Consider the following 144,179-nt stretch of genomic DNA (forward strand, 5'->3'; position numbering starts at 1 on the left):
TCCCTCCCCCCTATTTCCAATTCCTTTTCTTTGCTTTATTTTTTGTTCCTTTGTACTTCACCATGCATATCATCAATATCTACATGTTGTATTTACTTATTTTATTTATTGTCCATCTCTCTCCTTCCCTCCACTACCACCACTAGGAAGTACACTTCATGAAGTCAGGGACCTTGTCTGTTCTGTGGACTGTCATAGCTCCTGCATCTAGATTAACGCTCTGCACATAGCATTTGTATTAGTCTGCTTTCATGCTGCTGATCAAGACATACCTAAGACTGGGTAATTTACAAAGGAAAGAGGTTTACTGAGGTTTAATGGACTCACAGTTCTACATGGCTGGGGAGCCATCACAATCATGATGGAAGATAAAGGAAGAGCAAAGGCACATCTTACATGGCAGTTGGAAAAGAGAGAATGAGAGCCAAGCAAAAAGGGCTTCTCTTTATAAAACCATCAGATCTCATGAGACTTATTCACTACCATGAGAACAGTATGGGGGAAACCATCCCCATAATTCAATTATCTCCCACTGGGTCCCTCCCACAACACATGGGAATTATGGGAGCTACAATTCAAGACGAGATTTGGGTGGGGACACAGTCAAACTTTAACAGCATCCCAGTGAGTGTAGGAGTCCCCTGAGCCAAAGTCAGGCTGAGTCAGGCCAGGACAAGGCTTGCTTAGTGTTGTCATTTTAGCCTTCCTCCGGGTGAGTATACAAGCATGAAGGCATCATTATTCAACACACCAGGCACTATTCAACATCATTAGTAAATAAGATATGACTTCTACAGTATAGGGTAGAATCAAGGAAGGAACACATCACAGCAGTTAAAACCCAACCCTGAGGGAGTACACTGGGAGAAGTACCAAGGATGCCCTACCCCAACCCCTTAAAGCAAGTTCATCCACCCCACAGCCTGCAGGCTGCATGCAGCCCAGGGCAGCTTTGAATGTAGCCCAACACAAATTCGTAAACTTTCTTAAAACATAATGAGATTTTTTTTGGTAATTTTTTTTAGCTCATCGGCTATCATTAGTGTTAGTGTATTTTGTATGTGGCCCAAGACAGTTCTTCCAGTGTAGCCCAGGCTAGCCAAAAGATTGGACATCCCTGCCTTAAAGGAAATCTGTGCTGTTGGGATTATGTCAGTGACATCAGGCGGATCTCAGGACAGGCTGGCCCAGCATACACAGGTGGCATCCAAGGGAAGCCAGGGAAACCTGTCAATAGGGCAGGGATGGGGTGGGATGAGTCGTTAATGTACCATCTGTCTTGAAATCCAAAGAACTCATAACCAGCAAAACAGCTAACTGGTCCTGGATCCAGATTCTGCCCTGGTATTCACTCCTGAGAAGCTGGCCAGAAGGGAAAATCTATTTACTTATTATTTTGTGTTAAGAGGCTGTGACATAGAAGAGAAGGAGATCTTAAAATGAAAACCTGGGACCAAGAGAATTTGAGGTCCTTCCATTCTGAGCCCCTCCTCCGTGGCAGGCATTAGCTGAGGATGTGTCTGGCCTCTGCAACACCTCTGAAAGGAGGCTATTTATATCACCTTTTTACACACGGGACCTCAGTGAGGTCAAGTGGCTTCTCCAAGGCCAGAGAGATAATAAAGGACAGAGCTGGAATGAAGGCCAGGTCTATCTGGCTTCTGGAGAGTGTGCAATACTCCTGCAGGAGCGGTGCTTTTAGCTTGAAACAAAGGAAGACCTTTTGAAAAATAAGCGCTCCCTGGAGATGCTGGGGCTGCTGACTTTCGGAAGTGGAGGCCCATTTGCTTATGTGTCCATCCCCCACCTCCGACGGCCTCAGCAGGGCCCAAGAAGACAGCCCGCTTCTGGGCAGCATCAAGGCCCCTCTTCAAGGCCCTTCCCGAGGTGGTATTCTCACCTTAGGCTTCCAGACTTGCCTTACATCTTTAATTTAAATAATCTCCTCTTTAAACTGGCTTCAGAGGTTGTGGTTACTGGCAAGCAGAAGGCGCCTAACTCAACATAAAAGTCACACGAGTGCCAGCATGCTTCAAAGAGAACTTAGACAAATGTCAAAGTCAGTGAAGTTCCTTTCCACACTTACAAAGACAAAGTCACCAAAATCTACTATTTCCCCTCAAATCAAATTTATAACTATCTTTCTAAATTAAAAAGCATCATAATACCATCAAAAATAACAGAAAATTTTAAGAATGGGTTTTAAGAATGAACTTTAGGCCAGGCGCGGTGGCTCACGCCTGTAATCCCAGCACTTTGGGAGGCCGAGGCGAGCGGATCACGAGGTCAGGAGATCGAGATCACCCTGGCTAACACGGTGAAACCCTGTCTCTACTAAAAATACAAAAAATTAGCCGGGCGCGGTGGCGGGTGCCTGTAGTCCCAGCTACTTGGGGGGCTGAGGCAGGAGGATGGCGTGAACCTGGGAGGCGGAGCTTGCAGTGAGCCGAGATTGCGCCACTGCACTCTGGCCTGGGCGAAAGAGCAAGACTCCGTCTCAAAAAAAAAAAAAAAAAAAAAAAAGAATGAACTTTGAGTAGGGAAAAAAGTTCCTATTGCTAAAATAAACAAAACAATAATAATAAAATAGCATAACATTTTTATTCATTTTATAGGTGGTAACAAAATAGAGCCTTCCGAATGAATTATTTAAGGGGTTTATTCATTGAAGCAATCTTTGGAACTGTTCATTCGTTGTGAAAGCAAACACTCAGAAAGTCAGCAATTTGCCCTCCACCTTAAATGAATTTTTTAAATGTCTATAATTTCTCAGAATGTGCCGAAATGCCTTTGATTTATTTAATAAACACTTGGCAAGTGACTACTGAACACAGCATCCTTTAATTTCCAGAATAAAACAGGATGCAACTAAAAGTATCTACAGTAAAACTTTCCCACCTGGCAAATGAATAGGCTCATTTATCCACGCATAGGCACGTTTGCATAACTGGGCTGCAATTGATGTAAGAGACAGGTGCTAAGAACAAAAATAACCAAACATGGCTTTCTGAGCGTCTTTTATATTGGGTAATTGCAATGGCTAACATGAAGGAAATGTACGGAGAGGAAATGATTGGGAGGTGGTAGGATATATTAATTAAAATGTGTGTCCTTCCTCCATTTGAAAAAAAAAAGAATCACTGAGATTTTTTTTTTTACCTATTTTGGTTCCTTCCCCTTCTGAAAAGCTGGATCAAATCAGCTTCTTTGAGCCAATGAAAAAGGAAGGCTCTCTACTTAGAAGCCGAAGGGGGAAGCAGAGATGGATCTTACGTCCTGTTGCCACAGCTGGTAAAGAGGCCCGGCTAACAATTTCCAAAGAACTAGTGAGGAATTTGTACACGTTTTATGGCAGCACAGCATCTTAAGATATTACCCCTAGATAAAGTTGATTTCACCCTTGGAGATGTCTGCAATTGTGTTGAAAGAGCATGTTTTATTTCATTTCTGCCTGTGCTGTTGATAGCTTATAGATTCGATTTTTCTCTTCCTTGGAAGAGGCTATTGTTTATTTTTATTTTATTTATTTATTTTTGAGACGGAGTCTCGCTCTGTCACCCAGGCTGGAGTGCACTGGCTCGATCTCGGCTCACTGCAACCTCTACCTCCCAGGTTCAAGTGATTCCCCTGTCTCAGCCTCCCGAGTAGCTGGGACTACAGGCATGTGCCACCATGCCCAGCTAATTTTTGTATTTTTACTAGAGATGGGGTTTCGCCATGTTGGCCAGGCTGGTCTCAAACTCCTGACCTCAGGTGATCCACCTGCCTCGGCCTCCCAAAGTGCTGGGATTACAGGCATGAGCCATCACACCGGGCTCTCTGCTTATTTTCTTGTGCGAAGGTCATCTATCTCTTTGAGCCTCAGTTCTAAGAATCTGCAGGAATAATGCCAGTTTGTTAAGATGATGTGAGCTAGTTTACATGTACACCCATTAACGATTTAAGAGCTGCACAGAAGAGACTAGTATTATTATTGTCGGAGTCATACAGACAAGTAATTGATCTGGTTGGAGAACTAAGAAAAGTCACCCTCTTCACTCAGCTTCCTGGGGGAGTGCCGATGGGGAAGGAGAGGAGACAGGTGGGGATCCACAGATGTGGAGGGAAATGTTTGGTGTGGTCTGTATCTGAGTAATGACCAGCTGCATTCTGGAGTCAGTTCCAGGTAACTGTCCTTACCACTCGCCTGAGGTTGTTCCTGCTTGCTCCTGTCTTAACACATCAGGGAGCCAGCTGTGAGGGTTTGCTCTGCTTGCATTTTGGCTTTCTGTTTTGTTGGTGCTTTCCTTCCCCTTGAACACTTTGTCCAACAGGCCCACTTTGCATGCTGTAAGCGGCTTATGGTAAGCCAGCAATGAAAGAGCATACTGTCCTAAGGATGAAAACACGGACCCACCCAGCAACAGGTTGACTGGGTGTTGTTTTTCCAAAACCAGTGCCTCATCCTTTTGTTACCCTTTTCACAATGCCTGGCCGAGTTTACCGAGAGTTTTCAGCTCTGCAGTGTCATCCATTCTGCTGCATTTCATCCAACGTCTTGTGGTCTTTTAAAATACTAGCCTTACTGAAATATAATTTGCATGTCATGAAATTCATCCTTTAAGGTACAATTCAGTGATTTTTAGTATACTCAAAAAGTTGTGCAAACATCACCACAATTGACTTTGGAACATTTTCCTCACTCCCAAAAGAAACCTTGTACCCTTTATCAGTCATTCCCCATTTTCCCCTTTCACAAACACTGGCACCCACTAAACTATCTTCTGTCTCTGTGGATTTGCCTATTCTGAACATTTCATATAAATGGAATAACATGTGGCCTTTTGTGACTGCCTTCTTCCACTTAGCATAATGTTGTTTTCAAGATCCCTCCATGTTGTGGCATGTTATCAGCATTTCATTCCTTTTTATGGCTGGAAAATATTCCATTGTATGGATATACTCCTGGTTTGTCCATTCTTCAGTTGGTGAACATTTGGGCTGTTTCCACTTTTTGGCTATTCTGAATAATGATGCTATGAACTTTTGTGTACAGATTATTGTGTAGGCATATGTCTTTCTTTTCTTCTTTCTTTCTTTCTTTCTTTCTTTCTTTCTTTCTTTCTTTCTTTCTTTCTTTCTTTCTTTCTTTCTTTCTTTCTTTCTTTCTTTCTTTCTTTGACAGAGTTTTTGCTTTTGTTGCCCAAGCTGGAGTGCAGTGGCGCGATCTCACCTCATTGCAACCTCTGCCTCGCGGGTTCAAAAGATTCTCCTGCCTCAGCCTCCCAAGTAGCTGGGATTACAGGCATGTGCCACCACGCCCAGTTAATTTTGTATTTTTAGTAGAGACAGGGTTTCTCCATGTTGGTCAGGCTGGTCTGGAACTCCCAACCTCAGGTGATCTGCCTGCCTCGGCCTCCCAAAGTGTTGGGATTACAGGTGTGAGCCACGGCTCCCGGCCGTTTTCATTTAAGTATATACCTAGCAGAGGAATTGCTGGGTCATATGGTCACTCTATATAGAACTTTTTGAGGAATTGCCAAATTGTTTTCCAAAGTGGCTGTGCCATTTTACATGCCCATCAGCAATATATTGTGAACCTTGAAAATTTGAGACAGGCCTCAATTAATTTAGAAAGTTTATTTTGCCAAGGTTGAGGGCACGCCCATGACAGGCCTCAGGAAGTCCTGAGGATATGTACCCAAGGTGATCAAGGCACAGCTTGGTTTTATACATGTTAGGGAGACATGAGGCATCAATCAATATATGTAAGCAGTACATTGGTTTGGTCTGGAGAGGCGGGACAACTTGAAGTAAAGGCAGGAAGGCTACTGCAAAGGCAGGAGGCAGGAGGGAGCTTCCAGGTCACAGATAGGTGATAGATAGATAAACGGTTACATTCTTTGAGTTTCTGATTAGTCTTTCTAAAGGAGGCAAATCTGTCTCAGTGAAATGCATCTGTCTCGGTGAGCAGAGGGGTGACTTTGAATGGAATGGGAGGCAGGTTGGCCCTAAGTAACTTCCAGCTTTAGTTTTCCTTAGTGATTTTGGGGGCCCAATATTTCCCTTTCACGGTATGATGGTTCCAATTTCTTCACATCCTCACATCATATTCTATTTTATGAGTTATCTCTGCATGGGTATTATTACTCCTCTTGGGTTTAGCTCCTTGAGGACACAAACTGCCCTAAGACTATGATAATAGTAATCATAGAACCGTGCACATGGCAAGTTCTGAATAAATCTCAGCTGTTAGATATACTTTTTGTTATAATTACTAACACTTCCTAACTAGAGAGTAAGCCTACTCTAAGAAAAAATATAACTCTAATTTCACAACCTCCAAAAAACCCAGGGCATAAACAGCTACCATTTGTTAAGCACTTACTGAATTCTTAGTAATATTTCCTCATTTTTTCAGATGAGGAAACTGAGATTCAGCTTATTTGTCCAAGTAGTTAAAAAGCAAAGCTGAAATTCAGAGCCAAGTTCTCACTGTATCATACTGTCCAAAAAAAGAATTCTATTTTTCAGGAAGAGACACGTCTGCTCACTTGAGGTCCTCTATTTTTCCGCTATTCCCCAAAGGGATGATCTCTTAATTCTTTCGTTATGTCCTATTGTACATAGCATATAGTGGTAATTCAGAAAATTTACTTCTAATTACATAAATTTTCACAATGGTAGAGTGACTAATACGCTGAAATAGAAAAGTAAGGCATTGTTATCATGGTCTAGTTCAGTCTTTATTGCGACTATATGTGATAATATACGGTAAGCATCTAATCACTTGCCAGTGGCCACAGAGCCACAGGGAGACTATGTCTTGCTTAAATTCCCAAAAGTGGGCCCCGTGCTTCAAAACGTCCCCGCATGGGAACCACAAAAACGTTGCTTCCCCAGTTATCACCCCAAGGGCCCAAGAGACGAGGACTCTGCCCGGCGCCCTTCAGCTGGCACCAGCTGTCAGAAAAGCGGAACTGGCGACGAGGACTTTGCCCCTAACCAACATGGCCGCTCTGAGGCTTCGGGCTTCGGGCGGCAGAAGGAGGGTCACGTGAAGAGAATTCCGTTCCTTTATTGGCCCCGTCTCCTGGAAGGGCGGGGTACAATAACCCAACCGGCGCCGGCCTTAAAGGGGCCACCGTTGGATCGGCCGGTGGCCGGCCCTAGGCGCTGGGCGGGCGGGCGCCACGCCGGGTTTCTGCCCCTCCTGCGCGGAACGGTGACGGGCGGGGCCGGCGCTGGGAGCCCGTGTCGCTGGGAGCCTGGTGACAGCCCGCCGCCTGCCGCCGCGCGATCCCGAGAGGGTTAACCGCGGAGCCGCCGGCCGGGAGCGGACGGGAGCGCGTGAGGCTCCGGCGCGCAAGCCCGGCGCAGCCCTCTGGGGCGCACAGGGGCGCGCGGGCGCGGGGATGGAGGACGGCGTGGCCGGGCCCCGGCTCGGGGCGGCAGCGGAGGCGGCCGAGGCGCGAGCGCGGCCCGGGGTGACGCTGCGGCCCTTCGCGCCCCTCTCGGGGGCGGCCGAGGCGGACGAGGGCGGCGGCGACTGGAGCTTCATTGACTGCGAGATGGAGGAGGTGGACCTGCAGGACCTGCCCAGCGCCACCATCGCCTGCCACCTGGACCCGCGCGTGTTCGTGGACGGCCTGTGCCGGGTGAGGGCCGCGCCGGGCGGGCCGTCGGGGCGGAGGGCGGACACTTGTTGCCCGAGGAGGCGGCGCGGGTCGCAGCGCCCAGTCCCGGCCGCGCGCGGGGCGGGGAGGCAGCGACGCTCCCCGGGCCGCCCGGCCGCGGACCCCTCAGGGCCGGGGCGTGGGGGCGGCGCCCCGAGGGTCCCGGTCCCCTAGCACCCCCGGGTCGCGCGGAGCTCACCGCAGGGTCACACAGTCTCGCCCCGGCCTCGGTGTGCGCCCAGGCTGGTGCGACCAGGGGGGTGAATTCGCTCCCCAAGGCGGACCAGCGCCGCCGCCCCCTGAGCTCTCGCCATCGCTCCGCATTTACTCGCTGGAGGAGGGGGTCACCTCATTCCTAGGGAGGAGGAAACAGACGTTGAGCGGCGACGTGACTCAGTGTTCATAAATAGGACGACGTCCCTGCATTCCCAATCTGCACTGTTGGAAGAAAAGCCAATGTTTGGGTGAGGATCCGTGGTTGCTCATTAGCCCGCGGCTGGCCAGTTTTGGTGGAATTGTGTTGGGGGAAAGGGGACCGTCTTTCAGACCTTTAGGATATTTAGTCAAGAACCTTGCCCCCTTGTGTGAAGGTGTGGCTTGCCGCCATCAGGGACACCCAGTACATGGAGAGTCGACTCCCTCCCCCGCCTCCCCCCCCCCCCCGCAAAATCTACACAATTTAGACACTTTGGAGGGTGAGGGGCAGGTATGAGTAATCAATAATGGTGGCGGGGAGGAGGAATTTATTTCAAATCTGCAGTTATTGTGCAGAATAAAATGTGGACAACGTGGGCGTCGCAGAATGAAACTGGTCTTTGAGAGATGCCCCATTAGGAGAGCAGCTGTCAAAAAAAGCAGTGCTTTCAGCGCTTGGCTGTGGGTCCACAAATGCTGTCAATGAACTATAGTTGAAGGCTGCTGCCAATACAACACCACTGTGAAACAGAATGGTGTGCGTAAGTGTCGTTTATTTATAATTTATATGTTCACTTACTTTCTGAAAGGAATTACAATGGCCGTGCGCTTAGGTTAGCTTCCAGGCATGCTTTCTAGAGCAGCAATCGTCAGGAACTCAGGGTCTTACCGATTGATCTTCCTCTGAAACCTTTTCCTCTCCATATAAACTAAGCGCTAGCCAGCATTTCAGACCTTTTCCTTAGGAGTTCTAGGCTGTGTTTCTGCTAGAACAAGGTCAAGTCATGTAAGACGGCACTTACTTGCAGTGTTGGAGACAATTTTTTCCAGTGTTGGATACAATCCTGAAATCGTGTTATATGAAAGTTTGCCCACTTCGCTAGCTATTCGTTTTAACAAATATTTATTGAGACTTTGCTACGGGATAGGTACTGTCCTAGGCTCTGAGGCTACATCAGTAAATAAAATAGCATTTCTGCCTCCAGGGCTGACATTTTTTGGAAGGGAAACAAGCAATAAAGAAATATCAAATGTATCAGAAAGTAATGATGCTATAGGAAAAAGTAAGACTTGGAGGGCAGGAGGAGGGAGTGGAGATCTGGGAGAGGAGGGGAGATTGCTGTTTTCCATAAGATGATCAGGGAAGGTCTTACTGATACGGTGATATTTTGAGCAGAGACAATGTAGCATTGGTTCATTCAGGCTTTGCTGTCTATTGAGTGCTTACTGTGTTCCAGCCACTGGTTTAGGCCCAGAGGATAAAGCGGGGAACATTTCAAGCTCCCTGCTTTCATGGAGCTTAGGATCCAGTGGTTGAGGGGGAGATAGACAATAGCAAAAAGGCAAGTGAACAAGATAATTTCGGATAGTGATAAATGCAATGAAGAGACTGAAACAGGTGGATAGAGAGCAAGGGGAGGGGGCTTGGTTAGAGTGATCAGGTCCTAATGCTGTGGGGGTTCAGAAGGTTTTGTTGAAGAGCTGGTGAATTGGGGCAGGCCTGAGGGAACTAACAAGGGATGTCCAGGCCTGCAGCCATGAGCAACAGCTGGAAGCTGGAGCTGGGGGAGAAGTCACGTGGCTGGAAACCTAGGGGAGGACCTGCCTGCCAGGAGCTGTAGACTTGAAGGTGTGGAGTTAAGATGCTAAGGCAGGGTGCAGGCAGCGAAGAAATTGTCAGGCTTCTGATTTCATTGGCAGAACTCAAAGGACAGCCAGGAGGCAAGGGAGCCCCAGCAGTGGAGTCCATAGGTTGGGTCATCCTTTCAGGGCCCACAGAAGGGTAGATAATGGCTCTGGGGACAGTGTGGATAAAGGGGACTTACACAGAGGAGTTAGTAGGGAGCCACTTTAGATGGAGTGGCCCAGGGAGGCCTCTGCACAGCCTGGACCAGGCTGACAGGAAGAAGCTTGCTGGGGAGGTGTTTGTGTGGCCGGCATCCCGGCAGAGGGACTAGCAGATGCAGAAGCTCCAGTGCAGGGTGAACTCCTTGTATTTAAAGGACATGAAGGGTTGCATGAGAGACATAGAGGCGAGTGGTGGCTGAGGTTGGATAAGCAGCCAGAAAACATCCCCCTGGGGCCATGGTAAGGATTCAGGTGTGATTCTAACTGCACATCTTGGTGGAGAATGGCTTTCAGGAGGGAAACTGGGTGGGCTAGAGAGGAAGCAAGGAGACCTGCTAGGAGGCTGTTGCCATCATCCAGGGGAGGTAGGAAGGGAATGGGACTAGCATGGTGGTATTGGAGATGGAGGAAGGGGCAGAGCCTCCATCTGAGCCTCTTCTCTCCATTTGGAGAATCTGGAGCTTCAGAATGGGGATGAGGGAGGGTTGTGCACTAGTGTCCAATTCTAGGGTCCTGTAAGATGTACAGTAATCAGTGAAAACCCAAAAACCAGCTGGGCTAAGGGAGTCCCAGTCTCCAAAGGCAAATAGCTCTATGCAGTGGGCAACCCAAGAGCTAAAGTCACAGCGGGTCCTTGGTAAGCCTTCCAGCAAGTGGACCATTTCTCATTTAGCCGAAACCATCCTTCTGGGTGGGAATATGTAGTTTCTGAGGTTTCAGTGCAGCAGCCTTACTGTTAAGACTGGGGTGTCACCTTTGGACGATGTAATGTAAATGTAAATCTACTTTAGGTTGGTGGTATCTCCCTTTGTGTAAACAGATCATTAACTGCAATACTGACAAAAGTCCCTGGGGGTCTGGCCGTCCCCTCCTTAGCCAGTCTGTTGGATCTGGAGAGTGATGGTGTGAGGAAAAAAGACTGGATCAAACTTCTTTACATATAGTCACATGATTCTCTAAGCTTAGTCTTAAAAGAAAGAAAACAAATTAACCTGAACTGCAATTCATTTGAAAATTTATGTCAGAAGCTGTTTTGTAACTATAATTGCTTGGCCTAATATGTAAGATTTGTTTTCGTTGGCTGGCTCAGTATCAATATTGTAAATACTATATAATGAGTTTGTTAATTAAATGTATTAGAGAGATCCACACTGTTACAGATGAATGAAAACTTTTATTAAAATATGATTGTTTTCTGTTTGTACAAATATTTGATGAACATATTCCATTCTAGTACTCTTTTTTGAGTCTTTTTTTCTTTTCTATTTAGAAAAGCAAAGCAATTCAAAATGCTTTGAACCAGTAATTACATGTGCTTTGAATTGCTGAAAATGGTTAGTTGGTTCCCTGGAAAAAGAGTTTGTTCAGTTGTCATCAAGCTGACCAGGAATTTAAGAGTTCTCAGATAATATTCTGTTCACTTCCAAGCAGTGAATATAGTTCCGTATACTAATGGAAACAAATACCCTTTTTTCAGTTGTCCGAAATATGAATGTATATTTGATTCATAGAGCTTTGCCTGAAGGCTAAGTCAGAAAAGCATAGAAAAATTTACTCTTTTCTCTTGAGTAAACTTACCTAAAAAAAAAAAAAACAAAAAAAAAACTCACCTAAGATTTGTGATAGATGTAGTGCTGTCATGACTTTCTTTTAATAACAAAATATTCAGATCAGCATGAAAGGAGTAGAAGTGACATCCTTCCATTCTTCATGTGAATAGAGACCTTTGAGCAGTGCTCCCAACCTTAGCTGCACGTCAGAATCTCTAGGGAGCTTTGAAAAATTCCCTTTTCCAGGCCACTCCAAACCCATTCCAATCTCAGGGGCTGGGAATGGCCTGGAAAGCTCCCCAGGTGATTCTAATTGTTAGTTGAGGTTGCGAACCATTGTCTGAAGTCCGGGTTTGGCCTGACCAGAGGCATCGTTATATCTTGAAAAGATCACTGAAAATTTGATGAAGCTCCACTTCTAGCTAGTTGACTTACCCTTTCTGTACCTTGATTTCCTGAACTGGGAGCCAGGCCCTTGGTCTGCAGGCTTCCTTCTCTGAGTGTTGTTTGACCCTGTGGCCTGCAGGCAGGGTTACTGGCGCCCGCAGACCAGGAGATGGGGCATTTGGTTTAACCTTAGGTTACCTCCCTTCGCCTTAATGGGTGCTGCTCACTCTCCACCCAAACGGCAGATCACGCACTTGGCCTCCAAAAACTTGTTTTCTGGTCGCAGGACATCACTCGAAAGCGATTTGATGATTGCAGTGTTTTGAGGACCTAAGGTGGCCCTGCTGATGTACATAGTTTCCACTCCTGAGGCTGTATATACTTGGCTGCGTTTCTGCCTGTTCCTCTTCCAAGGCAGTCTGTTGTAGCATATTGTAAAATGTGACATCCTAGCAGGAGAGTAACAGTTGGGTTCTATTGCACTGGAAAATCCAGGCAGTTTTAGGCCATTTTCACTTTTCACCCTAGTGTGAGGGTGAGGCATGCGGTTTCTCAGATTTAAATTATGAATAAAATTTCCCCTTAAATGATCTTATCTCCAATATGGTATGGAGTTTAATTTATTTGGGAAGGTTCAGAATGTTTTACATTTTTGAAAGCTACATGTTACATATGTGCGAAGTTTATTTTCAGTTATCCACTATTTCTCTAATTTTAGGATTTCTGACTCTAAAATCAGATGTTTTTCACATCCAGAGCTGCTTTAAATCCTCCTCACCACTCCACCCCCTAACAAGTGCTTGGTTCCCCTGTCAGCTCAATCTGCTGTCACCTTCATTACTTACAGCATTTTTTCTTCTGTAGCAATAGCTTTAAATGTTACTGCCTGCAACTTCAGGCTTTTCCAGCCTCAGGACAATTACATAAAGGAACAAAAAATAGGCTTTGTGCTAGAGCAGAATAGCTAAGGCAGGGGCTGTTGGTTCTAATGTTTATATTTCAGGCTATATTCTTTGTCTCTTTGTTTCTCTCCTTTTAAAAAAAATGTGATCCACTCATTTTCATACATATCACCGAGGGGCCTGTTTGCACAGGTCTGAGAACGCATCACTCCTGGTACAGTAATAGTGACTGTGCACACATCAGCATGTGTGGGATGGGTAGACCCTGGGTGTACATTGTCTACGCAGAATCATTAGGACTCATCTCAAGGATGCTGAGGAAGTGCCAGTCATTTCACATACAGTTCAGCTGTGAGGGACAATTTTTTCCTTTGTAAATACTAGTCACCATCAAAGCATGAGAATGCTGATGAGACGCAGCCGATCACTCTGCCATGATCTCTGAGCATTAGGAGGTTATACCATGGCAGTAGAAAGTAAAAATGTCTCTTCTTGGGAAAAACAGAAACATTTTCAAAGTGTAACATCAGGAGAATATTAATCACCTTAACTCAAACTTTGACGTTGAGGAAAGGGTTGGCTTCATGTTGTGTAAATTTCAGTCATCGTAGAAATTCTTTACTATATTTGATATAGTTGGGGTAGGGTTGTTTTATTTATTTTCACCTCTGAAGATTTAATTGGGTTTAATATGCTCACATTCCCCAGTGAAGTCCACATGAGAAGGCTGGGAAGCATACTGGTTAAGGCTATGGGTCTTAAGCATGCCTTTCCCACTTATGCAGTGTGACTCTGGGAAGCTATTTATCCTACCAATGCCTTAGTTTCCCTGCCTGTAAATAGGGCTGTTGATAGTGCTTACATTTTATGATTCACATAAAATGCCTGTCAGAGTGATTGGGTCTCTGTATATAGAATATAGGTTTGTGTATTAGTTACCTACTGCCGTGTAACAAACGAACTCAATACTTAGTGGCTTAAATAGTAAATGTTAATTATGTCACAGTGTCTGTGGGTCAGAAATTCAGGGATGGCTTAGCCTGGTGCCCCTGCCTCAGAGTCTCTCCCAAGGCTGCAATAAAATATCAGCTGTGGTTTCATCCGAAGGCTGAACTGAAAGAGTGGTATCTACTGCCAGGCTCACTTGTGTGGGGGCTGCTGCACCCTCTCCATAGGGTATCTTGCAGCATGGCAGCAGGCTTCCCTCAGAGCAAGCCAGATGGAATGGGATCCACCATCTTTTTGTAGCCTAATCTCAGTGATATCCCATCACTTTCGCTGTATTCTATTCCTGAGAAGCAAGTCAGTAAGTGCAAATCTCACTCAGGGAGAGGGAATTACAAAAGGGTGTGAATACCAGGACGTGGGGATACCTGGGGGCCATCCTGTAGGCCAGTGGTGCCCAACATTTTTGGCACCAGGGACCAGTTTCATGGAAGACAGTTTTTCTACAGACCGGGGGCAGGGAGCTAGTTTCAGGATAATTCAAGTGCATTACCTTTACTGTGTACTTTAGTTCTATTATTATATAATAAAATAATTATACAACTCACCATAATGTAGAATTAGTAGAAGCCCTAAGCTTGTTTTCCTGCAATTAGATGGTCCCATCTGGGGGTGATGGGAGACAGTGACAGATCATCAGGCATTAGATTCTCATAAGGAGTGGGCAACCCAGATCCCTCCCATGCACAGTTCACAATAGGGTTCATGCTCCTATGGGACTCTGCTGCCGCTAGAGCTCAGGCAGTAATGTGCGTGATGAGCAGTGGCTGTAAATACAGATGAAGCTTTGCTGGCTCACCCACTGCTCACTCCTGCTGTGCGGCCTGCTTCCTAACAGGCCATGGACTGGCACTGGTCTGTGGTCCGCAGGTTGTCGACCCCTGCTATAGGCTGCCTACCACAGATAGATATTCATTAGCACACTTTTTTCTTTGTAAACTTTTTTGACTTCTGTGGAGCAATCCGTGTTTAGAAATGCATATTAAGATTTCATCACTTGAACCCTGGAGGCAGAGTTTGCAGTGAGCTGAGATCACGCCACTGCACTCCAGCCTGGGATACAGAGCAAGACTCTGTCTCAAAAAAAAAAAAAAGGTGGGGGAGCAAATCCAAACGGATCCCTGACATTATTAAAAAGACGTATTTGGAGGAAAAAAAGAGGATTTTTTTCTAATCTGATTTTTTTCTTTTTAGCTTCAGCTCCATAAAGAATACAGTTTTAGCTGCTACAGTTTAACATGGAACAATTCATTGAGAGGACTATAGGTAGGTTACTAAGATTCTAAGTATCAAGAGCAGTCATCCACCATATTTCTGAACAAAGAACTCGGGAAGCTGAACCTTTTATAACTTGGAAAGGTCTAGTACTTTTCCTTTTGTTACTAATTTCAGCAGGTGCCGCATGAAACTCCCATGTGCAATCATAATTAATGCCAAAGAAAGAAGTATTTGAGGTCGGCCTGAATTCACGATTAAGAGACAAAAATGTTATTTAATTCAGAAAGTTCCTCAACATAACAACAGCATGTCTTATTTTATCACTGTATTATTAATCTTCTCAGGCTGCCATAACAAAAAACACAGACTAGGAGGCTTGAGCAACAGAAATGTATTTCCCACAGTTCTGGAGGCTGCAAGTCTGAGGTTGAGGTCCCAGCATGGTCCGTTTCTGGTGAGGCCGCTCCTCTGGGCTACAGATGGCCCCCTTCTCCCTGTGCCACTACGTGGTCTTTCCTCAGCGTGTGGAGAGAGGAGCAAGCTCTCTGGTGTCTCTTCTTATAAGAGCACTAATCCTATTATATTAGGGCCCCACCCTTCTGACCTCCTTTAGCCTAATTACTTCCTTAGAGGCCTTATCTCCAAATAAAGCCACACTGGGGATTAGGGCTTCCGCATCTGGACTTGGGGGATGCAAGCATTTAGTCCGTAATAATCACCTTTAATTTTTGTTAATCTTTGTGCTTTATTTTAAAGATAATAAAATAGTTTCTATTCATTAATATGAAGTGCTTTATTTTATATATTAAGTACCCTATTTATGTAATACATGTCACGGGTGCACCTAGCTGGGGCCAGTGTCACAGGCAGTAAAGGAATTTACCAAGACAGTTGCAGGTAAAGAAAGCCAGATTTATTAGAGAAAGTATAAAAATATGTTGCAAGGGTGTAACAGGCAGCACAGCAGAGAAGGGGCTGTCTGCCGAGCGGCAGAGGCTGGAAGGAAGTTTTATAGGGTTGTGCTGGAGGGGGCTATGTGCTGAAAAAGGTCACTGTGCCCGGGGGGTTGTTTGTGATTAGCCATTTCTCAGAATTACTGTTCATTGTTCTCTCCCATATGGGGCCCCTTTCTCATTGTTGTTTACTTATCAGGACTCCACAATACATATCATTTTATCTTTACAAGAACCCTATGGCATAGGTACTGTTATCATCCCCATTCTACAGAAGAGGAATCTGAGGCCAAGTAGCCTGTCTGAGGTCACATAGGTAAGGAACTGTTGATCCCTAGACTCAAACCCAGTTTCAGCTAACTCTAAAGCCTGTGCTGCTCATCATCTTTTTTTAAATTTTTTTTTGAGACCGAGTCTTGCTCTGTTGCCCAGGCTGGAGTACAATGGCACGATCTCGGCTCACTGCAACCTCTGCCTTCTGGGTTCAAGTGATTGTCCTGCCTTGGCCTCCTGAGTAGCTGGGATTACAGGCACCTGCCACCATGCCTGGCTAATTTTTGTATTTTTAGTAGAGACGGGGTTTCACCATGTTGGCCAGGTTGGTCTCGAACTCCTGACCTTGTGATCTACCTGCGTCAGCCTCCCAAAGTGCTGGGATTACAGGTGTGAGCCACTCCACCCGGCTGCTGCTCATCATCTTAAAGCATGGCATTAATGCGAGTGAATTTTTCATATATCTTTCACATCTCATTTCAATCCTAGGACAGCTCTGTGAAGAGAGTATTTTTACCTATGGGAAACGGAGATTCACATGAGTTATGACTCTTCATTCTTTCAATCATGTATTTATATTATATTAGGGTTCTCTAGAGGGACAGAACTAATAGGATAGATCGATATATATAAAGGGGAGTTAAAAGGGAGTTTATTAAGGAGTATTGACTCACACAATCCCAAGGTGAGGTCCGACAATAGGCTGTCTACAAGCTGAGGAGCAAGGAAGCCAGTCTGAGTCCCAAAGCTGAAGAACCAGGAGTCTAATGTTTGAGAGCAGGAAGCATCCACCACAGGAGAAAGATGTAGGCTGAGAGGCTAAGCCAGTCTAGTCTTTTCACATTCTTCTGCCTGCTTTTATTCTGGCAGCTGATTAGATGGTGCCCACACAGATAGAGGGTGGGTCTGCCTTTCCCAGTCCACTGACTCAAATGTTAATCTCCTTTGGCAACACCCTCACAGACACATTCAGGAACAATACTTTGCATCCTTCAATTCAATCAAGTTGACAATATTAACTATCACATATATGTATTGGATGTTTATGCATGCCGATGGCGTGCCAGGCAGGTGGCACCCTGGTGCTCAGGTGGAAGGCAGTGCCTGGACACTGGCACCAGGCAGACCCAGAGTTGAATCCTGGCTCCATCATTGCATTCATTCATTCATTTATTCAGCAAATACCTTTTGGGTGCCATCTATGTTCTGAGCACTGTGCTGGTTGCAAAACCAGCTGTGGGGCCCCAGGCTGGCAGCCCACTTCCCCACTGTAAGGAGGGCACAGCCCTAGACCGATCTTGGCGAATGACGAACACCACCTCTCCCTTCATGGAACTCACAGCCCACTTGCCTCTCATTCCCCGCACCCTTATAAGGTAAATCACACTTTTGCAAGTAGGAATCTGCTCCAAAAGAGCATTTCCTCAGTGTGACTCTAGTTCTCTTCCAACAGCTTCTCTGGCTTCCACCCGTACCCTGTTTTGTCCAGCATGTGGCTAGAGAGGAGGTACATTTCAGTCACTTAAACTTTGTGTCTTTAATTGGTCTTGGAAACATATACCGTACTGATCTGAGATGACCCCTGTGTCAGGGATGATTTAAATGACCCCAAGATGGCCGGATGCTGTGGCTTATCCCTGTAATTCCAGCACTTCGGGAGGCTGAGGCAGGCAGATCACCTGAGGTCAGGAGTTCAAGACCAGCCTGGCCAACATGGCAAAACCCCGTCTCTGTTAAAAAAATACAAAAATTAGCTGGGCGTAGTGGTGGGCGCCTATAATCCTAGGTACTCGGGAGGCTGAGGCAGGAGAATCGCTTGAACCCGGGAGGCGGAGATTGCAGTGAGCCAAGGTTGTGCCACTGCACTTCAGTCTGGACAACAGAGTGAGCTGTGTCTCAAAAAGAAAAAAAAAAGTGACCCCAAGACAGATTCTGTCCAGTTACTGCTTGAAGATTTGCCAAAAGTAGCCTCACAATGACAGATCACTTGAGTAAAATGTTTCTCAAAACATCTGTCAACATTAAAGACTTTTCCAAATGTCATGATAGCAATTATTGATAAGGTGACATGTCTCATCCCACTTTGTCCATCCTTGCTTATGCCTGTCATCCAAGTAAAATCATTAGTCGCACCCTCTCCCACTCTGAAGCTTAAGTGATAAATTATAATTATGGGTCCCCTATTCACTTAGCACTTACAATCAATTATACTTACAATCAATTATAGGTCCCCTATTTACTTAGCACTTACCACTTGTGCCAGATATTTTAGGTACATCATCTCTTTGAATCCTTCTTACAACCTTCTAAGATATATACTATTATTTACCCATTTCATAGATGAAGGAGACTTCTTCACCCTTAATAAAAATAATAAGCACTGTGGAATCCCGGGGTAACTGGATATCCGACTCTGGGGTTCTCGAAGTCCTGGGACCGGAAGGTTCTTCCAAGGCTGTGCCTTTCATCTCTTCAGTGAGAAATTCGTGCTGAGAAGGGTGACAAAATGTCCTCAAGGGTGCTCAATAGATATTGGCAAAACTCAAAAGCAGGTCTTTTTTTCTTGCAGCCTGTTGGTTTTACTCTGCCCACTTAATTCTCCAATGAATAATGTTCTCCCGTTTCCCAGCGCCATCCAAAAGAACCCGGAGCATACAAACCGGGAGGACTTCGGGATTCCAGGCCAGCTGGAACGGGGTACCCGGTAACATTGCCAGGGAAGGCTGTCCCCAGGTCCCAGGTAGGGGGCTGCCAGAGAGCAGTCTCCAGCTTGTGGAGGGGCGGGAGAGCTTTGCACACCGAGGGCTAGTCCAATGCTGTTCAAAGACCAGCGGTCGCCGCTGGGGGGCAGTAACTTCATGTGTGTTCTGCAGTGGAGCTTGCTGGTTGACTTACACATTATTGCAGGCATCAAAGGCAAAGTGCACTTTCGGAAGGGAGAAGTCATGCCTTGTGCTGCAGAGAAGCTATTATTATAAAGATAAGTGTGTAATTGAACCTTTCAAGTGGAGAGACACCCCTCTCCCTCCAGCAGAAACCGTGCAGGTGAGAAAGCCGCTTCCTGAGTGGACCTATTCCCTGCTGCTGGGAGATGCTGCCCCCTTTGTTTAGAATGCAAATAGGGGAACGTGCTCACTTGAAGGGGAGACTTTTGAAAGGAATGACCCTCCTCCTGAAGATGACTGAAATTATCAGCATTATTATGAAAAGAATATGAAATATGAAAATATCAGCATAAAGAAATACAGAGAGAGAACTCAGATGAAAACATTTTATTTCAGAGATAATGGGAATTTTCTGAGCGGGCTTCAGATATTAGGTTACTCAGTAGATTAAGAAGGAAAAGCTTTTGCTGGTAGGCAGGTCACCCGGATGATTCCAGAATTACCACCACTCTGGTCAAGTAGTGACAGTGTTCTGGGCTGGAGTCACGATTCTGGGGAATTTGTACAGCTTCCCTCACATGCATCCCAACCTGTGGATCTCAGGTGGTCTGGTCCGCAATCAGTGAAACTGCTGTGCAGCCCCTCAAAACAGACCACCCTTCAGAAAAATTCACTGTGTTACAGTTCATGAACTGCCTGGAAACACCTGCAGGTGTTTGGAAAGTGATTCAGGGTTCATTTTTATTGGTATCTCTAGAATAGCTAAATTCAAGATGTATCTTTCAAACTAGACACAGGGTGAAATGGGGTGGGGGTAGAGAGCTTGTTGGTTGTGGGGTGACTTCCTGCATTTAGTGAAAGGGGTGGTTATGCAGAGGCAGCATAGAGCATTCTGTGTTGCATTTGTGGCTTGGAATGAAGTGGACCTAGCTGGCTACCTTCAGGGCTGTGCCTGAGATTCTGAGCATCTTCAGCTTTGTGTCTGTAAATAGGTCTAGATGGTGGCTTACTAGGATGCTGTGAGAATTGCATGTAGCATGGTAACGTTTGTGATCGTATCGAGGACAGGAGATACTCAGAAAATATTTATTCAGTCTTTATGAAGGATCTTGTTTTAATGTCAACGAATATGTTGTTACTGGTTTTATATTAGGTCACTGTTTAATTTTTGCTTATTTTTCTGTGCATTTATTTTCTTTTCTTTAGGTGCAGGTTTTGTTGCTGCTTATTAATCTTAGTAATTTTCATGGCTCAGCTGAGAGTGCAGTGAGTGTGAAGGTGTCTATACCTACACATGTGATCACTGTTATCTCTGAATGCTGAATGTGGACAGCATTCACCTTCATTTTTTTTTTTTAAGAGACGGAGTCTCACTCTGTTGCCCAGGCTGGGGTGCAGTGGTGCGATCTCGGCTCACTGCAAGCTCTGCCGCCCGGGTTCACACCATTCTCCTGCCTCAGCCTCCAAAGCAGCTGGGACTACAGGCGCCTGCCACCACACCCGGCTAATTTTTTGTATTTTTAGTAGAGATGGGGTTTCACCGTGTTAGCCAAGATGATCTCGATCTCCTGACCTCGTCATCCGCCCACCTTGGCCTCCCAAAGTGCTGGGATTACAGGTGTGAGCCACCGTGCCCAGCCTAGCATTCACCTTCTTTATGGATGGACACCCACCTCAGTTTAGAGTTGCTCTTGTTAAACTACATCAGTGTACAGCAGTAAGGAGGGTTGGTCTGGATTCAAATCCCAGTTCTGCCAGCAACCAGCTATGTGACCTTGGGCAAGTAACTTAACCTCTCTGCACTTAGGTCTTAGGTCTCCTGGTTTATCAAGTGGGATTATAAAAGCCCCTACCTCCTGGGGTTGTGTTGTGAGGATGAAAGGACATAATACAAATAGAGGGCTTACAATAATATCAGGCTCATAGTAAATATTTAGTATGAGTTAGCAATTTTATTAAAATGCAGAAATTACAGTGTCTACATTGCTTGCAGCTGCTTAACCTGTTCCTGGGACAGTGCCTGCCACATAGTAGGCAATAAATATTTGTGTATCAGTGGAAGTAAAACACTATCATGAACATGAAAATATTGTTAAGTCCATAAAATAGTAAGCTTTATTTTCACATGAGTAACTTAGGCACTTTCAGAAGCTGTGTGCATTTTTTCAGGCCAGGGGGTCCTGCAGCTTAAAAATTTTGCAGTGGTGTGCTCCTGCATGCATGTGTGTTTGTGAACACATGTGCATGTGTGTATGAAATGAACGGATTTAGATACTGAATATTCAGAATACCGCAGCACCATATATGCTATGCCAGCAGACTAGCATGGCTTATTAACATTTATAAATGCGTAGAAAAACCTGTATTAATATCACTATAGTATGTTGAGACTTTGCTAAAAGGATGTTTTAATGTGAAATGAGCTTTGCTACAAAGTTGCAAACAACTTAAGACTCAACACTTTTTTGAAAATAAATCTCAACATAATGAATATGAAAGCCTCATGAACTATAAAGCATAAAAATCATTATTATTGAAGAAAGAAATCCTAGGCTTCTTAGCACAATTTAAAATAAAAATATTGTAATTGAGAAATAAATGCTAATGCTTGGTGATGAGGTTTTTCTCTTGTCTCCTCGCTTCCTTTCCTTTCTCTCCCTCTCTCCTGATCTTCCCCTTCCCCTCCTTTCTCCCTTCTCTCTCCTGGTTCCTAGAATGCCTTTTAGAGGAAAAACAGACCTTTTCAGAAATACATTGTCATCTGCTAAATCTCCACCTACTGCACCAGCCAGCCTCAGCACCCTGCTAGGTGGTGGCTGGTCATTCTTTGCTGTATCTTACCTTAAGAGGGCAAAATCAACTTGTGATGGTTCCTATCTCCGAATGCTGCCCTGGTTTCCATTAGAATATGCTGGGGAAGATGACCTTTCTTAGTGAAAGTAAGCAGCACCCTGCTGTGCTTTTAATTAAATGAACTAACCTTTAAAAACGCGTGCGATTCTCAGCCCTGCAGCAGCATGCCACCCAGCAGTCTGTCCCCAGTGATGGTTCTGTGAGCCACCTGTGTCATAGGGAGGTACCAGGGGACTGAAGATTGGAGTGAGGGGCTTTAGCATAGAGTGATCTGGACTCGTGGTTGTTGGGGCCAGTTGTCGTGCTTTAGGTTCAGGGTAACTTACCCCTTATCTACCCTTCTAGCCAGAGAACACAACACAGCCATTACAAGCTGACTTAAGCAAAAAGTTACCCACCAGTTGCAATAGGTCTACACCTATTGCTCATACTGCCTATGAGGCTATTTAATGGCATTGAGGAGAAACGCATGAAGAGCACGACTCATAGTAAATACCATATGCTGATAGTAAGCACCAACTATAGATTGTCACATTCGTTAGATGATTTTTTTATGACCAACTATCACTTCGTTAATTACACCTCAAATCACAGAGGTGTAATTAACTATCAAAGTAATAGTTGATATCCCATCTTCTCTCAACCCTTCTTTAGGGATAACCTCTGTTGAGTGTATGTGTACCCTTTCACACACATGTATAAACATACGTGGTGTGTTTAGAAAGATAAATACACTTAAATAGGTACCATCTGCATGTTTACATTACATAGTATTAGATTGCATACTATATTTTGCTACTTGGCTTTTTTACATGTTGTGGGTATCTTGTCAGTAGACTCAATGTATTTCTTTTTTCTGAAACAGTCTCACTCTGTCACCCAGGCTGGAGTGCAGTGGCGTGATCTCGGCTCACTGCAACCTCCACCTCCAGGGTTCAAACGATTCTCCTGCCTCAGCCTCCTGAGCAACTGCGATTACAGCCACCTGCCACCACACCCAGCTAATTTAATGCACTTCTTTTGATGACTACCTGATGATTCATGATTAGAACATAACACAACTCAACCAGCTATTCCTATTGATTGTCATTGAGGTTGTTTCCAGGTTTTTTCCCTATTATAAATAATGTTGCAAACAGCATTCTTTGTTTCCTTATGTAAATGTATTTGTAAGATACATTGCTAGAAGTGGAATTTCTGAGCCAGAAGGTATGGTTATTTTACGTTTTAGTAGATACTGTCAGTTTGCTCTGCGAACTGTTTATACTGATGTGTTACCCCCAGCATCTCATGAGTTCCTTTCTGCCCACATTCTCGCCAGTACTGGGAACTAGAAATCATTTTGAATCATTGCCAGGATCTCTGATAGATGTAAAACAGTATCTTCTTGTTTGAATTTGCTTTTCCTTAATTAGGAACAAAGCTGACCCTCCGATATACTTATTAGTCAGTTGTTGCTTTTTTTCCTCTGTAAACTGATTGTGTATATCTTGCCCTACTTTTCTGATGAGTTTATCGTCTGTAGTTAATATGTAAGTTATTTGCTTACTAAGGAAATTAGTACCTTACTGCATATATTACAGATATCTTCTCCAGTTTGCCATTTGATTTTATAGTGTTTTTACTCCATAGAAATTTGTATCATTTTTATTTGTAGTTCAGATGTAGAAATTTTGCCTTCCTTTCTCCTGAGGTTGTTTCATACCTAGGCCAAGATGTGTAGGAGCAGGTTTTCTTCTAGAACTTGTACATTTTTGTTGTTGATGTTTGCTTTTAATTCACTGGACACTCTGGTATGAGGAGTGAGTTCGATTTCTGGTTTTCTCGTTTGCATGTTACCCGTGGGGTGTTCCAATATTGTTTACTAAGCAGTGCTCTTTCTTTGAAGATTTGAAATACCACCTAAATGATCAAATATGCTCTTCTATCAGGATTCTTCTCTTGATCTTTTTGTTCATTTCTAAGCCCGTTTCATACTGTTTTCATGACTGTGATCTTACATTTTAGCCTGATTTCACAATTAATACAGTGAATTCTCCTATTCTTTTTTTTTTTCAGTGTTTGTTTTCCTGGCTAGTATCATTTGCTGTTGCTTCTTTGGGAACTCTAGAAGTATACTGTTACTTTCAAACTGTCCTCTACTCCCTTACAAGAATGAAAACGAAAATGGAACATCCAAACCCGTTGATATTTTGAGTGAGATTGCTTTGGGTTTATAGTTACTTAGGGAGAGTTGACATCTTTACATCTTAGGTTCCTGTGGTGTTATTCTACTTATGTAAGCCATCTTTTCTCTACTCAGTACAGGGTGGAAGTTGTGTTTATATAGACCCTATCTATTTCTTTAGTTTGTATTTATGTTTTAGATTCTTCAATATGAACATTTTTATGTAAATTTAAGAAATTATTTAAAAATGGGATTTTTAAATTACATTTATTTTTACCTCTGTATAGAGAAGATTATTGTTTCCGTGTATTAATTTTGTAACCAACCACCTGTACTAAAGCCTTTGACTATTTCTAATAGTTGATTCTTCTGCATTTTCTAGGTATAAAATCGTATCACCTGCAAATAACGATGATTTTTCCATCTTGTTTATAATACTTCAAACTGTATTTCAACATTAAATTATAGAGGCAGCAGATGGGTATTCTCATCTTACAGAAAAACGCTAGTCTTTCACCACTGACCATAGCTTGGGTGTGGCAATCTTGTGTTTTACCTCACCTTCAGGTATCTCGATGACTTTCCCTGTTACAGACCTACTTACCCCAACAGACACATCTAACTTTCTTTCATTACTTTTACATAGGCTCCAAGCTGACACACAATTCTTCTTTAAAGAAGCAGCTTCCCGAACGTTCTGTGAGCCACATCTCCATCTGCACAGTCTCGATGCTGCCCCGTGGAGAACTCCCTAGGGTGGTGGGAATGTCCTGTATCCGCACTGTCCACTGCAGTAACCACTGGCCACTTGTGGCCACTGAGTGCTTGAAATGTGGTGGATATGACTGAGGAACTGACCTTTTAATTTTTTTCATTTTAATTAATTTTCATTTAAATTGTCACGTTATTGAGCACTTAAAATGTAGCTAGTACTACCGAGGAGTGTTTACTTTTGCTAATTTTCATTGAAATAGCCCCACGTGGCTGGTAGCTGCAGAACTGGGCTGCACGGGTTCCTCGCTCATTCATGGAAGGGTAAGATATGAATGCTAGAAAGGCCCTGGTGGCCACTCACTGTGCCCAGAGATGCTGAGATTGGGCCCACATCACACAGCAAGTTCATGACGAAACTGAAACTGGGAGCCCAGGATTCTTACTCTCTGTCTCAAGCTGGTGTCACTGTCCAACCCCTACTTTACTCCACCCCTCCCATTTCCCTTCTGTAAGTTATCGCCGAAGTCCCAGTGTGTGCAGACCAACACACAGCACAGCAAGCAGTCCCGAGCCTCGCAGACACCTTCCCTAGTGTGGGTCCAGCCAAGGGCTGTGCAGTTGTTGAGTTTTCAGCCGAGCTCCTTCACTCCACAGTGCAAAGGTTCTCGCAAGATAAAGGCAGGGAGGCAAAGTCCTCGGCCCTTTGTCGAGGTGGAAAGCACCCCGAGGCACTGTGTTGGTGTTCCAGCATCATCGGGAAATGCCCGTCCTGGTTCGAATGTATTTTCCAGTCCTTCTAACAGAAGACTTTCTGCATCTTCTGCGTGGCAGCGGGGGTTGCGTCTGTCCCTGAGACTGCTCTAAACCTTACGAGAACCCAGCCTGCTGTGGTCAGGGAGTGGAGAGAATACAGAAAGCAGAGCCTTCAAGAAGGCCCTCAGCCGAGGCTCCAGCGGGCAAGGAGGCTCTCTCGGTCATGGAGGAGCCACAGCCTTGCTTGCACTTTTGAGTTTTTTCTACTTTAGCCAACTCTTTCTTTCCCCAGTGAAGGGGTTCCCTGCATCAGTCCCTGGGCCCCTGTGGGTCTCCTCAGCCCTCCCTCCCAGTCGTTCATTCAAAAGAAGCAGGAGGGAACCGCACTACAGAGACTCTCGGCTTTTTCTGGAGGGCAGGAAGGCCTCCGCTCATGCTGGAGGTCACCTGTTGGAGCTTAGAGGTTAAGAAGGCCAGGCACTTGAGCTTCTTCCCGGCACTGCTGCTCCCTGGTAGCATGGCCATGGGTGCCTCAGTTTGCCCACTTATAGGATGGGGCTCGTAATAGCCACCTCACAGGGCTCCGGCGATGGGGACATGAGTCCACAGACAGAAAGTGCTCAGAGTCCACCCTCCACAGATGTCAGCACTGATCCACACTAAGATGTCTTCTCTACCTGCTCCAAGGGCAGGTGACCTCCAGGCAGGGCCCCCCTCTGCTCCTCGGGGAGAATCCTTGAGGCAGCCTTATCTGGGGAGCATGGCCTGCATCTGCATAGATGGACTGTGTGGGGGACCCCCAGACTCCCCTTTTCACAGCTGGACCCTACGTATGTCCCGCCCCTGCCAGGGGTGGTCAGCTCATCTGACACCACATGTCCCCAGCTCCTTGAGGCAGCCTGTCCAGCCTGCCCGGTGGCCCCCATCAGAGCCGTCCAGGCAGCGTGTGAGTGGGTGTTGGGAGCAGTGCCCTTCCAGTGGCCGGCGAAGGCAGTGTGCATGCCTGAATCTGCTGCCAGTTAAGAAGTCAGCTCCTCAGGTGGGACAAGGACCCTGGCCCTCCTGGGAACCCGAGCAGATTGCGCAGTTTCCATTTCTCAGCACGGCTCCTGCGCTGGCTTACGTAACAGCAACAACCTGCAGAGCCTGGGCTCCGGGGCTCATTCCCAGACAGTGAAGTCTATGATGAATAGATGGGTCTGTACACTCTTAGCAGAGAGCCAGTAATTTGCTCAAAGGTCAAACTCAGCTTGATTCCGAACACAAAATTACTAGGATTCTGTTCTTTCTGCGGGTGTTGCTCCTGCATTTTTCATGGTCAAGGAAAAGCTGTGAAGCACTTTCTTAGGGCTTAAGAGCTAAGGGATTTTTCCTCCTTTTTTGATGACCCTCTTTTCCAGCATCTCAGCACACCCCCAGATGGGAAAGGGCTATGATGAATTTCTCCCACCATTTATGCCACACCCTCTCTGTGCCAGTCACTAGAGTAAGTGGTTTCCGGGTGTGTGTGTGAGGAAATGCTCTTAGTGCATTTGTTCTGTGTCAGGCACTGTTTTCCATAGTGTTTGTCCTGTGTCAGGCACTGCTGTAAGTACGGCACTGCCTAGAAGTGTGAATGCATTTCATCCTCACATAAACCCTGTGAAGCAGATACTATGACTGTCCCCATTTTATGGATGGAGTCACTGAGGCATCTGGAAGTGAAGTAACTTGCCCATGTTGCACAGCTAAGTTGGAGGAGGGGGCGAGGTTTGAACCCAGGCCGTCTTATTCCAGAGTTAGCATTCTTAACCACTACTCACGCTGCCTGTCCACCCTGGTCCCCCATTTCGTTTGCCACCCAGGATCCCTGTGAGGTATGCACGTGTTACGATTCCATTTTACAGTGAAGACAGGGAGGCCTGGCGAGTTTGTATGGGGGCCAGTGCCTGCTTGGGATTCCGATGCAACACCTGCAGGTCTGACTCCTAACACTGATCTCTGCTGTGCACCTGGCCCATTGGTCATTGTCATTTCTGAGTACCTGGACTGTGCCTTATTCAGTGCTCCTCACATTATGCCTGTCAAATGCAAGTAACTGACAGGGGCCTGCGGCTCCCCTAAAGGGGTACCCTGCCACCCTTCATTGTGTTGTTGTTGTTGTTGTTTTGAGATGGAGTCTCCCTCTGTTGCCAGGCTGGAGTGCAGTGGCGCGATCTTGGCTCACTGCAACCTCTGCTTCCTGGGTTCAAGCGATTGTCCTGTCTCAACCTCTGGAGTAACTGGGACTACAGGCACGTGCTACCGCTCCCAGCTAATGCTTGTATTTTTAGTAGAGACGGGGTTTCACCATGTTGGCCAGGATGGTCTCACTCTCTTGACCTCGTAATCCACCCACCTTGGCCTCCCAAAGTGCTGGGATTACAGGCATGAGCCACTGCGCCCGGCCCACCCTTCTATTATGAAACATTCTCATTTTTTTCAGCTATATCCCTGACTACAGATTATTACATCTTTCCATGTGCTTGTTTACTGGTTCTGTTTCCTCCTGTGAATTGACTGTTCATATCCTTTGCCCATTGAGCTCTCAGACTGTTTATTTTATGCAGATCGGCTTTCTAACTCAAGGGTCACTACAGGAACTCCTCTAATATAATCCATCATCATGTAACATTTTTGTCCCTTTTCTGTTTTGCAACAACTCTGGAAATAATTACTTGCCTATACTGCTAAATAAGAGGGTAAGAATCCATGCCCCACGCCTCCAGCCCCAGAATAAAAAACAAGTGGAAACTAACGATTTTTTTCTTACACATATTATAGAATTTCTAAGTCTGTCTGGAGCAGTGGGCACCCAGGCACTTCTTTAGACCACTTCTTTAGACTGAGCACCTGCTCTTTGAGGGCAGGGACTGTACCTGGTTCCATTTTCCAGATATTTTTCCACTTGTTTATTTCCTAAATCTTTTTCCTATTCTGGAAACCATGCATATCCTTTCCCCACGCATCAGGTGGCCCAGCAGCCAGAGCCTCAGCCCGACCTCCCAACGCCTTGAGATCCAACTTCTCAGTCTCTGGCAGGCTGGCACATCTGCTATCAGCAGGCACAGGTGTTCCGAGCCAGGCTGCCCCATCCCCCTCCTGTGACTAAGAGACAGGCCAAGTGGGTCCATGCATAAGAGCTCTTCCAGTAAATGCAAAAGGTGGCAGGTGTGCTAGCCTTATTTGGCATCCCTTCATCATGTTGTGAACGGGTGGCACTTCTGCCTGTGTCATATAAGCCAAGTCTTTTTCATAAAGATGTAATGATTTGATAATTGGTAATGATGTATTGAGAGGGTGGGAGGAGGATGAGCCTTGCATATGGTGAGAACAGTTGTGCCTATTCTAGCAGCTCCAGGCACCCTGTAACCTGTGGTTGGGTGAGGGCTAGTTGGTATTATGTTGAAACACATGAAATTGCCAATACTTGAACATTTTTGATGAAAAGTATTGGTGCTTCACTATAGTGTTCCCCTCTGTGATCAGGTTTTTCCTGTAAGACTATTTTATAATGAGCTTCTCCATAACTAAAGCAAGATTGGGAACATCATAAAAGATCCTAGTCTATACAAACTCGGGGTCAAATTTTATTGTAATCTAGATAAGAAGGATTTAACTCATGTCAGAGCAAAAGCAGGCAAATAGTAATTTTTAATACTGCACTGCATTGGCACATAACTACTGTCCTCACGGGTCTTCTGTACTGAAGCCCTCATGGGTACCCAGAGTCTAGTTCCCCATCCTCTTTCCTTCAGTTCCCACATGCACTTAGAAGAACCAGCACTGTGGTCCTTTACCACGTCCTCCTGGTGCTCCAATTAAGTAAAGCCAGTGAGGTTTTCCTGTAGTTGTAGATTGATATCTCTGAATTAATCGCGAGAGAACATAGACATCATATAGGAAAATCTGGCCAGAAACAAGACAGCCTCAGCCAAGGAATGTTTTTTCTTGGAATCGGAAAACACAAGAAACAGATGATTGGGTTCTGTTCACGTTTGAGGGGAACGTAAATCGACATGGGTTTATTCATAAATGATTATCCTCTTATAGACTGGAGTCCCGGCATAGAGTAAAGGCAGGCACGTAGATGGCTCCAGGAAGGGGGCCCCAGGGAAGAAGGAGGTCAGGGATTTGTGTGGATGTGTGAGGGTAAAAATTGCCCATGATATTACTTTGCCATCTAATCCTAGCACCGGGAAATTGGGACTTTGCTCCCTTCTGCTTGAACTGTAATCACCTCCTGACCAGTGTTTATGTTCAGAAGAACAGCAGCCCAGCCCTGATCCTTGGGGTTTATCGAAGCTTTTTTTAGCCCAGTCAATCAGAGGACAGTGCCAAAAGGGTGTGGGCATGTGGCGGACGCCATCATCAGGGACTCATGAGAGCTGTGCTGTTACAGGAGTGTGTCTGAGCCCAGCATGGCATTGCACGCAGACCAGGGCAGAGGGTGGCCCTGATGCCCGGTGCCCAGGTGGGCTGCGAGGCTGAGCGCTGCCCGTTCCTTTCCAGAATGGAAGTTCAGACGCTGGAGTGCGCTTGCGTTGTTTTCTCAGGTTTTCTGGCTCCCCATCATTTTTCTTTCGTCTAAGCCCAAACACAGGGAGTTTTGATAAGACAGATCCGAAATGCTGGCATGGTGCAAGGGAGCGGAACGCTTCTTTATTTCATTTGGTGGCACCTTTCCCCCCAGCTTTCTTAAGGCACGACTGACAAATTGAACTGCGTGTATTTAAGGTGTGCATGCAATCTGCAATGGTGGATACTGAGAAATGACTGCCACAGTCAAGTTGGTGAACACATCTTGATGGCGCTTTTTAGAGCTGAAATCCCAGTCATGTTGTAGTTTGCTACGTGACCACCTACATTGTAATTTGGGTGGGGCAGGGAGAATCGGTGCAGCGAGATGATGGCCATGTTCCCTGGACCTGTGTAAAATAATGGACATTTAGGTATCAGCACAACATATGGATCCACCATGTGAGAATCTGAGTCCTTTATCTAGATAAATTTAATAATTGAATTAGAACCCAGTGGCAGTTTAAGAGACTTAATGTGAGCTCTATTTAGTCTTAAAATAGTTGCACTCAAAGCTCAGCTTTAATTTTCCTCCACTTTATTCTGATCCTCCAGGGTTTCTCATGTCCCACAGGATAGAAGGTGTCCCTAGCGTGGCTGGTTGGGCCCTTCCCGTCTGCCGCCGTGCTGTTCTTTGAATACATCGTGTTCCCCCCCAGGGCCCACGCTTGCCTTCTCCTGGAATAGTTTTCACCCAGAAAGCCATGGCTCACCTTGGTTAGGTCTTGGCTCCTCACTTTGCAGGAAACCGTCCCTGGCTACCTGACCCCATCCCCTGCTCTTCTGTCCTCAGCCTACTTAATTTTTTCTCTATGCCCCTCCCTTATGTCCACAGGGCACACTGTGTTGTACTGATTACAAATTGTCCATCTTTTCCTATCAGAATGTGGACAGCATGTGGGCAGGGGTTTCATTTTGTTCACGGCTACATTATCAGCTCCTAGAACTGTGCCTGGTGTATAGTAGGTGCATAAATACGTATTTAGCATAAGCTGGGCAGTGTTCAGGGAGTGAGGACTGGATCGGGGATCTGTCTTGATTCCATGCCCTCCACGAGGAAAATAATTTTTGTTTGTCCTGTCAGGTTTCTTCTTCAGAACACTACAGAGGCCTCGCTGTGCACGGATCATAAGGGCTTTTATTCCATAAGCAAACCCTTCTTAGGACGTCCCAGATGAAGACATAAAATATTGCTGTGTCCCAGGATTTCCAGACCATCCAAATCAAGTATTCAGATCACTCCAGTATACAGCTCTAATTCTGTAGATAAACTTAATATTTCAACTATGACATAGTTGTATGTATCCGTGAGATTCCAAGCTTCTCACCTATAGGAAGCATGTCTCCTAGTCCTCTTGTAATCTCATCCTGAAGCCCTGTGCTCAGGGGCCATCGAGGATCTGACAGATCAGCCTTTCTTAGTCCCTGGCCCCAGCAGGGGGAAATGCTGTGTAAAAACAGCACAGCATCCTGGAATGTCAGACCTGGTAAGGGCACTAGGTGCTGAGCAGGTGCTGGGATGGGAGGAGGTTTGTTAACATGAAAAAATATATGTCAGGATAATGTGGAGAAAACACTCATTTCAGCAGATGCAGTGTAGAAAGGAAATTCAGGACAGCTTTTTTTGCCTGTAGGTCTCCAGTTCTTATTACCTTCTAGATGAGAGTACTAAAGTTAGTATCCTGTGAGGTGTGCTCATTATATATTCATTTATGTATTCATTTGTTCATTCAACAAATATTTATTGAATTGTTCTAGCAATGTACCTGGACCCAGGGAAAAACAAAGCAATATCTTTGCTGTCATGAAGTGAGAGCACATTTTCATGGGAGAGACAGATACTATTTTTTTAGTTTGTTAGATTGTGATTACTGCTGGAATTAAGCACATGGGGGCTGTGGTAAACAATAATGGGAGGTGCTGATGGGGCCCTGGAGGGCCGCTCTGAGGGTATGATTTTTAAACTCAGCTCGGAAGGGGGTGGTCTGGACCTCTCTGGCAAGGTCCAGGCAGAGGGAATGGTTGGCACAAGGGCCTCTGGCAGACAGACTGTGGTGTGTTAACACAGGAAGCCAGTGTGAACAGAAGGTAATGATAAAAGGGAAATGGGTATTGAAGAATATTCACTAGTCTTCTGTATCAATCAGGGTTCTCCAGGGAAACAGAACCAATGGGATAGATATAGCGATAGATGTGTATATAGATATATAGAGAAATTTATCATGAGGATGTGGCTTACATAATTATGGAGGCTGAGAAGTCCCACGATCTGCCATCTGCAGGCTGGAGACTTGAGACTGGCTAATCCAAAGGCCTGAGAACCAGGGCAGCTTATGGTATAAATCCCAGCCTGAGGGTGGGAGAAGATGAGATGAGCTGTCCCAGCTCAGGCAGGCAGGCAGGAAAAGGGGGCAGACTCCCCTTTCCTCTGCCTTTTGTTCTATTCAGGCCCCCAACAGGTTAGATGATGTCCACCTACATTGGGAAGGGCAGTCTACCTTGTAGAGTCCACCAATGCTGATCTCATCCAGAAACACCCGCACAGGCACTTCCAGAGATAATGCTCAGTCTACACACACCGGGGCCAATTTGACACACACAATTAACCACCACATCTTCTGAACTGCTCTAAATCTTCTCTTATTTTTTCAATGATCATGTCCTTTTCCAGGAAAATTAGCCTCCTTTACCTATATCTCCTTCTTAAAACTTTAATTACCAATCCTGTAAAGATAGTTGTAAGATCAGAGTTTAAAAAGCCTTACAGTTTTAGCACTTTGCTATCCACAAAGCTCTTTCACGACTGAAGCCTAATGAAAAGCAGTGAGAGACCCCATTTAATAGGTCTACAATTAAATATGTTCTTCTTGATCCTTTGTATGATCCAAAGTATGAATACAATCTTTATTATGCTTTGATTTTTTTCTTTACTAAACTTTAAAAAATTGTGGTAAAATGCATATAACTTAAAATTTACCATCTTTACATGTACAGTTCAGAGGTATTAAGTATTAAATATATTCATATTGTTGTATAGCACATCTCTAGAACACTTTTCATCTTGTACAACTGAAACTCTGTATCCACCAAACATCAACTCCCCATTTTCTCTTCCTTCAGCCCCTGGCAACCACCATTCCACTTTCTGTGTCTATGAATTTGACTACTCTAGGTTTCTAAGTATTTGTTTTTTCATTACTGGCTTACCTCACTTAGCATAATGTCCTGAAGGTTCATCTCTATTGTACATGTGTCAAAATTTCCTTCCTTTTTAAGGTTGAATAATATTCCACTGTATGGATAGACTACATTTTGTTTATTCATTTTCCTATTGTTGGACACTGGAGTTGCTGCCATCTTGGCTATTTTGAAGGATGCTGCTGTTAATATGATTGAGCATATCTCGTCAGGACCCTACTTTCAGTTCTTTTAGATACATACACAGAGGCGGAATTGCTGGATCATATGGTAATTCTATTTTCAATTTTTTGAGGAGCTGCCATTCTGTTCTGCACAGTGGCTACACCATTTTACATTCTCATCAATAGTGCACAACAGTTCTGATTTCTCCACATCCTTGCCAACTCTTATTATTTTCTGTTTTTGATACTAGCCATCCTAATAGGTATGAGGTATAATCAATAAAAAGCTATACTTTTCTAATTGAAGTATAACATACATACAGAAAAATACACAAATTAAAACCTTGCTGAAATTTTACAAAATAAACACACCCATATCAGGTCAAGAAATAGAACAATGCCAGCACACCTGGAAGCATCCTTCATGTCCCTCCCCAGCCATTACCAGTCACCACCACGGCCCACCAAGTTACCCACCGTGCGGACCTCCATCACCATAGAGGAGTTTTGCTTGTCTGGAACTTTATGTAAGTGGAAGCATGTTTTTCATCATTTGTGTCTTGTTTCTTTTGTTCAACATTATGTTTATGAAATGCTTATTGACTACAGGGTTCTCTAGAGAAACAGAACCAATAGGATGTATATGTATATAGGGAAAAGTTTGTTTTAAGAAATTGGCTCATACAATTATAGTGACTGGCAAGTCCAGAATCTCCAGGGTGGGTTGACAGGCTGGAGACCCAGGGATGAACTGATGTTACAGTTCAAGTGTAAAGGATTTCTGCTGCAGATTCCTTCTTGCTTGGGGTAGGCTAGTCTTTTTGTTCTGTTAAGGCCTTTAACTGATTGGATGAGCTCCCCACCAATATACTTTACTCAGAGTTCACTAATCTAAATGTTAATCTCATCTCAAAACACCTTCACAGAAACATCCAGAATAATGTTTGTCCACATATGTGGTATCTGGGCACCCTGGCCCAGCCAAGTTCACACATAAAATTAACCATTATACATGTCATAGTAGTTCACTTTTATTGTTGTTTCTATTCTGTGGTGTGAATATATCACATTTCCATTTGACTTTTCCAGTTGGGAGTATTATAATAATGCTGCAATAACAATCTCCTACATGTATTTTAACATATATATATTCACTTTTCCTTGGTTATAGTACACTATTCTTTTTTATGACTCTGGCTTTGTTTTACTATTATTTTCACTTTGTAATTTTATATTTATGTTCATGAAAGATATAGGCTGATCACTTTTCTTTTTTATAATATTTTTCTCAGGTTTCAGGATCAAGGTTATGCTAAAAGCATAAAATAAGTAGAAAGGGCCCGTCCTTTTGTTTCCTGTATTGAATAGTTGATATAGGACTCATATTATTTCTTAAGTGTTTGGGAGATTTCACTGATAAAGATATCTGGGTGTAGAGTTTTCTTTTGAGAATGTTTTTAATTAGATATTCAGTTTTATAAATAGATATAGAACCAATTGATTTTCTCTTCTGTCATTTTTGTAAGTTGTATTTTTCTAGGAAGTAGTCCATTTTACTTAAAATCTTAAATATATTGGCATAATATTTATATAGGCTTTCTAATATCTGTAGGACCTGTAGTTATGTCTCCTTTTTCAATCCTGATAGTGACAATTTGTGCTCTTTTCTTCATCAGTCCTGTCAGAGGTTTATTAAATGTATTAATATTTTGAAAAGTCAACATTTGACTTAATTTCTGTTTTTTTGTTTTCTGTTTCAGTGTTTTCCGCTTTTTTTCCTTCTACTTTTTATTTTTTTTATTTTTTTAAACAGAATTTCGCTCTTGATGCTCAGGCTGGAGTGCAGTGGTGCAGTCTCGACTCACTGCAACCTCTGCCTCCCGGGTTCAAGCAATTCTCCTGCCTCAGCCTCCTGAGTAGCTTGGATTACAGGAGCCTGCCACCATGCCTGGCTAATTTTTTGTATCTTTAGTAGAGACAGGGTTTCGCCATGTTGGCCAGGCTGGTCATGAACTCCTGACCTTAAGTGATCCACCCATCTCAGCCTCCCAAAGTTCTGGGATTACAGGTGTGAGCCACCGCACCTGTCCATTTCTCCTTCTACTTTCTTTAATCTCTTGTTCTGTTTTCTTGCTTTTTAAAATCAATATGTAAATCATTAATTTTTAGTCTTCTTATCCCATATATTCACATAAGACTAGAAATTTACCTCTAAGTATGGCTTTTGCTGCATCTTACAAGTTTTGATATGCCATATCCTTATTATTTTTCAATTCAGGATATCTTCTGATTTCCAGTGTAATTTCTTCATTTATCTGTAGATTGTTTAGAAATGTATCACTTTGTTTATAAACATTTGGGGTTTTTTTTAAATGTTATTGATTCCTAGAGTAATTCCGTTATGTGATCAGAAAACACTCTCCGTCCTTTGACATTTTTTCAGACTTGCTTTGTAGCTCAACAGTAAGTCGGTTTTGATAAGTGTTTCATGTGCACTTGAAAAAAATATGCCTTCTTAACAACAACATATATAGATGCAGTCATGTAACAACAACATATATAGACAGTTGGGTTAAGTTTGTTATTCGTATTGTTTATGTCATCTAAGGCCTTACTGAATTTCGTCTATTCTTATCAGTTGCTTAGAGAGATGTGTTAAAATTTCCCACCATGACTTGGATTTGCTGATTTCTCCTTTTTGTCCTGCTAGCTTTTCCTTCATATAGATTTGAGGCTATATTATTGGATATACACAGATTTAGGATTTTTGTATCAGCCTGGCAAATTGACCCTTTTTTATTATTAAATGTCCATCTTTTTTGCTAGTAATGCTTCTTGTCTTAAAGTCTATTTTGCATGATGTGCCAGCTCTTGTTTGGTTAGTATTTTTATAGCACGTTTTTCCATTCTTCTATTTCCTGTCATCTTACTGTTTGTTTTCTGTTTGTTCTACTTGTTCTATATTCCTTTTCTTTCTTATCTTCTTTTGAATTATGTTTTTTTTTTTTTTTTTGACATGGAGTCTCACTGTGTTGCCCAGGCTGGAGTGTAGTGGCATGATCTTGGCTCACTGCAAGCTCCGCCTCCCGGGTTCATGCCATTCTCCTGCCTCAGCCTCCCAAGTAGCTGGGACTACAGGTGCCCACCACCACGCCTGGCCAATTTTTTGTATTTTTAGTGGAGATGGGGTTTCACCGTGTTAGCCAGGATGGTCTTGATCTCCTGACCTTGTGATCCGCCCACCTTGGCCTCCCAAAGTGCTGGGATTACAGGTGTGAGCCACTGCACCTGGCCTGAATTATGTATTTTTAAAAATTGTTTCATTTTCCCCATCTACTAACTTATCTGTTAGACATTACCATTCTTTTAGTGGTTATTCTAGATATTACAAAATGCATCCTTGTCTTATTTTATTAAGGTCTAATACGAATTTAAAATTAGAACTGATATCTTAGCATGTGCTACTTCTGTAGCTAATGCATTATTCTAGGAATGCTTATAAATGTGGTTCTTTTTTGTATAGCAGAATGGCCCTTAAAGACCTCTTAGAGCTGTTAATGTTATAAATAATCACCAAAGTAAGTGATTATTACCTTAAACACATTAAAAGAGTGAAGTTGAAATCTTAGATAATCTTTAGAAATTATTCAACTTTTTTGAAATTCTGTTACTAATTCTCCTAGAAAAAAAGAAAAATTGTTTTAAACAAGAATGATTTATAAATTATTTTTATAATGAACTACACCGTTTGTGGAAAATATTAAAACATTGCCCTTTGAGCAGGCAGAAGTGATATCCATTAAATGCATGGCAAAACATGACCCTCAGATAATTTTTGTTTTCAGTTTCTAATGCCACAGATTTACATGAAGCGATTAAGGACGGGTGGTTAGTATATATTTAATTTTGTTATTTGGATTCAGGATGCTCTTATGAATCCTCTGGTGAAAGTCAGAAAGCAGAATTATGGGTACAGGTTGATTTTCAAAAAGACTTTGTCACCAGGCAAGCAGGTACACTCTTCTGCAATGGTTTGAGGAAGGTAGTATCTTTTCAGTTTTTACCTCTTTTGGACTGGCGTCCTCTGGGTCCTTTGTAGTTTTCCCCCTGGCTGTCCCTAATTACACCATCTCATCTAGCAATTTGATGAAAACCTCAATAGGTGTTACTATCAACAGGATTATATTTCATAGTGGAATGTAATTTTCCACTGCAGTCAGTGATGGAAGAAGAGTGGTAAGAGAAAACCTTTTTTGCAAGAGGGATGTATTTGAGGATTTATTCACAAGAACAAACTATCATTATGAAGTTTTATTTTTGCAAGGTACAATTTCTTTTTTTTTTTTTTTAACCATGGTGACATCCGTTTTCTTAGATGTGGTAGAAACATTCAAAAAGAGAAATACTCTGGTGTTGGAAGGCTTATTTTTCATCATCATTTTGCTTCGAAGTTGTTTGGTGAATGCATTCTGAATGAGACAGTTTGGCTATTTCTAGCACAATTGAGTTTCTGATTTCCCTCTGGATTCTTAATATCTTTTGAGGGCCAGGGACGGATATTAATAGAGATTACTTAAAATAAGCTGTGAGATTTTTCTGCATCTAGAATACAGGCAACAAATTGTTACACGATGGCAGCAGCAGGCTGTGATTGTTCCAGGCTGTCCTTGGCCAGTCCTATCTTCAGGAATCCAAGTAGGAGCAGGAACAACCATTCCCTTATTTCCTTCAGGAGGAGGCTCAAAGAAAAGTTGTTCCAAGGTAATTGGGAGTAAACAGAAGCTCATAGTTAGACTTTAAGATTATAATCAATAACAAATATGTGTGTGTGTGTAATAACAAATCGTGTGTGTGTGTGTGTGTGTGTGTGTGATATGGAAGGGTGTAGTTTCTTCAATGGTCAGCCTTCAGGTCTCTGCAGTGGCTGATATGGTCATGGGGTCTCTCTAACTTGTGGCTAACTTTGTCAACTCATAGCAATGCAAAGCAAAATGGAGGCTATCTCTATCAGTGTGCTAGGGCAGCCCTAACATAATACCACAGATTGGGGGCTTAAACAACAGACCTTTTTTCTCTGACAGTTCTGGAGGCTGGAAGTCCGAGATCAAGGTGCCGGCAGCTTTGGCTCCTCCTGAGGCCTCTCTCCTTGGCTTGTAGACGGCCGCCTTCTCCCTGTGTCCTCACATGGTCTTCCCTCTGTGCACGTACATGCCTGGTGTCCCTTTGTGTGTCCACATTCTCTCCTCTTACAAAGACACCAATCAGATTGGATTGGGGCCCCACCCCAATGACCTCATTTTAACTTAATTGCCTCTTTAAAGGCCCTATCTCCAGCTGAGGTGGGTGGATCACCTGAGGCCAGGAGTTTGAGACCAGCCTGACCAACATGGTGAAACCCTGTCTCTACTAAAAATACAAAATTAGCCGGGTGTGATGGCACCTACCTGTAATCCCAGCTACTTGGGAGGCTGAGGAAGGAGAATCGCTGAACTCAGGAGGCAGAGGTTGCAGTGAGCTGAGATCGCACCACTGCACTCTAGCCTGGGCGACAAGAGTGAAACTGTCTCAAAAAAGAAAAGGCCCTATCTCCAACTGTGTAGGCCAGTTCTGCGGTACTGGTGGTTAGGGCTTCAACACATAAACTTGTGGGGAGTGAAGGACATGAATGCTGCTAGAGTCAGTCCATAATGCTGTTAGAGTCAGCTGAGCTCTCTCAGTTATATTCGGAGTATCTGCAGGAATTTGTTAGCCAACACTGTTGTTCCTGAAACAACCAGCAAGAGGCTCTCTCTCTCTCTCTCTGGCACTCTTTAGAATGGCACCAGCCTCCATCTCCACACCGCACAGCCAACCCAGCAGCCAGTCCTGGGTGCCTCTTCAGATGATGTTCTGGCCTCCCCTGCTTTTCACCCTCCCTCTCTCACCCCTGTCTGAACCAGTGTCCTCCCCTACCTGCGTTATCGTGGAAGCCTCCCCATTCTCGCTTCCTTCTTGTCACCCTGGAGCTCTGCCTCTCCACGGAGCAGCCAGTGGTGTTTTGAAAATGTAAATCAAACCTGGCCACTCTCTTGCTCCGAGTCCTCCCAGCACATTTAGCGTGGGCTCCAGATGCTTGCCCGGGCGTGTGAGAACGTGGCCCGCTCTGTCCTCTCCAGACTCAGCTCCTCCTCGTGTCTGCAATACCACAGCTGGTCTACTCTGGCTTTGCTGCTACTGCTCCCATGTGCCAAGAGTGGTCCCTTCCTCAAAGCCTGGAATTCCCAGAGGGGTTCTTCCCCCAGATACCCACACGGCTTACTCCCTCACTCCTCCCAGGTCACTGCCCAGATGCTCTTTCCTCAGAGACGTCTTCCTGAGCTCCTAGCTAAGCCAGTGCACCGTCCCTCCCACCCCAGACCATCTATCCTCAAAGTGTCTGCATAGCACTGGTCACTCCCCAACATCAGGGTATATAATTGCCTGTCGTCTGTGTTTGCTAGAACGTCAGCTTCACGAAGCCTTTTGTCTCATTTCCCACTAAGTGCCCAGTACCTTAGGAGCTTAGAAGTTCTTAGTACCTAAGAATAGCACTTGCCTCATGAATATGTATTAAATTGATAAATGACATTCTGTGGCTCAAGTGAGTCCGTGGTGTCAAAGGCTATGCTGGGCAGACTGCCTTTGGTAATGAGCATAGGCCCCTCTTTAGGTCCAGAGCAACCCCCGGGAGAAACTTGCATCTTTCCCTACCTCGTGCCCAGAATACACCTTGCCTGGGATGATGAGTTGAGAAGCTACCCACAAGGGTAGATGACTCATCTGGCTTGAAAGAGATCGGCCCTGTTGGCATTTTGATAGCAAAGTTAGAGTTGGGAGGTCACTAACAAGGCTAGTCCCCGATTCTGCGACCTAAATGGAGAGGCAGTTGCTTTGCAAGAGTGCTGTAGAGCCTGTGGGAGACACGCTTCTCAGCCTGCCTCTTGGTCCACATGTAGGCCAGCCACTTCCTGGGCTGCGTTTTTCTCAAAGATTTTTTTCATGAATAACGGTATTGAAACTTTCATGCAAAGTGCCCTGATAGTGTGTAATATTTTTAGGGCCTGTAGGCCATGGAGGCTTTACATTTTAGTGATTTTTTTCCTCATATACACTGGCATTGACCGTGGGAATGATGGCTGCTTTTCTTTTAGGCTTGCTTGACTGCCATAACGAGAGGTTAGCAAATGGAGAAAGGGAAGTTGAGGACGTGAGAGCAGGCAGGGGATTTATTCTGTTTCCTCCTCCTCTTTCTTCTTCCTCTTATTCCTCCTCTTTGATTTGAGGGGGCTTTTCAGGTATGAGGGCAGAGGGGCATGAATAATACTTCCTTAGACTGAAAGCGTCTTCGGGAGCAACAGCAATTCATTTTTCAACTCTCTGAGATACTCATTTTGTTTTGTTTTTGAATAATCCTTAACTTGTAGTCTTCCTTTCTCTACCCAGTCCGAGAACTGCCTGAGCAGAGGCAGTTTGGACCCTAGAAACAGCGTCTTGATTTGGTTGGGATGTTGGAATAGGGATCTTTCCATACTAAGACCTTAAAAAAATAGTTATTATAGAAGTGAAAACATTTTAGTTATTTAGACTTTCTGGTCTAGAAGGCATTTTCAGTGGTTTTTCCCGTAGAGACTGAGGCATCTCTGAGACAACGGTGGGTCCATCTCCACAAGGACTTAGAACTCCTGACTCGTGACTTCTGGGTGGTTCTCCTAGTGCTTGTCTAAAGAACATTTTTGAGCTTTTGGCCTAAAACTCTCTTCTTCCTTCTTAGCCCTCCTTTTCCATAGACCTCCCTGTGTTGCCTGCCTGCCTGTTCTTTGCCTTGATTTACAGCATGCATGTGCATACGTAGGTGCACGAGACAGCCAGGTGCTAGAAAGTTTGCAAGGCCAGGAGGGAAATCACGGGGTCCTGGATTTGGGTCCCTTCTTCGTGCAAGCACCAGCAAGACACTTGACCTCTCTAGGAAGGATTCCTTCATCTGTAGAGTGGGGTGGAGATCATGGTGAGCTGTGCACGAAGGTGAGGAACTGTAGAGAAAGCATCCGGGAGCCAGGTCAACCCTTCACAGGTGTCTGTCTGTGCAGGCAGTCACCACACCCATCTCTCCGCCCAGCTTCAGCTCCAAGGAGCCCGCCTGGCCTGCTTTTGCAAACACTGTCTCCCGCTGCTTCGGGTTGCAGCATCTCATTCCTGAAACCCGGAGGACGTGACTGGATAACAGCCGGGCAAGTGAGCTGCGGTGATATTTTAACACAGGCCTGATCTGATCATTCCTCACGCATTCAACCCTGGGCAAGCCTGGATTCATACTTTCCATGGCCACCCGTGCCAGCCGGTTTCCATATCAGCCAGGGCCTCAGGAAGGTGGAAGGACACCCTGTCATTCTTTCCATTTGCGCTGACCCTGCCTGCTATCAGGCCTGAATGCCAGCAGGTTTAGCTAAAGAAAGTTGCAACTGCTGACCAGGCTGTGCAGGCCGGCCTCTGTCTCTAGCATACCCGGGGGTAGATAAGATGGTTCCTGATGCTCTAAAGCTGGGCTTGACTTCCCAGGAAAGTAAATCAAACAGGGCCTCCTCCATTCTCACTGGGAATCCTTGGTTGGGCTCTTTTTTATTTTGAACCGTTGACATATTTGTGCAGACACGGTGGGTCTGAAAGTAATGCACTGTGACACTTTCCCCTCTGTTCTCTGACACTGGGTGTTAGTGGGAGAATCAGACGGATAGCAGTTTCCCTGTGGATTCTCAGCAGCCCTAAGAGATAGGTTAGCAGTGGTTATTTCTATTTTACAGAGTGGAAAGGCAATTTTAAAGAAAAAAAAATTCTTCTGCTCAAGGTCACAACTGCAAACCAGTGGCCTGGCTCATGGCTCTGGACCTACCAACCTGTCACTCTCCTCTTCTGAGGACTGGGTTGTGGCTGGCACTGTGTTTCAGTTTTAGAAAATATATTTGAAGGAAATGGGAGACTGGGGTCTATTTTGGGACTCTTGAATAATTCATTTTACTCTATTTTCTATAAAGCCTAAGAGTGATTCATTAGCAAGCATAAGTAATGTCCGAGTGATGCAACTATACTAGGTTAGGTTTTGGGACCTGGTTATTGAATTGGTCATGAACATGTGTCACATACATGCATTGAGTCATACATTGTTAGAGATGGAAGGCAGCTTAGTAATCATAGTCCAGTGGGTCCCAAATCTAGCTGTTTATCAGAATCATCTATAGAGCTTATTAAAAATTCAGATGCCCTGGTGCTACCCAAGGCCTGGGGTCAAATATCTGGACCCTTTATCTTTAACATTGCATTTTTGGGGGGTAGGACTCTCACTCTGTCACCCAGGCTGGAGTGCAGTGGCGCAATCTCAGCTCACTGCAGCCTCTGCCTACCAGGCCCGAGTGATCTTCTCACCCCAGCCTCCAGCCTCCCAAGTAGCTGGGACTACAGGCATGCACCACCATACCTGGCTAATTTTTTGTATTTTTGGTAGAAACGAGGTTTTGCCATGTTGCCCAGGCTGGTCTTAAACTCCTGAGCTCAAGTGATCTGCCCACCTCAGTCTCCCAAAGTGCTGGGATTACAGGCATGAGCCATCGCGCCTGGCCATAACATTGCATTTTTAACAACTCTTCCAAGCAGCTCCTAAACAACTGGCCTTTGAGGGACCCCACATTTGAGAATCACTGGATGCAGGTCCTTTTTTTTGTTGGCTTGTTTTTGTTTGTCTGTTTGTTGTATGTGTTGTTATTCAGGTGAGGAACCAGAGGCCCAAAGGGTAGATGACCTTGCCTGGAGTCACACAAATCTGTCACTGTTGGAGTCGGGATGGGAAACCCAGCTACGCTCTTCCCAGGCATGAGTGTGACCACAGTCCAACCGAGTGGCCAGGAGCAACCACTCTGTTGGGCACTGTATTTAGAGCAACCAAGACCACTTCTGGTAACACTTGGTAACATGCCCTGCACTCTTGGAAAGGCACTCTTGCCAGGGCGGATGTCTTAGAGGACCCACAAAGTTCAGGAGATTATTCCACAGCCCTTAGCAAAAGGCCGTCTGCAAAGCCTCTCTTCCTCCCTGGGCAGGTCCATCCCCCCAGGGCCCAGAGTGGGGCCACCAAGACCAAAGCAGACACCAGGAATTGACCCTGGTCTAGAACTAGTCTGTCTGTTCTGATCTGCCGCCCTGTGACAATCACCTGCCTGGGAACCCTGCTCACACATGACCAGGCCCAGTGGAGAGATGATAAGAATAGGTAGTTTGTTCTGGTGCAGATTCCTAGGGGGTCTGGCTGATGCTGGCTGATGGCTGCTTACAGCAGGAGACCTCAAGTTTCTCAATCTAATATTCTTAGTTCTGCATCAAACAGATGGGTTTATTTTCTGGATCCTGTCTATTCATGGAACTCATTTAATATGGAGGGTGTTATGATGTCCTGCCTCATCTGCTACTCAAGCTATATATTTGCAGGTGAGGGGAGAAGAATCATAAGGTAAGCACTCAGAGATACGAGGGTCAAGGAGAATATAAGATCTTACATTCCCTAACACACATCTTGCTCTTTCGTGTTTTTGCATGTGAACTTCATGCTGGTTGTCCTCTGCACTGTGTGACCTTGGTGCCCTCGGTTTCCTCATCTTATTGGTCCCCATACTTCTAGTAGTCAGTAGGCTGACAGTCCACACCCCTCTGCAGGGCTTCAGACCTGGCTGTCTGACTTTCCAGCAGGCCGTCCCCTCGGTCATGCCGCAGACTTTTCACACTGTGTCTGAAGCTGAGCTTTCATCTGTTCCTGGACTTGCTGCCCCTCTTTTGTCCTCTCCCATCCACTCCACTGTTTGTGCTAGAAACTGGGGAGATATTGTTGGTACCTTCCGTCTCACTCCTACATATTAGCCAAAGGTTTTATAGATTTCACACCTAAGCAGTGATGTTTCAGCCTGCTTCCACTTTCCCGTGCTCAGGATAACTGCCTTGGTTCAGTCACTTTCATGTAACACTCCTGCCTGGAGTACGCAGCAGCTCCTACCTGGTGTTCTTATTCCTCTCCGACACCCCTCAGTGGCCCTCTAGTGCTCCCTGAGTGATCTTTTCTTTGTTTGTTTGTTTGTTTGTTTGTTTGTTTTTGAGACAGGGTCTGGCTCTGTCACTCAGGCTGGAATGCAGTGGCATGATCACAGCTCACTGCAGCCTTTGCCACCTGGACTCAAGTGATCCTCCCACCTCAGCCTCCCGAGTAGCTGGGACTACAGGCGCACACCACCATGCCTGGCCAATTTTTGTATATTTTTATAGAGACAGGGTTTCACCATGTTGCCCAGGCTGATCTCGAACTCCTGGGCTCGAAGGATCCACCCACCTCCACCTCTCAAAGTGCTGGGATTATAGGCATGTGCCACCATGACTGGCCCGAGTGATTTTTCTAAAAACCTATGTATGTCATCATCTCACTATCCTGCTTCTAGATACTCTTCAGGACTTGTCTGTTGTTCATAAGATAAAGTTCAAAATCCTTACTTTGTGAATAAGGCCTTTCATTTGGACCCTGTTGTGTTTCAGCTGTTGCTTCTCCCTCACTCAGCTCATCAGTGCAGTGGTGCTCAACTACCTGAGGTTCTCAGGACACAGGGCGCCATAGGATGGAAACTGCAGTTGCCTCCGCCTGGGATGCCCCAGACCCCTTCTCCATGGAGCTGACCCCTGCCGGCCTTCTGATGGCCTTTTCTCAGTAGAGGGTGACTCTGTTCCCAACTAATCCCTGATGTTCTGGAATGAAGAAACAATTTTAGTATTGCCAGCTCCTAGCACAGTCATTGCCATGTTATATGTGATCAATACATGTTTGATGAGTGAATGAATGAGTTAGCAACTCCTTTAGAAACCAAGTCCTATAATTGAACCAAAGAGAAAGTATTATCCATTAGCTATCTTTGGATCTTCTTCCACCTGCTTGTTTGTGTTATAATATTGATGTGATTATCATAGATTTCTTGCTGAGCAGTGATTAGAGTCTCAGTAAACTCCATCCAGTTTAAACTTTGAAACATTCACAGACATTGACAAAAATGTTCAGACTTCTCCAGTGCTAGTACATTGTTTTCAACCTGCTGTGACTTATTTCTTCTAAAGACTACTTGCTGGCTGATTTGTGTTTTGTTTTTAATATTCATCATTCTTCCTGTGTGCACACAAGACAATCAAAGACTGATTTAAAGTAAAGGGAAAAATACCATCAAGCCTAGAACGTGTCACAGCCACCCACCCCACACTTGGGTTTGTGTCCGAGTTGGACAGTGTCCCTGGGGCTCTTTTTCCCTTGTTCTGGGTTCCTCTGGAAGCTGTCCAGATCCCTGCCCTTGGAGGGGCCCCAACTCTTATTGCCAGAAGGAACAGCTCAGGTAGAGGAGACAACCTCCAAAGAGGAGTGGTGCAGGTACGAACCTGCAGAGCTCTGTGACTTGTTTATTGCACTTATCTGACAAAGATAGTGCAAAACCCTGTGCTTTTATTGGGAAACAGAAGGAAGAACTTGTTGAACAATTATGGAATCAGAGAATGTTGTCACTGGGTGATACCTTAGGGATCATCTAAGGTAAACTACATTGTTGAGCTCTTGGGTATGAAGGAAAATTTTCCACAAACTCTCCTGCATTTCTCCCCCTCCAGCCACCATATATATGGCACAGCAGTTTTGGAGAATTCCACAGGACCCTGGCTCACTCAGTTAAGGATCCCATGCAGTGTAGTGGAAGGAACCTAGACTCTAGTGCTAGACAGGCCTGAGATGGCCCTGCCCAAATTCTTTGAGTTTATTTCCTCATTTTTAAAATAATGCCTACCTCAGAGCTGTCCTGAGGATTAAATGACACCTTTTGGGGTCACTAGTGGTCCCTTAACACACCGCTGTCTTGTCTCTTCTGAGGTTCAGCTACACGAGCTTATTTTGCACGTGTCCTTGCTGTTAATGGAACTGCGCTTAGGAAGTCCAGTCACCAATCTTCCTATGTTAAATGCCTTTTGAAAAACACTTTCACCCAGCACGGTGGCACACACCTGTAACCCCAGTTGCTTGGGAGGCTGAGGTGGGCAGATTGCTTGGGCCCGGGAGGTCGAGGCTGCAGTGAGCCATGATCGTAATGCTGCACTCCAACCTGGGTGACAGAGTGAGACCTTGTCTCTAAAAATATACATCTAAATGAAATAAAAAACACTTTAACTTTGCATAAGCTTCTTTCTCACCCCCAGTCAATTCTCTGGGCTCTAGGTTTGACCTCCTTTCAGTGGGCTCGCCTTGAGAATAAGACCATCTCAGCCATAGTGCTTGGCATACGCTAGAAGCTCAATAAGTAGGAGAGGCAAGAGGGAAGGAGGAAGAGAAGGAGGAAAGGAGAGAAGCGGGAAATGCTGCTACTAGCAAATGAGCATAGCTGCTCCAGATGGGGAGACGGTGAACTGTGTTTGTGCTCCCATGGAGCCCTGCGGTGCATGCTGTGCAGGCTCGGATCGTGAAGAAGAGCCAGGTAGCAGTACAGAGAGAGGCTCCTGACCACATCCTCTGAGAAACCCCAGGACCAGATTTGGTAGAGAGTGACCCGCGGGTGCTGTTCGAAAACATTTAATGTAAATGAACTAGTTTTAGCAGATGCCCTCACATTTTGCGGTTGTGAGTTTCCTCTCATTTCTTCTTGATTCCCATCTGCCTGTGCAGTTCTGCCTCCATCGGCCATGCATTGACATTTAGGTGGTTAACACTTGATGCCGTAACCATTGTCCATGTTTTATTCATAATTTGACTCTAAAACCTGAAAAGTTGTCAGTACACTTTATGCTAATACAGCTATAAAAATGTTCTTCGATGCCAGCTAAGCAGCTGGTGAGGATTACGTTTCTTCTGAGTAGGTCTAGCTTCTGACGCGGGAGGCACCCGAGGAGAACGTGCTCAGCCACGGAAGCAGACAGACACTCCGTGTTTACACTCAAACAACTGCTGAAAATCATTTCATGTCACGTTTTACTTCATATTTGGATCTGACTTTCTTGAATAGCATTTTTATTTTTCTTATAGTTTCTATTATCTTTTTTTGACGCATTGTGTGCTTTATCAGAGCCTCAAGTTCTTGTATCTTCTCAATTATGGCAAACATTCTATTATTCACGTTTCCCATTCCAGACTGGCTTTTCCCAGGACCTGAGGCTGAGCTACCTCCTGGGGGCTTTTCTTTACTCTGTCCCTAAGTTGGGTCTAGTGCATCCTAAAATCTCATGTCTTTCTCCTTTATGGTTTATGCCATCATTTTGCTGGACTACATTTATATTTTCTCCCCTAGAAAAGAGAATGAAAAGTCAGTTGTCTGATTTCTTGAAAATATACGTAGTATCTCACCCTCACACTTGATTGATAGCTTATCTGCAGGTAGACTTCTCCAGTGGACATTGTTTCTCAGAACTTCTAAGAAAGCTCATTGGCTTATAGTGTCCAATTTAGCTGATGCAAAGACCGATGTCAGTCCAACTTCTACTCCCTTGCAAATGACTGATTTTTTGTCTCTCTTGAAACATCCTTCTTTGTCTTGGATCTTCTGAAATGCTTTGTGGATGTGTCTTCACATGGGTCTGTATTCATAGTAGGCTTCATTTGGTGAGTCCCTTCCATTGGAAAATTCATCTTCTTTAGAACCTGAGGATTTTTGTAGCATTCCTTAAGCTCTTCCCTTTGATTTCTGTTCTTTCTGGGCCTCCTAGTAATGCTGGGCCTCCTAAATTGGAACTCTGTATGTCTTATATTTTCCTCCTTTATATGTTTTCATGACACAGATAATTTTGACGGTTTTCTAATTAGAAAAGCAATGTATATTGTAACAGCAGCAACAAAAATTACAAGTAGGCACAATTATAAAATGAAGCAAGGCCTTGGAGGAGGCAGGAGGAAGCAGAATTGAGGGAACAAAAGATAGCATTATCTTCGGGAGGAAGAGGAATGCTCCTTATTGACATGCCAGAGAAAGGGCCAAGAAAGAGTCCAGATGCAGGAACGTGTTGTAGCACACAAGGGAGCAGTGAACTGGAGTCACTTGGCCTTGCTAGTTTTATAAAATGGAAGTTGAGGTCACCTACCTAGACTGAAGACTTGGGGTCATAAGAAGGTGTGAAACACGTACAGAGGACTTCAGGTGATCTGCCTGCCTTGTACAGAGGAAACAAGTGGTGACTGGCAGTTTGACCCAGAGCCTTGAAGACCTATCTGAACTTATATAGGATACATTTGTAGTGGGACCAGTTGGCCTGGTTTTGTAATGCTCAATTATTGGAACCTATGAGCAGGAGCAGGGTTGAAATTTGGCAAGGCAAGCATGGTAACAGGACATTGATGAGGGAACTCAGCGAAGGAAAAATATTTCCATCAGTGATGGTACAAAATACAAAATCTTAGCTAAATAGTACAAAAGATTAGCTAAATAATCCTTTTTCCATGTTTGTGACTTAGTCTCTCTGTGTCTCCCTGCCCCGTTCACCATTACCATGCCAAAATGTGTCCCAAGAAGAACTGAGAAAAAAAAGGATGTTGAGAACTTTTGGTCCCAGAATGGTCTCTGCTAAAAATCTATCCATTTACATCAAGTCAATTTTCAAAAAGTATCCTTTGATCACTGTTATAAAACCAACATCTCACCCAAGAGAATAATTTCATCTTGCATGCAGAATTTTTAGCTGACATTTGCTTGGATCTAGGAGGAGAGTCCAGATAAGCCAAGGATATGGTTTGGCTCTGTGTCTCCATCTAAATCTCATGTTGAATTGTAATCCCCAGTGTTGGGCCTGGTGGGAGGTGACTGGATCATGGGGGTGGATTCCCCCCTTGCTATTCTTATGACAATGAGTTCTTATGAGATCTGGTTGTTTAAGAGTGTGTAGCATCTCCCCTTTCACTATCTCTCTCCTGCCGTCATGTGAAGACATGCTTGCTTCCCTTTTGCCCTTCTGCCATGATTATGTGTTTCCTGAGGCCTTCCCAGCCATGCTTCCTGTACAGCCTGTGGAACTGTGAGTCCATTAAACCTCTTTTCTTCATAAATTACCCAGTCTCAGGTAGTTCTTTATAGCAGTTTGAGAACGGACTAATACAGCCAAATTCACCCTTTTTCGTGGACTTTAGAATGTTGAGACTGGAAGAAACCTTAGAGATGGTTAAGCTCAGTGGTTTTGAAACAGTTTCATTTTATTTTGTTGTTGTTGTTCTGAATGTCAGATCTTTATAAGTGAATTCTTTCACTGAACTCCAACACATAAAACAGCAAAGTGGAGCAGCCCCTCATGAGGTAGGGGTCCACCCTGGGGCCCCCTGGTTAGCTCCTAGTCACCCCCTGTGCCATCTCCACCAGCCCCAGGTTGTCCCTTATTTTATAGTTAATGGAACTGAGCCAGAAAGAGGGCAATGGTGTCGGAGCTACATGCATCTCCAGTATTCTGTGATCTTCTCCCTGCCACTGGAGAAGCAGTGGGTCCGGGACCCTAAAGGCATGTGGGTGAGTTCAGCCCTCGGACATCCTAGTCCTCACTGGGCAGAGGGAGCCATCTCCTGGCATTTTTAATTTGAGGCCTTTTTACCTTGAGCTCTTGCAAAATCTCTGGACCATAGTGGGTTAACTGTTTGTGTTCTGGTCCCACCGATTTTCTGTGTTCCCTTCAGAGAAGGTGAAGGTGAATTCTGCAGATTTTCCATCCTACCATCTTTGGAACAACTGGGTACTGTGTCTCCTTAATGATAAAGGAGAGCTCTTCTTGAAATAGGATGATCATTTTCCACAGTTTCTTGGTCAGCCAATTACACTAGTGGTGATTAAATTAGGTCTTTGATAGGCATGCAAGTAAAAGCAGTTTGTTGTAATTTACAATAATAAGTAAATTGTCTAAATTGTTTTAATATCATTAAAAATGTTTATCTGGCAGGCACCGTGGCTCATACCTGTAATCCCAGCACTTTGGGAAGCCGAGGCGAGAGGGTTGCTTGATCCCAGGAGTTCGAGACCAGCCTGAGCAACATGGTGAAACCCCATATTCACAAAAAATTAGCCAGGCATGGTGGCACACACCTGTAGTTCCAGCTACTCAGGAGGCTGAGGTGGGAGGATCACCTGAGCCTGGGAAGTAACACTACAGTGAGCCACGTTTGTACCACTGCACTCCAGCTGGGGCAACAGAGTGAGACCCTGTCTCAAAAAAAATTTTATCTGTATTCTCTGTATAGTTCTAATCTAAAACAAATTGACACTGTTAGGGAAATTTGCTCTCTTTAATTAAAAATACATTAATATTTTAACACAATACTTCTGTTTAAGAGGTAGATACAAATTTAAATTTTGTAAAATGTATTTAATTGATTCTAAGTGGTAACTTTTTTTTCAGGATAATTTTGCAACTGTGTCAGAAAACTAAATAGTGTGACAAATTTAAACATGTTCCATTTATTTTATTTATGTATTTATTTATTTTTGGAGATGGAGTTTTGCTCTTGTTGCCCAGGCTGGAGTGCAATGGCGCGATCTTGGCTCACCACAACCTCCACCTCCGAGGTTCAAGTGATTCTCCTGCCTCAGCCTCTCAAGTAGCTGGGATTATAGGCATGCACCACCAGCCCGACTAATTTTGTATTTTTAGTAGAGATGAGGTTTCTCCATGTTGGTCAGGCTGGTCTCGAGCTCCTGACTTCAGGTGATCTGCCTGCCTCAGCCTCCCAAAGTGCTGGCATTACAGGGGTGAGCCACCACACCCGTCCACATGTTTCATTTATTTATGAAGGAACTCCCCTCTAAGAACAGATCCTTTTTACTCTTCTTCATCATGATTAATTTTTGTGAGTTTTTGTTAAAGTTTGCAACTTGCTTGAGTCTATGATTGGGGAAAAAAATTTTTTAAAATATATTTTATACTAAGTCATATAAATTTCTATAAAAAAAGGATATTCTAGCACTGTGCTAAAAGCAGTTTGTAGCTCTTTTAAATTGTATTTGGAGCAAGTTCACTCGAGAAAATTAGATGTGGATTCTGGTCACATTCTATTTTTGGTTTATCGTAGTGTTACTGGGTTGATTGTGCACTTCATGTATCATATTTTGGTTTCGAGTGTTCCAAAAAAAAAGAGTCCACTATCATCACAAGACAGAGGTGTATCATCAGAAAAAAGTGTTCTACATGAAGGCAAAAAGAGTTTTGAGCCACTCAGCATGGATATGTGGAAAACATGCTCCAAGTGTTTCAGTGGTAGACCACTAATTCAAGACGTCAGTCATGCTGCTTTATAATCTTAACTCACATTGCCTAAGAGGTTGTCATTTACATCCTGTTCTTAGGATGTTTTTTCCGTACTTACCAGACCTCTTACACCACTGGTAAGTAACGAAAGCTATATGCAGAAGCGAATCACTCTAGTCTTTTTGAGAATCCTTGTGCTTAAAAAGCTCCTTCTTTCTTTTTGCTTAATTATTATTCCGTTCCTTGTCTAGTTCTCTTATTTTCTCCAGATCATATTTTACCTATAACTGTTTTTTAACCTCTACATCTTTAGAAAGGAAAGGCCTTTTTTCACTGTCTAGAATTTTCTAGACTGGATGGTTCTTTTTAAAAAATCTCTACAATTACTACACTTATTGAACACTCAATTTATATAGGGACTTAGGGTCTTTCAGCTACCCCAGGGGGCTTGGGCCTGGGCCCTCCCGTCTGTCCTTCAACTTTAGTCTGTAGTTGGGCTGTGCCACCAGCTTCCAGGAGAAGCCATGGGCAGGCCCACCACTACCTTCACCCCCCTTCCTCCAACCCCTTTGCCTCTACCAAACCCCACCCAAAGCCCCTTGAGTGGATCTTGTCCTGAGCCCTGTGGTCTCTGCATTCAAAGACTGGATCCAGGAAGGAATTAATCAGTGTCCTTGGGCAAAGTCTTGAATTCTTTATTATTTGAGATTATGACATGAGATTATTTCCTCATCTGTAAAATGTAAATAACACCTACCTCAGAGTCAAGATAAGAAATTTAAGATAATATATATAAACACCTAGCACAGTTGCTGGCACACAGGATGCGCTTAAATTGTGAGTCGCTTTTTCCTTCCTTTTCTCTCCAGTTGTTCCTCCCCTGTATCCCATCATGCACTCCATCCTGAAAGCTCTGCCACAGTGATTTCTCCACCTTAGCCTCTGGCAGTGACTCCGGGGTGGGCAGGTGGAGGAAGGACGGGCCCTGCCTTTCTGTCTGAGCTCATAGATGCTGTCGTAAGTGGGTTTCTAATCTAGGATATGGTAACACATAAAACATCACCACAGAAGAAAGGTGCATTTGTTAGTATTTGTATTAAATTATTTTGAGATAAAGGAAAAAGGCTCTTATTTGAGGCCCAGTCTTTCAGGATTTATGGTGATTCCTACACAGCAATTCTTCCAACTTCAAAAATAAGCTTTAGTCCAAAAATATTCTCTCTCTGCACTTGCTGTTTAGTGCTGGAAGGTGTTTTCTGCAGAGACAATGCTGTATTCTCAAGCCCACAGAAACCTGTGCAACCTATAGTGTGACTAAATAATACTTCTCAGAGGCTACTCTAAAATTTACACACTAAGTGATATGGTTTGGCTCTTTGTCCCCACCCAAATCTCCTGTTGAATTGTACTCCCATAATTCCCACGTGTTGTGGGAGGGACCTGGTGGGAGATAATTTGAATCATGGGGGTGGTATCCCCCAAGCTTTTCTCGTGGTAGTGAATAAGTCTCACGAGATCTGATGGGTTTATCAGGGGTTTTGCTTTTGTTTCTTCCTCGTTTTCCTTTGCCGCCGCCATGTAAGAAGCGCCTTTTGTCTCTCACCATGACTCTGAGGCCTCCCCAGCCATGTGGAACTGTCAGTCCAATTAAACTTCTTTTTCTTCCCAGTCTTGGGTATATTTTTATCAGCAACGTGAAAACAGACTAATACACTAAGAAAGATCTTGCAGAAAGGAAGACATTGAAGAAAAAAGGGACGAAACGAAATCAGCCTTGGAATAGCTCTGGGCCTTCTCAGAGCTACTGGAAAGCAGGCCCAAGTACACCCTGCCGTGCTGGTTCTGCGCCAGCCATTCGGGAGTGTGGTTCCTCAGAGAAGCAAGGCTCCTTTCCTCTTAAAGACCCCCTTCATGTATGATTAGCATGGAATTCCTCCAGTGGATGTAAGGAGAGCCCTCTAAGGGCTCATTCTGCTGTAAACACAGGGAACTAAGGTGGCACAAACACACCGTCACTCCAGGCATCGCTGCCATCTCGCCAACAGACACATTTTCCAGACTCAAAGTTGCAAGCTCACTTCATTGTGAAGTTGGAAAACCAAATTCTCAAAGTTAACTGAGAAGTTAAAAAACATTTGAGGTCAAGCTCTGCTGGCTCATCTAATTATATATAGCAAGGTCCTGTGATGGATTTGTGGGAGGCAGGGGGGAGATTTGCATCAAAGGTAGAGCACTTTTAGTTCCTTTTTCTAACATGAGCACAAAAAAGGTGTCTAGATTTCAAGGCTGAATTCTGATTGTAGGGGCTGATGAGGTCAGTGGAAGTGGCCCCAGGCAGCTGCAGTGCTGAATGAAGCAGAGGTCAGCTTTCAGTGTGCACTTCAGGCTTCCTTCTAAAGGGACCATGGCATGCTATGAAAGCTGGGGCAGAGGTCCCGAGCAGGAGGCTCACATCCTGGTGGAAGCTGCCTTAAGAGCATTGCCATACAGATCCGCCAACACCCTCACTGCTCCCAGAGCCGAGCCCCTTCTGTGCACTTAGCTATCAGATGGAATTTGGTCCTTACTTTGACATTGACCAACCAAATGCAGGAGGAACATAGGGAAATATCTATTTCACTCCAGATCTTCTGTCCACGTAGCAGAATGAACTCTGGAAGATAAGTGGCAAAAGCGAGCCTCGTGGCTCCAACCCCATTTTCCTCTTATGTTGCGATTTCCTTGCGTCAGCAGCAGCGACAAGTGGGAAATTCCAGTGGAGCCCATGCTGCTAGGGACTTCTTAGGTGTAGGTGGAACCTTGGCACTTTCCCAGACAGTAACTAGACTGAAGTTCTGAATTTGAGATTTCAGATTAGCATGAGTGGTGAATTATTTTTTTTCTAACAGAAAGATGCCTCTTAGAGCTTGTGTTCTCAACTTTAGAAATATTCAGGGGTTTCTTTTTTTTTTTAAGATGGAGTCTCGCTCTGTCTTCCAGGCTGGGGTGCAGTGCCTTGATCTTGGCTCACTGCAACCTCTGGCTCCCGGGTTCAAGCAATTCTCCTGCCCCTTTCCCTTAGGCCAGAAATATTTCCACTTCTGCTGTAGTGTTGTGTAGTACATTCCAGAGTCTCCCGAGTAGCGGGGACTACAAGCATGTGCCCCCCACGCTCGGCTAATTTTTTGTATTTTTAGTAGAGACAGGGTTTCACCATGCTAGCCTGGATGGTCTCGATTCTCCTGACCTCCTGATCCTCCCACCTTGGCCTCCCAAAGTGCTGGGATTACAGGCATGAGCTACCGCGCCCAGCCTCGGAGGTTTCTTTTTAGTGGAAATCACCTGTACCTTTCTTACTTTGAAGCATTTTGTTTGTGTCTACACCAAAGTTTGAAATTTTACATAGAACCACAACAGGATTTGGGGGGTGGGGAGGTGGGAGGCGAAGCAGTACCATTGATCAGGTTTGTTAGTTTAAAGCTGGTGTAGTTTGGATGTTTGTCCCCTCCAAATGTCATGTTGAAATGTGATCCCCAGTATTGGAGGGAGGCCTGGTGGGAGATGTTTGGGTCATGGGGGTAGATCCCTCATGAATGGCTGGGTGCTGTTCTTGCAGTAGTGAGTTGAGTTCTTACTCTGTGAGTTCACAGGAGAGCTGGTTGGTTAAAGAAGCCTGGCACCTCCTCCTCTCTTGCTCTTTCTCTTGCCATGTGACACGACTGCTCCCCCTTCACCTTCCACCATGAGTAGAAGCTTCCTGAGGCCACACCAGAAGCTGAGCAGAGCTGGTGTGTGCTTGTACAGCCTGCAGAACCACGAGCTAAGTAAACCTCTTTTCTTTATAAATTACACAGTCTCAGGTATTCCCTGAGAGCAACACAGCAGGGACCAACACAAAAACCGTCAGGTCAGAGAACAGTGAAGTGAGTTTGCTTGGTGTGCTTCTGACCCCTCCTCTGCCCCTTTTTTCAGGTAAGGCCTGGGTCTTCAGGTAAGGCCTGGTCCCACTCTCCATTCTTTGTCCATTCCAGTGAGGGACTCCAGGGAGCTGAGAATCCTAAATTTGAATGTGGCCTTCCAGGTCACTGTGACCACATTTGTTTTCAAGGAAGGAAAATGAAACATATTTTATTTACAGTTTGTTGCCATGAAGTGTAACTTTCAGCCATGTGGACTCATGGAATGTTAGTGGGCATTTGTTCAGGAAGGGCAACCTGCAGCAGACCCAAGTCCTGGAATATTGAGTGGATCTGGGGTTCACACAGAATTTGGAGGCCCTGGATTAGGAGAAGACTCTGGGAGTCATTTGCCCAGAAGCACTCCACTTTGGGGCTGGACTGCCCAGCCACGTGCCACATGGTTGCCCGGCCTCTACCTACTCACAGGAAAAGGCAGCTTCTTCTGTCCCTAGACAGCCCATTTCATCTTTATGCAGCTCTGAAATAGTGCCCCTTTCCCTTAGGCCAGAAGTATCTCCACTTCTGCTGTAGTGTTGTGTAGTACATTCCAGAGAGGTAGCAGGTTCAGGGGGTGATGAAAAGTGTTCCTGCGTGAACGTAGTCTCCAGCCCCCGACACCTGGTAGATGGTTCACACGAACACACACCCATTGGGGAGCAAAACCCAGGTGTGAGCTCCGCCCTTGCAGAGCTTCAGGCAAATGTGTTTACATGGTCGCTGGGGAAGAGACACTGTGAAGTGTATTATATCACAAGGTATACCAGCTCTTTGTGCTAGTATTTATTATATGTAAGCCACACATTTTGCCGAGTACACATAGAAGGAGGCTCATTGAATTCATCTAATACTGCCTTTTAAAATGACAAAAAATGAATGTGTTGGTCAGGAAGGGGTTCGGGGCTATTTAGTGGCACCATTTCTTGTGTAGGCAATGTTTTCCCATCTGTTGAACAGTTTGTTCTATACATATACACACACACTCATATAAGTGGTCATTAAAGAAGCATCTTCCTCAGTTATGGCTGTATTCCTGTGCAATACAGCTGTTTCAGCTGCAGCGCCCTCACCTTCCCAACCAGCGTGTCAGTGGAGCAGTAGCCCCCATTTCAGGGCACAGGATAGGGTAGGAGACATTGCCACAGAGTGTGAGCTGGAGCAGGCTGCCCTCTGTGCACCACCAAGCCCTGAGAGCCCAGCAGGAATGTGATGTCTTTAGTTAGCACTTCTCAAACTATCTACCGGGGAAACCTGGTTTTTGTTTAAATTTCCAACCTCTTGCCAATGGATAAACATAATATGATAAAAGTGAATTACTAGAAGAATGAAGTGGAACAAAAAGAGACATAGAATACAAGCCTTAGCTTTTTCTTTTCTTTTTGGGACAAGGCCTCACTCTGTTGCCCAGGCTAGATTTCAGTGACACCATCAGGGCTCACTTGCAGACTTTGACTTCCTGGGCTCAAGCAATCTTCCCCAGTAGCTGGGCACATGTGCACACCACCATGCCTGACTAGTTTTGTTTGTTTGTTTAATTTTAGGTAGAGATGCGGTCTCACTTGTTGCCTAGGCTGGTATTAAACTCCTGGGCCCAAGCAATCCTCCTGCCTTGGGAGGTGTGAGCCACCACACCTGGTCAGCTTTTTCTTATTAGTTCCAACAGTCATACAAGTTTTCTGATAAATGTAAAGGTTTTAAAGGCTAATTCTCTTGTTCTGGTTTTCCCTCATGACATGTTGGCCTGTGCCCACCGATCACATTTTGGGTAGCACTATCCTAGATGACAAGCAGAGGTCAAGCCCAGGATTTTAAAATATAAATATGTGTATTTATAATTATGAGGTTTTTATAAACTTTATAGAAAAAGAATTAATGAATATTGTATCCAACTTACATTACTTCAGCTTTACTTTAAATTTTTTCCAGTGATCACAACCCACATTTCATGTGGTTGTGACTCTCCGCTGTGTTGCTGTTCCACTCTTATTCACTGGCCTGGCCCTCCTTGCTACCCTGCCTGTCTGTCCCTGCCCCCCTGTTCTCCCCTTTCCGCAGTCTCCTTTCACATCAGGCTCTGGGCGGCCCAGGGCAGTCTTCCCCCAAATCGCAGCCTGGCTGCATTCCTTCCTTCTGGCGGTCTCACAGTTCTTATGGGACAGTGTCTGGGTTCCTCCACAAACAGATCTGGCCCCTGCCTGCCTCTCCAGCTTCATTTCTTATTCATTTCCTGCCCTGTGATCCCCCCCTGCCTGATATGGTTTTCTGTGTCCCCACCTAAAATCTCATCTTGAATTGTAATCCCCATAATCCCTACATGTCAAGGGCGGGGACCAGGTGGAGGTGGTCGGATTGTGGGGACAGTTTCCACCATGCTGTTCTTGTGATAGTGAGTCTCCTGAGATCTGATGGTTTTATGAAGTGTCTGGCATTTCCCCTGCTGTCACTCATTCTCTCTCCTGCCACCCTGTGAAGGGTGCCTTCCACCATGATTGTAAGGTTCCTGAGGCCTCCCCAGCCATGCGGAACTGTGAGTTGATTAAACCTCTTCCTTTATAAACTACCCAGTATGGGGTAGTTCTTTTTGTCTTTTTTGGGACAGAGTCTCACTGTCGCCCATGCTAGAGTGCAGTGGCACTATCTCAGCTCACTGCAACCTCCGCCTCCCTAGTTCAAGTGATTCTTCAGCCTCAGCCTCCTGAGTAGCTGTGATTACAGGCACCTGCCACCATGCCTGGCCTTTTTTTTTTTTTTTTTTTTTTTTTTTTTTTCTTTTTTTTTTTTTTTTTTTTTTTTTTTTTGGTATTTTAGTAGAGATGGGTTTCACCGTGTTGGCCAGGCTGGTCTGGAACTCTTGACCTCAAGTGATCCACCTGCCTCAGCCTCCCAAAGTGCTGGGATTACAGACATGAACCACCGTGCCTGGCCATCAGGCAGTTCTTTATAGCAGTGTGAGAATGGACTAATACACTGCCCTACTCCATGGGCTTCAGCCATGCTAAGTTCCATGCAGTTCTGGAAGCCTTTTCATGCTTCCCTGCCCTTGGTGCTGGTAAACCAGCACTCTGCTGAGTGAACGGTAGCTGTTTCTTCATTTCCTCACATGTTTTTTCTGTCATAAACAGCAGACTTAAACAGCTTTATACAACTTATCTTTTTAAATGTAGGAATTAATTTCCCCAAATGGAATTACCAACTCTCAAGACTATGGACCCTTTATAAATATGGTTGCATTTTGTCAAATGGTTTTCCAGAAAGGATGGATTACTTTTCAGTGTCCACATCAGTAAACCCTAAATTTTAACTTAAAAATATTCTGTCAGATTGGCCCCAAGTTGAGTTTTATGCTAAATTTTACTGTGTATTCTCAGGTTTCTGGTGGCTAAAGTGAGAGAACTGGCTTTCTGCTTTAGATGTTCGTTCTTCCAAGGTGGGGTCTTTGTCTCCCCATGTTCCTTTACCCTGAAAACAGCGGACACCACAATCAATACTGATGGCAATGGTGTGCGTGTGGAGGTAAGGGGAAGTTAAAAGGTTACTTTATGGAAGAGTCCCTGTTCTGTGTGTCAAACAAAGGTGGAAACGAAGAGAAACAAAATAGCCAACTTACTAAATAAGATATGCTGATGGCGTGCTGGTGGCAGCAGGTTGCCATGGATGCAACATGACTAGGATCTCTGATTATCGTAGATAAGAATATCCTACTGTGTGTTATTATAATATCACTGGGCACCATGAGCATTTTATACCTATCTCATTGAATCCTCATCACCACTGCATAAGCTAGGTACCATGGTATTATTATTGTATTTTCTGGATGAGAAAACTAAAGTACATGGAGATCAAATAACTTACCAAAGGTGGCGAGGGCTGAGCGATTCTGGGATTTGATCCTGGGTGGCCCAGAGCCCTGATACCACCGGTGACAACGGAGAGTTTAACTTTTGCATTTGCCTGAGTTGATGTAAAAGTGTCCTTTTGAAAGTATTCTAGACTTTCAAAGTCTAGGATAAGTTTCAGGTGAGCGAGAGAACCTTGGGAAGAGGGACTGAGGTGACACCACCCACGTCGCCTCTGCTCTCCCACATCACTTCTCCGGGACCCTCTGTGCATGCTCCCCTTGCCCACAGCATTTGTCACCTGGCTTTCTTCATATGCCACCATGGAAAAATGCGTTCCTGGGAATGCCTGGCACATGGTAGGCGTCTTCTAATCAGTGATGACCAAATGGAGCAGAATATTCAGGGAAGTCATGGAATATAGAGTGTTTGATTTTCCAGGAGCATAAGAATGTACCAAAAGGTGTCACTGCAGAGTAAATCAGTGCTCCATGAAGTCTTTATTGATTTTTAGCCAAAACGTAGCCTTAAGAAATTGTCCCTGAGGGAAATGGAGCAAGATGATTGTTTTATGTGCCTTCATAATGGAATTCACAGAGCATTCAGTCAGATTTTCTTGAAGTGCTTGTTCAGTATGACCTCACAGAAAGTATGGGGCAGATCTGGGAGTGCCCCACTCTAGTTAATGCAGTCACATGGAAGGAAATGTAATTGAGTGTGGCACTAGTGCACTGCAGTGATAAATGACCAGGGATTTTCTGGGTAGTCTCCGAATGAGAAGGGATAGGATCTGGAGCCTTTTAAGGAACCAAATCCCTGAATCCTGTGTGCCTATAGAAAATTGCAGTGGGCAGGAGCAGCCCAGCATGCTCCAGCTGTCCTCAACTGTGGGACCACTGCGGCCCTGAACGTGAGGGCAATATTGACGGAATATTCTTGAGTTAAAATTCAGGTCTTACAGGCATTGACACTGTGTATGGATTCATGTTTAGCTTCTCTTTTTTTTTCATAAACAGTTTACTGAGTTAGCTAACTTCTTTATAAAATTATCCAGAAAGAGGTCAACACTTTCCAGAAAGTGCTAGTTCTTGTAGTTCTGCTTTCAAGTATTCAAACCAGCCAAGCAAAACTGGCTCCAATATTTTTAACTCTTGGAGAAAGATTTCACTATTTCAAATGTATTTTTGTTTAGGTAGAGAGCATTAGAATAATATTTAAAATAAGTTGGATATTATAGGTGAATCACAGTTCCTGACATCAAAAATAGTAAAAACATAGCTTACAAATACACTTTTGGGATCATTTTCCCTTGTACTAAAAATAAAGTTTTAAAGTAACCACTTGCCCAAAAAAAAGTTTCTCCTGCTGGAGAAAGTTGCATAGCTTGGGAACTTTTATCCCGTATTTACTCTGATCATGATGTCAACACAGCACTAGTTTGTGAATTAGTCCGTTCTCATGCTGCTATAAAGAACTACCCTAGAGAGGGTAATTTATAAAGGAAAGAGGTTTAATTGGCTCACAGTTCTGCATTGCTGGGGAGGCCTCAGGAAACTTACAATCATGGAGGAAGGCAAAGGAGAAGCAGGCAACCTTCTTCACAGGGCGGCAGGATGGAGTGAGTGCAAGCAGGGGAAAGGATAGGCACTTATAAAATCATCGGATCTCCTGAAACTCACTCATTATCACGAGAACAGGATGAGGGAAACCACCCCCATGGTCCAGTTACCTCCACCTGGTCCTCCTATGCTTGACATGTGGGGATTATGGAGATTACAATTCATGGTGAGATTTGGGTGGGGACACAGAGCCAAATCATATCAGTTTGTAAGAGTATAGTCAGAATGGCCTTACTGGACATTGCTCTCTTTTGTTTCTTTATTTGACCACTAATTTTCCATTTAGCTTCCCCCAGGCTCTTACTGTACTTCCTAAACAAATGTATCATTCTTCTGATGTCTTTGTGAAATCATGTCAATATTTCCAATTTTTCACACATGATTTTCTTTATGTCATCACTTCAACCAAATTTTCTTCTGGTGCATTCTAAATTATTAAGTATTAAAATTATTCAAGAATTGAGAAATAGTTTTCATTATAAAGCCCTGTTTTCATCATTTAGAACTTTACAACAATCCTCTTTTGTAAAGTTTTCCAGGAAATGGATGTCCCACAAAAATAACAGTCTTAAAATAAGTATCAGTATGGGCACTGTTGTTTGCCTCTGTTCTTTCTCCTTTGTTTTTATTCTTATTCTTTGTTACTTCTTTGTTCTAAGCGTAAAAGATGGAAAAATGATAAAGGAAGATCCTGCTTTCAAATTCTTAGGGAAGTCTAGGTTGCTTTGCTTATGTGGAGCAGTTCACAGAAGGAACTTTAAAATTAGCTGCCTCTCCAAAGCTTTGAGCCCCTCCCAGTGTGGACTTCTTTCCCTGGGACTTTCATGGGCTGCCTGCATCTATCCTAGAATGTGCCTGTACCGGCAACCCCTTCAGACTAAACCAGGCTTGTTACAGTCATGATTTGTGCATCCTCTTTTGCTCGCTTAGGCAAATTCTGGATTTGTGTTAGAGTGGTCAGAAATGCCAAGAACCTGACTTCTTAGATTAAAAGACAAAATTGCAGGGGGAGAAAGGTTTTTTAGTGGTCTGAACATTTTCTCAGTTCAGAGCCTGAGACCTGCATGAGCTCACCATTGCTCTCGTTAAGTAATGTCCACTGACTTACCATGGAAACTTGAAGGCATGTCAGTGTACCTGAACCATGCCTTTTTCAGGACTAACTCAAAGACCTTCAGGAAGAAATATTTGGGTACAGCCATCCCAGACCACAGAGTCACAGGGCAGGAATGTGAATGTTGATGCTGGCGATTGTGAGCTGCCTGAACTTAGGCAAGTAGTCTCAATTCACCAAGCCTCCTTTCTTCAAAGGTAAGGATAGTAACACCTTCCCTATATCCTCTCCAGGTTTTAGAGCAACTTGAATGAGTTAATACATGTGAAATGACCTTGTAAACTGCAAAGTGTAGGTTGACTGTAACAGAATTATTATCAGTCAGAACCTGCATAATAAACTGGAAAATGTGAGCTGTGTTCCAAAGAACATCAGGACCCTCTGTGGGACCCAGTTCCGGATACTTTGGCTGACTCAATCCACTGAAACAAAGGGTTATTTCAGAGCACGGCATTTAAATCGTTAGGCTTATTAGACCATTACCAGCAGGGCATTTGTGTACCTTACAAATGAGTTCTTTATCTTCTTCCTTGCCTACGAAAGTTAAAGAAGTGCTTTGGTGGCCGCCTACATAAGTGGATTCATCGTGGAGCTCTACTTGAAGTTGCACTCATCTGAACTCATTCTTGAACATATAAGCCACTGCCCAGAACAAACAGGGCTCTTCTTACAGAAAGAATCCTGCGCTGTGAATCAGTCACAGATTGTATTAAACTTCCCAACACTACTTAATTTGTCAGGCAAGTTTTGTTTTATTTTTTCCCTTATCCTGGCCTTGTTCCAAATTTTCCAACTATTCCTGGAATAAGTAGACTACATCCATCCATCTTTGCATTCTCACAATTTCCAGTGGCCCTAGTGGGAATTTCATGCAGCTAGACTGACAGCAATTTATATTTTGTTAAATTATGATTAATTGGAAACCTATTTTTAGCATTTAGATGGAATGTTTTTATAGTATTCCATTAGCATAGATATTAATACGCTTGAGTGCTAATACCTCTGCCTTGCTTTCCCACACTTTGTTCACTTATATAAGCTGAATGAGATTATCCATGATTGTGTTCTTTCCAGGCACATCCTTTTGGATTCCCTGAATTCCATTGAAACATTGGAGCCCAGGGAGCCTTTACCGTTGGTTTTGCAACAGACAGGGCTGAGATCTGGAAGATGAAATGTTCTCCCCAGTGCAACTCAGTTTGTTACTGGAAAAGCGAGAGCTAGAAACCAGGACTTCAGACTCCTAGAACCAGTGTCCTTTTGAAGATGCCGTGGTTCCTTGAAAAACCATAGTAAAACTCTACATTTCAAAGTCTTTAGGAAATATGTTAAGTTGTTTGAGATGGCCAGATTTTCTGTAGAGTTGAAGGGTATATAGCCTCTTGGTTGTTAGAAATGTGATGTTTAACCATTTGAGGAACCAGTGTCTAAAATGGACAGTCCAACCCTGCCTTCTTAAACAACGATGAACGTTTTCTTCTTGATCATTTCCTTTCCTGGTGATTCTTAGCAATGCCTTTCTTGTTCATTCCAGCTCATCAGTCATCTCGAGTCTCAGTCATGGTGGAGGTGGAGTCGGATGTCAGCTTAAACAGGTCTGAACCTGAGGCCTGCTTTCCTAGAGGAAGTCCTGGCCTGGCAAACCTTTCCATCTGTGACTGTCTCATCTGTCTTATGGAGTTCTTTGTCAGATTGTTGGTGCAGGGCTCCTGCACCAGGTAACAGGGTACCCCAACTGCAGAGTGGTTTGATGACGGGAACCTGAAGCAGTCTTCTCCCTCAGAGTTCTTTCACCTATTAGAATCTCTTTTATGGAATAGCCAAATGTCTTGTGAATGGTCGGCAGCATAAAAAGCATTATCCTTTTCTATCAGTAACGCACAAGCACCTCCTCAACAGCTTGAACTTGTCAACATAGTTCGTCGCAGGCTTGATGGATTATTCTTCACTATTTTAAGAATTTGTGTTAGGCCGGGTACAATTTCATTGTCACTTTACCTCAAATTCTGATTCCAGGTAAGACATCCAAGAGAATTAAGCACAACATGTAGCCTTAGTTCCTCACCTATGAAAAAGAGATAGTACCTGTCTCCTAGAGTGGCTTGAGGGTTACATGGGAGAGTGAGTGTTGACTGCTTACATCCATACCTGATAGGTGACCAGCAGTCAATTTCAGATCACTGCTATTTCTCACCATCTTCATCATTGCCATCTTCATCACTAGTGGCTGTTAAATCTATGAACATCATCTTTTTTTGTGAAAGATGGCCACCACCTTTCTCATCTTTCAAGTATGTTAAATGAGAAAGTTGTGTTGGTGTTTACTATTTTAAAAAATTATCTCAAATTTTAAAAAGCCATCACGTGTTACTTGCTAATATAGCTGAATCTGTCACTCATTTTAGCATCTTCCTCAGGCTTGGCAAAGGCACACTGTGATAGTTAAAGGTGCCTGCTGGGATCTCAGGGTGTTGGGTTGGGCTGTCTTTCTAGCCTTCCCTTTGACTCATTCCCCGACTTGAGCAATCACATGACCTGCATCAGCCTTCCATAGATGGAACAGAAGTTTGTGGGCTGCCACCTCCACACCTCAGTGGGGCGTTGTGGGAATTATGAGTTAGTGTTTCTGACATAGGTGGCTGGAGTGAGCCATCCAAGTGTGAGGTGTCCATGTGGCTTATCTAACCGAATGGACATTACCTTTACCAGGGGCTCTGGTGTGGTCTTCACAGCTTTTTAAAATTTAATTTAATTTTATTTTGTTTTATTTTTTGAAACAGAGTCTCGCTCTGTCACCCAGGCTGGAGTGCAGTGGCGCGATCTCAGCTCACTGCAACCTCCGCCTCTCGGGTTCAAGCAATTCTCCTGCCTCACCCTCCCGAGTACCTGGGATTACAGGCATGTACCACCATACCCAGCTAATTTTTGTATTTTTAGTAGAGATGGAGTTTTACCATGTTGGCCAGGCTGGTCTCGAACTCCTGACCTCAGGTGATCCACCTGCCTCAGCCTCCCAAGTGTTGGGATTACAGGTGTCAGCCACCATGCCCAGCCTTTTTACAGCTTTTAAAGGACCATAAATGTGTCCCCATATTTTCATCAGGAGTGCAGTGAAAGCACCCTTCTCAGCATGGCCCTGCAACCTCATAAGTAATGTGATTGATGTCACACCACTGCGCTCAGTATTCTTTTGTTACATTGGAAGAAACAAAAACTTCAATAATACTTGGTCTTCACCTGAATGGTGCACTGAAACGTTCTGTCATATTTTTTTAGCCTTTTGAAAGGTGTTCTAAATATTTTTGCTACTGACTGTATTGCAATGATTGCAAAAATAAACTATTTCCAAGAGAGTTCTGTTGTATATTTTTAGTATCGTCAGGGTATCAGAGACCTCACTTGAAAAATCATTAAAAATTAAATTACATATTTTCAACTTGTATAGATTGTACATTTTATTATGAAAGCCATCTTATGCCACATCCCTTTAGAATTAGTATGGGTAGTGCTGACCTTATTTTAAACCTATTATTATTATTATTATTTTCTTTTTTTGAGACAAGGTCTCAGTCTGTCACCCAGGCTGGAGTGCAGTGGCACAATCTCAGCTCACTGCAGCCTCAACCTCCTGGGCTCAAGCGATTCTCCTACTTTAGCCTCCCAAGTAACTGGGACTAGAGGCGCACACCACCATGTCTGGCTAATTTTTCCATTTTTTGTAGAGATTGAGTTTCTCACCATGTGGCTCAGGCTGGTCCAAAACTCCTGAGCTCAAGCTATCCTCCTGCCTCAGCCTCCCAAAGTGCTGGGATTAAAGGCATGTACCACCTCACCTAGCCTCAAGTCTTTACTCTTCTTTTTTTTTTGCCTTTTATTATTTATTTATTTATTTATTTATTGAGATGGAGTCTCGCTCTGTCACCCAGGCTGGAGTGCAGTGGCGTGATCTCGGCTCACTGCAAGTTCCGCCCCCCGGGTTCATGCCATTCTCCTGCCTCAGCCTCCCAAGTAGCTGAGACTACAGGCACCTGCCACCATGCCCGGCTAATTTTTCTTATTTTTCGTAGAGATGGGGTTTCATCGTGTTAGCCAGGATGGTCTTGATCTCCTGGACCTTGTGATCCACCCACCTCCGCCTCCCAAAGTGCTGGGATTACAGGTGTGAGCCATGGTGCCCAGCCTGCCTTTTATTTTTTTAAAAATACCTTTTTATTATGGAGGTTGTCAAGTGTATACAAAAGCATGGAAGATATTCTAATGAACTCCCTATACTCAGCTCCTCACCCAGCCTCAACAATTATCAGTACATGGAATCTTCCTTCCCACCCTTCACACCATGGAGTAATTTTATTATTCTTTTTTTTTTTTTTTTTTTTTTTTTTGAGACACAACCTTGCTCTCTCGCCAGGCTGGAGTGTAGTGGCACACCCAGAGCTCACTACAGTGCTGACCTCCTGGGCTCAAGCAATCTTCCTGCCTTGGCCTCCTAAAGTGCTGAAATTACAGACATGAGCCACCCTGCCAATCATGGGGTCATTTTAAACATATCCCAGGTATCATATCATTTCATTTGTATGTATCTCTAAGAGATAAGGACACTTAACAAAAATAGAGTAAATGTACTTTCTTAATATCACCAAATATCCTTTCTGTGTTCAAATGTCCCTAATTGGCTCATGAATATCTTTTTATAATTAGCGTGTTTGCATTAGAACCCAAAAAGAGGCACTCATTGCATTTCAGTGATCTGTCTCATCTGTCTCTTTTCATCTGGGTTCTCCATCCTTTGTCATAGGTCCTCAATGAAACTGTTTTCATCTGTCTCATAGGCTGTCCCACAGTCTGGAAGCAGCAATTGCACTGTTAGCACTGTTTAGCACATCTCTGCATTCCCTCTGATATGATTTCACTCTGAGTCCCTACTCAAATCTCTTCTTGTAGCTCCCAAAATTCCCACGTGTTATGGGAGGGACCCAGTGGGAGATAATTGAATCATGAGGGCAGGTCTTTCCCATGCTGTTCTCATGATAGTGAATAAGGCTCACGAAATCTGATGGTTTTAAAAACGGGAGTTTCCCTGCACAAGCTCTTTTTGCCTGCTGCCATCCATGTAAGATGTGACTTGCTCCTCCTTGCCTTCCACCATGGTTGTGATGCTTTCCCAGTTATGTGGAACTGTGAGTCCATTAAACCTCTTTCTTTTGTAAATTGCCCAGTCTCAGGTATGTCTTTATCAGCATCATGAAAATGGACTAATTAATATACATCTATTTATCTAAACTCAGAGGCCTGGGAGCTTGCTGAAAAATCAGAGTTTTTTGTTTTTGTTTTGTTTTTGTTTGGACAAGACTACTTCACACGAAATATCCTGTACTGACTATTGCTGTACACCAAGAGGCATGTGATCGCTGATTGTCTCCTTTTGTGATGTTAAAAGCACCATCTCTGGCTTCAGGTGTGGTCAGTCTGGCCCAGCTTCTGCAATTCCCGATCCACCTCTCACCTAGTGGTTTCAGCCGCCAGTGTTTACCCCAGCCTCCAGATGTATCAGCAGCTCTGAGGTTTCAGCACCACACTTTCAGCACCCAATACAGAATTCACTTTGAAAGAAAGATTTCTAAAAATGACTTACTAGTAGGTAGTTAGAAATACTGAGTGATTCTTAATAAAATAATGATTTCAAGGTGAAAGCGATGGCATAATTCAAAATGTGTTTACATTTTTTCCATAGAAACACATACTTGATTACTAACTAGGAAAATAAAAAGAATTCTGTCTCAAAGAAAGATGAATATGAGAAGCAACCAGTAGAGTTATCTTGTTTACTCTCCTCCCGAGAGCTCTAGCCAAAGATTCGAATAGTGCATTGTTTCTGAGATTTTTGTGTTAATCATAAGTAATTCTAAAGCATTTATTTTCCTTAAAATGCCAGCAAATTGAGGCAACTGAAAGTACTTCCGTTCCTTTAGGTAATAATGTAAAAAATCACTGATTAAATATTGAAGCGTCCCTTTGAATAAGGTATAATGACATGCCATCTTACAGAGCCGGGGTATAGTTGCTGCTTCTTATCCCCTTTGCATCCTAATCATGTTTCTTCTTGATTTCAGACCTCTCTTTGGTCTGAAAAGATTTCGCTTTGTAGGTTATTTGTTTCGTCACAAGTAGAGCTGACTCTGGAATGAACTCAGTACGTTTTGATCATGAGCCCAGCACTGTGCTACAGGCTCGCCTACTGGAATATACAGTGTCCTTTAGAATCCAGAAACAGTGGTTCATCTTAGGAATGTATGGCCAAATGTTGATTTGGGATTTAGAATTAAGATTTTTAAATTGTACCTAGGTGTCTGGGTTTTATATATCGTTCCACTTTTTATGTGGAATAAGCTTCATCAGAATCATTTCAGGAAATGAGAAAAGTGGGATATGGTTATGAATCAGCCATGGAAAACTACGGTATGGAATGAATTAGTCAGAAAAAAGATTTCAGTGGCCAGCGTGAGCTGTGTGCTATCAGGAAGTGGCATGACTTTCCATGATTTTATGTGCTATAAATCATGTGGCATACTGATCCAGACACCTGGAGTCTTTTTTTTTATTATTATAATTTTTGAAATAAAGCTGAAAAGCACCAATGGAGCAAAAGCACCAAAGCCCTTTCAGTAGTTGCTTGCTCGTCCCAGCTGGAATGGATCTCCACCCCAACTGTGAGCTCCGCTGGGAAGGGATCATTCATCTTAAAGTCCATTGTGGCTGTTGGGTCAGGTTTGAGAAGCAGTTGGCTTCTGCAGAGTTGCTGCTACAAAAATGTGGCATCTGTCTGTTTCTTTTGTTTGTAATACTTTTTCTCATACCCCTTGTCTGGCCGCTTCTAGATCTCTGCCATTTATGGTCTAGAAGGTAGTTGCTTCTCCCTGTGTTGTGCTGTGTTTAGAAAGATAGTCTGAAATTCAGAATTAGGCAGTTACGTTCCAGTCTTCCATCATCCTATTAAAGAGAAAAAGAAAAACTTGTGCAAATGGGGTGGATTAAAAGTTTGGGTCATGTGAAGTTCATAAAGCTGTATCTCCAGAGGGAAATGCTAAAAATATACTCAACCACTAAAATTGCCCATGGAGGGAAATAAGTTTATTGCTTTATTGGTCATGTAAGTCAGTTAAAATATAATCAAGTCAGCCTCCTCACTGTCTTTTATGATTGATATGTTCATGCATAGGCATTCAATAATGACCGCTTGGTATGTGTCTATGTGTGCATGATTGGTTTGTTTTTTTTTAATAGGCACATGTAATGGAATAATTCGGTTAGGAATGGGGTCTGCATGTGAGTGGCTGCACTACTATTGAACATTGATGTCATTCCCGTTGATTCTGATGCCCTCGGCAGCCTGGTAAACATTTTCTCTGGAAAAAATCTCGTAAACCAGGTTTGCCCTGTTTCTCTGCCCTGTTTGCCATTTGTGGTAACCTGGCAGGGTTCCTATGGAGAATTGTTGGTCTGGAAGTTAACCCAACTTAACATCACATAGTATCACTTAGCAATCAGATGGTAAAAATTGGCATGTTCTTCCTCCCCCTCTACCTTAGACCAGTGCCTCCCAGACCTTACTATGCATGGGAGTCACTTCGGATCTTGTTAAAATGAAAATTCTCCTTGAGTAGATCTCAAGTGGGGCTCTAGATTCTGCGTTTCTAGCAAGCTCACAGGTGATGCCACTGTTCTTGGACACTATATACCGAACAACATCTGTAGAGTTCAACAAGAAGCCAAACCCTAAAGGGTATCATGCCTCTAATGCTAGTAATGCAGAGCCAGCCCTTCTGTATCCGAGACCTCAAACCTCTCTATATCATATAAACACCAGCCCCCCGGCAGGACTGAGGAACACCCTAGGATGGAGAGGAATCCTGATAGGGACATCACATGAGTCCTACTGGCCTTCCCACCTTGTGTCTTAAACTTCACTTGATCCTCTGAGCACACAGCCATCTGTCCCAAACTCTGCCAAAGCCTCATCAAGAGCTAATAATGCCTTCCTTTCTCCATTGACTGGACACTTTCTTAGCAAAGAAGGTGGTTAGAACTGTTGGTCATCTAAGTCTTCCCCTGGGACCCATGACCCCTATTCCTAAGTCTTCATTCTAAGATTTTTCTTTTACACAGCCCACTTGTCTTCATCCTCCAACATGCAGGAAGAGTTCAGAAAGATTAGTGGGATAAGAAGAGATTTTGACATTAGTGGCAAGGGAAAAATGCTGGAAGTCCAATGAACAAAGGTTTGGGAGGCTTCAGATTTCTTTAAGATCGACTTAAAGAATCAAAAAAGAATGTTCACTAGGGGAAGTGTCCCAGCATGGAAACTTCAGCAGCTGTATTTCAGAATCACCAATCACCAGAACATGTGTTTTGGACTAGCTGAAGAATTGTTGAACCAGTGAGAGAGCTGCCTTCTGCCTTCTCCTGTTTTGCCTCAATTGTCCCAGTAAAAGTAGGTTAAATCTTTAATTGATTACTTTATTACCATGGAATTTTCAAATAAACCAGCAAATCAACATCACTATTTTAAAATTTTAGGAAATATGATTCAGGGTTTCTCATTATTTTTTCCAAGGAAGAAATGATTATAGATATTTTCTGCAAGGGTAAATATCTGTGACTTTTCCAGTTTAGAGGCCAGCCACAGACCTTCATACACACCATCCAAAAAGAAAGAGTGTTCAGGACATAAGGTTAAAAATAGTTACTATTTTTAGAATGGGTATGCACCCATTTAATGTTTTCTCTTAGTGTCATGGGTGCCTTTAAAAGCCTTTCTACTATTTTCCTTGGGTCTTCCCAGTTTTAAAAACAAGAGCCCCATTCCAGATGATTACCAAAATGTGGCATTTGAAAAGGTGAGTTTAATCGTTGTCATAGAATTCCTTGTCTGACTTTATCAACATCATTGAGTTATGTGCATTGAGTTGTGCATATGTGAATGAGTTACTTACAGCTTGGTATTAGTTGATGGCAGGATACAGATTCTATCAGCTGTATGATAAAGCTCTGCCCACACCATTGGATGGATCTGAAGGTAGTGGGGCATGCCTTAGTATGGGGGACTGAAGTTACATTCATTACATTCCTGTCTCATCCATTTTCTTTCAGATGCTTTTCCTTGAGAATATTAAAGCCAACTGTAGAGACCTGTAAGGATGAAGGTGGTAGTTCAAGATGGGCATATTTTATATTGTTACATGCTCTTAAGTTGGAAGTGGTATTAGTCTGCTTGGGCTGCCATGATGAATACTACAGACTGGGTGGCTTAAACAACAGAAATGTGGTGTCTCATAATCCTGGAGGCTGGAAGTCCAAGATCAAGGTGATGGCAGGGCTATTTCCGTCAGAGGCCTTGCTCCTTGGCTCATAGATGACATGCTCTCTCTCTGTCCTCACATAGTCTTTTCTCTGTCTGGTGTCCAAATCTCCTCTTCTTATAATGACACCCGGCAGATTGGATTGGGTTCCTCCTTAATGTTCTCAATTTAACTTAGTCACCCATTTAAAGGCCCTACCTCCAAATACAGTCACATTGTGAGGTACCAGGACGGTTAGGACTCAACACATGAATTTTTGGGAGGAGTTCATTTCAGCCTAAACAGAGTTCACAGAAGCCACTTTGAATTTGCAAAACTGTTTCTCAGATGGAGATTATTTCATGGTTCTTCCATTTCTTTTTGAGAATAGTTCTGTCTTCATCTTCGTTGGGAGATGACAGATCTGCTGTTTTATCGGGGAAGTAAGAATTGGGACAATAATAACATAATTCTCTAAATGATATTTTAGGGTATCAGGTGGTTTTGCTCTGTGAGAAAACTTCTTTAGAAATACAACGAGGGTGCCCTGCAGATAATAGAATGGGCCTCTGCCACTCAGGAGTCTTGGCGGTGCTTCCATTCTTACATACTCCACCTCACCATTGATGTGCCTCCCTGTCACTGCCACCACCAGCAGGCACATCTCGGGGAAGGAGCAAGGTGGGCCTCAGAACTTCACCTGGGTCTGTGTTCAGTACCTCCTGGAGTCCATCTGGGTGGCATGGTCATCTCTGGGTTCTAGTAGCTGGCATGGTCGGTGCCTGTAGGTGTTCGGTGGACGGACGGACAGACGGATGGATGGATGGATGGATGGATGGATGGTTGGATGGATGGATGGATGGATGAATGGATGGATGGATGGATGATGGATGGATGGATGGATGGGTGGATGGATGGATGATGGATGGGCAAATGAATAAACTGATAATGTTGGCAAACCACTTCTCCCTTAGCTCCACTCAGAAATATTTCAGAACATCAGCCATTGAGGCTACTGACCTCCTCCTGGTCCCCATCATTGTCCTCCTTCTTGGAGACAGCTGCTATAGATGCCACGGATAGAGTTAAACCTTGTTTTGCTTAACATATATTAAAAACAAGGCAAATATTTTGCTGTCCTGTTTTAGCCTGGACTGGAGGGTCGCCAGCACCACTCTGGCTGTGAGAGAGTACTAATTTTCTAAGTTTCCCTCCTTAATTTTTCATTTTGGGATCCTCGGTATTCACTACCTCGGCAGCCACCGTGAATCATCTGGTAGATGCATTTTCCAACTCAAAAGCAGATTAGAACATCGCCTGAACCACCTTCAGGTTAGAAAATGAACGTTGCTATAAAAGAAGTGAAAATAATAATTATACAAAGGCATAGAGGTTAAGTCTTTGAAACTGCCTGCATGGCAGATTTTACGTTTTTGAACCGAGGCTGCCACAGCCGTGGCTAGTGGTTGTCTGACCCTCTTCTTTCACCTGGTGCCTTCGAGGGCCACTGAGAGCATGAGTCAGCACACCAACACCCAAACAAAGCACACATACTCATGGCGCCTTAGTCCCTGGCCAGAGTCATCCCATCATATGGGATGGAGACAGTGAAGAGCCCGAGCAACAGAAGACTGATGAAGAGCTTCAGGCGCGAGATGATTGGGCACCGCCTAGCACCTGGCAAACAGTCTCATAGTCCCTATCCTGGGTGTTGGACCACAATGAGCTGTTTGCTGACCATGCCATGTGGCAAAATCATCAAACCTACACAAAACAAGAAACAAGCGCACAAGGAAAGAGGGAAAGTAGGCATTTTTCTCTAATGGCTGTATATTCTAGCATAGTCCTTTGCTTCGTTTACAATAGAACTTAGAAGAAATACAGTTTTATTTAGATGGCACTAAGAGAATTTAAGATTCCTTTGCCAGCATATTTTGAACTAAACTTTAGTAGATTTACTGACAGATGTAGAAGTTAATAGCAGCTTTTTAAATTATCATGAATAATGTTTTCAATTAAAATAATATTTCTTATGTTAAGCAAGATATCAATTCTGTCACAATACAGTTAAAGACAAAGATTTTACAAGTGCTAAAATGGGATGTAAGGTATACCTCAATAAAACTGTTTTTAAAAGTTTTATATTTCAAAAATTTCGACATAGCAGAGAATTTAAATTCTCAGCGGTACTGCCTTAACTTTTTTTTATTATTATTTTTACTCTTTTGAAAAGTCTACTTTCCAGCTTTCTCAGTTTGAGAGGACACTGAAGAGCTTTTGCAGAAATCAGACATGTCATTTTATTAGAAAAACTGATTTGATTATTGATATGCTAATTATAAAATTCTTAATCATCCAGCACATATCTAGCCATGCAAAACAAATTTCATACGTAACTTTGAAAGCAAAAAGTCCACTGTAATGAAAATCAATGTGAAATTACATTGATTGTCTGAATTCAGTTCTTCTCAAAGAGTAGTAAAATGCAGTTGTTAAGAACATAGGATCTATAGACTTTGGTTCAGAATCCTGGTTCCAAAGCTGAGTGATGGTAGGTGTCTTCATCTGCTCGGGCTGCTATAACAAAATGCCCTATTCTAGGTGCCTTAAACAATAGAAATTTATTTCTCACAGTTCTGGATGTTGGAAAGTCTGAGGTTAGGCTGCCAGCATGGTTGGTTCCTGGTGAGGGCTCTCTTCCTGGCTTGTAGACTGTCACCTTCTTGCAAAAAGGACTCTACTCGCCTGACTTCACCTAACCCTAATTACCTCCTAAAGGCCTCACCTCCAAATACCATGTCTTCGTCCATTTTCTGTTGCTGTAACAGAACACCACAGACTGGGTAACTTATAAAGAAAAGAGATTTATTTGGCTTGCGGTTCTGGAAGCTGGAAAGTCCAAGAGGATAGTGCCAGCATCTGGTGAAGGTCATCGCGTGGCAGAAGGCAGAAGCTGAAGCAAGCACAGGAGACAGGGAGAGGACATGGAGCCAAACTCATCCTTTTTATCAGGAGCCCACTCCCACGATAACTAACCCACTCCTGCAACAATGGCATAAATCCCTTTGTCAGGGCTCTGCCCTCACGGCCTCCTCACCTTGTCAAGGCCCTACCTCTCAACACTGTTAAAATGGCAATTAAGTTTCTAACCCATAAACTTTTGGGGGACACATTCAAACCATGACACCATTGCACTGGGTGTTAGCACTGCAACATGTGAATTTTAGGGGAACAGAATTCAATCCATTAGCATTGGACAAAGTACTTAATTGAGGTCCTTTGCCTGGCCTCTTCATGACAGCCTTTTTCTCTTGGGATGATGTTTTTCAAAACTGTGTGTTTCCTGGCGTGCATTCCCATACATGGCAGCGAGCAGGTGAGGGAGGGGGAGAAAGGTGAGGGGAAGCCGTGATGTGGAAAGAGCAGTAGACCTAGGTAAAAACCTGGCTGCTGTGATGGGCCTGGACTCCTGGATATGCCCTGTTCTCTTGGCATGTGGGACAGTCCCCGCTCCTGGGCTCAGGCTCCTGTGGCACCGGGGTGACGGGAGCCCGAAGCCTTCGCTGAATCCTCAGCTACTCAGTTTTGGCAGGGGTAGTGGCTGTGGCTGAGTCGGAGTTTGTTTGCGGCCCTTTGTGTTCCAAAGAAAACGCCAGCCACAGAATTTACTGTCTTGCTCACCTTAGACCTTGCAAAAGTGTGGGCCCCAAACTAGGGTTTGGGGAGAGATTTATTCATGTAGGTATTCTCTGGTCTCTCTTACCCAGAAAGTCATTTTTAATAAGTCATGCACTCATGACTAATCATTTTCTCCACTTAAAAAAACTTTTTTCCAGGTAGGATGTAATAATGGGTCAAGCTACTTATACTTTTCCTGTTTCCCCCTTTTAGTGGGAAAAACATGCTCTTTTTCCATATCTAAAATGGAATTGAATGCTTCTTGTAAAATGTACATCTCAGGGAAAAACCCATTGCTATTCTAAACCTGCTTCCTCCTATTCTTCAGTTCCTGGTACAGTGGATGTTTGTGTCTTCTGACTTCTACCCTCTGAGTTGGAGACTCATAATTGTTGTTAGTATGTGAGCATGCAGTGTCTGTCTTTAAACTGCTAGGACAGTGTTGCTTTTAAGCGGCAGTGATTTTTTGTCTTGTTCATGTTCGTGCTGTCTTCTTTGCAGCAGCTCCTAAAATAGAGGGGAGTTGTGCACCTGTTAATGTGTTAATGGCATTGTTGGGGTTTTTCAGACAATTTAATTACACAGTAAATTATTTTAAGTTAGAGCCTATTCATTTGAAACAAAGAAAATAGTCTTACATTTCTAAAAAAAAAAAAAAACTAATAAAAAACTGCCAACAAATGCCAGACTATATACCTTTATACTGTAAAGTCAGCATTTTAATGTTATTTTCTTCTAGAGCCAGAGTTTAGTAAGTTCTTGGCCTGCTGGGAAGAAATGTTGTAGGGAAGAGAGTGTTGTTAGGTGGGGATTTTTTAATGCAAAAATATAAACTTGCCTGATGTGATTTCTTGCCATTTTCTAAGTCACTGAAATGTTTGTTATCTATTTTATTTCAGTAAATCACTTTCTTTTAGCATCCTTCAGATGGTCAAACAGCATGTTGTATCTCTGAGGAATCTCGTCTTATTAAAGATTGACTGACGTCCTTCAACATTTCTATGAGTGTTTTTCAACCCACAGAAATCCGGTTAAGATACAGACAAATATCAGGATCTTCTTAGGACTCGTTTGAAATGACACGTTTCAAAGGAGCTCTGTATTAAAAGAGGTCATTCTTTTCTGTTGAACAAGAAATTAAATGAATGCATTTGGTGTGCTGGGGCTATTCTTCGAACGTTAGAGCACCCTGTTTAATTTTAGGGCCTAGGGTTATTATTCTCCATGGGTGGTACCGCTATCCTCCCAAGGGCATTTGAAAATCCTTGGGAGACTTTGCGGTTGCAGAAAGGACTGGGGGAAAGCTGCTGGCATTTGTGGGGAGAGGGGACTGACCAGCAGGGAGGCTAAACAGTCTAGAGTGCAAGGGGCAAGGCCATGCAAGGAGAAGCTGTTTCCTCCACAATGTCATTAGTGTAACTGCTGAGAAACACCAGGAGAAGTCACAGGCTCGGGGAACACAAAGGATCTTTGTGCCTGGCCTGGCCAGCCCCCTACTTCTTCAAGGAAGCATACTGGGGTTCACATCTATTTTCTCAGTGTTTCCCTTTCACCCATGCCCCACATTGCAGCATTTTTCATCAGAAACCACAGGAGCCCAAAATACACTTCCTCATTTCTGAGATGCCTTTCTTAGTCAAGGCTGAAATTAGTTTTCAGTGGGCACCCACACTCAGGCACTGTACTAGCAAAGCCTTTTGTTGAAACTGTCACACTGGTGTTCAGATTGTCCTCTGCCCAAGTTTTGGAAGGGTGGATGACAAGTGCCAGCAAACAGTCAACACTGCCCGTTGTGCAATGCTGTGATCTCCCTCTGAGAGCAAGAAGCAAACTTGAGGTGACACTGAAACAAGGGGCGGGGACACTAAGCCTACTTTCGTAGCTTTGCTTTGCTTTTGCCTCTTGGTTTACTTTCTGTGGGGAACATATCCCACTAAGAAGGCTGGTCCAGCCCGCACTGTGATGGCAGGCACGGGACTCAGGAGACATGGTCCCAGCGGCTGTCACTCCACTGATGGTGAGGAGTAAATGACACAGGCTTTGCAGATATGAAGTCACAAATCAGAGGACTCCATCTATTCAACCACTCCCTGGCCTTCAAGGATAGATCTTGGAGTTCACATCATACAGCCTTTAAAAGGCTCTCCTGCCCACAAGGTGCCCTCACCACCCCTCCTCTACATGCGTCCCTCGCACTGCTGTTTGCTGAGACTTATAGCCTCGTCCCGTGTGTGACTTTTACTCCAACCTGAGGTGGGTGCTTTCTGACAGCAGGGCTGGGTCTCCTTTACTTTCTATCTTGGGGACTAGCGGGCTCCTCTGACAAGGAAGAGATTCAGCAAAGGCTCATTGAGACCAGCCTGGGTGACACAGTGAGACCCTGTCTCAAACAAACAAAAACCAGCAGAGTTTCTGATTCAGTAAATATATATTAGTTTTCTATTGTTGTGTGACAAATTACTACAAATCTAGTGGCTTACAATGCCCATTTCTTAGCTGACAGGTCTGTAGGTCCTCAAGGTTAACAAGGCTGGAACAGGTTCTCTCCTGGGCTGTGTTCCTGTCTGGAGACTCTTGGGGAGAATCTGCTTCTAAGCACATTCTGATCCCCATGGCCACTCTAGCTCCTTGAGGCCACTCTCAGTCCTTGCCACATGGCCCCCTCCATCTTCAGAATCAGCAACAGAGAATGTCTCTCCCATCCTTTCTCTGACTTCAGAAAGAGCTCGGTCCCTTTTAAGTGTTCACCCCACAGAATCTCCCAGGGTGATATAACCTAACCGTGGAAACAGAATCCATCATAGTCAGAGTCCCGGGATCATGAAAAGCTTGTCCAATGGGGCCATTTGAGAATTCTGCCTACCACAATAGGTAGGGCAAGAATTCTGGCAAGTTGCCAAGTAAGGCAGCTACTGCTGCTGTAGGAGCCACAGTCTGAAAAGCACCTACCTATGCACATTCTACAACAACCTTTGACTTAGATTGTTCCCAAATTGCAAATGAGGAAACTGAAGTTCACAGGATTCAGTCTACAGGTAATATTCATAGTACATAGTAACTGGTACCTCATGGGCACTGACCACTCTGAATGGCTAGCAAGGCAATTGACTCTGGCTGTCAGTGCCATTGTGGTCATCCTGGCCAGCACCACCAGTTAACTGAGGACCCCCAGCAAGTAAGGACTGCAGCCAGGGTTCCTGCCCAGGCCCACCCAAGCCTGAGCTTTGGCCACTTCACGTGCTAGGATCAAAAAGAAAATGTCATCCCTCGAAGCCTAAGTCAGGAGAAGAAGAAATAGAAAGACAGCAGTTTATTGATTCCAAAGCCCAACTTCTTTTGAACATTCTAGCTGCTGGATGTTCTATAAAGCTACCTTTCTCCAGTCTTAAATTTGTATTTGCTTCCTGTTGCTGATGTAACAGATTACCAAACAATTTTAGTGGCTGAAAACAGCACAGATTTATGACTGTACAGTTCTGGAGATCGAACTCCAAAATCAGTCTCAATGGGCTAAAATCAGGGGTCAGCCTGGCTGCATTTCTTCTAGGGCAAAATCCATTTCCTTGCCTTTTCCTGGGTTCCAAAGGCTCCCACATTCCTTGGCTCATGGCCCCATATCACTCGAATCTCTGCTTCCATCATCCTATCTCCATCTCTGACTCCAACCCTGCCGTATCCTGCTTATAAAGACACTTTGATTACACTGGGCCCACCCTGGTAATCCATCATCTCCTAGTCTCTAGATCCTTAGCTTAGTCACACCTGCAGAGTCCCTTCTTCCATGTTTGGCAACATATTTACAAGCTCCAGGGACTAGGGAGAGGCTGTCATTCAGCCCGGCTCACAGTCTGAGGCCCACACCTATGTGGATCATAACAGTGAACACTTTCATAGAAACTTCCTATGCACCAAGACTCAGTGTAGGCATTAGATCAGTTTGTGCCACCACCACCACATGAGGTAGGTCCTGTGATTATCCTCTTTACAGATGAAGAACCTGAAGCACATGGGACTTGAGAACCTTGCCCAAGGTCACACAGCTAAGAAATGGAACACCAGGTTCAGACCCAGGTGGCCTGGCTCCAGAGTCCATACTTCTACACCTCTGTTGTACACCTCTCACAGATGTGCAGGTAAAAGGCAGACCCTACATATGTAGATGGCAAGAAGTCCCACACCCACCCATCTCTCCTTCCTCTTACACCCACTGTTCCACTAAGGACCCTGCTTACTCAGGTGACCTCGCCTTCTGAGTCTAATGAGTTACAATCCTTGCCACTTCTGCCCATTGCAGAAATGTTGTTCCAGTTACTATTGCTGCACAACAAGCCACCCAAAACGTAATGGCTGTAAATAACAATAGTCATCTGTTTTGCTTGTGAATCTGCAGTATGCACAGAGATGATTCTTCTCTCCTCCATGCATCATCCTCTGGGTTTCCTTGGCTGGTGACTGGAGGGTCCACTCTCAAGGTGTCACACTTATATAGCTTGCAAAAATACCAGCTGCCAGTGAGGAGCTCAGCCAGAGCTCTGGGCCAGCAGCCTCAGTTCCTCTCTGTATGGGCCTCTTCATGGGCTGCTTGGGCTTCCTGACAGCATGGTGGGCAACTGGGTTCCAAGAGGAAGTGCCCCGAGAGAACAAGGCAGAAGGGCATGGCTTTTTATGACCTAAACTTGGTGTCTTTTCCACCATATAGTGTCACTTGAGGCACTCACAAAGGTCCTCCACATTCAAGGGCAGGGGACATACATTGCTTCTCCCAACAGGAATGGCAAAGCTGTAGGAGAGCACGTGGAGTAGGAGACAGTGTTGCAGCCATCTTCAGAGAATTTGTTCTTCCAGAATTGTCTTTATCATAGCTACCTGTGACATCCCACCACACCACACATGGCATCCTCCCCACCTCACCTCTGTTTATAGGCACTTTCCAAGCCCAAATTTGGGTGTATGCAGAAACATAAGATTTTGTCTAATATATTTATTTTGATGTCCTTACCAAAATTTAAAAAATGTGTTGCATGAATAGCATTTAAAAAATTTGTATTTATTTATCTTATTTTATTTTTTTGAGATGGAGTCTCACTCTGTCACCCAGGCTGGAGTGCAGTGGCGCGATCTCAGCTCACTGCAAGCTCCACTTCCTGGGTTCATGCCATTCTCCTACCTCAGCCTCCCGAGTAGCTGGGATTACAGGCACCCGCCACCACGCCTGGCTAGTTGTTTGTGTTTTTAGTAGAGATGGCGTTTCACCATGTTAGCCAGGATGGTCTCTATCTCCTGACCTTGTGATCCACCTACCTCAGCCTCCCAAAGTGCTGGGATTACAGGCGTGAGCCATTGCTCCCGCCCCCAAATAGCATTTATTTTTTAAATAAAATATGCAAAGGTAGGATTTCCTAAAAAATACAGGACATCCGTTAACAGATATTAGCACTTAACCAGTGCCATGCAAAAAAATACAAGCCATCAAATTTGTTCAAAATGAATAAAGTATATATGTCCTTTAATAAAAGCACCTGCTTATTTGATGCCACATGACAGTGGATGATAGTAGAACGTTAACTAACTAGTATAAGCACCTACACTGAGCAGATTCTTGTGTAGGTTGATTGGGGAAAGCTTTCCTTATACCTTTTCTTTTTGGGTAGTAATGAGGAAATGCAGAGGTATATCTTTTTCCCACTTATTTAAAGCCTAACCCTATTCTCAAGTCCTTCATTGGTAGGACTTTTTGTAACTGGACTAATTGGAGGTTGAGATGGGATTCTTGTATACCTGGCTAGACTTTTCTGATTGCTACACTCCACTTCTAGTATCCTGAGCTCTGAGCATCTGTGACACACAAGAGAGATCATTTATATTATCACTGGAGCTGCAGTCTTGTCACTCAAGCTTCCATCTTAAGCCCCTGTAGGGACAGAAACTGAGGCTTTTAGAGGCCCTAGTAGACTACTGAGCACCTGGTCATGGCTTAGTATTTCTTGATTGAGTTCACTGTGAGCTTTTTTTTCTTTTTGAGGCAGAGTCTCGCTCTGTCACCCAGGCTGGAATACAGTGGTGCGATCTCGGCTCACTGCAACTTCCACCTCCCAGGTTCAAGCGGTTCTTCTACCTCAGCCTCCCAAGTAGCTGGGATTACAGGTGCGTGCCACCCCGCCTGGCTAATTTTTGTATTTTTAGTAGAGACAGGGTTTCACCATGTTGGTCAGGCTGGTCTCGAACTCCTGACCTCATGATCCGCCCGCCTCAGCCTCCCAAAGTGCTGGGATTACAGGCATGAGCCACCACACCTGGCCCACTGTGAGCTTTTTGAAGGAATAACCATACCTTCCTCGTCTTTATATCTCTAAGGAAGAGTCAGTTACTTGGCAGAATGCGTTTGTTCAACAAACATTTATGAAGGGTTTTAAGGGTTCCAGGGTCTCTGGCTTGGTCTACCCTTAGTTCAGTGAAGGAAATCAATTAAAGTGTGGTAAATACTAAGAACTAGGGGTAATTTTACCCAGCCAAGGAGTTTGAGAAGTCACGTGGCAGATCTTTAACAAATGGTGGTTGAATGAATGGAAACATGAGCGATTTCTTGGAAGTCTGCTCTTAATCCCAGTCAGTCCATGTAAGAATCTGCTCAGTGTAGGTGCTTGAACAATATGTAGGCAGCACCCAGCTCCGGAAGAGCCCACCTGTGCAGAGAATTTTCCCCTGTAACTGACTTACTGCCTGGAATTTTCCCCTTAGCAATGCATTCCTTTGAGATGCAGACTGATCTCCAGAATTTGCTGATTAAATACAAATTCTCTGGGAAGGCCTTGTATATTAAACAACTGTCATCATTAATGCTGTAATGGGGAGAAGTTTATCACGTAACGTTCCAGTCTTGTTAGAAAGAAGATTCAGAGGAAGGGGCCATCCAGGGAGAAAGAAAAGGGGCTTGGATGTGATTCTGGGACTGCAAGAAGAATGGGGAAAATAATGCAGGTGAGCAAGAAATAGATGTAGGGACATGGCAGTGACAAGAAACAATTCAGATGCGTGTCCCCTGGCACTCAGACAGCCCTGACTCCAGTGAGAATGGCTCAGCCAACAATACTGATTAAATGAGAATTTCACCAGATAAAGATGGTAGGCAGGAGAGGTAATCAAAGAAAGACAAAATCAGTATTTTCTGGTGAAATCCCTGTTTCTAGGTGTGAAGTAGGATTCTTTCAATAACTAGCACTCCAAAATGTTAATGGGTTAAAAAGAGCAGGTTTAGAGATTGTGCATAACAGATACAGTGCAAACAAATTAAAGGCCATGATACCAAACCACTATACAAAAACAGGGGAAGTCAATTTTCTCTCCAACTAACCTTTACCCTTACATAGTGTGTCTGTTAACCACGGTTACCTTGACCATTGATATATAGCATCTAGTGAGGGCAGGGGAAAGGAGAAGCTTTTTTGTTATTATAAAAGTAATAAGTGTTCATTGTGGAAATTCATGCTAGAATCTAAATAATCCAAATCCAAATAATCAAGAAGAAAAACACAGGAGTCTTCTAATACTATCACTCATATTCTTTCTTTTCACCAAAATGAGAACAATAAACATGGCTTTGTAACCTGTTTTTTTCTCTTAACAGCAAGTCTTGAACATCCTTTTATGTCATTAGTTTTCACCTCCTTACTGTGAGTGGCTCTATAGTCTACTGAATGAATTTAGCATGTGTATTATCTGATCACCGATCTTGATGTATTTTATTTACATAAAACTATATTTTTGCATATTTTATTTGCCTTGCAGGAACATATTTGCATCTAAATGTTTGCCCACAGCCATGAGGATTTCTTTAGAATAAATTCCTAGGAGTGAAATTGTTGAGTCAGTATTCAGGACTTGAGTTGATGCGGTTTATACTGAAAGTTTAAACTGTTTGAGTTTACCGCTAATCTTACCGATATTCCTCTTGAAGCTCCTTACATGGATGATGAGCTAATGATTTGGAGTGGAATAAGCAGCATTTTTGTGGTGTTCAGTTTAAAGGCTGTCACATTTCTGAGATTTCAGATGATTAACTTAAGGTGCAAGTCTGGAGCCTTCTAATTCCTTGAGCTTGGGCCTCGTGGGTTGGTCGGTTAGCTGGTCGGTGCACTGGTCACAGTGACACACCCCAGGTCACTTCAGAAAAACAGAATTTGTCTCCCAGCCTCCCTTGACAGTCAGCCCCGTTGGGGCAGAGCAAAGCCACCTTGCCCAAGTTCCACCCCCTTCTCAGGGTAGCCCCTTCTCAAAACTGGCCAACATGGGAGTATCAAGGCCTGGTCCTCCTGCTCCAACAAGAATCGTCTCATCCTCAAAGCTCCCCGTAGAGTCGGCTAGGCTTCCACTAGGACCACTTGGTAGCTTCACTCTCTCTCTGCCCAGTTTCCTTTCCCCTCCCCACCACTCGTCCTAATAACCTCCCCTGCGCAAGAACCTCTGTCTTAGAGTCTGGAAGCGGCCAGTAACCATGACGGGGAGTGGGTAGGGAATTGGCTGGGGAGATGGCAGGTAGCTGTGGTTGATCACAGTATGTGCCACATAATTTCACCTCTACAGAGGACAGTAGAGCCACTGTGTCCTCCCTCAGGATGGAAGAGCCCACGGTGGCTTGGACCAACAGGGAGGGTTTCTTAAATGGATGAAACAGGCACAATCTTCCCATCATTTTCAACATAAGAAATAAAATGTACCATAGATCTGTACAAGAGCAGTTTAAAATGCTGTCTTCTCAGAATGATCTTTTAAGAAACTATCTTAAAGACCACACTCTGAAAACACCTGGACCTCAGGCTCCTTTCAAATTGTTTTTCTGTGTCTTCTAATGCCAGTCCTGACAAAACTTTTTTTGCCTCCATGAATCATGAGCTAATTCTGTAGAAATCTGTAAGAGAATTACAGTTCAGATTCTTCCTCTGTCTTCCTCTGATATGGCCCAATCATTTCTTAATAATTGCTAAAGAAACCAACTGTGGTTTATGTTTGAGCAGAATCAAGATCATCGCTATAACCATGTCACCACCATTCCCTGGCATTTACAGCATAATTTCAGGGGTGGGAGACAACATTTCACAGATGCCCAGGGAGTCCACCCATGAGACTGCAATATGCCCATAAATGGGCCAGATGAAAAAATAAGTACACACACACACGCACAGACTTGCCATGTGGGAGTGAGGGCCATGCCCTCTACATGTATAATTCGGTGTAAATTGTTAGGCATAGAACAGCTTGAGCCCCAGAGCTGGGTAAACTTCTCTGCCTGTATGCCTGGCACCTCGCACCATGGCTGGCCCTAGCAGGTGACTAATCTGTTTTTGATGAATTACCAAATTAAGCCACAAATTGAAATGCCCTGGGGGCTGGTCAGCCAGCAGCCATCATCGGTGGAGGGGCGAGTAGACCACAGACGGCGATGGGGCCTGGGGTGTTTGGAGACCATGGGTTCCCCAACAAGGGGCATCTGCTTGGCCACAGTGAAATGGAGCTCTGGGCCCAGGGTCGCCACATCTCCCACCGCCACCACCACCAAAAAGAGGTCAGAAGTTCTATTTCTGTGTGACACCTCCCAATTTTTAAATATTAACAACTAATTTTCCGTCAATGTTAATGGGCTACAGTTCACCAGGAGAAAACTAACTGGGCCATTCTAAGCCTGATGGAAAGGGAACAGCTCTTAGGAATCAGATACTCGGTGCAAAGACGTGTGCCCACATTTTAGTCACTTAACGGGAACACCTAGATTTTCCTGATGAACCAGGCTGGCACAGTTGTTCTCTCTTTGGGTGGACAGAGATAATGTCCAGGTTGTGGTGGGGTCTTGCTTGTTCTTCGTGTGTAGTTTACTGTTCCTTAAGTATCTTTTGAATCATTGGTGACCCTCATGAAGATGACAGGACATGCTTCCTCGTGTGACTTGTTATCAGGCTTTTAAGTCATCAGCAAAGAATGCAGTCCAAGTGTAGAAAGAAAGCATTTGTAGTGCCCTACTGGGACTTCTCAACTACAGACATGGAAACAGGGTGTGTGTATGTATGGTAATGGAAATAGCAGGTAAGAGCACATAACTCACTTTTCTCCCAGCACTTGGTGAAAAAAAAAAACAAACAAACCAACAACAGAAAACCATTTCTGACCTGCCTCTTGAGTTTTGAAACTGGGTGTGGATACAAATGATATTTAGCGAAGCCATTCAGAACTGGCTTTTCTGTCTTTATTGAAGAGTTGCAGATTTTGATCTTGCTCATTTTTTCCCCCTTTCCTCTATGACCCTCTCACCTTTACTCCTCCACTGACATTCAGCCAGCCATTCACCAGGTGCCGGCGTGGTGTGTGCCTGGAACCCCGCACTGCGCCAGCCTCCCTGGGAGAATCTCCTCGAACGAGACCCGGCCTCTGCTCTCCCAGGAAGCCGTTGTGTCACTTCTTCCAAGGAGAGTATGGAATCCTGCAGCGGAAGTAAAAGGTTTTCCAGGCAGCATTAACCCTAGAAAGTAGAATTCCTACTTTGCGTGTGAAGGCCTGATTTGTTGAGAATGAACCAGCTGTGGGGTTGTGAAAGCTGCTTAGCGCAGGGATGAGGGCTAACCAGACACTGGTGATCACTGGGCCTGAGTGGACCACAGCCAGGCCACTCCTGGGCGACTGTTCTTCCCCAGGTTTTTGCTGCTGCAGTACTGTGCCCCTGGCTGAGAATGGCATCAAAGCAGAAATTGAAGTCAGTAATTAAAGCAAGATGGCTCTGGAAAGAGAGAGCAAATAAAGAGTAATTAATTAGGGTGGCTTTGGCCCCAGTAATCTCCAAATAAATGTTACCTCCCCTAATCCTCATCTGCTGGTCTCCAAGTCATTAAGTAGAGTTTTGATTTGCCTATGGCTATTTTTTCATCTTAAACATTGCAAGCAGTGCGTTTCCAAGAAGTTACAGTGGGGTGGTTAACCTTTACATATTAAGGAAAGATTGAGGCAATACGGAATAAGAGTTAATGGAATTCTGAGTGCACATGGAATTTAACAAACAAGTTGAAATCTAGTGTGAACTGTGACCTCAGTCTTAAGATGTACATTTGTACACACTCTTCCTCCCTGTTTTTTCCCCAATTATTTTCTTTTTTTCTTCTCTTCCTTATTCTTTTTTTTCTTTGTACTTGGATTTTTTTTATTTCTACTATAAGTGTTAACGATCATGATCACCATTCTGCTAAAAAAAAGTCTTTAGCATTTTCACCTTTAACAACATGAATATAGAGCAGGCATAATTGCAGCCATCATTTTGGTCACTGGCGTAAATCAGCCACTCAGATTTTTTATCTAAGGAATAAAAGTTCTGTGTTATCCCAGAAATACATATTTGTAAACTCTCTTGTAGTAATTCAGGCAAAGTATCAAAAGATACTTCAGGGTTTCTTATTTTTTTTCAAAGTATCAGAACTGTGCCTGGCTGAAGTTTAATATCAGTTATTGTGTTTTCTTACAGAAGATTAATACTCATTAAACTTCAGTGTTTTTTTTAAACAATTTCATTATTTCAGGTTTAGAATTCTTAGTTGTCATTCTCTGTAGCTGGAGAACCAGCACCTCCCGTATTTTCTCCAGGGCATTCTGGTTAACGCCTTCAAAGCCCATCAAAAAAAAAAGGTTATGTGTTTTGCTTTATATCACTTCCCTGTAGCCAAGCAAATTTTACCAGTAAGAAAGCAGTACTAAGAGAAATACACTCCTGAGCCCATTTCCTGATTTTCCTAAAAATGAACAAAAATAGAAATTCCTTTAACGATATCAAGAAGAATGTTCTTCTGTTCTCTTTCTTACACTTGCTTGTCATGAAAAAGCCTAAAGAAAACTGGGAATTTAATCACACTATTGCTTAAACACATGGTCTCCAAATGTTTTGGATTATGAACCTCCTTGGTAAAAGATTTTTAGTACATCTGCCAGTAAAGCATCTTATTTGTAAATTCTATACAAATTCTCCTATATGCTGGATACTTTATGAAACATGCCCTAAAGACAGGTCCTTAAGGTGGACATGCATCCAGTTGACTCTGCTCTTCCTCTTGTCATGGGATTGGTGCTGGAGACCTCTGCGGTGTACCCATAAGAAGAACCCTGGCCCTCTGCAGTATCCATGTAGTCGGGCCTCCCAGTCTCCATGTGATGGTGCGGGCCAGTGCCTGGCATCCTGCTAGGCCCCCCACAGCAAGGACATAGGAAGCACATCCGGGAATGTGACACCCACAGAGCACACATGTGGCCCTCAAGCACAGCGCTTCCCCTGAGGCCTGTGAGAAATGTCGTCACAACCCTACACCACCTCCTGTGACCACAATGAATGGCCTGGCCTTTGCTCAAACCACAGACAAAGGCTGCCTTTCAGTCTGTCACACCAGCAGCCATGGCCTTTTGATGCCCTGGTGAATTCTGGCTCTTGGCTTGCATCAGATGAGCCCCCACTGGTGCAGTTCTCTGAATTTTGGTGTCATTGACTTGCACAAGCTTTTATCTACATCTCTGGGGAGCTGCAGAACAAGCCGCATTGTCCTCATGAAGCTTTTATTGTAGTGTGAAGATTGCCAACTCCCAACATGACTATGATGCCAAGCAGACTATGGTGACAGCAGGAGGTGGGAGTCACCAGGTTAAAGGAGGGAAAGAACACTTAGTCGGGGGATGGGGGAGCTCCTGGAGGAATTGGACTTAATGATGGGCTTTAAAGGATGAATAAGTGTTCAACAGGCAGGAATGAGACAGGGAGGAGCTGGCTGAGGAGCTTTAGAAAGTGGGTACTGCAGAGGGGGTCCCTGGAGGAGGTGTGGACACATGGTTGAAGAAGAAGGTCCCACTGCCCTGCCTGCCCCAGCTGCCTCCTCATGGGCACCTTGCTTCCCCCTCACCCCTTCACTGTATTCTGAACGCAGACACCAGAGTACTTCTGTAATATAGAAATCATGTCGTAACAGACCATGCTAACCTTCACTCAAACCCCCTTATGGCTCCCACTTCTGTAGAATACAAGCCAGGGTCCTTCCAATGGCTAAAGGTCTCTCTTGTCCTCATTCCCAACCACTTTCTCCATGACCCTCCTCTGCAGCCACCCTGAGCCTCCTTGCTGTGCTTGCAGCATGCCAGATTCTCCTGCCTCGGGCCTCCGCACCTGCTGTTCCCTGGGCCAGAATGCTGTTCCCCAGCATCCCACGGTTCACTCCCCTACCTGCTTCAGGTCCTCATGCACTCGCATGTCCCCTTCTCAAGGATGCCTTCCCTGGCCGGGCTCGCTTTCACCACTTTTCCAGCTTTTCTGCCCCTCCACACTTCTCTGTTGCCCACACTCAAAGGCTGTCTAAACATACTGTGGATTGTACCTATCTATCTTGTTTTGTGTCTTTTTTCCCCATCTGGAATGTAAGCTCCAAGAGGGCAGGGAGTTTTGTCTGTTTTGTTCGTATTTGAATTCCTAGTACCTAGAACAGTGTTTAGACAAATGAATGAATAAATGGAGGGATGCATGAATGCATATGAACCAGAAGGCTCAGGTTCAACTTCAGGAGCAAAGGGAAGTCATTGAAAGTTTGTTTGGTTTAAATATAGCATGTTACCTTTTATTTACTTAAAGTGGGGGAAATTAATTGCTTTTATTTGATTTAAAAAAAACCAAAATAATAAAAATGAGTTTTAAAAAATGAGGTTACACCTAACAGGCAGAGTGAGAATGGAGTGGACAGGGACAGAGGTAGGAATAGCTTTCTCAGTGCATCCTATTTAAGTATATTTGGGGCCGGGTGCGGTGGCTCACGCCTGTAATCCCAGCACTTTGGAAGACCAAGGCGGGCGGATCATGAGGTCAAGAGATCGAGACCATCCAGGCTAACACGGTGAAACGCCATCTCTACTAAAAATACAAAAAATTAGCTGGGCGTGGTGGCAGGCGCCTGTAATCCCAGCTATTCGGGAGGCTGAGGCAGGAGAATGGCGTGAACCCGGGAGGCGGAGCCTGCAGTGAGCCAAGATCACGCCTCGGCAACAGAGCAAGACTCCGTCTCAAAAAAAAAAAAAAGTTGATTTTGTTTTTTATCATATGACTGTATTATCAAATTTTAAAAATATTTGTTTAAATGAGACTGATAAGGTGGGCAGTGGGGGGTTGGAATTTACAATGGAGAAGGTAAGATCTAGGAAAACTATCCAAAGTTCTACTCATCTTAGTGTCAGGGTTTACACTTCATTTATCTATTCTTTTCTGGAGTGTCTGCAATCATACCTGTCATGTAAAATGCTATTCAGTATTTGCTGCTCAAATGAATGGACATGTGAATGAGATGACATCTGTTGTCAAATGTATGAATGACTCTTGTGTCAGAGAGGAACTAGTTTTTAGTTCTATGTGATCAAAATAGAACCAGTGGGCGACAGTGACAGGAAGAAAGACATCAGTTTGTTTCTTTAGCTGGCATTTTTGAGAGACTATTTTGTACTAGCACCAGGACTATCAAGTGGAATAAGATGTGGCTCAAGCCATCAGGAGGTTCACAGTTTAGAACCAGGGTGTCATCACATAGGTGGTCACCTACTGAATTGAGCACAGTGCTAGGGACAGACGTAGGAAGTTTGGAGAGTGCTGAACAAACCTTGGACAAGGGTATGTGAGTGGGTTTGGGGTGACAAAAATTTTTTGCTTGGCCAAACTTGGGTCAGGTTTTTTAACCTTTTCCTAGGCTCACCTGTGGACTTCCTTATAAAACCCAGTTTTAGCAAAGAACCTCGCAAAGTCAGTTTAACAGGAGCCCCCCACCCTTAATATCTGACTGGGTTCTTCATCTGCTACCATCCCCCAGGTGATGTCTGATCACCCGGGCCTGTCTTCAGCAAGAATCCTATTATGTCAGCTTAGCCAAAGTCCTCTTTACCCCGATGCCTCCTCTTAGTAATTTTCCACCACTGACCCTGACACTGTTCCTTGGCCATGCTGTATTCGGAGTTAAGCTCAATCTACCCCTGCCTCCAGCCCCCACTGCAAGACCTGGTTGTGGTGGTCCCTGTACCCATCGTGGTGGTCCTGAATAAAGTCTGCCTTGTCGGGCGTCAGCAGGCATCATTGAATAATATTTTTTTTAACACGGGGGGTCATGGTTGGCTTCCTGGAGAACGACATGCCTGTGCTCAATCTTAAAATAAGGAAGGAAAGGAAAAGGGAGAAAGGAGGAATAATCCAGGGAGAGGGAGAGCACGAGCAGAGACTCGGAAGAGAAGAGGGGAGTGTGTTTTGAGGCACATAAGCCATTTGTCTTAGAGGAACATAAAGGTGAGAGCAGCACTGGCAGGATATGTGACAAGAAAGACACAAGACGACCTTGAACAGTCTGCCTGGGCTACAGCAGGAACGGTGCTTATCACTGAAGTTTATACAGCAGGAGAGGAACGTGACCGAGCTTGGTCAGCATCAGGGATTTTTATGTGTCAGACTTGCACATTATGTTGGGGCGGTAAGACACTGGCCAAGCGAGGCCAGTTGGGAAGATATTACAGTTGCTGAGGGCTGCCTGCCTGCAGCACTATGCAAGGTGAAGGATGGGATAGAGAACCTACAGGACTTTCTGTGGACCTGCAGGGCACATAGGAGGACATCCAAGGTGCCCTGGACCATCCAGAGAGATGGGGAAATGAGCTACGGTACCACAGGGCATTGGCCCAAGGTGTGCATAGTTCCTTGGAACAAGCATGGAATCTGCAATGAAAAGCCCAGAGTGAGTTCTGGCTCTCCTAAACATAGTGTGGGCCACTCTGAACCTCAATATCTTTATCGATGAAATGATAAATAGAAAGGCAACTGACGTGCTTTAGCCGCCACCTGTGTTTCAGGCATTGTGCTCGGCACTTTGCCTCCATCACTAGATCAATCCTCTCCACAACTCTGAATTTGATATTAATCCTTCTTACAAGTTGAGAATAAGAACCCTCTCCTTAGTTAGTAACGACCACAAAGTGATAAAGATGAGGAAGAGAGCAAACCCTTGTGGGGTTTTTGTTTCGTTTTGTTTTGTTTTTGTATAGTAACTTAGGCTGCGGAACAATCCTCCACATTCTATAGGGAACGGTTACACATATGAAGTAACAGTAAAACTACTTTACCACTTTGGGAGGCCGAGGTGGGTGGATCACGAGGTCAGAAGTTTGAGACCAGCCTGACCAACATGGTGAAACCCCATCTCTACTAAAAATATAAAAATTAGCTGGGCGTGGTAGCAGGCACCTGTAATCCCAACTACTTGGGAGGGTGAGGCAGGAGAATTGCTTGAACCCAGCAGGCAGAGGTTGCAGTGAGCCGAGATCACGCCACTGCACTCCGGCCTGGGCGACAAGAGCAAAACTGTCTCAAAAACAAAAAAACAAAAAAACAGTATTTCACTATCTTAGAAGCAAAAAACTGAAATAAAATGTAACTGTCGTCATTTTCATTCACAAGAGAGCCTTTGCAAGTTGCCCCATTTTTTGCTCAGTGTTGGAAGTCAAAACTCAGTTTCTGTCTTTGGTCAGTTCACGTTGTAGACAGCTTCACAGGGGGCACATTCTTGGTGCAGTTGTCAACTCCTTAGAGTTCATAATGGATGTGCTGAAGTCATCCTAATGATGCTTTCAGAATGCTGTAATGGGAATGATGGAATCCATCATAAACCTTAATTTTTCCTCACCAAAAATAGAAACTTCCTAATGGAAACTGTTTGGAGCCAGAGGAGGCAAATGCAGGTTAAAAAGACTCATTTATGATTTTCATGGTGTGCGTGGAAGAAATGCAAAACATCTAAAGCTCTGAGTTGACTAAAACATTCATTTACTTTAACTTCTGGGTTCAGTTTTATCATGTTGAGTGCAGGTTTTAGAATGCTTCTCAAGAGCTCTAATGAGACTATATTAGTCCATTTTCGCACTGCTGATAAAGACATACCCAAGACTGGGAAGAAAAAGAGGCTTAATTGGACTTATAGTTCCACATGGCTGAGGAGGCCTCAGAATCACGGCGGGAGGTGAAAGGCACTTCTTACATGGCGGCAGCAAGGGAAAATGATGAGAAAGCAAAAGTGAAACCCCCTGATAAACCCATCAGATCTCGTGAGACTTATTCACTATCACGAGAATAGCACAGGAAAGACTGGCCCCCCATGATTCAATTACCTCCCCCTGGGTCCCTCCCACAATATGTGGGAATTCTGGGAGATACAATTCAAGTTGAGATTTTGGTGGGGACACGGCCAAACCATATCAGAGGTCTTGCTGTGGGCACTGCTTTCTTCAGATCACTCACATCCAACCAGCAAGCAAGAATCAGGAATATACTTGCCTCCAAAACCACAAGGAATATACAAGTAGAAAAGTCAACTTTTTAAATACTTGCTTTGGATCCATTTTTATTCTCAGTGGGGAGAATCACTATTTATAAAGTAAATTCATTTGCATAGGACCTTTAGAAATGCAAGTTCACGTATAATAGACATGCAGTCAAAGACAGACTTTCTTAGCAAGAATTGTCAGATGAGCAGATGAGGAGGCATTGACATGAGCATAAGGCAGTCTTACCCTATGGGTACAGGGACAGGTGTTCCAGGAAACCCTGTGCTTTGCCCTGTTGGCCAACCAGAGTGTCCAAGTATCACTAAGGATTCCTGCTACTCAGCAAGACGCACTTTGGAAACTCAAATCTGCCCCATACCTCTCACATTTTAGCCAAGGAAAACCAAGGTGGCAGATCCTAAGTGCCCTCCCCCAGTCCAGGGCTCTAGTACAATTTGTGAACCAGTGATTTGTTTTGCCAGAGAACATGCATTCCAGTCTCCCTACAAAATGGCAGCCACCATTTTGACCAGCTCTTACTCCTGATCTAAAAATGGAAGTGCTCAAGTTTACTAAATTCAATTCAGATAGATAGAACTGATCATTTCAAAGGTAGATACAGAATTACATGTTTTGGGGCAATCTAGTGAAAGATTTATCATTTCTATGAGCAAAGACAGTTGAACAATCTTCAAATACCTCACTGTTCTTTTTTCTTTTTCCATCCATATAACGAAATCAAAATTGTAAATTCGGGTGAGCCCATACTGTTGTCTCAGATGAACAGAGATGTTTGAGATTTGCCCACAAAATTGAGCTGGAACTTTGTGTCATGATTTTAAAAGAGAAAAGAAGACAGTTAAATTAGCCTGTTGTGTCTAAACTAGCCTCTTCTGTCTCTTCGGATCACCTTTTAATGGAATTTGCCCAGGTGCATGCCAGGAGAAGAGAAAAGGGGGAGACAAAGAGTTGGAGAGGGAGAGGGAACATCAGAGAAGTTCCAAGCCCCTCTGGAAAAGTAGAATGCAGGACTGTGTCTGCTGCCCCCACCTCTGTTTCCCCTTAGCCTCTCCTGCCCACCACCACAATCTTCATTTGCCCGCTGGACAGACAAAGGTTCCCTGTACTGAAAATGCAGCACGCAAGCATACACATTCCCTCTTGAAGCATCATCCAGGATGACCACTTCCCCTTGGTGTTTGACGCATGTTGCATTGTTCAGTATTCTACACTTTTTTGGAATACATGCATTTATATCTTTTCAGGTTAGGAGTTATGGATAATTTGGCAAAGCAAACACTGTAACTGGTTTCTTACATAACTCTACAGTTGGCAGCAAGGCACAGTGCGTTGAAATTAAGCAACACTCACTCATCCAAGAGGACTTTGCTTTTCCTTTTTTGGAAGGCTAAATGCCCTGCTTTGTTTCTTCCTCTTGCATGTATTTTAAATTATTGGCTGACTTTAATGATTCTTTGAAGTTAATTTTTAAATGTGAATGGCAGGATTCCATTTAACTTCTGGAAGCTTGAGAGCTGTCCCTGTGTGCCCCTAAATCAGAGAATGCTTAAATGACTTGAGTGCTTTTAGGTGATAATAAAATTGGAGAGAGTGAGAAGAACATAGGACCCAGGCTGCCATAGGGATCTAAACTGGTAAAATACTTAGAAGGTTCAAGAGTTGCAGCCTTTTGAAAGAACTAGAGTCAGTCTTGCATCCCAGTGCACTTCTCCAAACCAGGCATCTTCCCTGCATCTTCCCTTTCGATTATAGTGTACATTCTTTCTATTTCTTCTTCCTTTCCTTTTTTTTTTTTTAACATTTAGTTTATGAGTCTTTAAGCAGGACCTCTTAACCCATTTATGCCTAGTGTTCCATTATTGGAACGCTAAGCATGTGGGAGTTATTTATATCCTACTGCTCAAGGTCATCGCCAAGGTCTGATGGCAAAAATTCAAAAAATTGCAACCTCTGGCATAAATGGGTTAATGCTTCTTTGCTCAGTTTCAAAGGCTAGATTGCTCAGTTTCAAAGGCTGGTGTTTTTGTATCCTTTGCCTGAATTCAGTAGTGCTTTGAAAATGATCAAAGTGTTGCATATTCCTAGTTCTCAAATTATAGTAATGTAGTTTTCAAATGAAAATCCTAGGATTGTTTTAGGTTCTCTTTGCTCCATTCCACTGTGGGATACAAGTAGAAATTGGGACATTCATCCAATAAAATGTCATTGGGAAAAAAAAATTTTAACTACATTTCAAAATGATTCCTCTTTTTGTCCTTTAAAATTTTTATTGACCAAGACAGATTTCAAAATGTTTTCTCTAATATCCCAAAGTGAAACTTTGATTGAGGTTTTCAGGAAGTTCCAGGGATCAAGTATGTCACCCGGACTTTGGTTTCCAGGTTTCCCAAAGCCTTGAAATTTCCCTACAGTCTAATTGCTGTTTATTGCCACAGACCTTCATCCTTTTTCTTTTGTAACATTTTCCATCTTAAGAAGGGTCGTCCCATTCGGCCGAGGAGCGTGTTGTCTGAGTGGCTGAATGGAATTACTACCAGTGGAAACTATGCTGCAAGAGGGGTTGATAAAGCAGCTGCGAAGCAAACCTCAGCTGTTTTTTCCATTCTCCCCAAGCAAAGTTAATTAGCATAGGGAAAATGACTAAGGTGTTGACGTCACCTCTTTCCAGTAGAAACTTACACTTTGTCCCTGTCTGCCTGCAAGCATGCAGGACTTGACTCAGGAATTTGCTGTCCAAACAGGATGCTGTGGAAGCTGCACTTTTTTTTTTTTTTTTTCCCAGGGAGTGGGGGCTGGCCCTTACTGCTTTATAAGCACCGGCTCAAGAAGGAACCTACAGCCTCTTGGAAAGGAATCTCACTAGGGGCTTGACCGCGTGGGTCTCTAGCGCTTTCACTGTAAGAAAGCAAGATGCATTTTAGAAACTTTAACTACAGTTTTAGCTCCCTGATTGCCTGTGTGGCAAACAGTGATATCTTCAGCGAAAGTGAAACCAGGGTAAGGCTTCTAATATAACGTGATTTTCTTTAGTTTTCAAAGCATTATGCTAATTGGGACTATTAACTGAAATACTTGGGGGAGTGTGGCTCTCTTGTGGGTTTGGGGGTTTTGAAAGAAATCCAAAGTCTTTCGAGCCTTGAAAATCAAAAGCTGTTGCCTGAGGAATTAACTGAGGAAGGAATTTCTAAAGATCTCAATATTTGACAACATCCAGGTCCCTGAACCAACTAACTAGGAAGGTGAGAGTTGGGGCATCGTGTGTTTTTCATTCTGTGTATGTTGTAAGTGAACTTTTCAGAAAGAGGCCTCTTCTGACAGTGAATAGTGTTTTACTTTTACAGCCAGCGTTGTGAGTAATTTCATTTCGTCTTAGGAAATAAATGTTATAAAGATATTTGTATGTTTGTAGTAATTACGAGGGCCTGGCCTCAAGCTCCCACATTTCTCTAACGAGAGAAAATGCAGCCAGAGCAAATAATAAAACTGGAGAAATTAAGTGTGAGATCAGTGTGCCTCCTGGGCAGCAGCTCTCTTTGATGGTGATTAATATAATCATTTTAATCACTACACTTTTCTTCTTCATTTGATTAAAATGTAAGTTTTTTCATCAGCGGCTATCCGGCTATCTAATTGAGCTTTAATAATATCGTATAGGAATGAATCCTGTGTGCTCTATTTGAGAGGTGGTATTTGTGCTTGGTGGTGTTATATGCTTTATACCCAAAGCCATATTGGGACATGCGAAGATTTCTTTTTTTAAAAAAATCAAATGTAACTCCATAATTGTATGTAATGCTTATGGGCTGGCACCATAGTGTTTGGACTAGATTGCAGAGCACATTCTGTGTTTTTAAAGTACTACAAAGTGAGTTCACTTAACATGAGCCTTATGTGAGTAAAATCACTGTTTTTTAAATGAAGTAGAGATGCCATCCAAAAGCTATAATAACTAGATATCAGTTATTAGAACAAATAAGATTCTTTTATAAGAGAATGGCATCATAGTAATCTAGATTTTAAAGATAATGTGAGTTCTCTTTTGTTCTGGTCCTGAGCCCTGAACCTGTATTCTAAAAATATTCTTCAAAATCATCTCTCCCAAATTCTGAATCATAACTTCAAAACTAAACAGTGGGTCACAGTGCCTATTGATGAGGTCATACAAAATTCCAAATGTACAAAGACACACTTTTGCCAGAAACTTGCCCGTGCTCAAGACAGGTGGGGAAAAAGAGTGAGAGGCAGCCGAATGAACTCTACCGTCCGCCAGCTCCGCGTTCCTTCGCACGTGCCTCTGCAGGATCCCTCGTGGGAAAGTCTCACAAATGTCCACAAACTGAAGAAAAGCCGGAGAATGCAAGGAGAGCAAGGTCGTAGGTTGTTCTGACTGCTCCTTAACGACCTTCCTGGCAGGGACCCGCTACCCTGCTCCTACCCGCAGCCCCACGTGAAGCAGGCACCATCCACCCGTGCCTCCCCGTGCTTGCTAGCAGTGAACGTTCTCGAAGACACTCTCCTCTCTTATCCTGAATCCTCGCTCCCACTGCAGAGACACTGCGCCTTCCATAGGTTCTCCAAGGTCCTCAGTGAGCTCTGCCCGCGCTGCCTACCATCCACACCCTGCGCCATCCCCTTCTTCCTGGCCAGCCCCTTCTGCCTTTCACATGGGCTCCCACAAACTGTCCTAAGTGGTTTTGCCTGGTAGAAAGATTCACAAGACCTGACGACTAGAAGCCCATGCAGTCTTCCTTGGAGCTTTGACTGTCCACCAGTTAAACTCCCTCTCCGAGGAGTTGCAGTGGCCCCCAGCTGCCCCCACCGACATCCACACTCCAGGACCCAGCCTAGGGGGCTGTCCCCTGAGCAACCTAAGCTTGTAATCCCCCACCTCGGGCTTTGCATTCTAAGAGCTCAGGACATCTCCTAATTCTCACTAGCCCTACGGCACCAGAGCGAGGTGTGCACAGACATGAAAGCCAGGATGCAGAATACGGTCCATATGCAGAACATTAATTTTTAAACCAGTATCATTTTAGAGAGTTAAAAAGTAACAGACTGAGATAAAAGCGATCGTGGAAATTTTTAAAAACTACTTATTTTAAGAAATGCAAAACTTTCTATCAACTTTGTTATTTTTCAAGTCAGTATTTCTTTTTTTTTTCAAATTAGCTGCAGTGCTTTTAAGTCTTAAAGAAATATTTGATATATACAACATTGCCCTGAGCTGAATGGCGGGGTTGGAGTTGACTAGCCAGGGAAGGCTATAGGACAGAGAAATAGGGGGGCGGGAGTGAGCCGGGGAAGGTCATAGGACAGAGAAACATGGAGAACAAATTACATAACTGTACCTCCCTGGAAAATGCTCACTCTACTTTTTAAAAAAGTTTGTTACCGTAAGTAGTATCTATGTATTGGCAATTGTTCTGCTGATTAGATGAATGTAATAAATCATACCTTCTTACCTTCTTGTAAAATCACCTGCATTAGGACTAAAGGCCATAGTCCCCTAAGAGGGGAAAGGCTTTTCTCTAAGAAAGAAGTTAGGAGTTCTTGAAAGGAATGATGATCTACTTCCTCAGTAAAAAATGTATTGAGGAGGCCAGGCACGGTGGCTCATGCCTGTAATCCCAGCACTTTGGGAGGCCGAGGTGGGCGGATCACCTGAGGACAGGAGTTTGAGACCAGCCTGGCCAACATGGCAGAACCCCGTCTCTACTAAAAATACAAAAATTAGGCAGGTGTGCTGGCAGGCACCTGTAACCCCAGCTACTCAGGAGGCTGAGGCAGGAGAATCACTTGAACCTGGGAGGCGGAGGTTGCAGTGAGCCAAAACTGCGCCACTGCACTCCAGCCTGGGTGACAGAGCAAGACTCTGTCTCAAAAAAAAAAGTAATGACATCATCTAGTCAAGGGTCATATGCAGGTAAATTTCAACTCCTTTTATTTTTATTGTTATTTTTCAGGCCAAATTTGAGTCCCTCTTTAGGACGTATGACAAGGATATCACCTTTCAGTATTTTAAGAGCTTCAAACGAGTCAGAATAAACTTCAGCAACCCCTTCTCCGCAGCAGATGCCAGGCTCCAGCTGCATAAGACTGAGTTTCTGGGAAAGGAAATGAAGTTATATTTTGCTCAGGTGAGTTGGGTTCATTGCTGTGCATGCTTCTCCCTCCTCCCTCCCTCCCTTTTGTAAAGCAGCTTATACGTTGCTTATGTTATATGCTGACCAGAAACTCTAAGACTTCATCTTGAGAAAGGCAAAATTCCTACTCTGAATGTTCAGCGTCCCACTTGTTTTAAGAAGATATCAAGGTGCATTTGAAAGCAACCTCAGACATCGCCCCTGACCTTCCTGGGTTGATAATGATGGGGGAAAGAAAGCCTTCCCTGTTCACTGGGGAGCTTGCAGGGTGCAGTGGGGTGGGCGTGGCTACGCAAACACCCTAAGATTTGCACAGCAGGTTTCCATGAATTTGCTTGGGGGTTGGAGCTAACGACCCACTCTAGACTGAGCAGACCAGAGTGGTTCCCAGCTCATGTGGTGCTGGGGGCACTCAGCAGAGAAAGAGGAGTTTGCAGAAGATGCCTGCAAATCACCCCAGGACTGCTAGGTCCGGCTTGAAACAAAAATAGGGGATAACGAAGCTGGGCGCAGATGCTAAGAAACCCTCCATTTGGCAGGGTTCCCAGCCCCAGGGCACCCACGGCAGGGACGGAGGTAGCTGGGGTTGGGTTTGCCTCTTCTCCTGCCCACTACCCTCCTCTGGGGAACTTAGGACAGGTGACCCACCTTCAAGGCAGCTCCCAGAGTTCCATTTGATGTCCTTAGGGGCTGGCAGATTGTCAGGGAAGAAGAAAGGAGCGTCTAGAATGCGGCTCCTCAGTAAAGCAAGTCCCCCTCAGGCTCTGAGCACCCCCCCAACCCGCCCCCACCCCCCCCACACACACACATACCTTCCTGGGATGGGAGAGGACCCTGTCTGAAGGCCTCCCACAGTGGGAGGAAGCTCATCTGACTCCATGCCAGAGAGCCGAAGTGTCTTTTCTTCCCCAAAGTGAGAACAGCGAACTTGCTGGGCCCTTCAAGTATAAATAAAGCATTTGCGATCCCCGCCCCACCCCCAGCCTTTCTGCCCTGGGAGGCACAGGCTGAGCTTTGACCTTGGGTGCCCAGGCCTTCCTCTGTGAGTACACTCCTTTCTGCACGGGATGAGATTTTATGCAAATAATTACTTAGTACTCCTCTGACCTTTTCTGTTTGTAAAACAATGCATATTCATTGTGAAAACTTGAGAAGGGCAATCTGGAAGTGTAGAGAAAACCTACACCGCGCAGCTTGTGATGTAAGAGCTCTCTGGACAGCCCTTTCATCACTGGTCAGCATTTCTAAAACCAAACTAGGATCATAGGTTATTGTTCCTTATTGTTATTTTTTAAAGTCTCCTGGGAAGTGGCTTTTTTTTTATTTTTTATTTTTTCTGGCATCTGATCCAGAGTCCCAGGGAGGGAGGCGCAGGGCCGCTGCTGGGTGGGGAACCCTAGGGGCAAGTGGAGTCCTGGCTCCCTGTCCCTGAGAAGCTGTGTCCTCTCAGAACTGTGGCCTAGGCTTTGGACTTTCAGAGCATGCCTCTGTGGTATGGGGAGCGGGGAGAAATTGATTCCAAGAGCCCTCCTAACCTCAACGACAGTGACTTTAATTTTCCATATATACTAAAGTCACCTCTGCTGATTTTCTGTCCATCTAGATCAAGCGTAATTATTTGCAGTCCCTGTGCCTGTGACTCCCATAGCCCTGGGAGGGGGCTGTCATCCTATCTGCACCATAATCAGAGTTCAGACATCCTTTTGCCCTCCCCGTTACAGACCATCTTACAATTGGTCCTGGAATCACACCTGTCCTGATGCCTGGACATTGACCCGCCCATCTTCCGGAAGCTGGCGTTAGGTGCTGTTGCCTCACTGCAGTTCTTCCCTGGCAACACCTGACCTGTGCTTATTTTCTCTCCTCAGACCTTACACATAGGAAGCTCACACCTGGCTCCGCCAAATCCAGACAAGCAGTTTCTGATCTCCCCTCCTGCCTCTCCGCCGGTGGGGTGGAAACAAGTGGAAGATGCGACCCCAGTCATAAACTATGATCTCTTATATGCCATCTCCAAGCTGGGGCCAGGTGAGCAGGGCCCTCGGGTGGGAGGGAGGCAGGGGGAGACACAGCTGCTGCCCTGCACCGGGAAGCAGTACCCCCCTACCCCCATAGCTCTCGTGAGCCCATGCCGGCGTGTTTTGTGAGCTTCTCTGTATTCTTCTGCGCCACCGTCCCTTGTGCTGGGAGCATGCCTGCCTCTTGGCACCACCTGCAGTGTTAGAGAGACTGCGGCTGATCGTGGGGACTCTGCATCATGGCCCTCCACCCCCTGCAGTGTCCCAGGAATCCGTTCTTGTGTCCACTGAGCACAGCCTGCGTGGGAGGCCTGAGTCCTGGCCCCAGGTTCTGTTGCTCCGGATAGGGATGAGCGATTGGACTTTGGAAAGGGAAAATCAATGCCCCCCTTTAAGAAATGTTATTTTTAATCAAGGTAAATTCACCCTTTCCTGTGATTCTCACCTAGCCTTCTTAAAGGAAAAGGGAAGGAGAACCATAGGCCATGATGAGGGAAGGGCCGCAGTCGGGCTGCCCTACCCCAGGGCCCGTGGGCTGGTCCCCTACAGAGCTTGCTAAAGAAAGAGGAAGTTCCTGTCTTCTGGAGGGACAAAAGTGTGAGCACTGCAGGGAGGGGGTAGGTTCCTCAGGCTCTTTGTCCAAAACGTGGGCCTTCACTGGTGGAATTGTGAGCAGTGGATGAGATCATCCAGTGAAAGGCGCTTCAATCAGCGCCTGGCTCACAGTCAGTGTTCAATGCAGGTTTTTTGAAAACCATAAAATGTTGGTGGTTCCTGTCCTGTCCTCTAGGGTTTGGGTGAGGAGGCAGGTGTGAGAGAGAGTCTCGGGGTGAAGAGGTTTGAGCCTTCTCCTGCTCTGTCCATGGAGCAAGTCGAGTAAATGCTGAGACCGTCAGCTCCTTGTTTCTCCTTGACCAGCGATCTGATGTTCCCTTGGGTTGAGGGTTTTGTTTTCTTGGACCATCAGCAGTTTCATATTGAACAGATTACATTTCCGAAAACATTGCCCAAACGGAAATTCCCTCTGTGGGATAAAGCAAGAGTCACATTACTTACTGCTAATTGTGGCGTGAAGGTCAAGATCAGAAATGGCCATTTTGAGGAAGTGTGTGCTCCCCATACAGCAGCTCCTGGCCCAGGGGCATGAGCATGGCTGAGGGTGTGGAGTCTTCCCCTAGGTTAGGGATGGGAGGAAACAGGGGATCTATCCACTTGCAAAGAGGTGTCAACAGTTCCAGAAGCAAATGCTGTTAATAAAAATTCTGCATACTCCAGAATCTAGCACTTCCTTCACCAAGGGCTTATTGGAGAAGGCTTTTTAGGAAATAGATGTAATAAAATCAGTTTGTCCTTGGTTCACGTAACAGTGAGCTTGAGTGAGATTTCATATTTCACCTGTGCTTTTCAATCAACAGGATTGCGGAGATTTTGCAAATTATGGTCCTAAACCCTGAGCTTTCTGGATTTTCGCTGATTAGTAGGTAGATAAGAGACTTGCAAAGAGGTAGATTTGTAAGGGACTCTTAACCAGCATTTCTAGCAATCCGTCTGACCTCCCATGCCTGAATTCTCTCTCTGAGAGCTGAAGCTCCTTTGCCTTTTCCAGTGCAGTTATAATAACATTTCAGTCCCACGTGTGATAGAGAAAAGATCACCACCTTCCTTATAAGTAAAAGTACCTTCCAGGTTTAGAGGAGTAACCAGTGTGGCTGGAGGTAGGAAGCTCTGCTGGGCTGCTCTTGCCTGATGGAAATCAGTCATGTGATGGGCACACAGTGGTTGGTGAGGTGCCTCCTCACTTACCCAAACTGCAAAGAAACCCCAAGCACAGGCTGGGCATGGCGGCTCACGCCTGTAATCCCAGCACTTTGGAAGGCTGAGGCAGGCGGATCACGAGGTCAGGAGATCAAGACCATCCTGGCCAACATGGTGAAACCTCGTCTCTACTAAAAATACAAAAATTAGCTGAGTATGACGGCATGCGCCTGTAGTCCCGGCTACTTGGGAGACTGAGGCAGGAGAATCACTTGAACCCGGGAGGCGGAGGTTGCACTGAGCCGAGATCTTGTCACTGCATTCCAGCCTGGGCAAGAGAGCGAGGCTCTGTCTCAAAAAAGAAAAAAAAAAGAAAGAAAGAAAAAGAAAAGAAAAGAAATCCCCAGCACAAAGCCCCGGAGGAGAACTCGCCATGAGGCCACGCCCTATGGGGGGAGCAGGTTGAAGCAAACCTCCTGCCCTATTTCAGATCCCTGCCCAGCATGGCACCAATAACAATGCAGCCTCCATTCTTAAACATCTTTCTAGGTGACATGGGCTGGACAAGCATGTGGTGAGCCGGGTTCTCATTGCCTCGGGCACTCACTCATGCTGTTAGCTCCATGAAGTCAATACCTTTAACGTCTCCTTTACTGAGGAGGGAACTGAGGTGCACAGGGAAGCAGAATAAAGTGCCCATGAGCCCTGGGTACTAAGGAGCCAGGCTCAGAGCTACGTTCACGAGCACCAGAGATGCACACTCTTCCTGTGGCCAGAGCGGCACCCCAGCGGGAGGCCCCAGCCCCTTCATTCTACACTGCCGGGTTTTTCAGTTGCAGAAAGCTCACCCCACCCTTGCTGGACCAGAGTGGCCTGAACTTGGCCAACCTGGTAGAACTCAGGCTGACACAGAACAGCAGGGCACTCCTGGTCCCGGGGATTAGAAGTTGTTCTAAGGAAAAGATGCCGAGGTCAAAAACATTTCCAGAGCACCTGGCTCCATGCATCCACCCCTGTGTCTGCTGCGGGGCTTCCCGTGGCGCCCTTCCCGGGCGTGCACTGTGACCCTCAAATAGGAGCTGCATGAGAGAGGCCCGGGGTTCTGTTTCCAAATGCATTTCTTCATTCATCTTTTTCCTGAACTGAAGTTTCTCACATTCACACTTGAGGAAATGCTGAAAGAAAAGGAGTTCTCTGGGTAGTTTAGACGTCTAGTGGACATGCGAAGTAAAACTAGAAAAAAGCATTCCTTCTATACTTTTCATGTGCCTGGACTCCCAGAATGTTTGACTAAAAACAGAGACGTGCACAATGGAAATATCTCTTTTTCTGAATGAGCTAGCAAAGAAATACAAACCCAAAATATGTCTGGCTGTGTCTCTCAGCCCAATCGGATGGACACGAGCAGCTGGCCCAGCAGAGCCCTGAATGCTCTTTGATGTTTGCCTTTTGTCTCCCAAGGACTTCTCTGAGTGACCCTGCAATTATTTTCTCTCCTTAGGGGAAAAGTATGAATTGCACGCAGCGACTGACACCACTCCCAGCGTGGTGGTCCACGTATGTGAGAGTGATCAAGAGAAGGAGGAAGAAGAGGAAATGGAAAGAATGAAGAGACCCAAGCCAAAAATTATCCAGACCAGGAGGCCAGAGTACACGCCGATCCACCTCAGCTGAACTGGCACGCGACGAGGACGCATTCCAAATCATACTCACGGGAGGAATCTTTTACTGTGGAGGTGGCTGGTCACGACTTCTTCGGAGGTGGCAGCCGAGATCAGGGTGGCAGAAATCCCAGTTCATGTTGCTCAGAAGAGAAACAAGGCCATGTCCCCTTGTTCTAATGCTGCACACCAGTTACTGTTCATGGCACCCAGGAATGACTTGGGCCAATCACTGAGTTTGTGGTCATCGCACAAGGACATTTGGGAAACCGATAATGATAGTGTTTTGTACTTGTTCTTTTCTGGTAGGTTCTGTCTATGCCAAGGGCAGGTTGATCAGTGAGCTCAGGAGAGAGCTTCCTGTCTCTAAGCGGCCTGCAGGGGCCACTCTCTACTGGTAGGAAGAGGTACCACAGGAAGCCGCCTAGTGCAGAGAGGTTGTGAAAACAGCAGCAATTCAATGTGGAAATTGTAGCGTTTCCTTTCTTCCCTCATGTTCTCATGTTTGTGCATGTATATTACTGATTTTCAAGACTAACCTTTGTTCGTATATAAAGTTACACCATTGTTGTTTTACATCATTTGGGAAGCCCGGAAAGCGTTTGGAAAACGTATCATATCACCTTTCCCAGATTCTCGGATTCTCGACTCTTTGCAACAGCACTCGCTTGCGGAACTCTTCCTGGAATACATTCACTCGGCATCCTCAACCGTGCAACGTGTAACTTGTGCTTTTGCAAAAGAAGTTGATCTGAAATTCCTCTGTAGAATTTAGCTTATACAATTCAGAGAATAGCAGTTTCACTGCCAACTTTTAGTGGGTGAGAAATTTTAGTTTAGGTGTTTGGGGTCGGACCTCAGTTTCTGTTGTTTCTTTTATGTGGTGGTTTCTATACATGAATGATAGCCAAAAACTTTTTTGGAAACTGTTGGTTGGGATAGTTGGTTCTTTTACCCCACTAAGACATCAAGATACACTTGTAAATAAAGCTGATAGCATATATTCATACCTGTTGTACACTTGGGTGAAAAGTATGGCAGTGGGAGACTAAGATGTATTAACCTACCTGTGAATCGTATGTTGTAGAAAAAGCTGTTCCCATGTCTAACAGGACTTGAATTCAAAGCATGTCAAGTGGATAGTAGATCTGTGGCGATATGAGAGGGATGCAGTGCCTTTCCCCATTAATTCCTGATGGAATTGTTATACTAGGTTAACATTTGTAATTTTTTTCTAGTTGTAATGTGTATGTCTGGTAAATAGGTATTATATTTTGGCCTTACCATAACAAAGTTTGCCATTTTGAAATACCTAATGCCAAGTAACAATGCATGCTTTGGAAACTTGGAAGATGGTTTTATTCTTTGAGAAGCAAATATGTTTGCATTAAATGCTTTGATTGTTCATATCAAGAAACTGATTGAGCATTCTCAAACCCTGTTTACAGTACTTGGTAAGAAGGAGCCGGTTTGGGAGAGACCATTGCATCGCTGTCCAAGTGTTTCTCGTTAAGTGCTTTTAAACTGGAGAGGCTAACCTCAAAATATTTTTTTTAACTGCATTCTATAATAAATGGGCACAGTATGCTCCTTACAGAAAAGTTGTCATTTTATTTCTAGAATAAATCTGTGAACCTTCTAAATTCTGCAGTTTAAAAGGCTTTTAAACCTTTTTAAACATTTTAAATTCAGGAGGATTTTGTCAGTTTGAGCTTAGAAACTCCTAATTCTGTGCTGTGGTTCATGGAGGGTCCACCACACTAAGAATGCATCACTTGCAAAAGAAGAAAGTGGATAAAACTGAAATCAGAACTTCGAATATTTCATTTATACAGGTAGATGCTACTATGATGAAACCCCTGTTCACCAGCACCTCCACAAAACAGCAATGGTTTTGGTCATTTGAAGAGCTTTCTTTTCTATTAGAAAACATGTCCATGGAAGATACTAAGTTATCTTCAGAAGATGCATCTATAAGCCTTCTGTTTAATCTCTGGCAGCTTTTCCCCTGAAACTCTCATTTCAAATGGTGGTGACCTTCCTGGGAAGCCCACAAAGGCCTAAGTAACCCAGCGTTTATTTGCTGAAATCTAGGAAATGACATTAATCCTGATCAACATTAGCATTAGGCTACTTTTTTTTTCCCTTTCTTGAGAACCATGATCCTGTCATTTCCAAGAGTATTCGCACATTTTCAAGCCATATATGTTCAAAGTTTAATCGTGCTGGAAAATCCACACTTCAACCAAGTTGGTCAAATCTGATTATTGGACAGATTCAGGCATTGACCCCCCTAAGGACAGGCAGGAAATATTTCCAAATAGAGACTCTCAGCAGGTCCCCTTAAATAAAGGATGGAAATAGCCAGTGGTCCCACTGCCAGTGAAGCCAATAGACCTTAGAATAGAAAGTACAAGTCAAGGAAAAGGCTCACTCAGGACAGCCTATTTCTTTTGAGTTGTTCTGTGGCAGCCTCAGCTGAAATTGTAAAACCAATAATGCACAAAGTTTCTGGTTCCCAGGCTGATGGACCTGAAAGTCACTGAATCATGAATGTGCCCAGGACCCATGCATTGCTTTGTAGGAGAGGGGTTCAGTAAAATGTGAAACAACCGACATTCAACAGGCAGAGTCATGCAGGATGCACACTTTGCCATTGATTGAAAGTGTTTCTTCAATAGGCTTTGATAGAATGTGTTACTAATCTGATGGGAAACAGCTTAGGGCCATGCAGACAAAGAAAATCAGCCCCTGGAAATGAGTGGCTAAATCAAAGCGAAGGGCAGTAGAAGGAGAGGAGCCGAGCAATTCACGGAGCTATTCAGACACAGGCTATAAACATTGATTTGAAGTCAGCAGGCATTTAGGATTTTACATTTCCAGAATATTGTGTGTGAATTACTGCCCACAGGAGATTTGGGTTTTTAGAGAGCTTTAATTTTATGTGAAATGTGCAGAACTCACTACAAAGTAAATCGATTTTCTCATATGTTAAATTGCAGGAGATTAAAAGCACTCTGTGGGCGTGTTATGATCAAAAGTGAACGCGCAGCCAAAGTCTGTCACACTTCACAGTGCCCGCAGAACCCGCGGTAAGTTTGCCTGGGTATCATAGGTACATATCCAGTAACATTCACCCAAAGGTCAGTGGCTCAGGTGGAAGCTGCATACATAATTACCCTAAAAATTATTCAGGAAGAAGGTCCACTATGAGTAACAAGTACTCTTCCCTCCTGCCTCTCTGGCCTCCTGATTCTAAAGTAGAACATGGAGCAGAACATGGAGGAAACTTTTCAAGTATATCACCACTCTTGGCAATCCTTAATTCACATCTGAAATTCTCACTCCGTGACTCACCGAAAGTTACATGGCAATCAGGTAGATGGATTTGCTTCTCACATACCTCATTTTCTTCCACAATCCTTCCCTGCTGTTCATGAAAGGTCATTTCAATCATAGCTATGTTTATGAAAAACAGAAGGAAATTATTCACAAGTGATTGAGGTGCGCTGCCTGCGCCCACTGTTTCTCCTTTCAGGATTCTGATGAGGGACTTGGTGACCCTTCTACACAGCGAATGAGTGCCAAGTAGATGCAGTGGCCACTGCTCAAATCCCTCTTTCAAGAGTGTCAGGGCCCTCCTGGCTGACATTTGTACTCTGGCAGCACAGAATTTTCAGTGTTTTTAACTTTACCATGTTATCTCTTTTCTCTGCCTAGAAAATAATCTCATTGTCCCAGCCCGGCCCTGCTAACCCCACAATGAGGTCCACGAGGTCCTGCTCACCCCTGTTCAAATTCCAGCAGCTACCTCTGTGCCCAGCCATAGAACACGTTTCTAGGGGCTGATTTTCTTTTCTTGAATGGCCCTAAGCTATTTCTTATCAGATTAGTAATATATTCTATCAAAACCTACTGAAGAAACACTTTCAATCAGTGGCAAAGCGTGCATTCTGCACAATTCTGCCTGTTGAATGTGGGTCATTTCACATTTTACTGAACCCCTCTCCTACAAAACAATGTGTGAGTCCTGGACACATTCATGATGCAGTGACTTTCAAACCCATCAGCCTGGGAACCCAGAAACTTCATGCATTATTGGTTTCACAATAAGCATTACTGAAATGATTGACTCTTTAATATTTCTCCTGGCAGGTGTTCATTAGGAATGTCTCTTCCCCCTGAGAATAGTTGCCAGCTACTCCCACTGGGTCTCCCATCATGCCCCCTTCTTTTCCGTTGTATGGCATATTTTCTTTTTTATCGTAATTTTTGAATTATTTGTCTTCCCTGTTGAAACATAATTTGGGTGGAAGTGGGATTCCTGGTAGCCAGTGGCTCATAGTAGACATTCAACATGCAAGTGGATTGGATAGACAGAAAGATAGATGGATAGATGGAAAGATGGATGGATGGATGGATGGATGGATGGATGGATGGATGGGGATTTTGGAGGAAGAGGAGTGAGCAGTCACTGAAAAGAATAGAAAAATAATGAGGCTTGTTCCCTCTCCCTAGTCAGAAGAGCCAGTAAGCAGCTTAGAGCTTTAATCCCACAAATTGTCAGGCAGCTGGTGCAAGAACAGTGAAAGAGAGAGAGAGAGAGAGAGACCCTGTGGTAGGTTATGGTCATCAGTGAGAAAGAACAAAAACCTTTGTTTTAAAACTCTCCTTAAAACATGATTGGCTAGAGGGTGCAGCACAAAGGAACTTGTCAGGGTGATGGAGACATTCTGTATCTGGATTGAGCAATGCAGGAACCTGGGTAAAGACACAGTCATGGTAACAGCTGTATACATCTGTTGAAAACTCATCAAACTTATAATATTTAGAAAGGTTACATTTTGCTTCATGTAAAGCATGCATCAATAAAGTGTATTTGATTTTAAAATCAGGATAAATGAAAAAAACATTTATCTTGGATAATGGGCAGGAGTTGGGGAGAAGGTCTTAATTATCATATCCTTTTAGAAACATTTTTCAAGTGTGTAATGCTCTGATTACATTCTTAAGACACAGGAAGGCAAAGCGGTATCCCAAATGAGAGAGTGAGCATTCCAATAAATATTTTCTGTAAGACGCTGATATGTCTATGACCATTTGCTAAATTTAAAAATCAACTTGGACCATATTTACTCCCTTAAAGTCTAATAGACGACTAATTCCTTCTATGTTCAGAACCAATATGTTGCTACTTTAAGAATAGCATACATAGGTGTGGTCAGCCCTCTGTGTCTAAGGCTTCTGCATCTGTGGATTCAACCAACCATGGACTGAAAATATTCCAAAAATTAAATAAAATTAGTGAAACAACAACAAAAATAAAACAAATAAAAAATGCCAGATAGCAACTACTTACAAAGCATTTACATAGTATTAGGTGTTAGAAGTAATCAAGAGATGATTTAAATCACCATCTTTGATTGGCTGATATGCATAGGTTATATGCAAATACTATGCCACTATATATAAAGGGCTCGAACATTCGCAAATTTTGGTATCTGCAGGGGATTCTGGAACCAAACCCCATGGATACCAAGGGACAACTGTATATAAAATACTGAAAGAGGCATGGAGAGTGATTTTCAGGCCTCTACCTAAAGCCCTGAATATTAGAAATTTGACCAGTGTTGCCACATACCCAGAGAACAAGATGACCCGACGCCGCAGCCTGGTCATGCCACATGAGCTCAGCAGTGGGTAGGCCACTGAGCCAGTGATAGAAATCACAAATTACAAAACATCAGAGTACTTTCTGGAAATAAGTCTTCCTCTCCAGGGAACAGCGCATTTGACACTTGACTGGGATACACTACCGGATCCTCCGAGGGTGATGGTTCTCAAGAAGGCAGAAGCAATGGTGACCAATAGACCTCCTTAAAGGCTCAGACGCTGGGCACCTTCCTACTCCTCTCGACCATGCTAGGATGACTGCAGCAGAGTCCCCGAGTCCTTTGATGCAAGGGTCTAGGTGAGTTCGAAGGAGAGCCATACAAGGCCAGGCAGACAGGCCCATGGTGATGGCTGTCCACCCTGGTCAAGGGAATTCTAGGTTCAGGCCATGTGGCAAGGTCACCTTGAGGGACATGCTTTGCTCTAAGCTGAGCTCAAGTGTGTCTGAACCCCCCCCTCACTTCTTCCAACTGCAGAAGTGCATGGGGAAGGGGGAGAAAGGGTTGCCCACCTCCTAAAATGAGGGCAGTGTGGTGAAGAACCCCATCATGCCCCACCAAGGTCCTGTGTGCAGGGCAGGGCAGGGCAGGGCAGTGCCTATCCAGAAGGCCAGACCTCAAACTGCTGCTCTGTAGGACGTCGGGGCCTCACATGCAGGCTCCTATAAGCTGGCTGTCTTGGCAAGAGGGCCCTGGTACAGCACTGTCTTCATCACAGAAAACCACACCCTACATAATTTGTAACAGACAGAAATGCATTTGGCTCATGGTTCTGGAGATTGGGAAGCCCAGGATGGAGGGGCCACATCTGGCGAGGGCCTTCTTGCCACGACATGGTGGAAGGTATCACAAGGTTGTGGAAGGAGGGGTGGGCGGGGCGGGAAGAGAGAGAGAGAGAGAGAACAAGAGAGAGAGAATCCATTCGTAAGGGTGGAGCCCTCATGACTAAACACCTCCCATTAGGTCCCACCTCCCAACACTGTTGCTTTGGGGATTAAGTTTCCAACTGGCTTTTTTCAAACCTTAGCAACCACCAAACAGACAAGCCCTTCGGCCTGTCCTGGAGGGCATTGAATGGCATGGCCTGGAGCTCAACCAGGAGAACTGTGCTCAGGAGGAAGAGACCAGAAGGATAACCCAAAAAGTTCTGAGAAGTTCCTAAGACCACCTGAAGAGAAGGAGCCTGCCGCCAATGGTGTGGACACCGCAGTGTGCTGGAGGAGCCTTCAGAAACCAGAGCTGGTAGGAGAAGGGGGTTGCACAGACCCTTTCCTCAGTTAGGCAACCTCTGCTCCCACCCTCATGCCCACCCTGACATCGGGCTAAGGGGGAGGCGCTCATTCACTGACAGGAGCCAGGCTGTCCCGGGCCTGGCAAACTCTGGCCTTGTACACCCACTCTCCACACTCTGCCCCCACCCTCCCAGGGGCAGGGCCGGGCTCCCCTGCAGAGATACAGGGCAAAGAGGGAGAGAGAAGGCCTCAGGCCAGGGCATGGCCTAGTGCCTCCCAACGCCAGGTCCTGACAGCCTGAGAGAGCTGGAATCAAGGAAGGTGATCCTGGGCCCCAGAGAGCCGTCGGTGAGCTTCAGCCTCTGGTGGCTGCACACCAGCCAGCGCAGCAGCGCCCCCTCCTGCCTGTGTTGAGCTGTGTGGGCTGCAAGAGGACTAAGGAGAGTTTAAAGGAGGCAGGCAGTGGGGGCGGAAGTGTCCCAGGTAGGGGCTGAAGCTTCAAGGAGGATGGGAAGGGAGGCTTCACCCGGAAGGAGCTTTTGGAGCAAGGTCCTGAAGGAAATGGGGGAGAGAGCCTGAGTATCTTTGGTAACTGGGAAGAGAGCATTCCAGGCAAAGGGAAAAGAAGAGAGGCTGTCAGGCAAGTGTGCGCCCACCATGTCTGGGCACATCGAGAAGGACCCTGTGTCTGGAGGGGAGGAAGGAGGGGAGAATGGAAAGTGAGACCAAAGGTGACCTGACCAGGGCCTTCGGAGCCCCGGTGAGGGGCTCAGCGGGTGGGTGTCATGGGTGTGAAGAGGTAGGTCCCTCGTCACCCGTCAGCAAAGCGTTCCCTGGGCTCAGCTGAAGTCCTGCTGGAGTGTGTGCCCCCTGGGCTGGAGGAGACAGGATTGGTGGGAATAAAGTTGTGAGTTTGGGGTTGTGGTGAGCAGAGCACTAAGTGAGCCCCCAGCACTCCCACTTCCGCGTGAGTGGTGAACTGGCCCTTCACTCGCTCCCCTTGAGTGTGGGCAGGACAACCCTCTCTGCCTACAGCGGCTCAGCACTCGTACTACAGTGGGACAGTGCTTCTGTGATCACGTTCCTTTTTAGGGAAAATTGATTTTGCAGATGTAGGTAAGATCTGGACTCGTTTGACTTTGAGTTTATCAGGAAGGATGATTGACAGACACGGTGGCTACTTGAGAGTGGAGGGTGGGAGGAGAAAGAGGATCAGAAAAAAATAACTACTGGGTACTAGGTTTAGTACCTGGGTGACGAAATAATCTGTACAACAAACCCCCAGGACACAAGTTTACCCCAATAACAAACCTGCACATGTACCCCTGAACCTAAAATAAAAGTTGAAAAAGGGGCCAGGCGTCGTGGCTCACACCTGTAATCCCAGCACTTTGGGAGGCCAAGGCGGGTGGATCACGAGGTCAGGAGATCGAGACCATCCTGGCTAATGCGGTGAAACCCCGTCTCTACTAAAAATACAAAAAATTAGCCAGGCGTGGTGGTGGGCGCCTGTAGTCCCAGCTACTGGGGAGGCTGAGGCAGGAGAATGGCATGAACCTGGGAGGCAGAGCTTGCAGTGAGCTGAGACTGGGCCACTACACTCCAGCCTGGGTGACAGAGCAAGACTCTGTCTCAAAAAAAAAGAAAAAAAAAAAAAGAAGGAAGATTATCCTGATGAGCCTGACGGAATCAGGTGAACCCTGAGAGGACACTGGAGGGAGCAGTGGCGTCCCCTGCTGGCCTGGAGCTGCCACAAGGTGAGAGTGGGGGGCCATGTGGCCAGGACTTGAGGGCAGCCTCTAGGAGCCGAGGATGGCCCCCGGGCAGCAGCCAGCAAGGAAGAGGACACCTCCGTCCTCCAACCACAAGGAAATGGATTCTACCAACACTACATGTGCTCTGGTGAGTTCTGCATTAGTTCAGATGAGACCACAGCTCTGGCTGCCACCTTGATTTCAACCCGGTGAGACCTTGAACAGAGGACCCAGCCTACCCATACCTGCAGTTCTGACCCACGGAAACCGAAATGATGAATTTGGGTTGTTTTGACCCACAGAAACCAAGGTGATGAATTTGTGGTGTTTTTAAACCTCCACAAAGTAGTGTGAGAAAATACACAGTAGTTGTTTTATACCACTACATTTTTAGGTGGTTTGTTATCACACTGGATAATTAAAACACCAATTTAAATCTTTTCTCAGCTAATTTTGTACCATTAGTGAAGCCTAAACACTCCAAACTACAGTACTGTAGTAAAGAAAACCACCTGCTTCTATGTGTGAGAACACTTGGGTGAACATATCAGTAAAAAGGGTGAAGAAGGAGCTCTAGCTGTATTGCATTTTGCATCATTTATATTCACTTCTAGGACTATTTTATGTAATACTGTCCAATGACTGCATCCCCTATTTTTGCATGCTTTCTATTAAAAAATTAAAATTAAAATTAAAAAACCCCAGGCCGGGCGCGGTGGCTCACACCTGTAATCCCAGCACTTTGGGAGGCCGAGGCAGGTGGATCACCTGAGGTCAGGAGTTCAAGACCAGCCTGGCCAACATGGCAAAACCCCATCTCTACTAAAAATACAAAAATTAGCCGAGTGTGATTGTGCGTGCCTGTAATCCCGGCTACTCGGGAAGCTGAGACAGGAGAATTGCTTAAATCCAGGAGGTAGAGTTTGCAGTGAGCCGAGATGGCACCATTGCACTTCAGCCTGGGTGACAGAGCAAGACCCAGTCTAAATAAATAAATAAAATAAAATATAAAACCCAGCCAGTGCAGTGGCTCACGCTTGTAATCCCAGCACTTTGGAAAGCCGAGCCAGGCAGATTGCTTGAGCCCAGGAGTTTGAGACCAGCCTGGGCAACATGGTGAAACCCTGCCTCTACAGAAAAATAAATAAATAAATAAATAAATAAAAGCTAGGCATGGTGGCACGCACTTATAGTCCCAGCTAATCTGGAGGCTGAGGTGGGAGAATTGCTTGAGCCCAGGAGACAGAGTTTGTGTTGAGCTGAGATTGCACCACTGCACTCCAGCCTGGACGACAGAGCAAGACCCTGTCTCAAAAAAAAAAAAAGAACCCAACAGCAACAAACCATCTTGATTGTTCTGAAGCCTTTCAAGAGCAATCACCTCATAAATGTTCTTCCAGAAACACCAGCAGCATGCATGAAACAAAGCAGCTAACCTAGACCTAAGGTAATGTGTTAAGCTCCTTGTGTGCCTCTGAAGAAAGACGGTGTGTAATTCCAGGTAGTGGTGTTATTATGCATGGTACTTGCTCTAGAAAGCATTCTAAAAGGCAGAGTAGAGGTCTTTGAAATGTTTTCAGAAGCATGCCATGGTTACTAAGTCGCTGGGACCCTCTCACCTCTCCTATAAACTCCATTCTTATAATGCAGAGGAGTGTTTAAGGCAAAGACATTGCAGTAAGCTCAATGTGACCTGCTCAAAAAATAGTCTGTCTTCTCTAGGTCCTCTCCTGTGCAAGGGACATTCTGGGGTACCCGTCCCTCAGCCATCATTTAATCCCCCAGGAAAGATATTTGAGGCTGACTCGCAGGTTTGTGGTTATTTCTGTCACCATTAGAGATGTGCTTTGCTTCTTTCAGAAAGAAGTCCTGATGAGCTTACGGGACCTAGCCCCTTGTTTGTTTCACATTCATCCTTGTATGTTACCCAGTTGTCTCTTAGGAACTTCAGAATTACATATGAGGATTTTCCCCTCCAAGCTTCCTGGTCTCCATGACGAGCACCCGTGTCCACACAGTGACTCAAGCTACGGCCATAGGTGCCTCCTATCTCCCTGTACCCCACTTCAACCACTCTCAAGTCCTGGTCATTCTTTCTTCTATCTTTAGGACATACCCTCATGCTCCACCCCCAGAGCCATTCTCTTAATTTAGCCCCCATCATTTCTCACTTTATTATAAGCAAAGCTTCCCCCATCCCTTCTCTACACTACTGTCAGAGCGAGCTTTCGAAAGCATTAAGTCTTCAAGCCTATGTCTGATCATCTTCGAAGACCAGTCTTAGCCTCCTAACTTGCATCCATGTACCCTGGGAATTCTTCCTCACCTCCCGTAAAGACTGCAGGCATGACAGGGTGTCTGCAGTTCTCTGGGTGTGCCATGCTTCCCCCACCTCTATGCCTTCACCTTCGATGCTTTCCTCTGACTTTCCAGCTTCGAATCATTCTTCAGGACCCTCCTTGAACGTCGTGTCCTTTGGGAAGCTTTGCCTGACATCCGCCCAGTCCCACCAAGCAGAACTACATGTCTCTGCTCCGGGCTCCTGCAAAGCCATTGCATTCCCCAGCACAACTCTCACCAGACTGCAACAGTTGACTTCGCTGCCCATCTCCCCAGCTAGTTTGCCAATGAGTTCAATGTATTTGTTTCTGATTTCTCAGCACCTAGCAGAATGCTTGGAATGAAATAGTCACTCAATAAATATTTATTGGATGTATTTCTTATAACTCAATTCAATTCCTTCTTCTTGAACTCTTTGTAGATGCAGATCTCCCCTGGCAGTGCTAAGCCTGGCACTATTGAGCAACACCAGGTCTGTCCCTTAGGTAATGGAACCTAAGGCAAAGTGGGTGACCCACATGAATATTTCACAGGGCCTGTTTTCTTGGTGGAGACAATGTAATGTGTTCACATATGGAAACTTGGGCCTGGCTTTCCCCACGTGCTGCCAGGATTGTCAGGATAGGTTGGTTCTCATCCTCCATGCCCCCTGGCTGTGTTCAAATTGTGAGCTGCCTGATCTATGGGGCCAGTGGGGTTAAGCTGAAGCAAGAAACCACGGAGTGACAATAAGACATTTCAAAGACGTGATTGGTCTAGAAACCCAGAAATTTTCCAAAAGCTTGTCCCCGTGGGATCTGTAGGGCCCAACTTGAAGAGCTGGGACAGAGGGGACATTCCTGAGTTCCTGGCCTGCAATATGGAACTGCTATAGCCACATAATTCTCAATGCACAATAGCACTTCATTCCCAAGGAATTCTCTGTAGGGACTCAAGAACAAAATAATCTCCTAATGTAGAGCATTTAACATACAAGCGCTTTTACAAGTCACCTGACAGTAGATGTCAAAGTAATTTCAAAATAGTGTTCTATTTTAAAAATACTGTAGTTAAAAAACTTTTTCCCCCAGGGTCTATTGCCTTGTTGTGTCATATAAATTGCAGCGACTTGGAGGCAGGACCTTTGCTTGTCCTGGGAGGTGGGATGACTCTAGAAGATGGCCCATGCCAGGTCTTCTTTAGGATCTAGTCTGGCCTCGTTTGAGCTACAGTAATGCGTAAGGGTGTTTGTACTCACTTTATCTTCTTTTATTTCAAGCGAGGGGGTCAGATGTAGAAATCTGCATGGGCCACTCAGGACACATCCACAAGGCAAGCACAGGAGGTGAACAGCTTGTAGGGATTGCGGTGAGGATGAGAGGACATTTGTTTGCAGCCTGTGTCAGCTGGGCCTGCTCAAGTCTCTAAGACCTGGGCTTCAAGCCCCAATCCCCACAGCTTTGGGGATGCCCTAAGCCTGGCATGATGCCCATTGATCCCTGCCTCACACTCTCCCTCCGGCTTCTGCCTCTCTTTTGGTCCACGCCTCCCAGATAACAAAGTGTTGCTCCCTCATTGCTTCCCCCCCCAAAAAAAAAAAAAAAAAAAAAAAAAAGGTGGTCAAGGTGATCAGGCATGGTGGCTCACACTTGTAATCTCAGTTCTTTGGGAGGCCGAGGCAAGTGGATCACCTGAGGTCAGGAGTTCCAGACCAGCCTGGCCAACATGGTGAAACCCCATCTCTACTAAAAATACAAAAGATTAGCCGGGTGTGGTGTCGGGTGCCTGTAATCCCAGCTACTTGGGAGGCTGAGGCAGAAGAATTGCTTGAACCCAGGAGGTGGAGGTTGCAGTGAGCCGAGATCGTGCCATTGCACTCCAGCCTGGGTGACAGAGCGAGACTCCGTCTCAAAATAAATAAATAAATAGGAAAGACAGAAGATCTGTGTTCTTAGTTTTTGTTTAGTTCTTAATGCCTTAACTGAGATATAACTTGCATGTATACAATTCGCCCATTTAATGTGTATGATCAATGGTTTTTGGTCTATTCACAGATATGTGCAACCATCACTTCGGTCAGTTTTAGAACATTTTCATCACCTCCAAAAAAAACTCCAAACCCTTTAGCTGTCACCTCCCATCTTCCTGCCCCTGCCCCCACCTCGCATGCTGAGCCCTAAGTTCCCACTAATCTACTTTCTGTTTCTATAGATTTCCCTATTCTGGATTTTCATATGAATGAATCACATAACAGGAGGTCTTTTGTGACTGGCTTCTTTCACTTAGCCTAACATTCTTGAGGTTCATCCATGGTATATCATGTATCAGTACTTCATCCCTTTTTATGACTAATATTCCATTGTCTGGATAGACCACATTGTGTCAGTTCATTCATCAGTTGATGAACATTTGGGTTTTGGCTACTATGAATAATGCTGCTATGCACATTTGTGTCCAAGTGTCCATGTGGACGTGTACTTTCCTTTCTCTCAGGGTATATATGTAGGAGTGGAATTGCTGGGTCCTGTGATAGCTCTGTGTTTAACATTTCGGGAGCTGTTTTCCAAGGCAGCTGTACCATTTTGCATTGCCACCAGCAGCGTAGGAGCGTTCTGATCTCTCCACATCCTCCCAATACTTGTTCTCAGCCTTTTGTATTCTGGTCACCCTGGGTAGTGTGAAGTGGTTTCTTACTGGGGTTTGGATGCATTTCCCTGATCACTAGAGATGTCAAGGATCTTTTCCTGTACTTACTGGCTATTAGGTTTGGTTTCAGAGGAAGGGTCTCATCCTGTGGAACATCCTACCTTCTCACTCTCCCAACTCCTCTTCCTCAACCTCTACCCTCTGGAATCCCTCAAACACACACCTGAGTCCAAAGTGTTCTCCCTCCACGACGGAGTGGTTGTCCTTTCCTGTGAAGGCCCTGTGCCCATTGATGTGGGGCCTGGGGACTGGGGATCTTTCCCATGTGGGCTCAGCTGACAGAGGCAGGACTTCTCACACCAGCTGTTTAGGTGAACATTTCTCCATCTTCTCACATCTGTGTGACTGGACATGGGGGATGGTGCTTACTAGTGGGTAGCTGTGGGCATGTACTTGTATTTGAATGTGTGTGCTTATTGGTTTGGGGTGCTACAAATTCACAAGGTGAGGTGCGCCTCCAAAAATTCAGAGAGAAGAAAAGGGTTTGGTGGCATATGTTGAAATTCTGGACCCCCAAACAGCCTACTTTTCATAAGAATCTACTTTATTTAGAGTAAAACAGGTGGTTTCTAAAAAAGAAGGAAGCTTTGAATGATGAGAAACTGACCCATGGCTGATGGCAGCTGTAATATTGTAAAATACATATTTGGTCTTCATCCATGTTTCCTGATATACAGTTGAAATCTCCAGAGTGATGAGTGTCTTTTGTATGCTAATGAGTAACGGGTGGATGAGTCCTCTAGGTAACTTCAGGACGGGAACTGGTCCTCCATAGACTAAGGCATGATTAGAGGGTTAGGACTTACAGCCCCACTTCCAAACTCCAGGGTGAGGAGAGAGGCTGCAAGTAAAGCTGATCACCAGTGGCCCATGATGTAGTCAGTCATGCCTATATAATGAAGCTTCCATAAAAACCCAAAAGGGCTGAGTTTTGGGAGCTCTGGACAGCTGAACATGTGGAGCTTCCTGGAGGGTGGTCCCTAGGAGGGCATGGGAGCTTCTCAGCCCTTCCCACATACCTCATCCTGTGCCTCCCTTTCAGCTGACTGTTTATTTCACCCTTTGTAATGTCCCTTATCATAATGGAAAAACATAAGCAAAGTGTTTCCCTGAATTCTGTGAGCTGCTCTAACAAATTAATTGAACCCAAGGAGGGCGTTATAGGAACCTCAATTTGTAGCTGGTTGGTCAGAGGCGCAGGTCACATCCTAGGGCTTGCAATTGGTGTGCGAGGTTGGGGAGAGTCTTATCGGACTGAGCCCTCACCCTGTGGGATTTGATGACATCTTTGGGTAGTTAGCATCAGAATTGAATTGAATTGCAGGACACCTCATCGGTGTGTGCTGCAGAATTGCTTTACTGATATGTGTGGGAAAAATCCCCATCTATCTGGTGCCAAAATTGTGGTGCTGAGTGGTGAATGAGAACAAAGAGTAGGGAAAGCACTGTAGGCTTATGCTATCTCTAATAGAAGTCATGGTGAGCTCAGAGACTCTAAAGCCATGCTTAATGAAAACTGCTGTGACTTTAAAAAGAGTGTTGTGACCTCTGATCATGTATCATTACCAGCCTTGGCCGAATTACAGGCTCTGGCCAGTTCCCTTAGCATGTCTTTGCACTTCACATGTGTCCACAGAGAACAATAGACAGTAGGTCTCCAATGCACTCGTGTTGACTGATGGAGGAACAAATAGGTCAAGTCATCAGGTGGAGTCAGGTGAGTGAGTGCAGGTGCTGGAGATAGGCTCTCCTAATCATAGCCCAAGGTGAGCTCCATCCAGCTAGGCACAAGAGGGAATTATTAGGAATGACAAGGGCTCTAACATAAGTCCACACCCATGTAAAGGACAGGACATGTCTTGGGATGAAAAGCCAATCTAGGTTTTGGCTTTTATTCCTGATTGGTGTCAGGAGGTGAGAAACTAACAAGCTGGGTGAATTTGGCAAATAGGCAAGTCATTTTCAGGCCAGTTCCTTCATCTGTTGGAATCATTCATTCATTTATTCATTCATTCTCTGAACAGTTACTGAGTACCAGCTAGGTGCCTGATACAGTGCTAAATACTAGTTATAGAGATGAATTGAAGTCCTTATAATCCAGCCAGAACTGGATTAGGAACCAAAAGGAAGGACTAGACTACCCTTCTACCCAAGAGGGCCCAAGAAAAGCTCTATTAGCAAGGTGATGCTAATGTTGATTGCTGACAGATGGAAAGGTCTCTGATACATAGCCCAAAAAAGGCAAGGTATTTTAGAGAGCTGGCACAACAGCAAAAGCATGCATGAATGCAGTCCATCTCCTCTGTCCCTAATACCCATGACATCAACATTCCTGCACTAAGGTATGGGACTCCCAGGTCCACACCCACTGGTTGGTGACAACACCGAGTTCAAAGCCCACCTTGGAATCTAGTGATTCCCCAGGGCATACAGACAATGGTGCACATTGTTACTATAGTCCAGAGTGTAGCTGAGCTGCACCCTGACTGGAGATTAGCAGATGTCATTCTTTAACCTGCAGAAGTCCTGGACATTCAGCTGCAGAGTAGGGGCCTGCTAGGGGTGAGATCATAGCTGGGTTCTTGTGTCTGGGCTTGTTTCTGGGCACTGGCCTGGGGCCCATGTACTTAGAGCTTTGTTTTGTCTATCAACACTTATACCCTCAGGTTCTGCTGGTTCTTCTTCCATATGCTAACCAACCACCGCCTCTTGGACCCAAAAACTATAAACCTTCTCATCCACCTCTACTCTGCCCTTAGGGTCCTGCAAATCTATTTCTAAGTCCTAAAACCAATAGGGATGATTTCATACTGTTTGTCAGACAACTGAGCATCTACTTCTGAAAAAATAGCAATGTTTGAGATGTGGACATAAAAGTGTCTTCTCAGACTGATGGGTCACTGTCCCCACTTCCATGCTTGAAACCCCATCTCCATTCTCAATGGAGCCATGAATGTATACCTCAAGTTCTACTAGAAGAGTTGCCTGTCATCTTCTGCCTGAAGCAGACTGCTTCTGTGTTTAAGAATGTGGAGACCCTTTTTCTATCAGTTTTCCTTTGAGCAGTAACTTATTATAGTGGATGACTTTGACTTACCTGGTCCTGCTCTCTGCTGTAAAATGTACATAAGTAGAGTCCCTCATCCCTGTTCATGAGATTTGGGATGGTTCCAATGGTCAGCTCTTTTGTGCTGATTGAGAAGTCTACCTTGCATAGCAGTGAGCTTCATACCTGGCATTATACGTAGACTTAATCCCACTTTTGCTGAAGCAAGAGACAGCATTGGCAGGCAGAACAAGTCCTGTAGCTTTGGGACAAAAGTGGCTGAGTCTTGAGGCTTGTCCCCAAAGGTCTTACCTTCCTTATCCACTCCAAAGCAGAAGTTGGCAGGCAGTTGAGGCAACTGACCAAATATCGAGAGATAGGAGTTTTTCAGGTGTCCACCAGTGGGAAACTGGTTGAATGAATTTGAATGAATTATGGTGTAGTCACATAGTGAAGTGCTATGCAGCCATAAGAAAGAAGAATAAAAAATGTCTGCCGTTAACCACTATGGAATAATATCCAAGATATATTGTTAGTAGAAAAGGCCAAATACAGACAGTGCATATATGGTGTTATTTTTTGAAAAATAAGATTATATGTGTATGTACACATACATATTTGCTTACTGGAAAGAAACACTGGAAAGATAAGCCAAAAACCAATAAAAATGATTAACCATACAAGTGGGTAGGAATGGCATAGAGGGATAGGGCTGGAAGAAAGAATTCTCTGTACTTTCAAAAATAGTTTTGACTTTTGAAGCATGTAAGTGTTTTACATTATGCAAAAAATAAAATGAAATAAAAAAGATCAGAGAAAGCAGTCCAAAATTGTACACACAAAGAAATGAGGCCAACTATATATCAAACTGATAACATGGCAAAAAGAATCATTTTAAGAAACTGTCAAACATGGCACTTGGGCTGCACAGCCTTAGTTGGATACTCTCTGGGAACAGAAAGTATTACAAATAAGCTTTGCCCTTACTGGATTTGTCGTTGGTAACAAAGCTATTATTATCATTTTGAGACTGCTATATGAATGCTTTTGGATAGAACAAGAAAGTACTGTGTGTATATATATTAATCCTAGGTATGTGTATATGTATGTATGTTATACAAACATGTTTTTAGGAAACATAATTTTCTTTGAAGGGGAAAATAGATACAATTATTAAATAAAATAAAGTTAAATAATAATTCAGTAATATTAAATTTCAATTAGAAATATCAGTGTCTTTGAGAAGCTTGAGCTCAGGAGTTCAAGACCAACCTGGGCAACATTGTGAGACCTTGCCTCTACAAAAAATAAAAATAAATTGCCAGGTTTTAAGAGGAAGATGACAGATAGGAAACAGGGTTACTGTTCAGCTCCCACTTGAACGGACAGACAGAGGGGTATGTGGAGACACACAGCATGAACTTTTGCTCTAAGAACCACCACAGGAACGTACCAGGAAAACCGAAATAATTCACTGATCCTTTTAAAGAGGTGGCACGCCGCTGCAAATTCCACAAGACAGGCAAAAAACTGTGCATTCCCAAAGTGTGAGGGGGGGAAACATGCCTCCAAACACATATCTCCACTGGGGAACCTGAAAATCCAGATTACAGGAGAAGGATTTAACCGTATCTACAGCTGAAATGGATTTAATACAAAATATTTCCTATAAAAGTAGAAGCAGCAGTGGGAAGAGCCTTGTAGACATTCTCATTCTCCAGCTTTAGCCCTAGGAAGCCATCTCTGACTCTATCTCACAGGGGTCCTTGAGAGAGGCAGCCAGTAGAATTAGCAGGGGCCACAGGGTGAAAGAAGCTTCCGAGTGAGCTTTGTAATGATTTCAACTGGGTGCAAATTCTCTTGAACAGAATCCGGAGGGCAAAAGGGAACTGCTACAGATAGGAGCGCAAAGCTGTGGCCAACAGGATGGGCAGACAGGGAGGGGCGAGGCCTGAAAGCTGTGCTTGCTTTCTCAGCAGGGAAGCTTATAGCCTGGGGCAAGGTCTGAGTCCAGAGCATAGGCTGCCCAGAGATAAACTTGGTGCTCTTAGTGGGACACCGCAGAAGCAAGATTGGCCCCACCAACTGTGTGGGAGCTGGGTGAGGCCTATTGCTACCGGCCTTCCCCCACTTCCCTGGTGACCTATATAATGCAACAGATGCAGCCATAATACCCCTTGAAACATAGCCCCATTGTCCTGAGAACCACATTCTCACCCCCGACAGTGGCTGTGGCAAGCCTTGCTCAAGGAGATTCTGAGCCCAGACATGCCAAACTCTGCCCCCACCTGATGGGTATTTCTCTACCTGCCCTGGTAGTTGATCACAAAAGACATAAATTTTGGGGAGCTTTATGGCCCCACCCATCACCTGAGAAACCCAAATACTTATCCTGGCTAAATTAGGGCAAGCTTAGATCCCTCTACTACTACTGCAGCTGGTGTTCTCTTGAAAGCACCATCTCTTGGCTGGAGGCCAAGCAGCTCAGGACATTACAACAACTCATGACAGAATAACCCTGCTTCAAGGAAAGAGAAAACAATAGCTAATTCCACTGCCTGCAACATCCTGGCTAACCAGAGGTCTTGAGTCTGTCCATGTGACAGCTTCACTGTTAGCTTAACAAGCATTTGAGAAAGCCACCACACTAAAGATATCTACAACCAAAGACTCTCAGAGAGTCTACTTCATTCCCTGGCCACCTCCACGAGAGCAGGTGCTGGTAGCCATGGCTAGGAGACCTGAAAATGGATCACGTCACAGGACTCTTTGCAGACATTCCGCAGCACCAGCCCAGAGCCTGGTAACCCCACTGGGTGGCTAGACCCAGAAGAGCAATTATAATCACTGCAGTCTGGCTCTCAGGAAGCCCCATCCCTAGGGGAAGGGGGAAAGCACCACACCAAGGGGTCACCTGTGGGACAAAATAATATGAACAACAGCCTTTGAGTTCCAGATCTTTCCACTGAAATATTCTCTTTGGTGAGCTCAAAGCTCACCAAATGAGAGGGAATCTGAAAATTAATTCTGGTAATATGACAAAACAAGGTTCTATAATACCCCCGAAAGATTACACTAGCTTCCCAGCAATGGATCCAAACCCAGAAGAAATCTGAATTGCCAGATAAAGAATTCAGAAGGTTGGTTATTAAGCTACTCAAGGAGATACCAAAAAAGGTGAAAATGAACTTAAAGAAATTAAAAAGACAATACAGGATATGAATGAAGAATTATCCATATAAATAGATAATCATAAAGAAAAAACAATCATAATTTCCGGAACTGGAAGACACACTTAGAGAAAGATCAAATGCACTGTAAAGTGTCAACAATAGATTAGAACAAGTAGAAGAAAGAACTTCAGAGCTTGAAGACAAGACTTTTGAATGAACCCAATCAGATAAAAACCAGAAAAAGAAAAAAAAAAGAATTTAAAAAATGAACAAAGCCCCCAAGAAATTTGGGATTATGTTAAACTGCCAAACCTAAGAATAGTTGGTGTTCTTGAGAAAAAAGAGAAATCTAAAAGTGTGGAACTTATTTGAGGGAACAATTGAGGAAAACTTCCCTGGCCTTGCTAGAGACCTAGATATCAAATAAGCTCAAATAATACCTGGGAAATTCATTGCAAATAGAACATCACCTAGGCATGTAGTCATCAGATTATCTAAAGTCAAGATGAAGGAAAGACTCTTAAGAGCTGTGAGGCAAAAGCATCAAGTAACCTATAAAGGAAAACCTATCAGATTAACAGCAGATTTCTCAGCAGAAACCCTATAAGCAAGAAGGAATTGGGGTCCTATCTTTAGCCTCCTCAAACAAAATAATTGTTAGCCAAGAATTTTGTATCCAGGAAAATTAAGCTTCATAAATGAAGGAGAGATAAAGTCTTTGTCAGACAAATAGATGCTGAGATAATTTGCCACTCCCAAGCCAGCACCACAAGAAATGCTAAAAGGAGTTCTAAATCTTTAAATCAAACCTCAAAATACACCAGAATAGAACTTCCTTAAAGCATAAATCTCACAGGGCCTATAAAGCTATACAAATAGAAAAAACAAACAAACAAAAAACAAGTTATTCAGGCAACAAGTAGCACAATGAATAGAACAATACCTCACATCTCAATACTAAAGTTGAATGTAAATGGCTTAAATGCTCCACTTAAAAGATACAGAATGGAAGAACAGATAAAAATCCAGCAACCAAGTATCTGCCATCTTCAAGAGACTCACCAGACACATAAGGACTCACATAAACTTAAGGTAAAGGAATGGAAGAAGATACTCCATGCAAATGGACACCAAAAGCAACCAGGAGTAGCTATTCTTATATCAGACAAAACAGACTTTAAAGCAACAACAATTTAAAAAGACAAAGGGGGACATTATATAATGATAAAAGGATTGGTGCAACAGGAAAATATCACAATCCTAAATATATATGCACCCAACACTGGAGCTCTCAAATTTCTAAAACAATTATTACCAGACTTAAGAAATTAGATAGATGGCAACATGATAATAGTGGGGGACTTCAATACTCCACTGACAACACTAGATGGATCATCAACACAGGAAGTCAACAAAGAAACAATGAACTTAAACTATGCCCTAGAACAAATAGACTTAACAGATATTTATAGAACATTCTACCCAACAACTGCAGAATATACATTCTTTTCGTCAGCACATGGAATATTCTCCAAGATAGACCATATGATAGGCCACAAAAAAAGTCTCAATAAATTTAAGAAAACTGAAATTATACCAAGTACCCTTTCAGACCACATGGAATAAAATGGGAAATGAACTCCAAAAGGAACCCTCAAAACTACACAAATACATGGAAATTAAGTAATCTGCTCCTGAATGACCTTTGGGCCAACCATGAAATCAAGACAGAAATTTAAACAGTATTAGAACTGGGTCGGGCACGGTGGCTCACTCCTGTAATCCCAGCACTTTGGGAGGCCGAGGCGGGCATGTCACGAGGTCAGGAGATTGAGACTATCCTGGCTAACACAGTGAAACCCCGTCTCTACTAAAAATAGAAAAAATTAGCCGGGAGTGGTGGCAGGTGCCTGTAGTTTCAGCTACTCGGGAAGCTGAGGCAGGAGAATGGCGTGAACCCGGGAGGCGGAGCTTGCAGTGAGCCAAGATGAGCCACTGCACTCTAGCCTGGGCCACAGAGCGAGACTCCGTCTAAAAAAGAAAAAAAAAGTATTTGAACTGAACCTCTGGGATACAGAAAAAGCAGTGCTAAGAAAAAGTTCATAGCATTAAATGCCTACATGAAAATGTCTGAAAGAGCACGAATAGACAATCTAAGGTCACACCCTCAAGGAACTAGAGAAACAAGAACAAACTAAACTCAAACCCAGCAGAAGAAAAGAAATAACAAAGATCATAGCAGAACTAAATGAAATGGAAACAACAATAACAAAAAGTGAAACAAAAAAGATGATTCTTTGAAAAGATAAACAAAATTGATAGACCATTAGCGAGATTAACCAAGAAAAGGAGAGAGAAGATCCAAATAAGCTCAATTAGAAACAAAACAGTAGATACTACAACTGACACCACAGAAATACAAAAGATCATGCAAGGCTACTATGAACACCTTTACACACACAAACTAGAAAATCTAGAAGAATGGATAAATTCCTGGAAATATACAACCCTCCTATATTAAATCAGGAATAAACAGAAACTTTGAACAGACCAATAACAAGTGGCAAGATAAAAGCAGTAATACAAAAATTCCCAATAAAAAAAAAGTCCAGGACCAGATGGATTCACAGCTAAATTCTATCAGCTATTCAAAGAAGAATTGGTACCAATCTTACTGAAACTATTCCAAAAGATAGAGAAAGAGGGACTCATCCTTAAATCATTCTGTGAAACCAGTATCATCCTAATGCCAAAACTAGGAAAGGACATAACAAAAAGAAAATCTACAGACCAATATCCCTGATGAAGCTAGATGCAAAAATCCTCAACAAAATATTAGCTAACCGAATCCAACAGCGTATCAAAAAAGATAATACACCATGATCAAGTAGTGTATTAAGATATAAAGATATATCATCATGTATAAAGATAAACACCACAATCAAGTGGGTTTCATACAAGGGATGCAAGGATGGTTTAACATACATGAGTCAATAAATGTGATACATCACATAAACAGAATTAAAAACTAAAATCATGTGATCACCTCAATAGATGCAGGAAAAGCATTTGACAAAATCCAGCATCTTTTTATGATTAAAACCCTCAGCAAAATCAGCATAGAAGGGACATACCTTAAGGTAATAAAAGCCATCTATGACAAACCCATAGACAACATTATACTGAATAGGGAAAAGTTGAAATCATTTCCCCTGAGAACTGTAACAAGCAAGGATGCCTACTTTCACCACTTCTATTCAACATAGTACTGGAAGTCCTAGACAGAGCAGTAAGACAAGAGAAAGAAATAAAGGGCATCTAAATCAATAAAGAGGAAGTCAAACTGCTGTTCACCAATTGTATGATTGTATGCCTAGAAAACCCTAAAGACTCATCCAGAAAGCTTCTAGATCTGATAAATGAATTCAGTTAAGTTTCGGGATACAAAATCAATGTACACAAATCAGTAACACTGCTATATACCAACAATGACCAAGCTGAGAATCAAATCAGGAACTCAACCCCTTTTACAAAAGCTGCAATAATAATAATAATAATAATAATAATAATAATAATAAAATACTTAGGAATATACCTAACCAAGGAGGTGAAAGATCTCTACAAGGAAAACTACAAAACACTGCTGAAAGAAATCATAGACAACACAAACAAATGAAAACACATCTCATGTTGATGGATGGGTAGAATCAATATTGTGCAAATGACCGGACTGCCAAAGGCAATCTACAAATTTAATGCAATTCCCATCAAAATACCATCATCATTCTTCACAGAACTAGAAAAAAAAATCCTAAAATTCATATGGAACAAAAAAAGAGCCCACACAGCTGAAACAAGACTAAGCAAAAAGAACAAATCTGGAGGTATCATATTACCTGACTTCAAACTATACTATAAGGGTATAGTTACCAAAACAGCATGGTACTTGTATAAAAATAGTCATGTAGACCAGTAGAACAGAATAGAGAACCCAGAAATAAATCCAAATATTTACAGCCTATGGATCTTTGACAAAGCAAACCAAAACATAAAGTGGGGAAAGGACACCCTGTTCAACAAATGATGCTGGGATAATTGGCAAGCCATATGTAAAAGAATGAAACTGGATCCTCATCTGTCACCTTACACAAAAATCAACTCAAGATGGATCAAAGACTTAAACCTAAGACCTGAAACCATAACAATTCTAGAAGATAACATTGGCAAAACTCTTCTAGACATTGGCTTAGGCAAAGTGTTCATGACCAAGAACCCAAAAGCAAATGTAACAAAGACAAAGATAAATATATGGGACCTAATTAAACTAAATAGCTTCTGCACAGCAAAAGAAACAATCAGCAGAGTAAACAGACAACCCATAGAGAGGGAGAAAATCTTCATAAACTATGCATCCAACAAAGGACTGATATCCAGAATCTACAAGGAACTCAAATTAGCAACAAAACAAAACAGAACAAAAAATAATACCCTCAAAAAAGTGGGCAAAGGAAATGAATACGCAATTCTCAAAAGAAATACAAATGGCCAATAAACAGATAAAAAAAGCTTGACGTCACTAATTATCAGGGAAATGCAAATCAAAACCACTATGAGATACCACATTACTCCTGCAAGAATGGCCATAATTAAAAAATAAAAAAATAACAGATGTTGGCATAGATGTGGTGAAAAGGAACACTTACACTGCTGGTAGGAATGTAAACTACTACAACCACTATGGAAAACAGTGCGGAAATTCCTTAAAAAACTAAAAGTAGAACTACCATTTGATCCAGCAGTTCCACTACTGGAGACCTACCCAGAGGAAAAGAAGTCATTATACAAAAAAGACACTTACACATGCATGTTTATAGCAGCAAAATTCACAATTACGAAAATATGGAACCAGCCTAAATGCCCATCAACCAATGAGTGGACAAAGAAAATGTGGCATATATACACCATGGAATACCACTCAGCCTTAAGAAGGAACAAAATAATGGCATTTACAGCAACAGTAACCTGGATGGAGTTGGAGACCATTATTCAAAGTGAAGTAACTCAAGAATAGAAAACCAAACATTGTATGTTCTCACTCATAAGTGGGAGCTAAGCTATGAGGATGCAAAGGCATAAGAATGATATAATGGACTTTGGAGACTCAGAGGGAAGGGTGGGAGGGGGTTGAGGGAAAAAAAGACTACACATTGGGTACAGTGTACACTGCTTGGGTGACAGGTTCACCAAAACATCAGAAATCACCACTAAATAACTTATCCATGTAACCAAACATGACCTGTTCCCCAAAAACTATTGAAATAAAAAAAAAAACAAGAAATGTCAGTGTGAATTCATAAGTACACGTATGTATATGTGTGTGTCTGTAATTGATTTCAGTCAAAGAGCCTAGAAGTCATAACATTGTAATAGCAATGGGCACACCTCATGCCTTGAACTTGGTATCTAAGTACCATTCTCCAGGAAAGGGGACCAGGGATCCTCATTGAACTGGCTGATTCCAAGTCAAAAGCAGGTAAAGTACAAGTTGAGCCTAGGACACTTTATTGTAGCAGAAAATAAGGAAATCACGGACTAATAGGATCATGTCAAAGGAACAGCAGAGGCAGCTTGAAGAGGGTCCCAATGGCCAAATTGAGCTTAAGTGTCAGAAATAATAATGATGGCAGTTGACATTGAGTTGTAAAGAAATCCATGAATTCACAGCGATACTCAAAAAAAAAAAAAAAAAAAAGGAACAGAGAGAGAAAAGAGAACTCTTCTTTAGGGAAGACTTCCTCTAATAAATGTAGAAAAAAGATATACATTTATTGCAACCCTCGAAGAAGAAATAGATTCAGGGAAGCACCTTCAGTGGATGCTAAACCTTATTGGGTGAAAGGTTGTTGAAGAACAGGATGTCAAAGTATAATTCAACAAATTACAGTATTTACTAATTTTGAGAAGGAAAATGCACCTTTACTATGAGAGATATGGTGACTGTCACCTTCCCTAAATTATCAAAGTGAGCGACACCAGCAGGGATGGGATGTCATCATGTGTCCCAATGGGATCCATCTGTTGTATTAGTTAGGGTTCTCTAGAGGGGCAGAACTAATGGAATGAACATATATATATATATATATATATGAGTTTATTAAGTATTAACTCACACAATCACAAGGTCCCACAGTAAGCTATCTGCATCTGAGGAGCAAGGAGAGCCAGTCTCTGAGAGCAGGGAGATCCAAACTGAAGAACTTGAAGTCCGATGTTTGAGGGCAGGAAGCATCCAGCACGAGAGAAAGATGTAGGCTGGGAGGCTGGGACAGTGCCTGTTTACACATTTTTCTGCCTGCTTATTATATTCTACCTGCACTAGCAGCTAATGGTGCCCACCCAGATTAAGAGAGGGTCTGCCTTTCCCACGCTTCTGACTCAGATGTTAATCTCCTTTGGCAAAACCTCACAGACAAACCCAGGATCAATACTTTGTATTCAATCCAATCGGGTTGACAATCAGTATTAACCATCACACCTGTGAAGGATTCTTCTCATGGGTCCAGTCCAGCCTTTAGATCCACATCCAGTTACAGGAAATACAGAGGAGAGAAGGACAGGTCAAGGAGGCCCTGACTAAGCTGTCTGACAAAGCTAGAATGAGGGATGTTCTACAAGACAGTTGAGCCAAACTCCAAAAAGTCATCACAGATTCAAAAAAAAAAAAAAAAAAAACTAAACTTAAAACCTCTGTAAGGTCATCTGATTGGAAGGACTCACATAAAATTGCAAAGGACGCTCTCTTCTCTTTGCTAGTTGAACCCGGTCCTACATGTGCCTCTCCATACTGTTCTAGACCAGCGTTTATCATGTTTCACAGCCTCTCTTGGTCCCAGTGATGGAGATCCCCGTTCCTCTCCACTATGTTCATCAAGCAATTTGGTGTTCTCTTGAAGGGTAGGAAGGTCTCAACAGAGACTGTTGGCTCTTGTTAGGGTGCCTTTTTTTTTTTTTTTTTTTAAGATGGAGTCTCGGACTATTGCCCGGGCTGCAGTGCAGTGGCACAATCTCAGCTCACTGCAACCTCCACCTCACAGGTTCAAGCAATTCGCCTGCCTCAGCCTCCCTAGTAGCTGGGATTACAGGCGCCTGCCACCACTCCCAGCTAATTTTTTTATTTTTTATTTTTTTATTTTTAGCAGAGATGGGGTTTCACTATGTTGGCCAGGCTGGTCTCGAACTCCTGACATTGTGATCCACCCACCTCAGCCTCCCGAAGTGCTGGGATTACAGGCGTGAGCCACCGCGCCCGGCCGTTTAGGGGTGCTTTTATATTGGAGAAACAGCCTGATTGCACATAAATTTAAGACAACTAAGGCAAGCACCCATACGTAATGAGAATCTCCACTCCTTTCTGTCCAAAGGCTGAGTGCACCAGAATACTTCAATCTGAGAAAGAAAACAAACTTTTATCTGAGGAATGTGAGCCCTTTAAATCATCAGGCCCAGAAAGGCATTTAAAATGTGACCACAATCCGGTCTCACTCTCCCTGGAACTGAATAATGACCTCTTGAAGCCACTTGCTATGTGGGCTGCAGATGGATGCCAAGTTGCAACAATGTATAGCCAATCACTAACCAATGTAATTTCTGTAAACTAATGAAAATTCCTGATGAGCAACTTTTGTAATTGCTTCTCTCATGATTCTTCCTTTTTTCTTTAAAAACTTGAGGCTCTTCTTTGTCCTCCAGAGCACTCCCCAAGGCAACCTGGAAGTGCATCCATGGCTGCAACTCTCAACCTTGGCCCAAATAAACTCTCTATATTAATTCTGCCTCTGCTTCTTCCTTTTACGTTGACATTTCCATCTCTAGAGATTGGATACTCTCCCTCCTGACAGGTGCCTGATTACTCTCTTGTATTTAGAAGTGGCCTTTCCTGTCTCTGGCATATTTCCTCCCCAAGGGTGGGGTGTTGCTGGGATGATGTTGAGGTGTGCTAGAACTTGCTGCTGTTGCGGAAATTTAAAATAAAATCTGCCAATCTAGAAAACCTGTCCAAAAATATATGAAATGAAAAAAAGTGTTATTATTACTTATGCATTAAACCAGATTGCAACACACATCAAAAGCAATCCACTAAAGAAATTGCAAAGACAGAAAAAATGTATCACCCTCTTACATAGCCAGGCAGATAGAATCTATTACATATGTGTTAATTGCACTCATCCAAAGGAAGAAGAAAACTCTCATATGCTACAACTTGTAGCCAGACTCCTAGGCAAAGCTCCCAGAGAGACAGGAGACAGGGCACCATCCATCTTAATGTTCACATTTCAAAGAGATGGCTCCGAGGCCCCCGAGATGCACATTCCAGGGAAGCCAAAGTGGCAAAGGGCTTGTTTAGCTTTCAGAAAGGTTTATATACCTCCCAAAGAGACAGAGAAAGGATTATAAAGGAAATACTCTAAGAAAAGGGAGGGAGGGACTTATCTTTGCCTTTTGGCACCAGGGAAAATTCAATTTCTTTTTACTTGTACTTACCCTTATGCTGCCTAGGAAATTAAGGAGAAGTTGAGGGTCCACTGAGTGGCAGGGCTGCCAGAGAATGGTTTCCCAGCCTAGTGCTGGAAGAGCTCCTATCTCCCAGGCGACCTGGCCCTCCCTTTCCCTACCACTGACGCTTCCTCTTCCTGAGCTACTGGCGAGCCCTGGAGCGGCTGTCTCATAAGCTCTCACAAATGAGATGGAGCCGGGACCCCTCTTAGGGGCCTGGTCTCCCCAGCACCAAATAAAGACATTAAAAAATATTGAGTTTCTTAAAGGGAAATTTCAGGCACCTAGCTAGCCCTGAGAAGTAAATGAGCAACTTGATAAGCAAGAGAGTAATGGTAGCTTGAAACAATAATCATGGAAGTGAGAATCATGGGATGTTTGGCTCCCTGTAAAAACTAAAGACAACGTCTGTTTTTGTTTGTTTGTTTTTGTTTTGTTTTGAGACAGGGTCTCACTCTGTTGCCCAGGCTGGAGTGCAGTGGTGCAATCATGACTCACTGCAACCTTGACCTGAGGGCTCAAGCAATCCTCCCGTCTCAGCTCCATCAGTAGCTGGGACCACAGGCACATGCCACCACACCCTGTTAATTTTTGTATTTTTTTTTTGTAGAGGCAGGGTTTCATCATGTTGCCCAGGCTGGTCAAACTACTAGGCTCGAGCAATCTGCCTACCACAGTCTCCCAAATTACTGAGATTACAGTCGTAAGCCACCACACCCAGCCAAAGATAGCATCTTAAAGATAGCAGCAGGAGACAGACAAATTCCCAGGCAGATTGGGGTGGGTCCCCTATGAAACCCAATCCCCAAGCCAAAGACAGCCTGAAGCCTGAAAACCAGGCTGTCAGTTCTGGATGGAGTCCATGACCAGAATGAGAACTTCTATTTTCATTTGCCTGCTCTTTCCCAATTGGTTCTTTCTGAATAATGCTTTTTAACCAATCAAGTGTTGCCTTTTCCAAGGCTAGGGATAGCGGACACCTCCCACATTCTGAGCCTATAAAAACTGGAGACTCAGCCATACATTGAGACTATCTACCTTCAGGTCCTCTCTCTGCTGAGAGCTGTTTTGTTGCTCAATAAAACTCTTCTCTGCCTTGCTCACTCTCCAGTTGTCAGCGTAATCTCATTCTTCATGGACATGGGACAAGAACCCAGGACCCACCAAACAGTGGGTGCAAAAGGAGCTGCTGTAACACTGTAGCCCTCCCACCCTCCGCCAGTGCTGGGCATCCATCCCACATGATAGGAAATGGCAGCAGGGCCAGGCCCTCCCAGGAGCCACAGGCTAGAGCAGGACAGCAGGACTGAATGAGCTGTTAACATATCCCCATTTTCTGGACTGTGAGTGGCGGGAAGGAGAAAAGAGCTGCAACCCTTTTGGACATCTAGACCTCAGGGCTCCTGGAGCCAGTGTTGTGACATGATGTAACACTCCCTTTGGGGCTCCACAGGTGCTGGCATCTCCAAGTTTTTGGGTGCCACTGTGTTCCCCTAGTCTGGATGCCAGCACCTGGAGCTGCTCATTCCACTGCAGCAGCTGACACACCTGGCTGTGCACAGTAACTGGACCCTGCAAACTTGCCACTCCACACCTGGCTCACCTGTGGTGGCTGGTAGGGTGAGCTGGGTGCAGCCTGCTGGGCCAACTGGATGGAGCAAGCCCAGAGGCCAGCCCAGAGCTGAGTGAGGCCCAGGCATGGGTGCAGCCAGCTGCAGCGGTGTCTGGCTGGTGAAGTGGCACCCCAAAAAAGTCCTGTGCCATTAACATATGTCCCAGAGTTGTTTCAGAAATCTGGACCCCCACCAATGGATCCACCAAATGGATCCACTGACGCATAGACTTCAGATAAAGAGGAACTGAGGACTGAATTCTGACCGCCATTCTTTGTTCTAAATTTCTCCCTGGGGAGCCTGGAGGAAGTCACACCCATGAGCCAGAGCTGACATTCTTTTCTACTGATCCCACATTTTTAGACAAAGCTTTGCCTCACCTATGACCTGTGGGCCCACTTCAAGATGTTCCACCTTTTTAGGTTAAACTGATGTATAACCTCCATGATTTCTTATTTTGCCTGTAACCTCTGCCTCCTGCCTTTAAAACCCTTACCTATGGCCGGGCACAGTGGCTTACGCCTGTAATCACAGCACTTTGGGAGGCCAAGGCGGGTGGATTGCCTGGGGTCAGGAGTTTGAGACCATCCTGGCCAACATGGTTAAACCCCATCTCTACTAAAAATACAAAAATTAGTCGGGTGTGATGGCAGGCACCTGTAGTCCCAGCTATTCAGGAGGCTGAGGCAGAAGAATCGCTTGAACCCAGGAGGCGGAGCTTAAAGTGAGCCAAGATTGTGCCACTGCACTCCAGCCTTGGTGACAGAGCGAGACTCCGTCTCAAAAAAACCAAAACAAAACAAAAAACAAAACAAAAAATGACGAGTTAATGGGTGCAGCACACCAACATGGCACATGTATACATATGTAACAAACCTGCACATTGTGCACATGTACCCTAGAACTTAAAGTATAATAAAAATACATATACATATATATATATAACCCTTACCTGCAAGCTATTGTGGAGGTCAGGAGTTAAGTGTTAGATGCCCGATCCTCCTTGCTTGGTATCCAGTTTGAGTTCATAATATAAGTGTGTTGCAGGGGAATCTTTTCCTCTACCCATCTTAGGTTTTCCAACTGAAACCTTATAAGTTAGACTGGCCAAAGACTGACTAACAAGAGAAAAACAAGTCTACTTACAAGTTCATTGTCTGTGTATACACGGGAACACTGAGAGGGGGTTAAATACCATCTTAGGCTAAAACAAAAGAAAAAAGGGTTGGGGCTTCTGTGTAGGGGAGGCAACTTATGAGAAGTTAACCAGGAAAAGAATGGTAAACAAGAGGTGTTTAATAAGATTTGTCGTGCAGATTTAAGTCTGCCCTTTCTCCCCTGATGAGTAGTTAAGAGTCTTCTTCCTGGGAGAAGGAGACACCTCTACAATCCTTTACAAAAAGAAAACTTAGACCCTGTTTTTAGAGCTTTCCTGCATCTGCTGGTTCTCAATAGCCTTCAGCTCAAAATAATTATATGCCAAAGAGGCATATCTGGGGTGGCATATTCTAGTACACTTAGCAAGCAACTTCCTAGACTCAGGTTTCCACATTTTCTTTCCCCATCTCCACTCCCATCTCTCCCTCCAAAACCTATCGTATGCACTATGGACCCCAGCCTTGGAAACACAATAGGCCTTCTTATTTTTGACCCTTAAATGCAAAAGACTGACTACCACCAGTGGAGAGTAGAAGGAGAAAGAATTCAAGCCTCAAGGCAAGTTCCTACATCTCTCCTTAGATCTGATGAGATTAGAACACAGCTTACTCTCGGACAGGGGTTCAGGAATCTGCAAATAGTTCAAGGAGTCACCAGGTCCTGGGAAACAAAACTAAAACTCTAGACACCTGAGACCCAGCCCAGACTGACTAAACCAGAGCAGGGCAGTTTTTAAAGCTCCCCAGGATCCTAAAGTGCAGCCAAGGTTGAGAGCCACCAGCCAGAGGCAGAACAGAAGAGGAATTTTTTATGTGTTGTTAAGGAGTCCAGACTGGAAGCCTCTGAAGCTTTGTAGAGGAGAAGAATAGTAAGATTAGTCAGTTTGAAAGATCCTCTGGCAGCTGGCCATGTGGAGGTTGCATAGGAAAGGAACAAAGAGAGGAGATGGGTTAGGAGATGGTTAGGTTAATGCAGGTGAGAGCCATCTGGGCTTGAGCTAACATAGGGGTTGGAGGAGTAGGAAGATGGGAATAAATCTGAGAAAGGTGAAGGTGGGGTTTCAACCTCACCATCATGCAGAGTTATGCTTTCCACTTTTTTTTTTTTTTTTGTAAAGGAGTTTTGCTCTTGTTGCCCAAGCTGGAGTGCAGTGGCATAATCTTGGCTCACTGCCACCTCAGCCTTCTAGTTCAAGCGATTCTCCTGCCTCAGCCTCTCAAGTAGCTGAGATTAGAGGCACCTGCCACCACATCTGGCTAATGTTTGTATTTTTAGTAGAGATGGGGTTTCACCATGTTGGCCAGGCCAGTCTCGAACTCCTGACCTTGTGATCCGCCTGCCTCGGCTTCCCAAAGTGCTGGGATTACAGGCATGATAATTTTTGTATTTTTTAATAGAGACGGGATTTCACCATGTTGGTCAGTCTGGTCTCAAACTCCTGACCTCAGGTGATCCGCCTACCTCGGCCTCCCAAAGTGCTGGGATTACAGGCATGATAATTTTTGTATTTTTTAGTAGAGATGGGGTTTCACCATGTTGGTCAGGCTGGTCTCAAACTCCTGACCTCGGGTGATCCGCCCACCTCGGCCTCCCAAAGTGACGGGATGACAGGTGTGAGCCACTGCACCCGGCCCTATTTTTAAATTTTTTTAATCAACATTGCTTTTTAGATTGATCCGTGTTGATATACACAGTTCTGATTCATTCTTGTTTTTATCATTGAAGTTTATTGAATTGTACAGAAAAGTGCACAGATTATGAGGGTCATTTCAATTAATTTTCATAAATTAATACTTATTAACTTAAGGAAACAAAAATATAACCACCAATTGGATTTGAGATCGAATGTTAATAGTGCCCCAGAAGCCCCTCACATGACATCATCCAGTCAATGTCTGTTCCACTTCCCCCAGTGAAATAATTTCCTAAGCTCTCCCGCCATCGCTGCCAGTTTGCAAACGCTTTATGAATGGAGTTGGAGCTTGCAGGCTGTGTCTGGCTTCTTCTGCTCAATTTTATACTCAAGAGACTAATCTTTGCTTTTTTTGTGTAGTAGTGAGCAGTTTGCTTATTTAAATTTTTTAAAATAGATTTTATTTTCTACAGCAGTTTCAGATTTTTAGAAACATTGAGATGATGGCACAGAGAGTTTCCTTTTTTATTATTATTATACTTTAAGTTCCAGGGTACAAGTGCACAACGTGCAGGTTTGTTACATATGTAAACATGTGCCATGTTGGTGTGCTGCACCCATTAACTCTTCATTTACATTAGGTATCTCTCCTAATGCTATCCCTCCCCCCTCCCCCGACCCCAGGACAGGCCCCGGTATGTGATGTTCCCCTTCCTGTGTCCAAGTGTTCTCATTGTTCAATTCTTTCAATATACTTCACATCCAGTTTCCCCTATTATCGATATCTTACATTTGTTACAATGAAACAAATAATGACCCGTTATTAACAAAAGTTCATAATTTTGTTCTTTCAGTCTTCACTTGATGTCTTTTCCTTCTGTTCCAGAATCCCACATTAGATTTAGTTGTCATGTCTCTTTAGGCACCTGCTGTCTGTGGCAGTTTCTCTGACTTTCCTTCTTTAGATGCACTGAGGGTTCTGAGGACTGCTTAGGTATTTTGTAGAATGTCCCACTTTTGGAATTTGCCTGATGTTTTTCTCATGAGAAAACTGGGGTTGTAGGTTATTGGGAAGAAAATCACAGAGGTGAAGTGCTATTTTCATCCCGTGATATCAAGCGTACCTACTGTCAGCATGATTTATGAATGCGGAAGGTAGCCTTGGTCGCCTGCCTGAGTGGCGCTTGTCAGGGTCCTCCACTGTAAATTTACTCTTTTTCTCCCCTTTTCTATATTGTACGCTTTGGGAGGAAGTCATTATGTACAGCTCACACTGAAGGAATGGGGAGTTTGATTCCTTCTTCTTGAAGACAGAGTACCTATGTAAAATATGTGGAATTCTTTTGTATGAGAGATTTGTCTCTGCTTCCTCATTTATTAATATATTTAACCATGTATTTATACCATGCATATTTACTTTATACTGTAGGTTATAATCCAATACTACTTTGTTACCACAAAGTGTTCCAGCTTTGGCCATTGGGAACTCTTTTAGCTGGCATCTGTGCTCCTTTGACAGACTCTGATCAATGTTTTGTTTGGTCCTGTTTTGTTTTTGAGCACCTCCTTACTTTCTGGCACTACCGGATGCTCTAGGCTCATCTTGGATATTTCCTGTCCCAGTCTTAGAATCAGCCACTTCTCCAAGGAATCCTGGTCCCTTTAAATGGAGAATAGTATTAGAAACCAAGATACGGTGCTGTGCGCGTTTGCTGTTACTGGGATGTCATTTCTTTCAGGCTCTCTCAGGGACAGAGCAAGAAACATAGATGTTTATACTATATTATGTATATATGCACATCTATAAATACTTCTATAGATAACCATCAGCCTCTCTATTGAGCTAAATATGAGTTCACACTGCTATCTCCAACTCAAATCCATCACTGCATGAATCATTCTTTCTCCTCCTGCTTCTTGATAAACAGCCACTCCAGTAGTGAGAAACCTGGCTTCTACCATCTGCCATCCATTCATGCAATTGTTCCATGCCAGTATACATACATAGCAATAACAGAATTGTTAACCAATACCCCATGGGGAACAATTTTATCAACTAGAGTACAGTGCTCACATGCAGTTCCCTTTGCCTTTAATCTTACAGGCCTCACTTATTTCCAAAATACTTCAGTCAACATCTCTTCCCCTCCCCGACCCATCCCTTCAGTGAGACTGTTTCCTATATTTGTGATACAGTTAGATTCTCTTGTCATGGTCTGCATTCTCTCTTGGGATCCCCCAACCTCTCAAATAATTTTTCAAAATTTGCATTCATTAAGGTTCACCTTTGGTTGCATAGGCAATGCAATGCAATATCTTATATCCACCATTTAAATAATTCTACTTCCCTAAAATTTTACATTACAATAATCTTACTGCCCTAAAAATTACCTGCATTTCACCTATTCACCCTCTACCCTCCACCTTCACCCTGGAACTCACTGAACACTTTAGAGTCTCTACAGTTTTGCATTTTCCAGACTATTATATAACTGGAATCCTATAATATGCAGCCTTTGCATACTGGCTTCCTTCTTTTATATATATATATATTTTAAATTATACTTTAAGTTCTAGTGTACATGTGCACAACGTGCAGGTTTGTTATGTATATATACATGTGCCATGTTGGTGTGCTGCACAATAACTAGTCATTTACATTAGGTATATCTCCTAATGCTATCCCTCCCCCCTCCCTAATACATTAGGTATATCTCCTAATGCTATCCCTCCCCACTCCCCCCACCCCACAACAGGTGTGTGATGTTCCCCTTCCTGTGTCCAAGTGTTCTCATTGTTCAATTCCCACCTATGAGTGAGAACATGCGGTGTTTGGTTTTCTGTCCTTGCTATAGTTTGCCGAAAATGATGGTTTCCAGCTTCCTCCATGTCCCTACAAAGGACATGAACTCATCATTTTTTATGGTTGCATAGTTTACTGGGCATATACCCAAAGGAATATAAATCATGCTGCTATAAACATACTGGCTTCTTTCACTTAGCAGTATGCATTTAAGATTCCTCCATATCTTTTCATAGCTCAATATTCATTTCTTTTTATTGCAGAATTATATTCCGCATTCCACTGTATAGATGTACCACAACTTGTTTATTCATTCAGCTGTTGAACAGAATCTTAGTTGCTTCCAATTTTTGGCAATTATGAATAAATCTGCTTTAAACATTTACATGCAGATTTTTTATGCGAACATAAGTTTTCAAATCAATTGGATAAGTATCTAGGAGCAAAACAGATGGATTCTGTACTAAGACTATATTTAGTTCTGTAAGAGGCAGCCAAACTGTCTTGCAAAGTGGCTACACCATTCTGCATTCCCACCAGCAATGAACGAGAGTTCTTGTTGCTCTGCATCTCTGTCATCATTTGGTATTGTCAGGCTTTTGGATTTTAACCATTCTTATAGGTGTGTAGTGGCATCTTGCTATTGTTTTAACTTGGAACTCTCTAATGACAACTTAATTATTTATTCATTTGTTTATTTATTTTAAAGATGAGCTCTCACTATGTTGCCCAGTCTGGAGTGCAGTGGCCATTCCAGACACATCATAGCCTACAATCGCTTCAAACTCCTGGTTTCAAGGAGCCCTCCTGCCTCAGCCTTCTGAGGAGCTGGTGCTGCTGTGCCCAGCTGTAAATTATGATGGGCATCTTTCTATCTGCCATTCTATGACTCTTCCTTGGTGATCTGTCTCTTCAGATCTTTAGCCCACTTTAAAATTGCATTACTTGCTTGCTTGTTCTTTTAAGAGTTTCTTGTGTATTTTGGCTACAAGTCCCGTATCACATAGGTGGTTTGCAAATATTTTCTCCCAGTCTGCAGCTTGTCTTTTGATTCCCTTCACACTGTTTTTCACTGAACATAGTATTTTAATTTTAATCAAGTATAATTTATAAATTTTTTTCATGAATCATGCTTTTTGGCTTGTATTTTAAAACTCATCACTAAATTCAAGGTTACATTGATTTTCTGCTTTTTTTTTTCTTCTGGAAATCTTAAAGTATTGTATTTTACATTCAGATCCATGATCTATTTCAGTTAGTTTTTGTGAAAGGTGTAAGATCTGAGTCTAGATTTGTTTTCTTGTACATGGCTGTCCAATTGTTACAGCACCATTTGTTGAAAAGACTGCCCTTACTCCATTGAATTGTATTTGGTTCTTTATCAAAGAGAATTGACCATAGTATATTTGTGAGAGTCCTCTTCTGGCCTGTCTATTCTGTTCCACTGACCTAAGTGTCTATTCTTTCACCAGTACTGTGCTGTCTTTCTTGCTGGAGCTTTATATTAAGTCTTGAAGTCAGTAGTGTCAGCCTTCAACTCTGTTCTTCAAAATTGTATTGGCTGTTTTATGTCTTTTGCTTTTTTATATAAACTTTAGAATCAGTTTGTTGATATGCACAAAGTAGCTTGCTGGAATTTGGGGAGATTATGTTGAATCTATAGATCAAGTTACAGCAAATTGTCCTTTAAACAACATTGAGTCTTCTAATCCATGGACATGAAATATTTCTCCATTTATTTTCATTTGATTTGATTTCTTTCATCAGGGTTTTATAGTTTTCTGCATATAGATCCTGTATATGTTTTTGTAGATTTCTACCTGAGAATTAAAGTGTTTCTTTCTTTCTTTGGTGCTATTGTAAATGATACTCTGCTTTTAAATTTGTATTTCTAATTATTCACTGATAGTATATAAGAAAGCTATTGGCTTTCCTATATCAACCTTGTATTCTGCAACCTTGCTATAATATAATCACTATTACAGACTGAATTTGTCCCTCCACAAATTTCATATGTTGAATCCCCAGTACCCTAGGATGTGACTGCATTTGGAGATATGGACTCTAAAAAGGTAATTAAGTTAAAATGAGGCCTCTATGGTGGACCCTAATTCAGTGTGACTGGTGTCCCTCTAAGAAGATGAGACAAACAGAGAGAGACACCAGGGATTTTCACACACAGAGAAAAGGCCATATGAGGACACAGCAGAAATGTGGCCATCTGCAAGAGGAGGAGAGAGGCCTCAGGAGAAATCAAACCTGCTGACACCCTGACCTTGAACTTCTAGCCTCCAAAACTATGAGAAAATAAATTTAAGTTGTTTAACTCACCCGTCTGTCGTATTTTGTTATTGGCAGTCCTAGTAAACTAATAAAATCACTTATTAGTTTCAAGAAATTTTAGTTAATTCTTGGGATTTTCTAAATAGACAATCATGTCGTCTGTGAAAAAGACAGTTTTATTTTTTCCTTCCCAACTTGTATGTCTTTTATTTCCTTTTCTTGTTTTTTAACACAAGCTAGAACTTCCAGTATAATGTTGAATAGGAGTTGTGAAAGGGGACATGTTGGTCTAATTCCTGATCTTAAGGAGAAAACATTCAGTTTCCACCATCAAGGATGATGTTAGCTGTAGGTTTTTGTAGATGTGCTTTATGAAGTTGAATTCCTAGTTTGCTGAGAGTTTTCATCATGAACGGATTTGGATTTTGTCATATGCTTTTTCTTCATCAATTGATATGATCATATGATTTTTTTTCTTCAGCCTGTTGGTGTGGTGGGTTCCATTAACTGATTCTCAAATATTAAACCAGCCTTCCATGCCTGAATTAAATCTCACTCATTTGTGATGTATAATTCTTTTTATGCATTATTGTATTTGATTTGTTAATATTTTATTGTGAATTTTTGCATCTACATTCATGAGATATATTAGTCTGTAGTTTTCCTTTATTGTAATGTCTGCTCTTGGTATTAGGAAAATGTTAGCCTCATGTAATGAATTAGGAAGTGTTTCCTCTACTTCTATTTTCTGAAAGAGACTACAGATAATTAATATCATTTATTTTAAAAGTGTTAGATAGAATTTACCAGGGAAACCATGTTAGCTTGGTGCTTTCTTTTTGGAAGTCTATTAATTATTGATTCAATTTATCTAATAAATACAGGCCTATTCAGATCTATTTTTCATTGTGTGAGTTTTGGTAGTTTGGGTCTTTCAAAGAATTGGTCCATTTCATCAAGGTTCTTCAAAATTGTGAGCATAATGTTGTTGTCAGTATTTTTAAATGATCCTTTTGATGTTCATGTAATCAGTAGTGATGACTCTCTTTCATATCTAATATTGGTAATCTGTGTCTCCTGTTTTTAGTTCTTAACCTGACTAGAAGTTTTGTCAATTTTATTGATGTTTTCAAAGAACCAGCTTTTGGCTTTGTCGATTTTCTTCACTTATTTCCTATTTTTAATTAATTTTTCTTATTTCTCTTTTTTTTCTATTTGCTTTAGGCTTAAGTTGTTCTTCTTTCTCCAGTTTTCCATGCTGAAAGCTGATTGTTAATTTTAGATCTTTCCTAATTTCTAACATATGCATTTAATGCTACAACTTTTCCTCTAAACACTGCTTTTGCTGCATCTCACAAATTTTGACAAGATATATTTTTATTTTCATTTAGTTCAAACTATTTTAAAATTTACCTTGAGATTTCTTCTTTGATTCATGTGTTATTAGGTGTATTGTTTAACCTCCAAGTAGTTGGGGATTTTTCCCGTTATCTTTCTGTCATTGATTTCTAGTTTTCATTCCATTGTGGTCTGAGGGCAGACATAGGATGATTTTGATTCTTCTAAATTTGCCAAGTGTATTTTATGATGCCGAATGTGGTCTATCTTGGTGAGTGTTCCATGTGAGCTTGAGAAGAATGTGTATTCTGCTGTTGTTGGATGAAGTTTTAGATGAATTAGATCCAGTTGATTGATGGTGCTACTGAATTCAACTATGTTCCCACTGATTTTTAGCATGCTGTATCTGTCTGTTTCTGTTAAAGTAGTGTTGAATAGTGGATTCATCTATTTCTCCTCAAGTTCTACCAACTCTGTAATGTTTCTATTTGTTACACTTGTCTATGGACCTATTATTTCTTATCCTTTTTAGATTAATGAAGTATTTTTCTTTGTTTCATATTTCCCCATTATTATTTATACATTCTTTCATTATTTTCGTTAAAACATTAGAGATTACAGAATGCTCCTTGA

The 144,179-nt window shown here is 43.8% G+C and overlaps 1 protein-coding gene across 4 annotated transcripts; it reads left to right on the plus strand.

Annotated features, from left to right (window-relative positions):
• The first annotated feature begins 7,256 nt into the window (after positions 1-7,256).
• RCAN1 (regulator of calcineurin 1) lies at positions 7,257-105,907 on the plus strand. Of its 4 annotated transcripts, none has more exons than XM_032174136.2 (4): positions 7,257-7,637; positions 98,650-98,823; positions 100,698-100,857; positions 104,104-105,907. In XM_032174136.2, exons 1-4 carry the CDS (start codon positions 7,395-7,397, stop codon positions 104,274-104,276), a joined length of 750 nt encoding a protein of 249 aa, XP_032030027.1. In that variant the 5' UTR covers positions 7,257-7,394; the 3' UTR covers positions 104,277-105,907. The 4 variants fall into 4 exon arrangements, with proteins under 4 accessions (XP_032030027.1, XP_032030029.1, XP_032030028.1 ...); XM_032174138.2 differs by lacking the exon at positions 7,257-7,637 and adding an exon at positions 7,914-8,119; XM_032174137.2 differs by lacking the exon at positions 7,257-7,637 and adding an exon at positions 95,507-95,683.
• The last annotated feature ends 38,272 nt before the right edge of the window (positions 105,908-144,179 follow it).

Source organism: Hylobates moloch, unplaced genomic scaffold, assembly GCF_009828535.3.
Source record: "Hylobates moloch isolate HMO894 unplaced genomic scaffold, HMol_V3 SCAFFOLD_14, whole genome shotgun sequence".
NCBI lineage: Eukaryota > Metazoa > Chordata > Mammalia > Primates > Hylobatidae > Hylobates > Hylobates moloch.

Excerpts from the sequence above, each read along its gene's own strand:
- RCAN1 (XM_032174136.2), top strand. The coding sequence starts at position 7,395 with ATGGAGGACGGCGTGGCCGGGCCCCGGCTCGGGGCGGCAGCGGAGGCG. Across the intron at positions 7,638-98,649 it reads TCGTGGACGGCCTGTGCCGG|GCCAAATTTGAGTCCCTCTT; the intron begins GTGAGGGCCGCG and ends GTTATTTTTCAG. Across the intron at positions 98,824-100,697 it reads TGAAGTTATATTTTGCTCAG|ACCTTACACATAGGAAGCTC; the intron begins GTGAGTTGGGTT and ends TTCTCTCCTCAG.